The sequence below is a fragment of the Oncorhynchus masou genome, chromosome 2 (assembly GCF_036934945.1).
Source record: "Oncorhynchus masou masou isolate Uvic2021 chromosome 2, UVic_Omas_1.1, whole genome shotgun sequence".
Lineage (NCBI taxonomy): Eukaryota > Metazoa > Chordata > Actinopteri > Salmoniformes > Salmonidae > Oncorhynchus > Oncorhynchus masou.
Genome location: NC_088213.1, coordinates 25,853,002 through 25,997,180, shown reverse-complemented (window position 1 = coordinate 25,997,180; position 144,179 = coordinate 25,853,002). Strand labels below are relative to the sequence as shown.

At 44.0% G+C, this 144,179-nt stretch overlaps 6 protein-coding genes across 10 annotated transcripts in view; 4 read left to right on the top strand and 2 right to left on the bottom strand.

Annotated features, from left to right (window-relative positions):
• The window catches only part of LOC135557556 (growth arrest-specific protein 1-like), a 3,080-nt gene extending 2,042 nt beyond the window's left edge, over positions 1-1,038 (top strand). Inside the window, exon 1 of the mRNA XM_064990942.1 lies at positions 1-1,038. This exon is cut by the window's left edge and continues 2,042 nt beyond it. The gene's annotated coding sequence lies outside the window, so the exon portion shown is untranslated.
• A 3,835-nt stretch (positions 1,039-4,873) lies between these two features.
• LOC135557549 (serine/threonine-protein kinase ULK3-like) lies at positions 4,874-15,476 on the bottom strand. 2 transcript variants are annotated; one of them, XM_064990918.1, is made up of 17 exons: positions 15,249-15,476; positions 14,890-15,031; positions 14,558-14,698; positions 14,247-14,367; positions 13,836-13,931; positions 13,347-13,490; positions 13,043-13,125; positions 12,497-12,652; positions 12,308-12,413; positions 12,074-12,114; positions 11,814-11,916; positions 11,510-11,574; positions 11,217-11,295; positions 10,151-10,191; positions 7,309-7,356; positions 7,112-7,175; positions 4,874-6,121 (listed from the first exon to the last, which is right to left on the bottom strand). In XM_064990918.1, exons 2-17 carry the CDS (start codon positions 14,986-14,988, stop codon positions 6,105-6,107), a joined length of 1,404 nt encoding a protein of 467 aa, XP_064846990.1. In that variant the 5' UTR covers positions 14,989-15,031; positions 15,249-15,476; the 3' UTR covers positions 4,874-6,104. The 2 variants fall into 2 exon arrangements, with proteins under 2 accessions (XP_064846990.1, XP_064846999.1); XM_064990927.1 differs by lacking the exon at positions 13,836-13,931.
• A 330-nt stretch (positions 15,477-15,806) lies between these two features.
• On the top strand, positions 15,807-28,195 carry LOC135557547 (threonine--tRNA ligase 1, cytoplasmic-like). The gene is made up of 19 exons (XM_064990902.1): positions 15,807-16,157; positions 16,512-16,598; positions 16,777-16,964; positions 17,214-17,337; positions 17,426-17,550; positions 17,695-17,812; positions 17,981-18,045; positions 20,513-20,591; positions 20,687-20,833; positions 21,814-21,912; positions 22,129-22,295; positions 22,923-23,085; positions 23,288-23,425; positions 23,561-23,638; positions 23,858-23,958; positions 24,310-24,414; positions 24,593-24,665; positions 27,078-27,192; positions 27,435-28,195. The coding sequence occupies exons 1-19, from the start codon at positions 15,843-15,845 to the stop codon at positions 27,581-27,583; spliced, it is 2,436 nt and encodes an 811-aa protein (XP_064846974.1). The 5' UTR covers positions 15,807-15,842; the 3' UTR covers positions 27,584-28,195.
• Positions 28,196-28,370: 175 nt separating this feature from the next.
• On the top strand, positions 28,371-33,968 carry tm2d3 (TM2 domain containing 3). Of its 2 annotated transcripts, none has more exons than XM_064990879.1 (6): positions 28,371-28,512; positions 28,833-28,928; positions 29,058-29,218; positions 29,361-29,535; positions 31,119-31,194; positions 32,406-33,968. In XM_064990879.1, the coding sequence occupies exons 1-6, from the start codon at positions 28,407-28,409 to the stop codon at positions 32,569-32,571; spliced, it is 780 nt and encodes a 259-aa protein (XP_064846951.1). In that variant the 5' UTR covers positions 28,371-28,406; the 3' UTR covers positions 32,572-33,968. The 2 variants fall into 2 exon arrangements, with proteins under 2 accessions (XP_064846951.1, XP_064846960.1); XM_064990888.1 differs by having other exon boundaries at positions 28,394-28,512; positions 28,816-28,928.
• Positions 33,969-37,025: 3,057 nt separating this feature from the next.
• Positions 37,026-42,690, bottom strand: LOC135557532 (la-related protein 6-like). Its single transcript, XM_064990865.1, has 3 exons — positions 41,953-42,690; positions 39,865-40,063; positions 37,026-39,235 (listed from the first exon to the last, which is right to left on the bottom strand). The coding sequence occupies exons 1-3, from the start codon at positions 42,681-42,683 to the stop codon at positions 38,120-38,122; spliced, it is 2,046 nt and encodes a 681-aa protein (XP_064846937.1). The 5' UTR covers positions 42,684-42,690; the 3' UTR covers positions 37,026-38,119.
• A 17,551-nt stretch (positions 42,691-60,241) lies between these two features.
• LOC135557521 (leucine-rich repeat-containing protein 49-like) lies at positions 60,242-123,123 on the top strand. Of its 3 annotated transcripts, none has more exons than XM_064990833.1 (19): positions 60,242-60,409; positions 60,930-61,005; positions 61,168-61,296; positions 61,480-61,588; positions 62,345-62,542; positions 63,687-63,753; positions 70,697-70,840; positions 88,658-88,719; positions 96,151-96,298; positions 97,824-97,907; positions 104,254-104,331; positions 104,536-104,717; positions 104,834-104,929; positions 111,570-111,804; positions 112,006-112,191; positions 112,369-112,478; positions 121,096-121,258; positions 121,706-122,496; positions 122,572-123,123. In XM_064990833.1, the coding sequence occupies exons 1-18, from the start codon at positions 60,344-60,346 to the stop codon at positions 121,925-121,927; spliced, it is 2,355 nt and encodes a 784-aa protein (XP_064846905.1). In that variant the 5' UTR covers positions 60,242-60,343; the 3' UTR covers positions 121,928-122,496; positions 122,572-123,123. The 3 variants fall into 3 exon arrangements, with proteins under 3 accessions (XP_064846905.1, XP_064846925.1, XP_064846916.1); XM_064990853.1 differs by having other exon boundaries at positions 61,066-61,296; XM_064990844.1 differs by having other exon boundaries at positions 60,242-60,762.
• The last annotated feature ends 21,056 nt before the right edge of the window (positions 123,124-144,179 follow it).

Below are 144,179 nucleotides of genomic sequence, written 5' to 3'. Positions count from 1 at the left end.
CAATGGTCCTTGGAGTGTGGCTTTATTAAGACTTAAGATAAACATTGGACCAGTCCAGTTTCTGTTTGCTTTCCTCTCTATTTTAGGGGCCTCTGCATTGTTGCAGCCATCACACTTCAAATATTTGTAGGGAACTGCCAGTGAACAGACAAGGGTTTGGAATCAAGTAGGCCCAGTTAAATTAACTGAAGTGCCTCTCCAGAAGCCCCCTACCCCCCATGACACATCCCCCACTCTTGATAGTTTTATTTAAAATGTCCCCCCACTCTCCCCCTTTAGGGACCCCCTTCCTTTATTGAAAGCAAGAAGTCATCCTTCTCCTTATAGACTGGCCTCTACAAGATGAATGTGGGCTTATGATAGACTTATATGGACAAAAGAAGAGGCACTAGTGTTTTTTCTCAGAAAAAAATAAGAAATACCAGTTTATTACTATGAACAGCAGTACATAAGCTACTTGTTAATAGGCCTAGTTTAATTTATTATTCATTTCATATAAAGTGTAATGGGTTCCTTTCCAGGACAGAAACATGCTTGACAGTTAGCCAAGATATTTAGCAAGAAGGGAAAAAGCTAAGAAGTTATTCTATTATTTTTTAATGAAGCTAATCCTTCCCGTGTCTTGTCATTACCTTTACAAGATGTCACTTGAAGTTTTTCTAAACTAATCTTTGTTTTTGTCATGATCGTCAATGTCATTTATTTTTTATTTCACCTTGTTGGGTAGATGCTGGTCCATAGGGAAATGTAACTGTCATGTTGATGTTAAATTATATGTATATATAAAATAAGGAATCTATCTTTTACATTTATATGTCATATATTAATGCTGTAAATTAGTGTCCAATTTGTCCATTGTGACTTTGCAGTCAATACACCACATCATGAATAATATGGCAGTAGTTTACATGTACAAAAACAATGTTTTTTGAAACAATTCTGCAGGTAGATTTGTCATCTCAACCAGTGTGGAAAGAAATAATGGATACTTGTTATATATGGAAAATAATTTATGTAATAAAATGATTAAGGGTGAGTCAAAAAGTCCAACTGTTTATTTGACATCCTGTATGTTATTCAAAAGTAGGAATGTTTCCCAACCCCCAACTAAATAAAACATCACACCAAAACTATCAGACCTAAAGTATAGGCAAATGTAACTGCTGGAACTAGAGAAGAAGACTGGAATGTTCAATAAGGGAAAAATGTCATTTTGGATCAGGCTCCAAAGTCACGTGTCGCCTGAAAATGTGCCATTGCCAAGCAAAGCTAAAGGACCAGCAGACATTGAATCGGTTTGAATATCTGCTGCGTTGATCTTTGAAATGATATACTTTCATTTCTGGTAGTCCTGGCAATGGCAACTTTGACATGAAAAGACAAAACAGGACCTCTCACTACTGTCTTCTCATATCATCCATCTTCTCTGGAATTTGTAAAAACATTTTAGAGACACGTATTTAGAACAGGGTGATTTCATCTAATTGAATGCCTCCGGTGGCTTCTGAAAAGTAACTGTGTGACTGCTGTGTACCCCTCTTAATACCAGCATTGTGTAATACTTTAGGGATCAGGCCCAGTGTAACTGAAACCCAAGCAGGAATGTTAAGTGTCTGGCTGCACAATACATCTTATTTGGAAGAGAAGGCCAGGACTCTGTGCTCGTTGAGACATTTCAGCTTTAAGTTACTGCTTCCTTTCACACGGTCTAGGAAACTACCAGGTAAATTGTACCTAATTACTTGTGTGTAAATGGCACTTTCTGCGTCAGTGTTGAAAGGTCAGTCACGACTCTTGAGAATGCAGGATTGTGCATTTGGTCGTTTTGCCTTACAGTGCTTCTCAGTTCTCTTGGTCTTCAATGACCTTTTCAGAGAAATAACTATGGAAATATAGCACATTAATGAATGTATCTTTTTTATAACACAGTGAGAATGCAATGGGTGTTTCTGTGTCTACTAATCTCCTAAATCCTGCTAATAATATTTTAGGTAGGTTAGTAGGTAAATATAAATCTTTGGCACAAATAGCTCATAGTAATAATTATTTATTTACAGGTCCTTAACAAACTGTATGGAAGTGTTATGTAATCTAAGTTTGAACGAGTCAAGATGTGGAATTTCAAGTCATGACAGGAAATCTGTGTTCAATTCATAGTTCCTTTGACAATAGACTGACCAAGTCGTCCTCTTCCCATCTTCACCTAAATCAAATTTGATTGGTCACATGCACAGAATACAGCGTGTAGACTTCACAGCGAAATGCTTACTTACGAGCAAGTATTTTGTCTAGTAAATAATGTAATTCTCAACAGACTTTAGATTGTTAAAAAGTGCATTTAGAAGCGGAAGGGAGGGAAAGGGATTCTGTATAGTTGAGGTAAGACCCTCCTAACTTGGCTCAGCCAATCTGTCTAACCATCGCCATGCATCTCAAAGTTGTCCAACTCTAACTCACCCTCACCCTCCTTCAAATCCCCCACTCAGCTTCTGGGAACAAAATCAAAACAAACAGAAGCAGGGGAGCCTTGGGGTGAGTGGGGGACGGCAGAGGGAGGATTTACAGAGGCTGCAGTGTGCTGGAGCCCATTTTCTAAATTATCTTTATTCAACGTTTCTCTGAAACAAACCCCTGCCTGCCCCCAGGTCTAGGAGAGGGGGTGACACAGGGATTTAGGGGAGAGTTTTGTCTCTCATCTGTACAATGTTCTATTCATGATAGCAGTCTACCCACAGTGAATGGTTGATGTGTGTGTGTGTTTGGGGGTTGGGAAGTTGAGGGGTCTTTAGTTCCATACGGATTAACCCCCCCCCCCCTTTTAACTTTAGCTGATGTCAATACAGCTCCACCGTCGTCCCATTAGGAGTACCAACAGAGGCTGATAGAGACCCAGGAGAGGGGGAAAGGGTACAAGTGCTCATGATGGAGCTGAACTGAAATGGAGGCCAATTAAACCCACAATGCCACAGGGCTGTGGTTGGTTGGAAAGGGGGTCAGAGGGGTAAAAGGCATTAGTGGTTGACTATTCAACATTTTGGCATTCTCTTATAGAGTATACCTCCATCTCTACTGGTGCTCCTGCCAGTCCTCTACACGCCCAGCTACTCTGGACTACATTAGGGCTTCCTCGCCTTACGTTATGGAAATGGGCCTGCTGTGTCCTCAGGAGAGGGAACCAAATGGTGACTACATGGCCACGAGACAGCAGTGGGCCTCCAACAGGCAGTGACAGACTCACCAAGACATCCATGAAACCTTAGACTCAGACCACAATGTTATTTGACCAAGTTTTACATTTCAACCCGAACTACAAGTACAGTGCCTTCGGAAAAAAGTATTCAGACCACGTTACTTTTTCCACATTTTGTTACGTTACAGCCTTATTCTAAAATGGATTAAATTGTCAATCTACACACAATATCTCATATTGACAAAGCTATTTTATTTTATTTTAATAGTTGGTAATTTATTAAAAATAGAAAACGGAAATATCACATTTACATAAGTTTTAAGATAATTTATTCAGTACTTTGTTGATGCACTTACGGCAGTGATTACAGCCTTGAGTCTTGGGTTTGACGCTACAAGCTTGGCACATCTGTGTTTGGGGAGTTTCTCCCATTGTTTTCTGCAGATCCTCTCAAGCTCTGTCAGGTTGTATGGGGAGTGTTGCTGCACAGCTATTTTCAGGTCTCTCCAGAAATATTCGATCAGGTTCAAGTCCGGGCTCTGGCTGGACCACACAAGGACATTCAGAGACTTGTCCCGAAGCCACTCCTTGCTTGTTTTGGCTGTGTACTTCGAGACATTGTCCTGTTGGAAGGAACCTTCACCCTAGTCTGAGGTCCTAAGCGCTCATTCTGGAGCAGGTTTTCATCAAGGATCTCTCTGTACTTTGCTCTGTTCATATTTGTTTCGATCCTGACTAGACTCCTAGTCGCTGCCTCTGAAAAACATCCCCACAGCACGATGCTGCCACCACCATGCTTCACTGTAGGAATGGTTACAGGTTTCCTCCAGACGTGACACTTGGCATTCAGGCCAAAGAGTTCAATCTTGGTTTAATCAGACCAGAGAATCTTGTTTCTCATTGTCTGAGAGTCTTTAGGTGCCTTTTGACAAACTCCAAGCGGGCAGTCTTTTACTGAGGAGTGGCTTCCATCTGGCTACTCTACCATTCAGGCCTGATTGGTGGAGTGCTGCAGAGATGGTTGTCCTTCTGAAAGGTTCTCCCATCTCTACAGAGGAACTCTAGAGCTCTGTCAGAGTGACCATCAGGTTCTTGGTCACCTCCCTGACCAAGGCCCTTCTCCTCAGATTGCTCAGTTTGGCAGGGCAGCTTGCTCTAGGAAGGAGTCTTGGTGGTTCGAAACTTCTTCCAATTCAGAATGGAGGCCACTGTGTTCTTGGGGATCATCAAAGCTGCAGATTGTTTTTGGTACCCTTCCCCAGATCTGTACCTTGACACAATCTTGTCTCAGAGCTCTATGAACTCCTTCGACCTCATAGCTTGGATTTTGCTCTGACATGCGCTGTCAACTGTGGGACCTTATATAGACAGGTGTGTGCGCCTTTCCAAATAATGTCCAATCAATTGAATTTACCACAGGGTGACTCCAATCAAGTTGTAGAAACATCTCAAGGATGATCAATGGAAACAGGATGCACCTGAGCTCAATTGAGTCTCATAGCAAAGGGTCTGAATACTTATGTAAATAAGCTATGTCTTTTTTTTGTGTGTCCAAAATGTCTAAAAACCTGTTTTCACTGTCATTATGGGGTATTGTGTGTAGATTGCTGAGGATTTTTATTTAATCCATTTTAGAATAAGGCTGTAACGTAACAAAATGTGGAAAAAATCAAGGGGTCTGAATACTTTCCAAAGGCACTTTAATTTATGAATACAGGCCATAACAACACATTACATACCAATTTTATTTCAATTGAATCAGCCTTTTACGGTAATAAATAATTTATAAAATCATACCCATACAAAATGTTTCAACAAAATCAATACACAATTGTCAGTTCTCAATTCGACAGACATTTCCTGATTAAACAGCAGATCGCCTCCTATGGTACAGTATATTCACAAATACTGAAAGTTCCCTTGAAAGTAGATTCATGCACACAACCTGGCTCACTGAAATCAAACAGAAAGGAAAAGACCCACAACAACAGTAACTGTTAACCTGTCACCAAATGTCCTTGGCAGGCTACTAAAGCAGGCTGAGTTGTGAAGCACGCCTTGACTTCACAGTTGCTACTGTATGCCTTCATCCTGACCGGTGCCAACCCAAAAGTAAATGAAAGTCTACAGAGTAAATAAGGCTGCAGCCGCACCTCTCCAGTTTTCCTCTCATAGTGGTAGAGGCTGCTCCATCAGCAGAGAGAGCGTGGTGAGACTGTGGTCAGGCCACAGAAAATGGATTTAGTTTGTTTTGTGTGTGTGTGTGTGTGTGTGTGCGCACGCGCGTGTGTGTGTGTGTGTGTATGTGGGGCGACAGACGCCAGAAGAGCTTTCCCAAATATGAATGATACATTTCGAAAACTCCCATCAGTTACAGACTACAAACTTGCTATGCTGGGTAGCCATTCTGAGTTCAGGTCACCATCTATTGTGCAACTACAAGCATTTGAGACTCATTATTACTCTTATTCATCCTGCAACATAACACAACAACATGATACAGTACTAGTTTATCATGACAGTACAGTATTAGCATACAAGCTGTCCAGCCTTTCCATATGAATGGTTAGGCAGGAGGGCTTTAAGGCTGAGCAGTGACTGGAGACTCTGACAGTCTTCTGTGTTGTGTTGGTGAGGGGATGCAAGGCTGACAAGCTGCTAGTTGAAGTCCAGGCAGAGTAATAACAGAGTAGATTGTCTCTGACGCCATTGCCTCCATTTCCAGGCTTTCTCATGTTTGTTGGGAAACAACAGCCGTGCGATGATTGAGACTTACGAGTAGGGTGACGCGAGACTACTGAGGCCATGGCCACAGAGACCTGAGGGATTCCTTAGCCTGACCCGTAGAGGTGCAGGGGTCTGGGCCTCCGCAGGCACGATGGACCCTCTCTCTGGTTCCTACTGCCAGGCTGGCTCACTGCACACAGCATGCTGAGGAGGGCGAGCATCGACAGACAGATGTGTTAGAGACGGCATTATCATCATATAGACATGGCTTACCTCAGTACTGATCTGTGAGTAGATTTCTGTTGAGTAATTAAGATTTTGAATGTATTCAATACACATGGCAATAAAAAGGTATAATGGCTTTATTACTGTCCTGTATTATGGGACAAGCTCAGAGACTGAGGCTGTGTACCAAATGGCACCCTACATAGCTCACTACTTTTGACCGGGCTGAACTATGTATGGAATAGGGTGGCATTTAAGATACAGTTGAGAGCATTAGGCCTAGACTTTACTGCTTTGTTTGTAGTTAGCGTAGTAGTAGTTTAAGGTCACCAGCCACAGTCTTGGGCTTTGCTGTGAGTGTGGCCACCGGTGTGTTAAAATAACAGCAACGTAACAAGCCATGTTTATGAAACCTGAATCTGTTCCAAATTCATTGAACCCCCTTTGCACATAATTCCTCTGGAATTTCTAACTCGAAACAGGATATTGTCTGGCTCTACTATATATCAACTAACTCCCTCCCTCGCAGCTAGTGTGTGTGTTGTCCATGTGTGTGCGTTGTGCATTTGTGTGTGTTATGCATGTGTGTGTGTAGTGACTGGGGGGAGTTCTTCTTCTTGGTTCGATCCAAGTCTCGCTTTCACAAGGTGGGTTTTATAAGAGGTCAGAGAGCAGAGCAGCCCAGCGCTATGCAAGACTGAGCTGAAATCAAAGATCCAGACGCTCCCATGGGGAGGCCAGCATGGTAAGAGAGCGGCTTGTGTTTAACTAGTGGAAAAACCTCCACTGAAGGGAAATTTCATTACAGGTGGCCATTTTTCACTTAACCCCTGGTATATCCCACTGACCAGTCTACATAGCTGCAAGCCCCTCTGCTGGGACGTTCTGTGACGCACACCCCTACACCAGCACGTACACAATATCTAAGGGGAAATGTGAATACTATGCTACCCTCACAGGGATACTCACAACTTCTCACAGATTCTGATAGAGGCTCTCTGTCCATTGACACATCTTTTTGGGTCTCCAGCATCTGAAAGACACACAAAAGATGATACGACTCAAAATCATGGACCAAAATGTTTGCTTGGGATTAAACACACTGAGATACAAATACAAACCTACAGGGTTTATATCTACTAAAGTCAAGTCATCGCCATTCCTACCTTGATCTGTTCTTTGAGGTATTCAGCTCTGGTCATTAGGCTCTTGATCTGCAAAGTGAGAGGTGGTGTTAAGCATGTAATCCATCTACAGTCATCCACATTCTCCTATCTATAACGTCTGGTGATGATGAGGGTAGACCAAGGTGGATGGCCTCCTATAATGACCCTTTAAAAGACAGACCTGTTGTGGTAGAGTAATCATCCTGACCGAGACAGAGGCGGCTGCATCCACCCAGACTCCCAACATTTTATATCATATTAACCTCAGCACCAAGGCTGTAATACTATCAAATCACACCCAAAGTAAGATTACAGCTGTAAAATAACATTTATTAACCTTCCAACTATTTCAAGGCTGGTGTTCTTACAGTTGAAGTCAGAAGTTTAAATGTATTTGGCTAATCTGTATGTAAACTCAGTTTTTCACAATTCCTGACATTCAATCCTAGTAAATATTCCCTGTCTTAGGTCAGTTAGGATCACCACTTTATTTTAAGAATGTGAAATGTCAGAATAATAGCAGATAGAATGATTTATTTGAGCTTTTATTTATTTCATCAAGTTTACATTGCCTTTAAATTGTTTAACTTGGATCAAACGTTTCGGGTAGCCTTCCACAAGCTTCCCACAATAAGTTGGGTGAATTTTGGCCTATTCCTCACGACAGAGCTGGTGGAACTGAGTCAGGTTTGTAGGCCTCCTTGCTCGCACACACTTTCAGTTCTGCCCACAAATTTTCTATAGGATTGAGGTCAGGGCTTTGTGATGGCCACTCCAACACCTTGACTTTGTGGTCCTTACGCCATTTTTCCACAACTTTGGAAGTATGCTTGGGGGTCACTGTCCATTTGGAAGACCCATTTGCGACCAAGTTTTAACTTCCTGACTGATGTCTTGAGATGTTGCTTCAATATATCAACATAATTTTCCTTCCTCATGATGCCATCTATTTTGTGAAGTGCACCAGTCCCTCCTGCAGCAAAGCACCCCCACAACGTGTTTTTCGGCTTGCAAGCATCCCCCTTTCTCCTCCAAACATGACGATGGTCATTATGGCGATACAGTTCTATTTTTTTCCCATCAGCCCAGAGGACATTTTCCCAAAAAGTACAATCTTTGTCCCCATGTGCAGTTGCAAACCATAGTCTGGCTTTTTTAATGGCGGTTTTGGAGCAATGGCTTCTTCCTTGCTGAGCGGCCTTTCAGGTTATGTCAGTATAGGACTCGTTTTAATGTGGATATAGATACTTTTGTACCTGTTTCCTCCAGCATCTTCACAAGGTCCTTTGCTGTTGTTCTGGGATTGATTTGCACTTTTCGCACCAAAGTACGTTCATCTCTAGGAGACAGAACGCGTCTCCTTCCTGAGCGGTATGACGGCTGCATGGTGTTTATACTGGCGTACTATTGCTTGTACAGATGAACGTGGTACCTTCAGGCATTTGGAAATTGCTCCCAAGGATGAACCTGACTTGTGGAGGTCTACAATTGATTTTCCCATGATGTCAAGCAAAGAGGCACTGAGTTTGAAGGTAGGCCTTGAAATACATCCACGGGTACACCTCCAATTGACTCAAATGATGTCAATTAGCCTATCAGAATCTTCTAAAGCCATTACATAATTTTCTGGAATTTTCCAAGCTGTTTAAAGGCACAGTCAACTTAATGTATGTAAACTTCTGACCCACTGGAATTGTGATACAGTGAATTATAAGTGAAATAATCTGTCTGTAAACAATTGTTGGCGTCATGCACAAAGTAGATGTCCTAACTGACTTGCCAAAACTATAGTTTTTTAACAAGAAAGTTTGTGGAGTGGTTGAAAAACGAGTTTTAATGACTCCAACCTAAGTGTATGTAAACTTCCGACTTCAACTGTATATGATAAGCCCAGGCATTTTGAAATGGGAATTACAGCCCTGAGTTAAGAAAGGCTGAACTGTGCTCAAGAGATGAACCAACACACATGGAGACCATTCCTAGCTGCAGTCGGGGCTCTTTGTGTTCTCACACACATGCTTTCGATCTGCAGTCCTCCCCAGCATTCGATTATTACAGCTGCATCTGAATTTACTTAAGCCAAGCGCCCATAAAACTTCAAATAGGGAGGTCTATGAGCCCAGCTTTAAATCTCACTCCCTCTGGGGTTTCTTGTTGAAGCATTGTTGTGTGTTGTTGACCTGGTTGCTTGCAAAACAAATGCTCAAAACATGAAAGAATAACTTTCCTTCACCACTGAATATTAATACAGTCAAACTAACTGAAGTAACTGTTGTAAGAGTATACCTCTCCAAATAAATGTCAAGGGAAAGGCTTGGCTATTTCACCTGACCATTGCTCCTGCAGTGGATACCATTATAGTGTCATATGACTGATATATATGTACACCAAACTGCAGTGTCACTGATCTATTACGTTCGTAGCTTTTGTTCAGAGAAACATTCACGTGACTACCAGAGAATGCTCCTGGGTGTTGTGTCGCATATATAGCTATGCTTGTTTGGTCTCAGAGACCTGTGTGTGTGTATGTCTTCAGGTGCTCTGTGCTGTTACGGCGAGCACTGAACCAGGTGCCTCGTCACCCCCTCACCTCACATTCATCCAACCTCACCCCCAGTAACTATCCTCTCATCCACCTCACCTCCAGTAACTCACCTCACATTCTCACCTAAACCCTCTCATCCACCTCACCTCCAGTAACTCACCTAAACCCTCTCATCCACCTCACCTCCAGTAACTCACCTCACATTCTCAACCAAACCCTCTCATCCACCTCACCTCCAGTAACTCACCTCACATTCTCACCCAAACCCTCTCATCCACCTCACCCCCAGTAACTCACCTCACCATGGAGCAGCTCTCTCCGGTGCCCCTGGGCTTCAGCTGGATGACAGACATAGAGGTGGAGGAGAGGGAGAAAGAGAAGGAAGGAGGGAGGGTGGGTGGAGGGAATAGAAAGAGATGGATCACTGCTATCCCAATCACCATGTTTGCACAAGAGTGGGTAATTTACAGAGCCAGTTTGGTTGTGATAGTCCACTGAGGCTCAGGGGGAACCCTTGAAACTGAAGCAGCCTTTCTTCAATTAGCCTGCCTGAGGAGGAGGGGACCAATTCTCCAGCAGCAAGGCATTCTGGGAAGGGAACGTAATCAACCATAGGCTATAGTGACACAAAAGGGACAATGTTTTCTCCTCCCACAATCCCCTTGGTCTCACAGACGTGCCACGGTCCCGATCCCCCTGATCCATCAGGAGATGATTTAATGACTCAAGCCGTTTCTTCTCTATTAAGACAGACAATAGTTTTTATTTGTTTCCAGTGTGTAATAACATTGAGAAATGAACTGTTGGGCTCTCAATGGAAACCAGATGGCAGCGAGCGGCTCTATACCACACACAGGGCGCTGGCACCAGGTCTCATCCAAAGCTCAAAGCTACATCTGGCTCCAGCATCATCCCCATCCCGCCTGCCTGCCTCGCCTCCCTCCACCATTAGAACCATCTCCCAGATGAGGTTATGTAGAGTCAGGGCTAATAGAGACCAGCCTAGAGGACCCTAGTCCACATACAAACACTGAGCCAGAGCGCCGAGGAGAGGAGACCATTATGGGCCACCACTACCACCGTCTCTCTTTAATAACAATAACAGCCAGCCAAAGCTGAGGGCTGGAGACACAGCAGGCACTCAGGGCAGGCTCTGCTGCGGTCTCTGATGTAATACCCTCTTAATTCTGGAGATTGAATTACTATGTTACTCCCAGACTCCCTGCAGGTTTGTAAAATCACACCTGTGTTTATTAGAGTCCATGCAGCAGACACTGTATGTGGCATAGATGACTGACTCATTGTTTTCCACATCTAAAGGACTAATATAGTCTATGTGGGATTTTCAGTAAGCTGACCTTACCTGCCAGGGCTAGCAGTAGTTCTCCCAGACTCTGCTGGTACAGAGCCAGTGTATCATGGTCCTCTATCCCATTCTTCTCCTGGAATGGAATACAAGTGTGTTATGAAAAGGGAAGACGTCTGATCCCATAGCTACAGCCTTCACTATAGCAGCAGCCTTCAATCCATCCTGCTGTAGACAGCATCTACAAGCCACTACCACCCTCCCAGCTCTCTCACTCCTCTCTGGTAGACTCCCCAGAACTCCATCATCATGCCCTGCCCTGCTCATGGTACCCAGTCCCCTCATCTTACCATGGCGATGGCTGTAGATGCCAGCTCCAGAGCAGCCAGCATCCGTGGTTGGTCTCGGGACATCTCTGAGAGGGGGACAGACAGAGAGTAAGGGTTGGACCGGAGGCCTTCTCAGAACATCTTCTCTAGGTACTTCAATACCCAGTTACACTTGATAATGTGCTCCTTCTGGGTCTTATGAATGTGTTATCAAGTCCTTATGAAGGTTCCCTTCAAATAAAGTAGGGTTTAAATTAGGTCCTCTATATAAGGGTCATGAAATATGGTATTCATGATGTACAACGGGTAAAGTTAGCTGTATTACCTCTCAGGATGTCTCTGGTGGACCTGAACTGCTCAAAGCAGAGGCTGTTGTCTGCAGACACCAGAGCTTTCAGCTCCTCTGCCCTGGACACGTACTGACGAACCTGCAGTAGGGGTTTATATTGCTGTCATTCACTTCATTCTATGATGTCATCCGTAGCATGTGTTTTTCATCCATGCCATATGTTACTCAAATAATTTCAGTCCAGCCTTTGGGGTATGAAAATACAATAGACCAAATATACTTTGTGTACTCTGTACCTTTTGTCTAAGGGCATCTTTACGCAGTCTGTCTGTCTCATCTGGAAAGGGGAGAGAAGATAAATTTCTTAGACAGTTACCAATAGTGTTCTGATTATGTCATCCCCAGTTCTGTGAGCTTGTATCACTTTTCAGTTGATGTTGGACTGTGGTACGGAATTAGACATTATATAGATGAGAGACCTGAGAGAAGTTGTGATTGTGGCAGGTAGGGGCAGTGCATGTTGCTCTTACAGTGAATGGCGGGGACAAAGTGCTCCAGTGCGCTGCAGTACAGAGACAGAGCAGCTGATCTATCCCCCTCCTGGTCCTTCTGAACAGCTTTCAGGACCAGATCCGTCTGCAAAAGAAGACAGACAGCGAGTCACACCAACACTCCTAACTCTCTCTCACACACCTGCATGCACCCGCACACACACACACCGCTTTCCCCAGGCTCTCTGCATTGGGCATGTGCTCGAGGTCCACCCAGGGGTGGGAGAAGAACTGAGTGAAGGTGAGGCGGGTGTCAGGGTCCCTGTCCAGCAGCCGCAGCAGTAAGTCCCTGCAGTTCCTGGACACTCTGGCCCCTGCAGGCAGCTGGGACACACAACACAACCAGAGGACCACAATGATTTTATAAGAAGTTGCAAAACATATATTGTGTTATATTGATGATTTTAAATGCAGCGTATCCACTTGTGGCTGGAGTTATATATTTTTTAAATTGTCTAATAAATGATTTCTATCTTCCAACTAATTACACTCTGTCCTGACCACTGGATTGAGGAGGAGACTGTAGAACCCACTCTGGCACAGGAGTGTCCCTTCCAACAAGAAAGCACTGTGAGAAAAGGTTTATTGAGCAAGTGTGCCACCCTGCGGTGGCAAATATACTCACAGGGGAAATAATGATTCTTCTAACAGCAGTCACAGAATGAACAATCATTGCTACCACACATTTCTTTAGATAGATGTAACAGAGCTTACCTCGATGGGCTTGTCACTGCGGATCTTCTCCTCCAGTTCAGCATAGGATCTGGAGGCAAATGGTGCACGGCCAAATAGTGTCTCTACATACAGAAGTAAGAACAACAAATAAATGATAAGAATAGGTGAGAAGGCAATATAAACTTAAACCATCTTTGGCATTCAAAGCAGTAACGTTGAAGTTTGATGTCACTGAAATGTCTGGTTTGTGCTTAAGAGAGCATAGGGTGTTCTTGAGGGGATAGTGTTCTAATTAATTGCATGGAGAGAGGAGATAGTTATCCATATAAATCTGTGCTCTTACCATACAGGATGACTCCCACAGACCAGAGGTCGACCCTGGAGTCATACTGCCTCCGACACACCATCTCAGGGGCCATGTAGAGAGGAGAGCCCCTCAGAGCACTCTGCTCATCCCACGGAGACATGTAACTCGCAAAGCCAAAATCTGACAACAGCATAGGGCAAAAATGTTTTAATGCTCAGTGCCCTAGACTAGCCTCAGTCAAGACTGTGATACACCTGGTAATACTTGTAGCAGCATTACAAAATCCTCTAATGCATGATTCAGTGGTGCAACTGTTGCATTCCATCATTTTAAATGTCACAATTGAAAAGTACAGAGACGGTGCCACCAATAACCTCTGGCATATTGGCACTGCTATGATTTCGCAACTATGATTCATATCACAGTTCCATGGTGATGAAATGCAAGAGATTAATAAAGATAGAAATGTGACCATAAGGAATACTGTATGTAAGTGTGATTGTGGCACTTGGCAGTGTGCTGTACCTGCTAGTTTAAGGACAGAACCACTGAGCAGAATGTTCTGGGGTTTCAGGTCCAGATGGGAGATGTTATGATTATGGAGAAACTGAAGAGCGCAGGCTGTTTTCAGACATGTAGCAAGAAAAGAGAGAGTAAGAGAGAGAGAGAGTGCCTTATTGCTGTTGGTCCCACCATTTTTTGTTATATGTATACTTTGACAATGTAAGTCATTTAACTTGCCAAGTCAATAAAGTCTTCTGAATTGAATTGATTTCAGTGGGGGAGAGAGAAAGAGAGAGAAATAGTGGGAGAGAGAGAGAGAGAAAGAGAGAGAGAGTGGGAGAGAGAGAGAGAACTGCTCAACATCATTAAATAGTGCTCTAAAGAATGTAGGTTACTTATACCCAACGCACCACTGACTCTGGTGTGACTCACCTATCTGCTGCAGGAAGAGCCGAGCCACCCTCTCAGGTAGCAAGCGCCTACTGTGGATGAAACGGGACAGGTCCCCACCAGAACACCACTCCAGGATCAGATAGATGTTTTCACTGTCCCACTGACCAATGGCAGAGAACACGGTTAGACTCAATTCACTCAGACAAGGATATGAAATGTAGCCTGCTGAGTCCCAGATCAGTTTGTGCTGTCTTGTCTGACAAGCAATGTGGGAGTCAGGTTAGCCTGTATGAAATGTACTTATATGAGTGGGGATGGGCTGATTATTAAATATTAAACTGATTGTAAACCTGGAAGTCCTTCAGCTGAACAATGTGAGGGTGGCGAACAGTTTTCAGGATCTCTATCTCAGTCAGCAGGTTCTCCATAGACACCTTGTTCAGAGTCTTCTTCCCAACCACCTTCACTGCTACCACCTCCCGGTTGTCCCCCTGCACACACAGATCCAGTAGACTGAACAATGCTCTAGTCTGGGACATGACATCAGTTTGGAAGCCAGGCTACAGGGCCAGTCTCAAAACTCTTAATTTCTATTAAGGAAGTTGCTACTATTTACTTGTATTGTTTATGCAAGTAGTTGTGCTTATAGGCTAGCTAACTCGGTCGACAACGAATGGCGTACCTTTCTGTAAGCTTTGTAAACTGTCGCATAGGTGCCACTGCCCAGCCTCTCAGTGAGAATGAAATCAGCCAGTTTCGGTGGGGCGAAGCTCGAAGCCATGATGATGATGTTCACAGTTACATCAAAGTTGCTGCAAAGTGCACTGGAACATATATAGAGGAAGTTAGTCTTTCATTCAAATATACCTACAAAATAAATGCTTAACGTTACATCTGACCAGACTGAAGTGAAACAGACACGACAACAATAATGGCTGTTGCAGCTAGGTGCTAGCTTGTACAGTACTACATAGCAATTATTTTGAACTCAGCCCATCTTCTATACTTCTCAGAAATTTGTATATTTAGACAAATATTTACCGTCATTCATAAATACTGCCGAATTTGCAGAATGATTCTTCTTCTTCAAAGTTGTATTGACAGACTACACCTATTGGTGTACAGGGTATTGACACCAAAAATATTTAAATTTCGGGAAAGAGGGCGACATAAAACAAAAATGTAACAACCATCCCACTCCTTCAGTTACATTCAAATCACATCCATACACAGACTCCGGTGCCTGTGAGTTGCAGAGTGCTAGCTCGCTCCACTGTGAACGTGCTGTCGTCGTCAGCTGATCAAAACACGCCGATGCTCCAAACCATGGCACGTTGTTCGACTGCCCTCTACCGGTTTGATATTTAATACTCGGCCTTATCTGTAAAGGCAGTCCAGAGAAGACAATCTCACATTTATTGAAATAGTAATCAGTAATTGCTACAGTAAAACTCTTACTGTGTATGTGGCTTTTACAATAGCAGCATCAAGCCGACATTAACTGACTGTTCTAAATGTGAAAGGTACAACACAAAAGTAAAGCTCAAGAGGGCGCTATGACTCCATTCCCATTCACTGTTGATGACAGGAAGACCCTATTCCCAGTTGCTGATGAAATAGAATAGTAATTTAAAGATGGCGGAGTGCATGGCAGCACGTTTGACCGCGCAAGAGGAGCAGATAGAGCTCCTCACTCGGGAATTTAGCCTCCTACGAGACGGGTTAAATGGTGGTCCAGAGGTCGCCAGCATTCTCGCCAGTTCTCTGGAGTTGGAGAGTTTACGGAGCGAGAACGAGAAGCTCAAATTTCGTCTCGTGCACCTCCGCCGGGGTCTCCAGGAAGAGCTCGCCCTGGAGGGGCAGGGCAAGAGGGGCACAAACAAAAGACTGGAGAAGAAGACGGGGAAAGAACAACAACAGCCAAAGAACCGCAATTATGATAATAATAAGGTAGCGAGCTAACCACCTTAGTGCATGTAAATTGTGTGGCTGTTGTATGTGGCCTGTAGCTTCCATGGCCACAGTCATAATTATGCCTAAACCCCGCCCATGTATACAATATATCTTGACATTTGATTTTAAACCTAACCACGTTGCCAACCTTTTGCCTAACCCACCCCTGCCCCTGGTCTCGAAATTGGTTGACAGCTCTGTGTAGTCCCCTGAACATGCTTATGGAATATCATATGGATATAAGACAACAGATACGTATTGTGGTTTACACTAAGTGTAATGTCAATGACAATATTTGCATGTTTTTTGCTCTCCAATAAACCAAACTTTTGATTTTGCTCCTCTGTGCAGGCAGCAACTCATGAGACCAAACCTGTTGTTGATAAGAACAACAAGGAGAAGCCAGAGAAGGCACAGGGAGGGTGCAGTGGCAGAGAGGTACTGATTAGGAACATTACCTCCCCAAAGGTTCAATATCCTTTACATCTATTCTAGAAGTCCCATGCATTCAATCAAGAGTTCCTTCAAAGTTGTGCAATATCCTTACCAATACCCAAATAATTCCCCCCAGCTTCTTTCCCTAAGTTCTTATAAATCACCATGTTACTCTTTCCAGCTGAAACCGTGGCCTGGCTACATCTCGGACCGCATGCGGCTGTATGAGGAACTGAAAAGGGAGAGTGATGCCCTGCTGGCCAGGCGAGCAGCAGACAGCCAGCCCATCACTGTGGAGCTGCCAGATGGACGCAGGGTGGAGGGTCAGGCCTGGGTCACTACCCCCTACCAGCTGGCCTGTGGCATCAGGTGAGGGATCTGGAGCTTATCTTGGACCATGATATCCCTGTCCCATATCTTTTTTTGTGCTGTGCAGTCAACTCATATGGCCATTGTCATGGCAAAAACGTCCGTAGAAGTTGGCAGCATAAACAATTCTGGGACAAGGAGGATCATGATGTTACTTGGAGACATCAGTTGCACCCTTCTGTCTTTGCCATTGTTTGTAGCAACACATGAGATCTATGTGGTGATGGTGGTATATCGTATTTCTCCCAGTCAGGGCCTGGCTGACAATGCAGTGATTTCCCAGGTGAACGGGGACCTGTGGGACCTGGATAGACCTCTGGAGAAGAGCTGCTCACTGGAGATCCTGCGCTTTGACAATGACAATGCCCAGGCTGTGAGCATAATGTGCCCTCTGGGCTACCATACTCTCTATAGTCTTTGTTCTTGGAGGTAGTAACAGATGTTTCCGCTCCTTGTTTCAGGTGTACTGGCATTCCAGTGCTCACATCCTTGGTGAGGCCATGGAGCGTTTCTATGGAGGCTGTCTGTGTTATGGGCCACCCATTGAGAATGGCTTCTACTATGACATGTTCCTCGAAGGACCCCAGTAAGCATCTATCGTTGTTAAGAAAAAACAGGCTTACTTTATAAAGTAATGAGCAGAAATGATACAGAGCTGGTGTAGTGAGTAGCCTATGACAGGAGTGTTGTTACTGAGGGTTCTGTTTGACCTGTGTCCTGTCCTGGCCAGGGGTGTGTCGAGTACAGAGTTTGAGTATCTGGAGGCGCTGTGCAAGTCTGTGGTGAAGGAGAAACAGCCCTTCGAGAGGCTGGAGGTCAGCAAGGAGACCCTACTGAAGATGTTCAAGGTGAGATGAGGACCTCTGCACTACATTGGCATCTCTCCACCCTCTGGTGAAAGATTGTAGCTCGATTATATAATGTGTTATAGAGGTTTCCTTTTCATTGGGGTTGTGAGTAGATCGGCAGAAATTGGTATTTATTTTTTTCCTATCGGTTTGCGTCCATATTTTCAGTACAACAAATTCAAGTGTCGCATTCTGAATGAGAAAGTCACCACACCCACTACAACAGTCTACAGGTAAGCAGCTCTTGATGTTTAGTTGTAAATCACTGAATATTATTTGGTGTACAGAAACTATTCAGAAGACTGGTTTAACATGTTGGTGAAGAACAAAAATAGGACTGCACTCCGGTAAATTAACTTAAATTGACATTTTTATTGCTGCACAAACGTTTCGGGTATGAGCCCTTCAGCGTGCAAGGCAATAGCAATCAATGTCACACCAAGAAGACTACACAGGTGGGCATAATTATAAATTCAGCCAGTATTGGCCCAATCAAGAGATCCCAGCAGAGGGAGCTGTGGGGGAAACATGACCATCAAATAGAGATCTATAGACATGCAATACCAATACATGATGTCATTACCTAAATTTTTAGCATATTTATAACCTACTACAAAAAAAACAAAAAGACCATTCCTCATTAAAGGTCTGCTGGGATAAGAGTGGCCAAGCTGTCTATCCAATATGTCTCTCATTGGAGATGTAATTTATTTCTATCTCTTATCCTATGTGGTGCTTTCACCAATTCAATGCCCATATAAAGTAAGGCACTTAAGTTCATGATTATTGCTGTTGAAATTTCTGGCAACAGGTAATTATTTTTCCATCATGGTTTCAAATGGAGCTCTTATGCTCACATATCATTGTCTTAAGTTCCTGTTTGGTCTTACCCACAACATTAAAGTCACAGGAACACACTTAAGTAGATATACAACATATTTTGTGTTACATGATATTCTACCTCAAACCTTTATCCTCCCACTCAAATGGGGATGGATAAGAGAGTTCCCTCTGATCATGGCATAACAGTGGACAGTTGTGACAAGGAAACTGCCATCAGGAATGGTAGAGATGAAATGCAATGCTTTTTAATTAGGCAAATCTGACTGTACTAAACAATCCTGTAAATTTGAGTGTCTCTTATAGCCAAACCTTGGGAGGGATTCAAACTAGAGGTCGACCGATTAATCGGAATGGCCGATTTCAAGTTTTCATAACAATCGGAAATCGGTATTTTTGGGCACAGATTTGCCAATTTAAAATTATTATTTAAAAAAAATATCTTTTACTTAACTAGGCAAGGCAGTTAAGAACACATTCTTATTTTCAATGGTAACCCACCGTTTCTTAGGCTAACTGCCTTGTTCAGGGGCAGAACGACAGATTTTCACCTTGTCAGCTCGGTGGATCCAATCTTGCAATAGTTAACAGTTAACGAGTCCAACGCAATAACGACCTGCCTCTCTCGTTGCACTCCACAAGGAGACTGCCTGGTACGCAAATGCAGTAAACCAAGGTAAGTTGCTAGCTAGCATTAAACTTATCTTATAAAAAAAAAAAATCAATCATAATCACTAGTTAACTACACATGGTTGATGATATTATCTAGCGTGTCCTGCGTTACATATAAGTATCTGACTGAGCGGTGGAAGGCAGAAGCAGGCGCGTAAACATTCATTCAAACAGCACTTTCGTGCGTTTTGCCAGCAGCTCTTCGTTGTGCGTCAAGCATTGCGCTGTTTATGACTTCAAGCTTATCAACTCCCGAGATGTGGCTGGTGTAACGGAAGTGAAATGGCTAGCTAGTTAGCACGCACTAACTAGAGGGACGGAAGCTATACTGTTACACTGGCAATACTAAAGTGCCTGTAAGAACATCCAATAGTAAAAGGTTAATGAAATACAAATAGTATAGAGGGAAATAGTCCTATAATTCCTATAATAACTACAACCTAAAACTTCTTACCTGGGAATATTGAAGACTCATGTTAAAAGGAACCACCAGCTTTCATATGTTCTCATGTTCTGAGCAAGGAACTGAAACGTTAGCCTTCTTACATAGCACATATTGCACTTTTACTTTCTTCTCCAACACTTTGTTTTTGCATTATTTAAACCAAATTGAACATGTTTCATTATTTATTTGAGGCTAAATTAAATTTATTGATGTATTATATTAAGTGTTCATTCAGTATTGTTGAAATTGTCATTATTACAAATAAAATAAAAAATTGTCCAATTAATCGGTATCAGCTTTTTTGGTCCTCCAATAATCGGTATCAGCGTTGAAAAAAATCATAATCGGTCGACCTCTAATTCAAGCGGCTTTACCAAAGGTAGGGTCGCTGCGTAATATGTGCAAATGTCTATTAACCACTTCCTTGATCGACTTTGAAATGGGACTGAAGGTCAACACAAAATTTAAGAGGGAGGAGAGGGATTCCTTTGATGTGGTTGCAATAATGCATTCCATTCAGTTTGTCTTACTTAACAGAATTGTCCAATAATTCTTCTTCATAGCCTCTTGTTTTGAATCCTTCACATAAATCTTTGTAATGTACATCAAATTCTAAATCGGTCACAAATGTGCCTAATGCGAGGGATTTGTCTATAATATATTATGGTAAACTATTTTTTTGAATGAATTTGAAGACCCTCACTGGTCCATGCCCTGCTAAAATTAGTTTTCTACTGTTTTAGATGTGGGCCTCTGATTGACCTGTGTCGTGGGCCCCATGTAAGACACACAGGAAAGATTAAAGCCTTGAAGATCTACAAGGTTTGTGATGCACACACAGACTACAATATCCAATCACTTCTTAAGGTGAAAAACAGTGTCATATTATCTCCACTCCATTCCTGTAATATCGACAGAACTCTTCTACGTACTGGGAGGGCCGTTCAGACATGGAGACCCTTCAGCGTATCTACGGCATCTCCTTCCCAGACTCCAAGATGCTGAAAGAGTGGGAACGCTTTCAGGAGGAGGCTAGGAACAGAGACCATCGGAAGATTGGAAAGGTTAGTCCTCACTGTGGGGGGGGGGATCACTTTGGGGGTTGACTGAGGAAGACAACAAGTTGGTTTAGGTGTTTTGGTTTTCTGAACACAGCCATTGAAATAGACCCTCAATTAATATAATGATATAATATGTTCATATATACTGAACAAAAATAGTAGCCAGTATACACCTCCAAATTTTCAGAATGAATCTAAGAAAACTAAAGAAATCTGTTATTAATTTTGATGTTTTTGCAGAGGAGATCTTAGTTGCGCAATTTTACATCTAACTAAGATGTTTTGGTGCAGTGTTTCTCAATGAAAAAATGTACATAAAAACGAGTCATCTCTAGTTGAATGACAACAGACTTTATTGAAGAATCCCTAAAGTTGACCACTCATGGACGAAGGGGCGTATACTTTGGCTTTCGAAGTTCGGCTGCCCCCGAAAAAAATGTTGTGTGCCTGAACAGCCGAAAAAACCCTTACCGAACTCCAAAACTAACACAAACATAATATCTGAGTGGACGCTTTAAGCTCTGTGTGCTTACTGTTGTTGCTTGGTTGTTCCTGTGGGGGGTGCTGTGTGTCTAACTGCATGATGTATCAGTGAGCCATACTATGTGAGCTCCAGCTGGTCCTCAGGCAGACTGGATCTATCCTCCCTGCGGGAGACACAGATGGCAGCAGCCCCACAGCCCGGCCATAACTGATTACAACAGTTATTAAACCATGGACTCATTGCTGCTTTTATTTTAATTGTTGTTATCCAGGGGGACAAAGTCTAAAGTCAATTTGAAACATGTTACTCCTATGATGGTGTGATCCTTTTCATTTAGATGTTGAAGGTTTAGAAGTAGAGGGCATGTCTGTGGGTGTCGTTCATGCACAGATTTGCTGTCATTTGATTTAACATGTTCCCAACAGAGAGGAGGAGCTGCCTCACTATCTGTCAATCTGTGAAGTCTTTAAGCTTACACTATGTCTCTACTGTACAACAGGAACAGGAACTGTTTTTTTTCCATGACCTGAGCCCTGGCAGCTGCTTCTTCCTCCCGCGTGGAGCCTACCTGTACAACACACTCACTGACTTCATCAGGGTAAGACGAGACCAACCAGCCTCAAACACCTACACCTGGTCACAGCCAAAAAGCAGAGAAGCAATCTGCCCATCTTCTGCCAAGATACAACAATACCCACCTGTAGAGTTCCTAATTACAGCATGTTCATGGACTACTTTGATGCGTTGTAACTGAAAGAATGCTGAAGTTAAGTACCACTCAGTCTTGCTGTGATCTGGTGAATGTACTTTGCAGGAGGAATACTGTAGAAGAGGTTTCCAGGAGGTGGCCTCTCCTAACATCTATAACAGTAAGCTGTGGGAGACTTCAGGCCACTGGCAGCACTACAGCGACAACATGTTCTCCTTCCCAGTGGAGCAAGACATCTTTGCACTGAAGCCCATGAACTGTCCTGGACACTGGTAGGTACATTTGTTGGCTATTGGGACAATTTCCCGGACATGTGTCAAGCCTGGCCCTGGACAAAAAAATCAACTCCGTGTCCTTGTGGTTAGTGTCCTCCCTGAGATTGGAAGGTTCAGTTTAATCCCCAGCCAAGTTATAACAAAAACTGTAAAAATGGGACCCAATGTGTCTGCTTGGAACTCAGCATTAGGAGATACATTGGGGGTAAGGCCCCACCATAGACTAGCGTTGTCTCCATTGCGTGTACTTCTACATCAAGCTGCCTCAATATCGCAATATCTATCAGGGAAATATCCATGGCTATAATAGCTACAAACCTTTAGTTGCTTCTCCTGTTTCTGCAGGAGAAATCAATGTAAGGCTACTTGATTACTTACTAGACTAAAAACCATGCTCAATGGAGAATATCAACTGAAATGACTTTACTCCAAGACTAGGCTTAACCTTTGTCTGGGAAAGGTGTTATGTTATTGGTTAATATGAAGGTATGATGGTTTATAAGGAAGGGACTATCAAAGCATTTATGTAACCTTCTCCCATTGCTTCAACTGCATATCTTCTCATCCATCACCCTCTTTTTCCATCCACCTTCTCCTGGATCCTCCCATCCTCTTCTTTCTCAGTCTGATGTTCAGCCACAGACCTCGGTCATGGAGGGAGCTGCCTCTGAGACTGGCTGATTTCGGAGTGCTCCATAGGAACGAGCTATCAGGGACACTGACCGGCCTTACGAGGGTGCGCCGCTTCCAACAGGATGACGCTCACATCTTCTGCACCATGGAACAGGTAGGTGACCAGACTAGCTATTGAAGAGGAACATCTTATTAAAGTTACTTCGTACCAGGGTTGGGGTCAATTTCAAATCGGGAAGTAAATGGACATCTCTGTTCCAATTTTCATAATATTTTCTTGAAATGGAATCCCTGCTGGGTACTTAACCTCCTTGCCATTCAGATGACCCTCTGTATTCCCTTTCTCTCTCCTGCAGATTGAGTCTGAGATGAAGGGCTGTCTGGACTTCCTCCGCTGTGTCTATGACGTCTTTGGCTTCTCTTTCCAGCTGCACCTTTCAACCCGTCCAGAGAAGTACCTAGGAGATATCACTGTCTGGAACCAGGCTGAGAAGGTACAATTAAACATGCGTGTCCATAAAATATTCCTAAAATGTTGCATAAGGAAACACAATTTTAAAGAATGACTTGCACGAAATGGCCCAGGATATATTTGAATTGTATGTTAAATGATTCCCTCTGTTTGAAAGCAACTGGAGAACAGCCTGAATGAGTTTGGGGAACCATGGAAACTAAACCCCGGAGATGGTGCTTTCTATGGGCCCAAGGTTTGTATTACAACACCTGATATTTCCTTGCTATACATTTTCTTCACCCCTGCAATTAAATAAGGTCTAGAATTCTCAGGAAATCAATGTAATTAAAGTTTTGTAGCTATTATCGCCATGGATATTTCCCTGATAGATATTGCATTCCCCCTTCAATGAAATAAGGTCTAAAACTCTCAGGAAGGAAAATCATGTAATACTTTTGTTGTGCCATTTCAGATTGACATTAAGATCAAAGATGCTATTGGCCGGTATCATCAATGTGCAACCATTCAGCTGGACTTCCAGCTTCCCATCCGCTTTAACCTGACCTTTGTGGGGTGAGTGAGTCACCTAATCAAACTAGTCATGACACAATGCTGAGTCTGTATCCTGTTATAGGAAGCAAGTTTAGTCATTAATCCCTCCAATACGAGTTCTTACCTGAATACTTTGTACTAGACAGTTGATTTAAAAGTCCTTTAAAGTTGGATTTTTAATTAGGTAGAGAACATTATGAAGCTGTAAACAACTGTATAAATTATATTCAAAAAGATGTTTGACCAGTAAGACATCTCGATGAGACTCACTTCTACAAATAAGGTTGAATAAATAATAGTTAAATACGTAGTTATAATTGAGCATGAAGTGGTGCTGTGACTGATATTGATGTTGAATCCTGTGACATGCAGAAAGGACGGGGATGACAAAGCGAGACCGGTCATCATCCACCGGGCCATTCTGGGCTCTGTGGAGAGGATGATAGCCATCCTCACTGAGAACTACGCTGGGAAATGGTGAGTAGCAAAGAGGACCAATGAATTTGTTTAGTGTTACATAAGATGCAATCATAGACTGGAAAATAAGTCATATATATATATATATGATGATTTTCTGCTCTTAAATGTCTTCATTGTGTGTATATATAGTGTTTTGATTTGCTACTTATCCAGCCATATTGTGTTTCTTCTCCAGGCCCCTCTGGCTGTCCCCACGTCAGGTGATGTTTGTACCTGTCAACCCTACCTGTGAAGAATATGCCAAGAGGGTAATCCGAGCCTTCTATTTCTCAAACTTGTCTTCCTTTCATATTTCTACAGTTTATGATCAGGGCCGGATTAAGAAATCATAGGCCCTCCCCCTTCCCGGCACACCATTTTCTGTAAACAAATCAAGATGCAAATTCAATGCGTTGTAAATTTAGTGTTGAAGAAAAAGCCTCTTTATAATAAAGTCATAACGTTTGTCATGTGGCATAGACTACAGTTGAGCAGAGGCATTTTTAGGATTTCCACACAGTGACAGCATTATTTTAATCAGGATCTGAAAAAAATCTGCCTTTTACATGACAGAAGACAACTGAATCTTTTTTAATACCACACAAATGACCAAAATGAGTGGCTACTCTGACAAAACTGAGATCATGCTGGTCTTGAATTCAAACAAAAACCCAGGCCAATGAAGCGACACACAGATTGTATAATATTAGGAGTAAATAAATAAAGTAGGCTTCTAAATAACATGTCCAGTGACTCAACTAATGAAGATTAAACTATAAGCCACTCACGGTGATTGGCTATTGCCATGACGAGCACATCGGCTATCTCAAGATGAGCTACTTTGAAAAACAGTGCTGCTGTTCGCAAACAATTAGGAGTTGAGAATAATTTATTTGTTTTGGTTCTACAGATTAGTCTTCTCTTTTCAGCAGTAGGCAAACTGTATGTTTTTCCAGCAATTGTATTTTGAAATCTGCAAAAGGCAAACCGACAGCTGCAACCAACCATAAAAATATAATCCATAGATGGCAGTTCCCATTAGTCAGAACTGACATCCATTGCTAGTGTACCCATGAGTTTAACAGTCAAATTGCCAGGGTAAGAGGTTAAAAACCCCTTCTATGGATTATATGTCAATGGCCACAATGCAAAAAGCTGTATATTTGGTGCGCATGCTGTCCAAACGGCAGCCTTCCTGACTGTAGGCATACCGGTAAATATCAAAATAAAGGAAACACTTCAGTAAACAAGAGATTCATAGTATATGATATGGTTTGGGGTGCAGTTTCTTTTTCATGGTTTATGTCCACTTGTAAAATCTATGCCAAGGCGCATTGAAGCTGTTCTGGCAGCTTATGGTGGCGCAACACACTTAAGACACTTTATTTTGGTGTTTTCTTTATTTTGGCAGATACCTGTATGTGCATGTGATAAAAATGTATCCTGTTATTGTTTTACACTATTGATCCTCTATGGCTAAATTATGCTCAGTGGTGTATTTTAAAACATTGAGAGTAGCTCCTGTGGTTGGATAAAGTATAATTTAAAGAAAAAAATCGGGGCGTGGACCAGTCAGTATTTTTATTTTTTTTACTTTTATTTTACTCGGCAGGTCAGTTAAGAACAAATTCTTATTTTCAATGACGGCCTAGGAACAGTGGGTTAACTGCCTGTTCAGGGGCAGACCGACAGATTTTGTACCTTGTCATCTCTGGGATTTGAACTTTCAACCTTTCGGTTACTAGTCCAATGCTCTAACCACTAGGCTACCCTGCCGCCCCGGTATGACCACCATTTGCCTCATCCAGTGCGACATCTCCTTTGTATAGAGTTAATCAGGCAGTCGATTGTGGCCTGTGGAATGTTGTCCCAGTCCTCTTCAATGGCTGTGCGAAGTTGCTGGATATTGGCCGGAACTGGAACACTGTCGTACACGTAGATCCAGAGCATCTCAAACATGCTCAGTGGGTAACTATGCAGGCCATGGAAGGCCTTTTGTCCCCAGCACAAGGTGGACCTGTGTAATGCTCATGCTGTTTAATCAGATTCTGTCAGGTGGATCAATTATCTTGGCAAAGGATAAATACTAACAGGGACGTACAGAATTTGAGAAACTTTTTGTGCGTATGGAAAATGTCTTGATCTTTTGTTTCAGCTCGTGAACATGGGACCAACACTTTATATGTTGCGTTTTTATATTTTTCTTCAGTGTAATATTATTATTTTTACAGGCTTGGGCCCAGCCCTGACTCACACAATTGACCAGTCACATTTATTTATGCAGTTACCCAATAAAGGCAGGGGCCTCTTACCTCATTTCCTTCCCCATCTGATGATTGGCAGAGCGGCAGCAGCAGGCTGTCAACACTTATTGAGAGCGGGCTGATGAGTCCTATTGTGGTTTGTGGTTGTAGTGAATATATTTTTTAAATGATGCATGTATAATATACTCAGTATATTCTTTGTTTTTTGTTTAAAAAAAAATATTTGCCTCTTGGACCCCCCATGGATCTGGGCCCAGGGGCTTCAGCCCCGGGAAGCACCTGAATTAAGCTGGCCCTGTTCATGATGCTGCACATTCATCATTGTCTATCATTATATGAACCTGCATGTCTGTTGCCAGTTCCATTTTATCAGTTCATCTTCGTTATTTTTTACTGAGTGGTAATTCTGTCCTTCAGATGTGTAAACAGTTTGTGGAGGCTGGATTCATGGCAGATGCTGATCTCGACTCCAGTTGCCTCTTAAACAAGAAGATCCGCAATGCCCAGTTAGCCCAGTACAACTTCATCCTGGGTAAGAAGGATTACGATGGTAGATTTTTTTTTAGCCATTCATATATTCATGACTTTTGCCATCACAATGTTTGCTAGTAAATCCCCTCAAATATTTTCAGATTTCTTTCAGCTGCCAAAAACATGATTGTATTCATCACTACTGAAATGTTGTTGAAAATGCGAATGTGTTAGGGCAGCTGTGTGTGTTGTGATTTGGCAGTGTGGGGACTATGAGCTTCTTTGTGCTTTGTGTCTTGGCAGTGGTCGGTGAGAAAGAGAAGCTGACTAACAGTGTGAACGTACGTACGAGGGACAACAAGGTTCATGGAGAGCTGTCTGTCTCTGAGGTGCTGGCTCGCCTGACCCTGTTGAAAGAGTCACGCTGCCGGAATGCTGAGGAGGAGTTCTGAGGAGAGATAATTTTCTTTCACAAAAGAATAACAAAATAGACATTTTATGTGAATGCAATAGGTCTGTGTTAGAAGTATGAACATGGAAAGGGGTAGATTAAATGTATTGATATGTTTGAAAATATTATATATTTTCTACTCACTCGACAGACCCTTTCTGTATTGTGGGTAGTTTATGTATGTTTCTTTGATTGTCTAATCAATTTGAAAGAATAGTGCAGGATGTGAGAAACAATATCGGGGATCATGTATTTGGTACAGTAGTGCAGGGTTTCCTAAATGTGATTTTTTTTTGCCATAGCACCACACAGCTGATTCAAATAAATTGGTTATTTGAATCAGCTGTGGCAAAAACCAAAACGTGCACCCATAGGGGGGCCCCAGCACCGAGTTTGGGAAACCCTGCAATAGTGTATGAAAGACCATGCAATAATATTTTTTTTAACACTAATCTGAAGGATAGAATGTGGATGAAAGAAGATGTCATGAGAATATTATTTATTGGGTTGTTGAAAGAAGGTTTCAATGTAAGCCAAATAACACTTTTGGGAAATATTACATAAAATCATGAAGTAGCTCTGGGTTGTACCTTGGAATAAAATATTGCCTCAACGTTTTGCGTATCCTTCATTATCTTATTATTCATTGTAGATGAAAGTAATTATCATTATTCTTCATCTGACAAAAAAAACCCACATTTGACCCTGTTGAGGTCTCTGCTCTTGAATAATCTTGATGTCAAGAAATAAATGAATGCGTCCCCTTTAAATTGCCCACATTTGTGGGTGGGTCATTGGTATTGAAGTTGATTTACGTTAGCACAATGGCTACAGTCAGTCAGATTTGGCCATTTGAGAGAAGACGCTGCCTAAAAGCCCATGGAATCATAATATTGTTATTTTTGGATCCATGTTTGCAATGTGTAAATGGTAAGGCTATGTATATCCCAGGGCTAGGCTTCATCTGGGATTATTATTTTTTCGATGCTAGTTAGCTAGCAAAGTGGTTAGCTGGCGTAAGGCATTACATTAGCTAGCTAATAAGAACGTATGGCTAACATCCACACAATGGTAGACCGCAGGTCTATACAGACGCCTGACAGACAATTTACTGATCCTACTGTAATTTATCTGGCAAGCTAGCTAACGTACAATTGCTCCAGCAAGCTGTGTTTATTACCTTGTTAGCTATAACTGCTAGCTACATGATGCACCCTCCCCCTTATATGCCAGCCCCCTCTGTCTTCCAGGGTACCTGAGCTCCCCACACGTGGGCCAGGAGCCCCCTTACAGCCGAGATGCTCAGCCAGTCATCAACAGCCCGGTGGTTCCTGCTCCATCATCTGGTAAAATCTCCTCCCCGGCCTCGATCCATGGGATGTTTTTATCGTGTTGACACTGACAGCGCCTCTTTGGTATGCTGTTACTGAATGAAGTCCATGGGACAACCTATAATCTTGTGAATTATTTTGCAGCATCTCCAACTGATTCAGACAGCTATGCTTCCAAATGCCCCAGTGGGGGTCAATGCAACAGACTGCCTGCTGACTGCATCAACTGCAGCTATCACCACAACTGTAGCTATGGCAAACCAGCGTCTTTCTCTTGCAAGGCCAAGAGAGGAGTCCACTGCACAGTGAGTTCATTTCGCCAGTTGGACACAGATTGTTCTTGACAAAGAACAAGGAGCTCCATTTACAAAGAAAGTATGTAACTGTAGCACTTTGTCATTGTGCTGTTGATGCTTCAGTATGCTGTTTATTTTTCTCTGCTTGCAGGTGGAGTCGGGGAAGCAGCAGACCAACTTCTCCCTGTCCATCACGTGCCAGTTCTGCTGGCAGCTGGACCTGTCTCAGTACAGGTGCTCCAACTCAACCAGCTGTATGACCGTTGCCTGCCCTCGCAAACGCTACAACGCCACCTGCCAAGTACTGGACCACGTACACTGCTTAGGTATACACTGACTGTACAGTGTGTCTGGTTCATTATTATTCAGATACATACACACCCCTCCATATGTATTTGGACAGTGATAAAAAAAAAAAAAAAGCTCTATACTCCAGCATTTTGGATTTGAGATCAAGTGTTTCATGAGGCAACAGTCCAGTGTGTCACCTGTTATTTGAGGGTATTTTCATACGTATGTTTTACCATTTATAAATGAAAGCACATTATGTATGTAGTCCCACCCATGTGAAGTCATAAGTATTTTGAGAAAAATTAAGTATTTGATCCCATATACTTTGCATGCAATGACTACATCAAGCTTGTGACTCTACAAACCCCTTGGATACATTTATAGTTTATTTTGGTAGTGTTCTGGGTTATATTTTGTCGAAAAGTAACAATGGTGAACGATCATTTTCTATCATAATCCTGATAATGCCATAAGAAAAATCATGAATGAATCATGAATAATGAGTGAGATGCCATTCAGAGACAACAAAATGTGCTAACCTTTACCAATAACAGGGGAGAATAGTATTTTTCTGGGGGTATGCTCTTTGTGTCTCTAACCTTCTCACTCATCATTATTAATGATTGAGTCAAGATTATCTATAATCATGTTAGCATCCACATGAATGTAGAAGTGTTCAGAAACGTCTTCTATTCTTACATTAAAAGTGACTCCAAAATGGCACAAGACATTATTCACCATTCAGTTCCTGTTGGGCAAAACAAACGGCAAATGCATCCAACAAGGATGTAGTCACAAGCTTGATGTAGTTTTGGCGTGCAGGGAATATGGAGCCAAATTCTAAACTTTTGACTACACTATGAGTTCATTTGTCAAAAATCCCTTGACTTCTTCAAATGTGGGGACTAGTTACAGGAAGCGCTTTAAGACCAATACGTATGAAAATACCCTCAAATAAAACATTCTATCTAAAATGCGCTAAATGCTTCACTGTCCAAATGTGTATGGAGGGGAGTGTATACTGTCCAAATGTGTATGGAGGGGAGTGTATACTGTCCAAATGTGTATGGAGGGGAGTGTATATTGTCCAAATGTGTATGGAGGGGAGTGTATACTGTCCAAATGTGTATGGAGGGGAGTGTATACTGTCCAAATGTGTATGGAGGGGAGTGTATACTGTCCAAATGTGTATGGAGGGGAGTGTATACTGTCCAAATGTGTATGGAGGGGAGTGTATACTGTCCAAATGTGTATGGAGGGGAGTGTATACTGTCCAAATGTGTATGGAGGGGAGTGTATACTGTCCAAATGTGTATGGAGGGGAGTGTATACTGTCCAAATGTGTATGGAGGGGAGTGTATACTGTCCAAATGTGTATGGAGGGGAGTGTATACTGTCCAAATGTGTATGGAGGGGAGTGTATACTGTCCAAATGTGTATGGAGGGGAGTGTATATTGTCCAAATGTGTATGGAGGGGAGTGTATACTGTCCAAATGTGTATGGAGGGGAGTGTATACTGTCCAAATGTGTATGGAGGGGAGTGTATACTGTCCAAATGTGTATGGAGGGGAGTGTATACTGTGCAGTGCATTCATTAAAACTGTCTTTTGTTCTCAGGTAAAAGAGTATTTCACAAACGTTTGTACTGCAACTGGACAGGTGGGTACAAGTGGTCGACAGCACTGGCACTCAGGTAAGACTCCTGCACAAGCACACTGTTAAGGGCAGGCTGAAACAACAAAAAAAACGAATTATCTGGTTGAAAACGGCCTGTGTGGCATCAATATTAGTCAGAAGCATTTATTTTGGTGCCAAAACTGACTACAAAGTGTAAATAGGACAACATTTTAAGTCAGTATTTTACAAAACTGAGATTTACGGAATCGAGAACAACAGCGTTTTCCTTGGGTTGGGTTTAGATTTCAATTCTGCCCACACAGGACCGCTGTCTGGCATGGCTTGCAGTACTCAAATCATCCAGAGTATAGGTGCACGTGTGCTGCAGTGCACGCTACCCAATCGTAGCAGCAGAATCAACCTACAGCCCTGCCCATTTCTTTACAGTCAGCAGAACTACCAATAATTTAGTGTTGTGTTGAAAGAACAAGGCTTGTTCATTATAAACCGATGTTTATACGTTTGTGAACTAATGTTAGCATCACAAACACAACTGCCATCAAAGATACTCTAGAAAGGAGGAAATGCATAATGCACTGAGCTTGGAATTCTTGACCAATCACGTTATTGTTGTAATGCTGTGTTACGCTGTTAAGCCGTTCGTCACGCAATCCTTTGTTGAAAGTATAGTGGCTGTTTGGGATATTTTAGCTACGGTGACTATATTGGGACAAACAACAATAGCGGCCAGGGTACAATATAGCTAACATAACACACCCACGTTGAACCACACCCCCAAGACACATTTTTTTATAATGAGTAGCAGAGAAACCCAGGGGAGATCGGTGAGTTCAGCCCCCCTTTAAGACCACCCCACCTGTGTTATAGATTTCTAATAGTTTCTTTGGGTTTCTTATACTTTGAATCTTTTATAAAACATCTTCATCCTTGAAAAATATTCATGAATATCGTCTCATTTGTAAAGTAAATGAGTGACTTGGTAGCACAACAGTCACTCACCTCTTAAGGACAAAAAAAGCAGTGATGATGGTTAAAAACAGCGAGTGTCCGTCCTACCGCCTCTGACAACAGAACATCAGCTGTCATTTTCTTTTAATTTCCAGACGATTGTACACATTGACTTGCCACCCTTTGTCAACACCAAGCAGGCTTACAGCCGACATTCAATATGGTGCGCCTTCCCGCTTAGATGTCTTTGTCTTCTATGCTCTTCACTGTTAGAATCACCAGTAGAATCCCTGTTGTTATTGTTGTTTCTATCTGCAGCATTACACTAGGTGGATTTGGGGCTGACCGGTTCTATCTAGGCCAGTGGAGAGAGGGTCTGGGCAAGCTGTTCAGCTTCGGTGGCCTGGGCATCTGGACCCTGATTGATGTGCTGCTGATTGGAGCGGGCTATGTGGGGCCAGCCGATGGCTCCCTCTACATCTGAGACCTGTGATTGATGCCCACTCCACAGGCATGATGGTTGTAGGGTTGATACCCTCTCCATTTCAGTTTAGACTGTCTGACTGTAAAGATCCACTCCATGGAGATGCCATCCCATTATCACACCATCTGCTTGCCCAAACTCCCACTGCCTGCAAAGACTGACTTCTTGTCCCATCTGCCACCAGTGCAGCTTCACGGTCAGCCTTGTCAGGTCCGCCTCTAGATCATCAAGCCCAAGCATCCTTCACTGATATACTGTAATACAAGCTGCACTGAGCATCGTTTTGGAGTTATTTGATTAATGGTGGTTAGAGTTGGTCAGGCTGATATGGACTGACTGGAGAATGGAAGATAGGCACAGTTGAGCAGTACTTACTCACTGCATGGTCATGCATAGGAGACCATTAACCATGGCTATTGAACACAAAATTGAGTTATTATTATAATACCGATAACAGAAACAAAAGGTGCTTGGAAGAAAAGCAAAGTTTTTCTTCCCTGCAGTTTTTGTAAAAGCATGTGGCAACTGCTCAGTGTGATGGACGGTTATGTGCATCGGTGGATAGCAGATCAACCTTTGTGTTCTCTCTGCAAACCAACTAGAAAAAAATACTTGAACGGTTATTTTCTTTGGAGTGTAACATTGCAACATGAATGTCAGATTGCTTGGATGGAAATGTGATTGAGATATAGATTTGGGGAAATGACATGGTGGTTATTATGGCTGGGGCTTATATTGTGTATTTATATTTATTGCATTGTGGATGTGCACTACAGGAGGCTGTTGAGGGGAGGACGGCTCATAGTAATGACTGGAACGGGGTGAATGGAATGGCATTAAACACATGGAAACTACGTGTTTGATGTATTTGATACTATTTTGCCCCACACATTACCATGAGGCCATCCTCCCCAATTAAGGCGCCACCAACCTTCTGTGATGTGCATGTCAGATTTCAGCATTACATGGCATTGCACTACAGCTCTGCATGCCCAAAACACACAATCTGTTCTCGTAAAGCTGTGCAGGCTTCAACTAGGTCACAAACTGGTTCAGAATGGTTTTAGTACTAGTTTTCAAAGAACACTTTTTGTTCTTCATGTAGCTTTCATTATATTATTGTTCATCGCTCAATCGCCCAGCCCAAATGGTTACGATATGTAGCCTCCCATATCCAGAGCTTGAGTATGTGTGCTGCACAAACTGGTAACCTATACTTCTGGTGAAAATGTGGTCATGTTCTGGATTTTAAAAAAACAATTGGAACACTGTAATGACAAAGATGTTTAAGAAAATTGTAAATATTAAACTCGTGAAATGTTATTGAGCTTTGTGTCTTATTGTGTTAGTATTGTCTAGTATTATAAGCATACTTGAATAAACAAAATCATCTGGTCTGTAATTTCCATGATGATTGACTTTCACCACTGTGCTTTTTTCACACAGTAAAATGCCCTGCCTCATTGTAATGATACTGTGGCACATCTTTGATACAGAAAGAGAAGCTCACTCCCGTAATTCAACATCTCACTGACTAATGGTTATGTGAATACATACACCATATTACATACAATACCTTTTGCATTGGTCCTAGCATGTGTTAGCGCTTCTCATTGGCTGTTCTGCAGTAATTGTCTGTATACGCTCCACACTCCCACATCCTCACTCCCACATCACTTACTGTTATGTACCACCAGAATATGTGTTTGGCCCATTAATGTTTGAGCCGAATCGACTGACCGCCACCTCTACATTTTGGCTGGCAAGGCTAACCAGTTAGAATAATAAATGCCAGTCATCCTCAGTGTGCCACAAATCTCACTGAGCATGAACACAACCTGTAAGAAATAGTTTCTTATTGGGTTATGTATTGTTAACCAAACACTTGTTCTCTGTTGAGGCTGACGTTTATCTCAACGAGTAGCATCTCAAAATACTACGGAAATAGAACCACCATATCACCTAGTAATTTCTGATAAAAACATAATGTCCAATCGATGATAAGAATCATGGATGCTATACTAGACAATCAGTGCTGAACAGAACAGGGTGATTCTTTAATTAAATAAAAGTATTACTGGGTTAAATGACATTTATGGAAACATATTGTGAATATCATTACTCCTATGAGTACATGTGAGTTCTATTAAGTAATAGGACAGTCATTTGCATGTTCAAATCCATTGAGAGTTAACAATGCTAGATGAATCAGAACACAACTTGCATTGTAGTGAAATCCCCTATGATTAGTTTAGAATTGCTAATTGTGAGTGATGAAGACAAAAGATTGTTCATTCATTCCTGTCTTATGCAATAAACAATTAGTTTGGCATCATTTCACTGGATCTCCCAGTAACAGCAGTAGGCTACTGGTTCCTAGGATGTTATACAGCATACTGAACAAAAATATAAACGCAACATGTAAAGTGTTGGTCCCATGTTTCATGAGCTGAAATAAAAGTTCCCAGAAATGTTCCATAGGCACAAAAAGCTTATTTCGCTCAAATTTTGTGCACATCCTTGTTAGTGAGAATTTCTTCTTTGCTAAGATAATTAATCCACCTGACAGGTGTGGCATATCAAGAATCTCCTTAAACAGTATGATCATTACACGGTGTGCCTTGTGCTGGGGACAAAAGGCCACTCTAAAATGTGAAGTTTTGTCACACAGCACAATGCCACAGATGTCTCAACTTTTGAAGGAGTGTGCAATTGACATGCTCACTACAGGAATGTCCACGAGAGCTGTTGCCAGATAATTGAATGTTCATTTCTCTATCATAAGCCGTCTCCAATGTCATTTTATAGAATTTGGAAGTACGTCCAATAGGCCTCAACCGCAGACCACATGTATAGCGTTGTGTGGACCAGCGGTTTACTGATGTCAACGTTGTGAACAGAGTGCCTCATGGTGGTGGAGTTATGGAATGGCCAGACAACACAATTGCATTTTACCAATGACAATTTGAATGCACAGAGATCCTATAAAGAGATACTGAGGCCCATTGTCGTACCATTCATCTGCCGCCATCAACTCATGTTTCAGCATAATGCACCTCCCCATGTCGCAAGGGTCTGTAGGTTTTAGGTTTTATTTATTCGCACCAAAGAAAAGCGAAAGACACAACAGTACCGATAAAAAAAATGGTAAAAATGGTGTGCAGGTGCAGTATATAAGTTCAAAAAAGTTTAAAAGTTTGTTTAATCAGTTAAGTCAAGTATATGAATTATAATTGTACCTAATATACTCATTAACCAAGAAAAAATGTGATGTCAGTTAGGCTACATAGAGGTATTATTTGGTAGTTTGGTTCATCAGGCTGACCAGATGAGGTTTTGGCAATGTGAAGAAAAGAATTTGAGTATGGTACCTCTGTATATGATAGAGAATTAACTATGTGAGGTGTGGCAGTGGGGAGGGTGAAGGTTATTGCAGTGTCGTTATATAGACAAAGATGGATTTCAGAATGAACCTAGATGAATCCATTAAAGGGTTTAGGTAAACTGTCTGGGAGGTACACAATTCCTGGAAGCTGAAAATGTCCCAATTCTTCCATGGCATGAATACTGAGACACGTCACCCATTGAGCATGTTTGGGATACTCTGGATTGACGTGTACGACAGCGTTTTCAAATTCCCGCCAATATACAGCAATTTCGCACAGCCATTGAAGAGGATTGGGACAATATTCCACAGGCCATAATCAACAGCCTGATCAACTGTATGTGAAAGAGAGGAGTCTCGCTGCATGAAGAAAATGGTGGTCCCACCAGATACTGACTGGTTTTCTGATGCACGCCCCTAATTTAAAATGTCAAGTTCTGTGACCAACAGATGCATATCTGTATTCCCAATCACGTGAAATCCATACATTAGGGCCTAATGAATGCATTTCAATTGACTGAGTCTTATATGAACTGTAACTGTTAAATCTTTCTCTAGTTCTGACTTCCAATAGTCATACAGTAATAAGTTGATACAGGTAGTATCTGAACCCTGATGAAGCTGGATCACATCTGATTTCATAGCATCTCAGCGAGATACTGGATTTGCTTCAGACCTTTATGGGTTGCTAAGGAACATTTGAAAGCAATACCAATTAGATCCAGCTATGTAACAGACCTGAAAAATAGCCTGTGTTATAAAATCTGACTGCAATCTGTAAATTACCCAATTTTGCAGAAAACGCTGGTATTGACACCAACATCCAAGCTTTCTTCCAGCTCATGCACTTCTCATCTGTGCAGTCAATCCCATGTGAGAATGGTGGATCATTGTGGAATGTAGCCAATAAGCCACTTTTGTCAGTCTTTTGCATGTGATGGGTATTCATTTAAATCTTACACAATCGTGTAAGCTAATAAACACTTGACCTTGCGTTAGGAAGGGGCATCAATCCAATTCGGCCTGTGTCCCGAATCGAAAGGAAATTAAAATGTTGCCACAAGCCAAATGCAATTTTAGTGATTTATTTTGTACAATAAAGAAAATGCACTGCACATTACCCCAGCTCAGATGTCAAGGCAAGCGTTCAAGAGCATCTGCATTTTGCACACTCAAACCTGAACATTGCATCCCTCATATACCCCACTACCAGCATACTACACGCTGATTAACCCAACGTAGCAGGCATAAAATCAATGCCTGAAACCAGATCCCCTACATACTGGGTCTTGACAAGAAAAAAAATTAAGTGTCAGGGGAGTTTCTCTTCTACACTGTTCAACCAATCCAGTACATGTGAAGGAGTTAAGATGGAGTGGCATCTTGTTAACATCAAAAAGCAGAAGTCGTGTCACAGGCTCTTCCCATTTCCCCTGGAAACCAGAACATCCAGTTGTTGGGGACTCGGCAGAGGCTATACACTGATAGAAACAGATTCCAGCCAAGGAAGGGCTCCCCCCCATCCAGTATTTTTCATTTTTGCAGAGCTAGGAGTGGAAGCAAGTTAGGCATCCAGGAAACATAATTCAATTAAAAAGGGGAAAATAAAAAAGTAGTCCATGTGAACTGTTCAACCTTCTGGCAGGGAAAGTATGGCCACAGTTTAAGGAGCAAGTAACATTGATACTCACAATAGACAAATATAGCAAAAGGCATATGGCGATATCCACACCATGTGCCCATAACACTGTTCACACCATCCATACAAAATGTCATGAGATTTTACACACAAACTTTAAGACTGAGGACACTGGAAACTTCCCAATAAAAGAAAAGTAAAATAGGATTACCGGAGTACATCTCCGCCCACCCCATGCACAACTCCTCAGATGGCAATGGAGGTGTCAAATACAGTACTCAACTTCGAATTCCATAAACTCAAAATATATCTTAAATATTTCATAAATTAGGCATCACCATGTTTTTAAACAAAATTGTATAAAAGTATAACAAAGACTGACAAAACTCCAAACTATAACAGAACAAATCTACGCTCATTCAAATGTGGGGCGGGGGGTGAAGAATGTCAATGTAGTGGCCAAAGGACTGGGTCAAATCTCGCTGTACTTCTTTAGAACTGGGGGCATAGGGGGGGTCTGAGTGTCAGGTTTGGGTAGAAGCAGTCTTCTCTCCCATCTCAGCAACACCAATGGACACACCACAGTGAAAACCACGTGTTCCATCAGGCCCACGAGGTAGACGCATTACACCTGGCGGAAGCCCGTCTGCGCCCTGGATCTTTCGACCCAGCATGGGGCTCCCTACTGGGCTGCTCTCCTGGGAGGCCACCTGCCTGCGCCTCTGGACCCAGGGGCTACCGGACGGCGTCAGGCTGCTGTCTGAGGAGTAGTCCGCCCAACGTCGCCCAGCCTCAGGGCTCAGTCTGCCCTCACTGGCCAAAGGAGACTTATGGGAGTGGGGAGACTTACGTTGGGAGCATGGGCTGGCCCGGGGGCTCGACCAGGGGCTTGTGCGTGGGGACACAGCTGGGCTCAGGTGATTGTTCTGGAAGGCGGCACCCCCTCCAGTGGGACTTAGCTTATTGACAGAGCAAGATTTGCGGGCCAGTCTGGGGGAGGTGGGGTTGCTCTCAGTATCTGAGGAGCTACAGGCAGAGTCGTCGAGATACTGAAGCTCCCGTACCCGACTGTTGAGTGAGTGGCTCTTCCTCATTCCTCCTCCCTCGTCGCACTGACGCTGATCTTTGGGGACCTTCTTCTTGGGAGGCTTGGTGCCGATCAGGACCACCTTTAACCCCAGAGACCCTGTCCCCTCATCGCTGACCACAGCCTCGTTGGCTTTGACTGCAGCCTCCACCTCCTCATACTCCACGATGGCACACTCCTCAGTGCCCAGCTGTGTGTAGCGGCCACTCAGCTTCTTCAGGTCGGCTGGCAGGTCCTTGCCAGGCTTCAGCACCCTCACAGAGGCTATGGCTCCATATGTTCCAAACGCTTTCAGCAGCAGCTTCATTAGTTGTTCCTGTTGGGTAGCGCCGCCCTCACGCCCATCGCCATCCACACCCTCAATCGCAACGCCCAGCTCTGGCCAGCTCTGCAGCTTGCTGAGTAGCAGCATACGGCTTGGCAGAGACTCACTGGAAAAAACGGGCACTGTTGATCTGCGACGCACTTTGCGCCCCTCATCGTTTAGCTCAAGTATTGTCGAGTGGCGCAGAGCATATGCAGTTGTTCGCCAGTCTCGTGTCAAGTGCTTCACCTGGGAAGAAAATAACTTTGTTAGAGATGATCGGAAGCAAAAGTCAGTACTTTTACAGGCAGCATCCTGTATGATAGAACTTCCTTGGTTTTATCATATATCCTGAAAACTAAAAAGCCTTTGTTCTGATAGCAGTATGATAACATAAGCAGCCACAGATCTAGAATGAGATTCTATTTATATGTAATCAACAGCTATCAAAAGGCAAATCAAGTTACTGGCTACTACAGAAGTGTTTAACAGTTCCTAAAATAAAATGTTTAAAAATGTAAATACAGCAACAGTGCCATTATTGTTAGCTCATCTTAGAAACTAAATAAACATTTACAGTATTCATGCAGCTGTGAACATTAGAAATTAAACCAGTAGAGGAGAAAAACAGATCTTATTCTTAGAAGTGTAAACTGAAAAAGTAAACAGCTAAAATCAATGAGTATGTTTGAGCCTCATTCACACCAGATGGTCACGCCTCCAACCCATGTGAGAAAGCACTTCCTAGCCCCAATGGCTTGCCATATTGACACTAGGAACAGCTGTTGCATTCAGTTATACGAGGCCCCAGGATATTCAATTGATATTCCAATTTCAAAATCAAGAAACCAAACTGTCAGCAGGAGAGCAAACATTACCTTCTTGAAAGAGGTAAGCAGTTTGACACTGACGAAGCCCAGCTTGTTGCGTCGGACGTGTTTGAGCAGGAAGGCATCGTGCTCCAGGTTCTCATCCGACAGGTAGTACTCGATCTGGGCCACCAGCTTCTGGGTCAGCTCTGGGTCTGGGGGCTGCCAGCTCTCCTCCTCCAGCTCCCCACCGCTCGTGCCAGCGCCACTGAGAAAGAAAACGGTTAACATGCCAGTTCACAAAGACAAGGCAGGAGCTTAACCGATTTGGCAGGAGAACTGATCAAAACAGCCTCAGTCATTACCCATAGAAACATCCTTAAAAGCACTGCCATCTTGACTCTTTCCTCATTTCATTTTCAGATTCTTCCTGTGACAGTAGTGACAGGCTGCCTAACCACGGTGTGACCGTCACACTGCTCTCTGCCAGAACCGCAACACCACAGGGTGTCCCACCAACATGAACAGAAATCATTAAGACTGCCATCTGAAGAGTGCAGAGTCACTGATCTCCACACTACATGCCTCCCCCACAGGGACAGGCTATTTACCATATCAGCCAGACTTTAAAATCAAACAATGCAGTCATTTACTGCCTACAACACCAATTCAAAGGTTTAATCAAAGCTCTATTGACAGAGGGCTTTAAAATTTGCACAGGTATGCCAAGCTGGCATCTCCGGCTGTGATAAGAGTGAAGGTCTGAATGACACTACTGTGTGGATGAGTCATCCTCTTCACACAGCGTTCCCATCCCACAGGCTAGGTAAGCCACTGGTCGAACAGCCCAGACAGAACAGACAACGTAATGATCACAGCATCCAACCCACTGTTTTAAAGACAGGGGAAGCCCTGCGCAACACCTCCCCCGCACACAATACCACTGTAAAGGGACCAATTATCGTAGACAGAGTTATCCTCTGCGATTCTCCCCTGCCACAATAAACTGGTCAATAGTATCAACGAGTAGTTCACTGGTTACAAAAGTATCACGTGAAAACTAATGTTCCATGCCCCCAAACAAGTGCAACATTGTTGCAAGTGAGGAACACCGCAAGATTGACTGATGTTTTGGCTGACCTGGCTAAGAATATTTATTCATTTCAGATTACCTAAATTAAACATACCAACCACGTAGCCTATACATTAGCACTGGGTCACAGGAATTTACATGGGCAAAAATAGCCAGCCTGGTCTCAGACTAGACGTCACATAGTAAATGTAAATCCGAACACGCAATTTAGTAGAATAGGTTTCGTTTGGTTAAGACAGAAGGCTAGTTAAGGCAAAAACCGAAAGTATGGTGGTTAGTCTGCAAATCTCTAGCAATCCAAAGGTTGTGTGTTAGAATTTAATCACAGATTACTACTTTCATGATAGCTAACCCTTCCCCTTTAACCCAGTGCTTCCCAACACCAGTCTTCGAGTACCCCCAACAGTATGCATTTGCATTGTAGCCCCAGGACAAGCAGACCTGATTCTACTTGTCATTAATCAGGCCCTCAGAGGCTACAACAGAAATGTGTGCTGGGGGGGAGGGAAGGGGAGGGGGGTACTAGAGAACTGGAGTTGGAAACCACTGCTTTACCCACCTAGTTAACATTAACCACAACAAAACAGAAAAATAAATGTGGAATTTTAAACATGTCACATTTTGCAAATTCGTAATATTGTAAGAACTATAATTCCCAACATGTCATACAAAATGGATGATGACATCCACAAATGAATACATACCATACGAAACGTCACACTAATAGGGGTGTCCAGGATTTACATTTACAATGTTACGTCTATCCCCGAGTCCAGGTTGAAATAGCAGGTGATGACGCAGGGGAATTAGAGCAATGAGTGTAAAGGTGCCATCCAAATCGGCCTCTCATTTACGTCAATGGGATTACAATGCCCGTCTACAGGTGGTTAGAAGCTGTCTGGCAATTACCATAGCCCTTCACTGTGGAATTGAAATTCACACTAAAATAGCACAACAAAATAAAGTATTGCAGTATTTTAGCCTACGGGGTTAATTGCAATAACAACCAGAACGTTAAAAATGAGTATATAGTCAGACATGCCATTAGAAGACCAAGCATTTACCTGGATTTATCATGTCTTCCAAATTCGTCTTCACTACAGCTGCCTCCGAGAAAATCGAGATTGTTTGAGGACACCTCCTCCTCTGGTTCCTCGTCGTCTGCCGCCTGAATAGCCACTGTTATCGTCACTTGAGTCCCCATCTCTTGCAAGCGTTGATCCACAATTATCACCTCGTCGATTTCCCGTCCCGCTGACGAACCTGATACAGATTCGATATGTTTCCGAAACTCCATGGTGGCACTCGTCATTTTACCCGAAATAAATGCGTTTTCTCCCGGTTTGTTCACTTTCTCCTCGGCTACACCAGTGGTAGTGCTTTCCTGAATGCCTTTATTCATTGTACTACAACAATTGAAGTCTGCAGAACACGGGGTGCATGCACCTCGACGCCTTTGACACCCACACCGGTGGATGGTCAAGGAAGTCCCGAAGATGCGCTCCACAGCTGGCCAGAGCCCCCAAATTCTACCCCACGGAGAACCCTGGGGTGGCGTGGAGTTAGCAGCTAGCGAGACGCAGCTAGGAGCTGGGGAGACCGAGGGGATAGAGCCGTCTTGTGTTGCTACTTCCTGATATGTAAGAAGCGATCTGCTTTTGAAACGAGCTCTGGGATTGGGCCATGTCATCTTTCCGCACTCATCCCCAATCCACCAACAAAACCCAAGATGAAGCCAAGAGGGAGGGAGGAGAAAATGGAGACAACGGATAAATGCGTTTACCAATGCTTGCATTTTTGTGTATTTTACCTTTTGTCACTATTTCTAGTTAAGAAATGGCTGCTATTTCACACGTGTCCTAAATAGGGGGAAGTAGAAGTGTAAATTACACGTGCTGTTCTGCAATTGGGGAAATTGCAATGCACCAATCATGAAGGCTGACTCATTTCTCTGAACCTGCAAATTGGATAATAGGCTTTCAGCGTTAGAGCGCAGGGGTTGTTGAGGGATTTGCTGTGGGGAAGGACACAAATAATTGACACCAGTGTATACAGTGTCATGAGGCATTAGTGCCAGCAGTGGCTTTTACTATGAGATGATGTGTAGGCCTATAAAAAAGTAGCCCTTTGCAACAAAATAATTAACACAGATTTGAAGATGTCAGGATTTGGCATTGGTAATGCTAATGATCCAATTCTGGTCTGTTATCTCCAAGCCTACACCCCATTGGCCCAAACCTTTAGTGCGCTTGTGAGACTCGCTGACTGTTTTTAATTGTAGGTGTGTATCATATCCTACATGGACTCTTAAACCATCACCCACACCACAACTGCTACACCATTGCTAATACTGTTGCCAAGCCTGAGATTACTTGTTGTTTTTTCCACCCTGTTGGCAAGAGTTGTACAGCTGGTGGACTGACTCATACTCTGAAGCACATGTCCTGCTGCAGCAGCCACAGTGGCAGTGTCATACCTCCCAGTGCCACAAGCCAGGAGCAGACATCAATCAGATAATGGCCCTGCAGGAAGATGTTCCAACCAACCCTTCAACAGCTTATCTGTCAGGTGTCTGCAGCAGGAAACAACCCCAATAGAGACATGGGTTGCACCCCAAATGGCACCATATTTCCTTTAAAGTGCACTATAATTGACCAGGGCCCATAGGGAATAGGCTGCTATTTGGGACACCTTTGTCAGGAGTAAGCTGATTTGCTGTAAACTGAGCTGATTTTAAATGAGCTGAGTTAAAATGAGCACCCCTCTCTTGATCAGAGAGCTGGTATTTCCTTTTTGTTCAGACTGAATGCAATTGTGACTACTATTTGCCTGCACTTAACATTCAACAACAAGGGTGTACTTTTGTAATCCTTCTCGCTACTACAAATATCTTACATATGTTGATTTATTTTAAATGTACACATGTTTTTGTCTGTATGATTTTGTCCATTCTGGACATCTGGATAGAGAAAGCTTTACAAGGTATAATTTACCATCTACACTGTAGTTATATCTGATATGTGTTTTTCCTGTGTCCCAGTTGTGAATAATCTGAAAGGAAGTATATAAATCAGTAATCATGAGATTCTTAGGAACATTGTGAAACGTTTTGCTTTTTGAACTTGTGAATGTGATGCAATCTTTCACAAAATCATCTGACACATGATTGGGCAATCCTGCCTTGAATGAAAAACATTTGGAGTAAAGTTGAAGGAAAATATGCATGCATGTCTTTGCAAATATACATGCCCTGATGATAATAGAGAATCCTTTGTGAGTCTGTCCAAGGTGTCAGAAGGTGTGTGTTTCTCATCCATGCAGACATGTACGTAAGCTATTACTGTATGTGGAACAAACTGACACTGTGGGTCCAGACTCCAGCATCTTTCTTTGACAGAAAATCTCTATTGTTCGCAGTCTGTAAATGCCCTGTGCTGTAACCTACAGTATATAACTCACTACTGATATTGAAGGGTTTGCTTAATGCTATAGTCAACCAAAAATACAATGTTTCTTTCTTTTGTCTTATTAAGGATTCTGTTTCTCCCTAAAGGATTCTAGATCTTATGTTTTTCGATTTACAGATGAGTGCAGCATTTTACTTCTGCTCCACATCACTCCCTCATTCTGAGTCAGACAAGATATTTATAGACCGCTGTACCCCAGAGAGCTCTGACTGGCCAAGTCCCCATGCATAATACATAACGACAGACAATTTACATTGATCCCTGTGTCTTAGTGATATGTTTTTTATTGGCAATTGTGAGATATATATCACATTCATATAATCCACTTTATAATGCCCTTATAAAATGGCTGCAGAAGTGGTTGATTGCAGAACCATAATTATGAGCTTTGATGTGGGACAATTATCTCTGAAGTATGCTGACCATTATTTTTTGTGTATGTGGTAAATAAATTATTACAAAAGGGACATTGTGTCACAACAGAAGTAGCTAGGTCAATTGTGGAAGAACTGTCATTTATATAGAGCATTCCATTATCTGCTTGTCACATAAGATTACAACATCATCTCCCACAATTGCATCAGTTTTATGAATAGATGATCCTTGTGATGAGCATGTGTGTGGGATGTCTCTTTGATGAGTCTGAGTGAGAGTCCTTTCCTAGCACTTATATTTTCCAGCTGAGACAGTATAACCAAAGCTTTATAACAATGAGAGGGTCACCGGTGGAGAGTGTTTTTCTTTAAAAAAGTGTTTATGAATGCATCAATAATGATATAAGAGGACATGGCTCTGAAATCTACCGAGGTAAAGACTGTTTCAGGTTGGATATTCGCCTGAGGTTTTCCTTACCTCCACCAACAGCAGTTAGGGACCGTCAACATAGTGATAAATCACATTTTTCAAAATTCAATAGCTCTTTAACCATTACTCCTAACACTTTTAAAACTGGTTGTAGCTAACCCGTGGCATAGATGCACATTGCACACCCTTTAGTTTGTCCATTTTTTCTCACATGGTTTTACATGAATTTTTCAAAATGTAGAGTTTCAATAGCTCCTTGGTCATGTGACCTAGTGACTTCAAACAAGGTTCAGAATGTCCACTCAGTGGGCCTACACATTGCACACCCTTTAGTTTGTCCATTTTCATCTCACGTGGTTTTACATGAATTTTTCAACATTTAGAATTTCAATAGCTCCTTGGTCATGTGACCTAATGTCCGCTGACTACCCTTCTATAATTGCACACTCTTGTTTGTGTACTGTAAAATCACTCAGCGTAACGTACATTTTTCATAGTTTCACATTTGCAATAGCTCCTTGTTCATGTCAATTACACACCTAAGAAGCATACAGTGGATATACACCCATATTGCATAACCTCTAGTCATGTATCTTCTATATTGTTGTACATTATTAGGTTGACAATTAGGGAGTTCAGTCCAGTGTTGTGTTTACCCATTTCTTTAATATTTATCTACAATAATTGGTAGTTCTGAGTACTTATTCCCCCTGATTTTTATTTATCCACAGTATTTAACAGTGGTACACAATAGGAGAGAGACAGATAATATCTCCTTTCGTCGTTAATATTAACCATAAAGGAAAAGGGCAAAGTACGAGAGTCATGTTATTAATTGTCCAAAGCAGGGATGGAGAGTGAGCTGGTGAGGTAGGCTGGTCAATACATATACTGAACAGGGATGGAGAATGAGCTAGTGAGGTAGGCTGGTCAATACATATACTGAACAGGGATGGAGAATGAGCTAGTGAGGTAGGCTGGTCAATACATATACTGAACAGGGATGGAGAATGAGCTGGTGAGGTAGGCTGGTCAATACATATACTGAACAGGGATGGAGAATGAGCTGGTGAGGTAGGCTGGTCAATACATATACTGAACAGGGATGGAGAATGAGCTAGTGAGGTAGGCTGGTCAATACATATACTGAACAGGGATGGAGAATGAGCTTGTGAGGTAGGCTGGTCAATACATATACTGAACAGGGATGGAGAATGAGCTAGTGAGGTAGGCTGGTCAATACATATACTGAACAGGGATGGAGAGTGAGCTAGTGAGGTAGGCTGGTCAATACATATACTGAACAGGGATGGAGAATGAGCTAGTGAGGTAGGCTGGTCAATACATATACTGAACAGGGATGGAGAGTGAGCTAGTGAGGTAGGCTGGTCAATACATATACTGAACAGGGATGGAGAATGAGCTAGTGAGGTAGGCTGGTCAATACATATACTGAACAGGGATGGAGAGTGAGCTAGTGAGGTAGGCTGCAGTGGGTTTGCTAGTCAATACATAAACTGAACATGTAATCACAGTATTGTTGGCCAGTAAATCAATGAATACAAATATAATATTGACAAATTAAACAAATTGTAGACCTTTAATCTTTTCCAACATGCCAACAGACACTTAACTTCAATTAAGTATGACACATTTCACCGTGTTAACTTTCTCTTTATCCCTGGTTGATGTACATGTCAGAGCCTCTTCAGTGTGGATAGGATATAGCATACATTTTCAACAACAAAGACTGCACTTCCAGTTTGTGTTCTTCACTCTGTTGAACTCTTTTGTCTTCATTCCTAGTTACAGCACATGGAACCTCAGTTGGCATGCAGAACATTCAATCAAAACAAAACCGAGTGTAACACGTTATAAATCATATCAAATATCAATGCAGTATGACAAATGAGCCATCCATTGTGTTATATTATAAATGATCTTACATGCCGTCACTGTTGTCAGAAGATTATAAACATGTTAAATAAAGTTACTAACACAGTCTGTCTTTGGGCCACATCCAGGTTCTTTATCAGTGTCACACATGAAGCAGTGGGTTTGTTGAACTGTGAAATCAGAGGCATGAACTGAACATATGGCTGTCCCACACAACTACACAAAAATAAAGAATTTACATTTACTTTGAATTAAATGTCATTACCAGACATGTTTAGTATATCCTCAGCCAGTTCTTTTCTCAGTTGCTCCATGTGTTTTTGAAGGTTCCATATCAATTTGGGAGGGGATGTTGGGGAAGTTCTGTGCAACTTCCTTAGCCATCTACACCAAAAAAATAAAATAAGAGTTTTTTTACCTAATTGTCACATAACAGCTAACCATTCATTATTGAAAATATAAATATCAAACCTGCTTTACAAAGACCCCACAGCTGAAGGTGTCCTGCTGCATGGTGGGAGTTATTTCCCCTCCTTTACACTTTATGACCACCCAGTCCTCTTTTCCATGGCAGGATCTTCTCATTTTGAAGTATTCTCTTTTTTAATGTAAAAATAATAGAATTATGATTAGTTATAGGCAAATGAATACACAAGCCAAATTTGTATGCTGTTTTCCTTATCACTATAATCTAGTAGTAATTTATTAGTAATTATTAGTAATTTATTATTATTATGTAATTTCCTTTATGCCCCATCCTACACACAGCCTAAATTATAGGCACTGAACCATTTACAGGACAATAAAAGTAGCATATAGGATCCAACCCTATCACAGAGTGAATAAATGTACAGTCGTGGCCAAACATTTTGAGAATGACACAAATATTAATTTTCACAAAGTCTGCTGCCTCAGTTTGTATGATGGCATTTTGCATATACTCCAGAATGTTATGAACAGTGATCAAATGAATTGCAATTAATTGCAAAGTCCCTCTTTGCCATGCAAATGAACTGAATCCCCAAAAAACATTTCAACTGCATTTCAGCCCTGCCACAAAAGGACCAGCTGACATCATGTCTGTGATTCTCTCGTTAACACAGGTGTGAGTGTTGATGAGGACATGGCTGGAGATCACTCTGTCATGCTGATTGAGTTCGAATAACAGACTGGAAGCTTCAAAAGGAGGGTGGTGCTTGGAATCATTGTTCTTCCTCTGTCAATCATGGTTACCTGCAAGGAAACACGTGCCATCATCATTGCTTTGCACAAAAAGGGATTCACAGGCAAGGATATTGCTGCCAGTAAGATTGCACCTAAATCAACCATTTATCAGATCATCAAGAACTTCAAGGAGAGTGGTTCAATTGTTGTGAAGAAGACTTCAGGGCACCCAAGAAAGTCCAGCAGCGCCAGGACTGTCTCCTAAAGTTGATTTAGCTGCAGGATCGGGGCATCACCAGTACAGAGCTTGCTCGGGAATGGCAGCAGGCAGGTGTGAGTGCACCTGCACACACAGTGAGGCAAAAACTTTTGGAGGATGGCCTGGTGTCAAGAAGGGCAGCATAGAAGCCACTTCTCTCCAGGAAAAACATTATGCAATAGGTCATGAAGATAAACTCTGAAGATAAATGGGGGGCAATTAATTCACGTATGGTGTCCAGGGTGCAGCTGGGGGCTGAGGGGAGTCTGTAACAAGCGGCAACAATGAGAGACTTATTTCTGGAAAGGTGGATTTTTAAAAGTAGAAGCTCAAACTGTTTGGGCACAGACCTGGATAGCATGACAGAACTCTGCAGGCTGTCTCTGCAGTAGATTGGGCACATACCTGGATAGCATGACAGAACTCTGCAGGCTGTCTCTGCAGTAGATTGCAACTCCACCCTCTTTGGCAGTTCTGTCTTGGCGGAAAATGTATACACATACATAAATGCATTTTTCAGCTATGATTTTACCACTCAGAATCCAGAATGGATATGACAATGGTGCCAGCACAGGATGTAATACACCCTTACGACAATCTACTTTTTGTTCTTCTTGACTTGTTATCTGGTAAACTGCTACTTTGTGTCAAGAAAAGAGCCCCAATTAGGGGTGAGTGTACTCCAGTAAAAAAGGTCTGGTTTAGATTAAAAACTATTGCCCTGTGTCCCCGTTCATAGGGGCATGAGAGACTAGACAGTGGTACAATTGAGTTGGCACTTTATTGGCCCAAACACCCATAGACCCACAAGGTCAGTAATTAGTAATACTTTTTTTTTTGCATTGATGAATTTTGTCTTCTAACTGTCCAAGAATAAGATCCAAAGTGTTAGGAAATATTTGTTCCCATAAATACAAAGGAGGATGTCTCTCCTCATACCTCTGGCACTTTAGTCAGACTGCCAGACTGTGCACCACAGAGCCAATCAGCAGAGAATACATACAGGTCAAAGGTGCAAATTGAAGTCTGTGCCTTTTGGATTACTCTCTCTTTACAGAGAACCCCTGTGGTTCAAGTCTGCTCTGCATATGTCTGAAAGTGACAGAGCCAGCAGCCAAGAGAGTTTTTCACAGTATGGAATAAAAAAGTATTACACTTATGAATGTATGTAAAATGCTAATACAGTGCCTTGCGAAAGTATTCGGCCCCCTTGAACTTTGCGACCTTTTGCCACATTTCAGGCCTCAAACATAAATATATAAAACTGTATTTTTTTGTGAAGAATCAACAACAAGTGGGACACAATCATGAAGTTGAACAACATTTATTGGATATTTCAAAAATGTTTAACAAATCAAAAACTGAAAAATTGGGCGTGCAAAATTATTCAGCCCCTTTACTTTCAGTGCAGCAAACTCTCTCCAGAAGTTCAGTGAGGATCTCTGAATGATCCAATGTTGACCTAAATGACTAATGATGATAAATACAATCCACCTGTGTGTAATCAAGTCTCCGTATAAATGCACCTGCACTGTGATAGTCTCAGAGGTCCGTTAAAAGTGCAGAGAGCATCATGAAGAACAAGGAACACACCAGGCAGGTCCGAGATACTGTTGTGAAGAAGTTTAAAGCCGCATTTGGATACAAAAAGATTTCCCAAGCTTTAAACATCCCAAGGAGCACTGTGCAAGCGATAATATTGAAATGGAAGGAGTATCAGACCACTGCAAATCTACCAAGACCTGGCCGTCCCTCTAAACGTTCAGCTCATACATGGAGAAGACTGATCAGAGATGCAGCCAAGAGGCCCATGATCACTCTGGATGAACTGCAGAGATCTACAGCTGAGGTGGGAGACTCTGACCATAGGACAACAATCAGTCGTATATTGCACAAATCTGGCCTTTATGGAAGAGTGGCAAGAAGAAAGACATTTCTTAAAGACATCCATAAAAAGTGTTGTTTAAAGTTTGCCACAAGCCACCTGGGAGACACACCAAACATGTGGAAGAAGGTGCCTGGTCAGATGAAACCAAAATTGAACTTTTTGGCAACAATGCAAAACGTTATGTTTGGTGTAAAAGCAACACAGTTCATCACCCTGACCACACCATCCCCACTGTCAAACATGGTGGTGGCAGCATAATGGTTTGGGCCTGCTTTTCTTCAGCAGGGACAGGGAAGATGGTTAACATTGATGGGAAGATGGATGGAGCCAAATACAGGACCATTCTGGAAGAAAACCTGATGGAGTCTGCAAAAGACCTGAGACTGGGACGGAGATTTGTCTTCCAACAAGACAATGATCCAAAACATAAAGCAAAATCTACAATGGAATGGTTCAAAAATAAACATATCCAGGTGTTAGAATGGCCAAGTCAAAGTCCAGACCTGAATCCAATCGAGAATCTGTGGAAAGAACTGAAAACTGCTATTCACAAATGCTCTCCATCCAACCTCACTGAGCTCAAGCTGTTTTGCAAGGAGGAATGGGAAGAAATGTCAGTCTCTCGATGTGCAAAACTGATAGAGACATACTCCAAGCGACTTACAGCTGTAATCGCAGCAAAAGGTGGCGCTACAAAGTATTAACTTAAGGGGGCTGAATAATTTTGCACGCCCAATTTTTCAGTTTTTGATTTGTTAAAAAAGTTTGAAATATCCAATAAATGTCGTTCCACTTCATGATTATGTCCCACTTGTTGTTGATTCTTCACAAAAAAATACAATTTTCTATCTTTATGTTTGAAGCCTGAAATGTGGCAAAAGGTCGCAAAGTTCAAGGGGGCCGAATACTTTCGCAAGGCACTGTATGTATTAGATCCAGTACAATGGAATAACTAAGACCTGAATTTGAATGCAGCGTGTTCTGATTCCTCCTTCTCTTTCTGTTCAGCAGGGTCAACCAAAAACACTTGGCCTGATGGTTCATGCAGATACTGGGAAAGCAATGTAGAAATGTATTGATCCCTTAAATGATTTTACTATTAAATGACCCATATTACAACCCTCATACCTCTTCACAAAAATGTACCTAAATCAATTTTGGAAAAAGGATTTTACTCACAAAAGATGTAGGAATTTATTTTCCCAGTTAGAAACAGTAGGCCATGCATCAAATAACTATTTTCATCAGAAAAACGCAATATTGCATTTTGTAAGTTGTCTGCAGGTGGCTTGCTGTGAATGCACTCAAATATCAAGTTATTATCAGGTTATGTAAACTGCATTCTAATACTCAACGTAGAAGGATTTGTCTTAATGTACAGTATATGAAAGTGATGCTATAAAAAGGAATCTTTCACGTTTTCACTGACAAATCACTGCCTATTACTGTGATTAAAAAGAGCATATAAAACATAGTTTTTCATGAGGCCTACCTGTGCACCTTCCTTCAAGCACCTCTGTATGAACACCTCTCTTGTCCTTGATCCATTCCACATACAGCCATTTGCGGATCTTTTCAGTGTCCATGGGAAAGATAGTTATTGCGAGGATGGAACATTTGTTGACTTAAAGTTTTTCAAAAACACCCATGTAAAATGAAGGCCTGCAAAGCTTACAGGTTTAAGTCTAATAGCATGAGATGAAAGTACAAACATCATAGTGTGCAATATGTAGACCTACTGAGTGGACATTCTGAACCTTGTTTGAAATCACCAGGTCACATGACCAAGGAGCTATTAAACTTTACATTTGGAAAAATTTATGTAAAATCTTGTAAGATTAAAATGGACAAACTAAAGGGTGTGCAATATAGCTGGGTAGTCAGTGGACATTCTGAACCTTGTTTGAAGTAAGTGTGTCACATGACCAAGGAGCTATTGAAATTTGAATGTAAAAAAGGTTTGTACTTTGTTCACGCTCTATCTAATTCAACTAGGAATACAAGAGCTGCTCACATTTCTACATGTTTATTAGCTTTGGAAAGCAAATTAGTATCTAAATCATGAAAATAAGACCTGTGCAATGTTGTGTGCAATTCTTCCAACATCATGACACTTATTTGGAGTCTGTGGTTCAAGTGGTTTGAAAGCGAGAATATCAGTCGAATATCGAACTTGAAACTGTTTTACCTCGGTCTGAAATCTGTTTTTGGATTACTTCCTTACTTGTATCGCTCATGCAAATGAATAATGGAGGCTGTTAGGTGCGTGATAGTCTAACCTTGCCTGAAACCGGAGACCTATGGTTTAGCTCAGCAGGCTAACACATTCTTGTCAAATTGGTGGCGTGACCCAGATTTTTTAATTTTAATTTTATAAACAACAAATCAATACATAAAGCACACAAGGGAACACAAACATACATAGATAACAAACAATGGACAATCGGGCTAGGGGGTACAATATCACATTACAATTACACAAGGACCTTAAGGGACATACATATACTTACAATTCTAACAGCTTTTTTATTAGTAGCGCATTTAACCGTCTTAAAATACAGTTCAATTTATTTTTGTAGGGTACGAAAATGTGATTTTCTGTTTGTAAATTTACATTTGTGTCTATGAAATTTGGCCAAAAGAATAATGAAATTAATTACATAAAAATGTTTCAGCTTATTTCTATTGTATGTAAAGAATCCAAACAGTACATCTCTCCACAATAGTGTAAAATCTTCATAAATGTGCTCAATTATAAACTTACTGATGTCTTGCCACAGTTTTCTTACATGCATACAATGCCAAAAAATATGCAACACTGTTTCTGGGTGGTCATTACAAAAGGAGCAATTTGAGTTGATGTTTTCCTTAAACTTCTTCATATAGTGGTTGGCAGGATAATATTTATGAATAATTTTAAAGGAAACTTACTTAAATGTATTAACAAGTAGGTATGTGTGTGGCAACATCCAAACTTTTTTCCAAGAGATATTATCAATAAATCCATTCCAGTAAGGCATGACATAAGGTATAGATACAACATCCTGCTGAAACAAGGTTCGTATCACTCTGTTGTTGAATGGACCAAAAGAGAAACAAATCTTTCCTACTGATGAGTCAACGGGGTCAATAGAAGGTATGCTCTGAGGGTCAGGTCTTGACACGTTCCTGAATAACATAGCAACACCTGGGGGAATAGCATCTAAAACAATTGCAAAATCTTTAGGTGTTACAGGGACCTTGTAAAGTGATAAGAATTCTTTATAACTGAGTAAAAGACCCTCTGCATTTACCAGTTGGCTCACCAATAGGATATTATTTCGGAACCAATATTCTAAAAACAAAGAAGTATTTTTAAACAATATATCCCGATTATTCCATATATAATATCTGTGTGGAGAAAAATTATGTTTATAAATTAAGAACCATGACAAGAAAACCTGCCGATGAAAAGCAGAAAGTTTCACTGGAACTTTGTCAATATTATAATTGCAAAACAACATGAAGTTAAGGCCACCAAAAGTAGAGAAGACATGATGAGGAATAAAATTCCAGATAGAAGTGGGTCTTCTTAGGAATTGTTTTATCCAATTGATCTTAAACGTATTATTTAAAGAAATAAAGTCCAGAAAATTCAGTCCACCAAGTGTTCATTACGACAGTTTTCCTAATGTAATGGGTACAGTTTCTCCAAAGAAAGTTGAAAAGCATCTGGTCTATGTCCTTGCTTATTTTACTGTCAAGATATAAAGATAGAGCACCATATGTTAGTCTAGAGATACCTTCAGCCTGGGTTATTAGGACTCTTCCTTTTAAAGATAAGTCCCTCTGTAGCCATTGATTTAGCTTCTTCTGGAGTTTTTTAATAAGAGGGTTAAAATTTAGTAAGCCTCTAGACTTCTGATCCTTTGTAATGGTTATGCCTAAATATGTAAGTTCTTCTTTTACTGGAATACCATAATATGAAGGTGTCACACAATCATTGACAGCTATGAGTTCACATTTATTAATATTAAGATATAGACCAGAAACTTTGGAAAAGGATTGTATCACATTGATCGATATGGGAATTTGGTTAGCGCCTTTCAGAATAAGTGTAGTGTCATCAGCCAGCTGGCTTATAATAATTTATTTACCAGCTATGGAAATACCTTGTACAGGACTATTATTTAAAGAATTTGCAAGAAGTTGGGTGATTAATAAAAACAGGTACGGAGAGATAGGACAACCTTGCCTAATTCCTCTCTTTAACTCAAATCTAGGTGAGGTGCCATATTTCAATTTGATAGAGCTGTTACCATTTGCATAGAGTCTTAATAGCCTTACAGAAAAAATCCACAAAGCCAAGTCTCTCAAGGGAGTGGAAGATAAACTGATGCTCTACTGTGTCAAATGCTTTATAAAAATCTAAAAATAATATGAAGCTATTCTCAGTTATTAGGTTTGAGTAGTCAAGTATGTCTAATCCATCAACACCTGGTGATTTATTGTTCTTTAGATGTTTGATAGACTCTATAATCTCTTCAACTTTGATGGGTTCATCACACTGTTTAGATTATATATCACTGATAGAGTGAACATTATTCTGTGAGTTAAAAAACATATCTGTGGATTCCTGACAGTGCGTAGAGCTATACAGTTTTCTTTAAAAATTGCTACAGTATTTAGCGAATAATTTTTGGTCATCTGTAATAACACCATCATTGTTTAACTTATGGATAGTGTTATTTTTAGAGTGAAATTTCTCAAGTCTAAAGAAATAGGATGAATTCTGTTCTCCCTCCTCAATCCATTTTTTCCTAGATCTAATAAAGGCTCCTTCTGATTTTAATTTATATATATTATCCAATTTATTTTGTAACTGAATTAGTTCCATCTTCTCCTCCCCCGAGAGGTCAGCTGGGGACCTCTGAGAAAGGGAAGTTAACTTAATGATCACCTTTTCCTTCTCAGCTCTTCTGGTCTTAGCAAGATTACTACCATATTTTCTAAGGTATTTGGACATCTCACATTTAAAGAGCTCCCAGTTCTTGCAATAAGATTTTTCTTCACAAGCCCTTTCCCAAAAGTGTGAGAGCAGATCTTTAACCTCAAATGTAACTATATCATTATTTACTAATGAGCTTCCAGTAGGATTCTCTACCAAGGTTAGGATCAGGGGTAAATATTTTCATATCAATGTAAATAGCCCTATGGTCTGTGAGGGGAGTAGTACAAATATTTGTAGTAACACACTCACTATCAATACATTTGGATATAAGCCAAAAATCTATTCTGGATTGTCTGGAACCTGTTTTGTTACTCCAAGTGAATGATCTGTCGGCCAGAAACCTCTCTCTCCATATATCAGTAAGATCAAACTTTTCCATAAAAAGTATTAAACCCAAATTCTGATTGGTTGGTTTACCTGGGGACCATCTATCAGATGAATTATCTATAGTAATGTTAAAGTCCCCTCCTATCAATAATAACGAATTGGTAAATTTAGATAGCCAATGAAGTATATGTTTCTCTATAGATTCAAGCAACTCATCCTTCTCATGTTTGGTATTGTACCCGTAGAGTGTCACGTTCTGACCATCGTTCGTGTGTGTTTTCCTTGTTTTAGTGTTGGTCAGGACGTGACCTGGGTGGACATTCTATGTTGTGTGTCTGGTTTGTCCATTTCTATGTTAGGCCTGATATGGTTCTCAATCAGAGGCAGGTGTTAGTCATTGTCTCTGATTGGGAACCATATTTAGGTAGCCTGGGTTTCACTGTGTGTTTGTGGGTGATTGTTCCTGTCTCTGTGTTTTGCACCAGATAGGGCTGTTTTTTGGTTTTCCACGTTTGTTGTTTGTAGTGTTCATGTTTATCTGTTTTAATTAAACATGAATCAATATAACCATGCCGCGTTTTGGTCCTCCTCTACTTCACCACAGGAAAACCCTTACATAGAGGTTTACAGTAATGAGTGTAATGTCATTGTAACTGATCACAAGACAAATAAAGTGACCCACCAACCAAGGACCAAGCGACGTGGTAAACGGAGGCAGCAGGAGAAGCGACAGGTGCAGCAGGAGCAACAGCAGCAGCAGAAGCAGCAGCAGGAGAAGCAGCAGCAGCAGGAGCAACAGCAGCAGCAGTGGGAGAGGCTGCACTATTTGGAGGAATGAACTTGGGAGGAGATCCTTGACGGGAAAGGACCCTGGGCAGAGCCAGGGGAATATTGCCGCCCCAAAGCCGAGCTGGAGGCAGCGAAAGCAGAGGCGGCATTATGAGGAGCTAGCACGGCAGAGCGGCTGGAATCCCGAGAGGTACCCCCAAAAATTTATTGGGGGGGGGCACAGGGAGAGTGTGGCAGAGGCAGGAGCCAGACCTGAGCCAACTCCCCCTGTTAACCGTAAGGAGCCATGGATGTATTCGGAGTTATCGGCAAAGCTGAGGGCTGAGTCTGAGAGGGTCGAGGAGTTATTGGACAGAATGGAAGAGAGTGAACGGATGGGAGATGAGGAGACACTCGAGGAGGTGTTAATAGAATTGCGGGAGTGTGAAGAGAGAGAGAGGAGTTGCTTTTGCGTAGTATGCAAGGCATTCGCCTTCAGGTGTGTGTCCCCAGCCCGGTACCACCAGTGCTGGCACCCCGCACCAGGCTGTCTCTCCGTTCCATCAACACAGGTGCTCCCGCCTGTCCGGCGCTACCAGAGTTTCCGCTCCTCAGTCCAGAGGCGCCAGAGCTTCTCTGTTCAGCGCCGCCTGAGCTACCCGTCTGCCCAGCGCCGCCTGAGCTACCCGTCTGCCCAGCGCCGCCAGCTCCGCCAGTCTGCCCAGTGCCACCAGTCTGCCCAGCGCCGCCAGTCTGCCCAGCGCCGTCAGTGCCGCCAGTCTGCCCAGCGCCGCCAGTCTGCCCAGCGCCGCCAGTCTGCCCAGCGCCGTCAGTGCCGCCAGTATGCCCAGCGCTGCTAGTCTGCATGGAGCAGCCAGAGCCGCCAGTCAGCATGGAGCAGCCAGAGCCGCCAGTCAGCATGGAGCAGCCAGAGCCGCCAGTCAGCATGAAGCTGCCAGGATCCGCCAGTCAGCCCGACTCTTCCAGATCTGCCAGACTCTTCCAGATCTGCCAGACTCTTCCAGATCTGCCAGTCAGCCAGACTCTTCCAGATCTGCCAGTCAGCCAGGAACTGCCAGTCAGCCAGGATCTGCCAGTCAGCCAGGATCTGCCAGTCAGCCAGGATCCGCCAGTCAGCCAGGATCTGCCAGAACTGCCAGTCAGCCAGGATCCGCCATTCAGCCAGGATCCACCAGAACTACCATTCAGCCAGGATCCGCCAGGATCTGCCAGTCTGCAAGGATCTTCCAGATCCGCCAGTCAGCCAGGATCCGCCAGTCAGCCAGGATCCGCCATTCAGCCAGGATCCGCCATTCAGCCAGGATCTGCCAGAACTGCCAGTCAGCCAGGATCCGCCAGTCAGCCAGGATCTTCCAGATCCGCCAGTCAGCCAGGATCCGCCAGTCAGCCAGGATCTTCCAGATCCGCCAGTCAGCCAGGATCCGCCAGTCAACCAGGATCCGCCAGAACCACCAGCCAGCCAGAATCTGCTCGATTCATCGACCTGAGCTTCTTCTCTGTCCTGAGCTTCTTCTCTGTCCTGAGCTTCTTCTCTGTCCTGAGCTTCTTCTCTGTCCCGAGCTGCCCCTCTGTCCCGAGCTGCCCCTCTGTCCCGAGCTGCCCCTCTGTCCCGAGCTGCCCCTCTGTCCCGAGCTGCCCCTCTGTCCCGAGCTGCCCCTCTGTCCCGTGTTATTTAGTAGGGTTGCCGTGGCTAGGAGGTCACAGAAGTGGACAAGGTGGGGGAGGACTATGGTGAAGTGGGGGCCACGTCCAGCACCAGAGCCGCCACCGCGGACAGATGCCCACCCAGACCCTCCCCTATAGGTTTAGGTTGTGCGTTCGGAGTCCGCACCTTGAGGGGGGGTACTGTCACGTTCTGACCATCGTTCGTGTGTGTTTTCCTTGTTTTAGTGTTGGTCAGGACGTGAGCTGGGTGGGCATTCTATGTTGTGTGTCTGGTTTGTCCATTTCTATGTTAGGCCTGATATGGTTCTCAATCAGAGGCAGGTGTTAGTCATTGTCTCTGATTGGGAACCATATTTAGGTAGCCTGGGTTTCACTGTGTGTTTGTGGGTGATTGTTCCTGTCTCTGTGTTTTGCACTAGATAGGGCTGTGTTTGGTTTTCCACGTTTGTTGTTTTGTAGTGTTCATGTTTATCTGTTTTAATTAAACATGAATCAATATAACCACGCCGCGTTTTGGTCCTCCTCTACTTCACCACAGGAAAACCCTTACATAGAGGTTTACAGTAATGAGTGTAATGTCATTGTAACTGATCACAAGACAAATAAAGTGACCAAAGGGGTCACATTCCGAGTGTAGAATATTACCACCGAAGGTATTTTTCATTGTAGTGACACCAACCGAGCGTTCAGATCCATGGGAAAGCCAAATGTCGTTTCCCCACTGTGACCTCCAGAAGTTGGCATCAGCTGAAATTGAGTGAGACCCTTGAAAAAAGCAAAAATCTGTTTGAAATTGTTTAGCAAATAAAAATAAGGCCTTGCGCTTCACATTGTTTCGTAACCTCCTAGCATTAAGAGAAACTATAGACAAATACAAAACAACAAAGATTATATAAAAGTATAAACTGTAGTAGGATGAGACAAAGACGTAGGAGCAGTGAACGTAAACGATAAGGAACCGAGATCTGCACCATTTAAGTCAATTTAAAGTCAAAATAGCTTATTCCATAACCTTTGAGCTAGACGTTATCTGGCTTAACCAAGGGTTCTTGTAGTAAGAGAGACTAAAAACCCTCTTTAGTGTAATCAGGAACTATTCTGAGAAATAAAATAAAAAATAATAATTTAAATAAAAGGGTACCTACTATTTAAGTGCATATGAAAACTGATCCTAAAATAATTTAATAAAACATGTTTTACATATAAACGTTCTGTCACATTCTGACATTAGTTATTTTGTTATGTCTTTGTTTTAGTATGGTCAGGGCGTGAGTTGGCTGGGTTGTCTATGTTCCTTTTTCTATGTGGTGTTTTTGTGTTTGGCCTGGTATGGTTCTCAATCAGAGGAAGGTGTCCTTAGTTGTCTCTGATTGAGAATCATACTTAGGTAGACCTTTCCCCACATGTGTGGTGTGGGTGATTGTTTCCTGTGTCTGTACCATACGGGACTGTTTCGATATTCGTTTGTTCATGCACGTTATTTTGTAGTGTTCAGTTTTATATATTAAAATGGACACTTACCACGCTGCACATTGGTCCTCCGATCCTTCCTACTACGACAATCGTTACACGTTCCTACGACCTTTTTTTGTAAATAAGTATTAATAACTAAATAGAACAATAACTGTGTAAAGTCAGAGCAGACTTGTATACCCTTTAAAACAGTATTTTAGTTACTGTGACCCAGATTTGGTCAGTGATTCCTATAAACTGGGGTCATTGCGGAAAAGGTGATAACCTTGCCTGAGACTTGATAACAGGTAGCGTTAACCTAAGACCTAGGCTTTATCTCCGGGGATAACAGTATAGTGGAATGCAGAGTAGAAGACATCTAAAAAGTCGATTAGGCAGAAGTTGGATTTTCAGTACTAACCAAATGAACAATAATGATCTATTCCATTCTATTCTATTTCATTTCATATTATACCGGTTATTCTACAAGAGGAATCTTTAATTTCTAGGGTTGCTGGCGGAATGAGTTATATTGAGACAGGATGTGGCGTAACCAAGTGGTGTCGTTTCCATAGAAACGATGGCCGTTGCCAGGGAAGTGAGTGCAGTGTCTGTGTCATGATGAGCCATTTTTACATTGTAGCATCAGCACAATACATTTTAAAAGATTAAACATTGACGTTAAACAACCAACAAAACTGTTTAGTTAGCCACATTATAGCAACTGGCTAGCAACGTGGTAACACTCGCAAAAATGCGGCCACAAAGACAACAGACCAACAACAATACAGCCATTATAGGAAGGTGTCTTTCTCCCACGGTAAGAACGACGTGTCCACAATACATAATCTTTACTTCCTCTCTGTTTTTACTAGGCAAGAGTTAGCAAGCAAGCTAGCTTATCCAGAAAACTAATGCAGCTCTGTAACAGTCACATAAATGAGCAAGATTGCTATCTATCTAGCTAACGTTACAGGGGCTGGGTTGCATGTTGTTGCTCCACAAATGAATGAATATTATCAAGTGGTCTTGGCTTTGTTGTTGTCACCCTATTGTTACAATTGCCAGTCTTAAGTTGCCTCATCCTTATCTGTCATTCCCCACAGGTCAACAGCTATAAAACTGCACTTTACAGCAGTGAACTCTCAAATTGAGAGAAATGTTCAGAGACCAGTGAGTTTGCGTTTGTAGGGAGATGTATTTATATTCATGTCCCCATTCCCCAAATTATATTTTTAATGAGACAATGCATGAACATGGAAAGCATGACATTGTGTCTTGAGTGCCCTTTAATTATCAAAGTAATATATTGCTAATTCATTAAATGTTTTATTTGACAGCTGGACGCCCGATGGTCTAAAGACTTTACAAACGGGATAAACATGGACACCATGAAAATGAATCCACCAAGACAAGGTGACTAAGTTACAAGACACTGTGACCTGTCTCTGTCTTACCATTTACTTTTCTCTCCAGACAGCAGGCCTAATGCACACAGTGGCCGTGGTAGGCCCTGTTCCCCTGTGCCAGCATTTGTCAGTGAGTTTATGGGCCCTGAGCATCCCCTCCTACCCCCAGCTGCTGCTCTACCCAGTGGGCTGACTGGGGACCCGGGGCCACAGCCACACAGAGTGAAGCCTAGGAGAGCAACCCACAGTGCAGGGGCCATCTACTCCCACAGTACCTCACCCCTCACCCTGCCAACTGGTGAGTGGCCACTCTCATGATCCTCCCCCTCTCTTCAGCAGTGCCAACCCCCCTGCTTTTTTTCATGGATCAAAGGCAGTCTAATGGAACATTCTGCTCTGTGCTCAAGTTAAACATTTCTGGACATGTAAATCCTGATTATTATGAAAAATGCTTTTCTGAACAAATGTGTCTTTGTAACAGGACCAGGTGATGCCATTACATTGAGAGAGAATTCTCCCTCTGGTTTTCCAATTGCCTTTCGTTCCTGTGATGATTGTGCTTTGAGTCCAGAGCGAATAGATTTGGACAGGTAGGCTAAAACACTCATGGCTTTGTTTGTTCAGTGGTCTATGTTGAGTTTCTCAGTACACTGTCATGCAATAGAATGCTACATTTTCAATTGCTTGGATTAACCAGTAGAGTGCAGCAAAGTCCCTCATAAAGATTATCCTGCCCTCTGACAAGTGCATGTCAACATTGCAGGCATAAAATAAACACCTGAAACTAGATCCTCTACATCATGGTCTTGATGAGAATAAGAAAAACTGTCGGGGGGGAAGTTCTCTTCTGCACTATTCAAGCAATCCAGTAAATTTGGAGGAGGAGTTAAGATGGAGTGTGGCTGGGCACGTTCAGCAGGATTGAACGTTTTAGAACATTCAGATAGAAATAGGCTATGTAGATCAAACTTGCATCTCTGATATGTAGAATAAGGAATCACATCAGCTCTATTCACGGTATTTCTATCTGCAACGTTCGAGAACGTTTGGCAGCTGAACAAGTCCTGTCACAGGCTCTCTTTCCAATTCCCCTGAAAACCGGATCATCCGTTTGTTGGGAACTCGGCAGAGACTAGTCAACAATAAACCATATCCATAGCCTCATCCACTTAGAATAATGAGATCTCCTGAACCCTGCGTGCCAGTGTTGGCAGACAGTGTGGTATCAAGTCGCATGTACCTTCTTTACTGTGAGCCCTCTCTCCTCTGCATCATAACAAGATAATACATGGTCATCCTCTCACAGAGTGGTATTGTTGACAATGCTTTTGTGTTTTGAGTGTCAGGCGTTGTCTGGAGGAGGGTCCCCTGCTGGAGGGTAGGCTGCGGCTGCTTAACTTTCAGCACAACCTCATCATGCACATCCACAATCTGTCTCATCTGCGGTACCTGGCCTTCCTAGACCTGAATGACAACCACATCTCCCAGATTTCTGGCATCTCAGCCCTGGCCTCTCTCAGAGTGCTTATGCTGGGCAAGAACAGGTTTGTGTTACGTCTCTCCAGCATACAAACAGAACAATAGGATAGGAGCTCCCACTCATTTCAGTGCTTTTACAGTGCATGGTTTGAAGGACAGATGAGAACTTTTTTTAAATTACTTTTACCCCTTTTCCTCCCCAAATTCGTGATATCCAATTGGTATTTACAGTCTTGTCCCATTGCTGCAATTCCCATACGGACTCGGGAAAGGCGAAGGTCGAGAGCCATGCGTCCTCCGAAACACAACCCAACCAAGCCGCATTGCTTTTTGACACAATGCCTGCTTAACCCGGAAGCCAGCCACATCAATGTGTCGGAGGAAACACCTTACACCTGGCGACCGTGTCAGTGTGCATGCGCCCGGCCCACCACAGGAATCGCTAGAGTGAGGTGGGACAAGGACATCCCTGCCAGCCAAACCCTCCCTAACCCGGACATTGATGGGCCAATTGTGCGCCGCCCCATGGGTCTCCCAGTCGTGGCCGGCTCAGATGAAAAACATTTATAAAGGTGTTACCGTAGGGATATGAACATCCTGCTTTTTGGATTAAGTGATACTGTATGACCGCCACAGCACAGCTAACCTATATATCAACCTCCATTGAAAAGTACTTTCCTGTAGGTGCCCAATTTCAGTACAAAACCCTACTACTGCTCTCTTTGAATCTTACATCTAATATCACCTTACTTTAAAACTAAAGGTCAGGAGGGAGGAAGATCATGGTAAATGCCACCGGGATCCCATCGCTGAGGTCTGGTTTTGTTCCAGAATCTGTAAAACCTGACATTTTGTCTTTTTAGAACCCACTTTCAGAACAGTCCGCGGTACCTTTCAAGCAAAGCATACCACAGATTTAGGTTTCTGATAGAATTTCCAGGGGACTGTAACCTAACTTCCCTAAGTTACGGTTTGGTCTGTATAGACAATTCTGGACGACAGGACAGTGGAAAACAGTCAACTTCCCATCAGTAGAAAATAAATTCCTACCGCTCTTTGACAATCCCATTTCCTGTGCCTGGTAACCATTCAGTTAGCAGATGGGATACCAGCTCTTTGTCATAGTAACGTTGTGTTATAGGAGAGCTATCTTGTATGGAATACCAGAGACGATGATGTTAATATTATTGTCTGTTTAATGTTTTGCAGAATCCAGAGGATATGCAGTCTGGATAACCTGACTAAACTAGATATTCTGGACTTGCATGGCAATCAGGTACCATGTTTCATATCTTAGAAAATTATAACTTCACTTACATTCCTTTTTGTTCTCTAAATATACACCCACATGCATTTATTGTCTGTAATGTTGTTTGCAATACTGTGACCATTGGGGGACTGTGATATCTAGCTGTGAGGTTTAGCAAGAGCAGAGAGGCACTACCACCTCCCCCATACTGCCTGTTGGTTACTACGTCACTGACTCTGGGCCCCTACAGTTAAGCTCAAGCAGGCTTGGCTGCAGGAAAGCAAACACATTAGTTCCTGTTGTGAGGCTTTTGAGTACATTCTATATTCAGTTGTGTGAAGGCAGTGAGCTATATTTGTACTTTTAGTTGAAACTCAGTGCTCTCTCAGCCATTGTTACTTGAGTACTTTACCAAATTAAAACATATTTAGGAGCTTACTCCCACACATCCCAGTCTTGCTCTGGGTTACCTTACAGTTCTTCTTCAATTACTGTAATTTCTCTAACAGGCAAGGCTATTTCTGTTCCTTTTACAATGAAGGAAAACCTGATAAAGCTGTTCTACAACTCATGAATGGTAAGTTGAGCGAAGGCCGATTTGATGAGCTTTTCTCCTTAGATAGGCCTACAGTATGATCTGGCTGCTGTCACAACGTATTAAAAGCCTGTGAAGAGAGGGGATCACAGTAATGCTGGTGTCAAATCAGGATTTTGCCAGCACCTGTAAAAAGAGGATAGGATTGAAAAGTAATCTGTCCGCAGTGCTGGTTGTTTGAAAGGTGCTGCCAGTATATCGCCCACATTGCTCCAGTGAAAGTCAACCCAAAGTCCCTGTGAGACTCCTCTCTCTGACTCCGGCTGCTCTTTATCATGTGTCTCATACTCTCATTCCCAATTAAAAATGGGTTTTTGTTAATCTACCCAGCAGCCGTCGTTTTCCAGTGACTTCTGACCATGAAACTTACTGTGTCTTCTTCTTTCCCTTACCACATTTGTACTTCCCAAAGCACAGTAGTGTTTAAGTCACCTATGTATGACCACAAATAAGGGATAATTTCTGCCCTTATTACAAATGACCCCTGCCTGGCCTCTCGTTTTACCCAGAAAGGAGATGTGCTCTGGGGATAGGAAGTTGTCGTATTTCCAGTTTGTTGGAAATGTTCAAGAGGAATATCCTCTTTGGGAAGGAAGGACATTCAAGCCCATTGACCAGGTCCTGGAGTTAGAGGATGACATCGTATTGTTAAATAACCTGTCCTTCCATTGGTTGAGGAATGCATTGTGCTCACAATATGATCCTCTGTATCTAGTTGACACTAGCGATAACGGCTGCTATTCAATGAGGACAAGGCTACAACATTTTTTTATCCCTTGAGAGTTTTTGAATGGCACTACATTTATTGTATCAGGAGTGCAAGGAGTACCAGTATATGATGTCTACAATGAATTACATTAGAAATTCAAAATCATTAATCAAACAGACAATATTTAACTTGATTATGAAACTATTTGAAACTTACAATGCACTTTGCCATTTTTATTTTAAGACATATAAAGGACAGATGTGACCCTTCCTCCTCTGTAAAATGAGCGCGGAACCACTGTAACATATTTTGGATGCGTGATCCACCCTAACAGAAAGCAGTTCTACAGTTATCTGTAACACAACCCAGTTAAATATTTTCAGATGAGATGATCCAATCTGCCCTGACGAGAGATGTCAAATTACTGTTCAGTGAAAGATACATCCAGTGTGGAGTGGACCCTTTTAGCTATGCAGAGGATGATGTCCCAGCCAGGGCTGAGATGAGTTTAGCCATGTGCTGACTTGTGTTAAAGTGGACTTGAGACAGAGAGAATGCTTTTCATTGGAGCCATGGTGGAACTGTGAATCAAAGAGAACACCACTGGGTAGCCTCAGTTGGAGTGGAACATTACCTCACTCTGTTGTAATTGTCAGCAGTCATAACAAAAGTTGTTTCAATCTGAACATCTCTTGCCGTTCTCTCTGGTCTCTGTCCAATAACAACAGTATTATGAGAGGCATTTGGGGGACTTAATACACCTGGGCCTATTGTCAGAACTCCATAACTGAGATACCACCTCGACTATTCACTACTGGCAGCTGGACAACATACTGTACAAATAGACAGCTATAATAAAATGTATTTATAATCAATCTTGTATTTATAAATCCCTTCTTACATAAGCTGATGTCACAAAGTGCTGTACAGAAACCCAGCCTAAAACCCCAAACAGCAAGCAATGCAGGTGTAGAAGCACAGTGGCTAGGAAAAACTCCCTAGAAAGGCCGAAACCTAGAGAGGAACCAGGCTATGAGGGGTGGCCAGTCCTCTTCTGGCTGTTCCTTCCAAATAATATAAAACATGGAAAATTAACAAATGTACAGAAAGATCAGTGCAAAGGCCAAATTACAGAGGAAGAACTTTTTGAGACTATTAAATCCTTTCAGTCTGGAAAAACCCCAGGGCTTGATGGCATACTGGTAGAGATATATCATGTATTTTTTGATATACTAAAAGCTCCATTGTTAGACTGTTTTAACTACTCCTGTAGAAATGGTAGTCTATCAGGTACTCAGCAGGAAGGTCTGATTTCTCTATTATTAAAACAAGACCCAGATGGCAATTTTAAAGATCCAGTCTATTTAAAAAAAACTGGAGGCCCCTTACACTTCAATGTTGTGATCCAAAAATACTAGCAAAATGCATAGCACTCAGAATTAAATGGGTTTTACCAGGTATTGTTCATCCTGATCAGACAGGTTTTTTACATGGACGACACATTGGAGATAATATACGACAACTAATACAAGTAATAAAATATAATGAAACATATAAGAAGCCAGGAATGGTATTTATAGCGCATTTTGAAAAGGCATTTGATAAAGTACGACTGGATTTTATTTATAAAAATCAATTTCGGTAATTCTCTTATAAAATGGGTAAAAATAATGTATAGCAACGCCAGGTGTAAAATAGCAAATAACGGCTACTTCTCAGAGAGTTTTGAATTGTCAAGAGGAGTTAAACAAGGGTGTTCGCTGTCACCATATCTATTCGTTATGGCCATCGAAATGCTAGCTATTAAAATCAGATCCAAAAACAACATTAGAGGATTAGAAATCCAAGGCTTAAAAACATGTCCATGTGTGCCGATGACTCAAGTTTTATATTAAGTCCGCAAGCTAGATCCCTGCAATGTCTCATTGAAGATCTAGATAACGTTTGTGTACTCTCTGGACTAAAACCTAATTATGATTAGTGTACAATATTACGTATTGGTTCTTTAAAAAATACAACTTTTACATTACCCTGCAGTTTACCTATAAAATGGGCTGATGGTGAAGTAGACATACTCGGTATTCATATCACAACAGCTATAAATAAGCTCTCCACAACTAATTTCAATAGAAAACCTGTAAAAATAGACAAGATCCTGCAACCATCGGCATGAAAATACCTGTCTATTTATGGAAAAAATGCATTGATTAACTCCTTAGTCATATCTCAGTTTACTCACGTACTTATGGCGCTGCCTACTCCTGATGATTAGTTTTTCAAATCATATGAGCAAACAATATTTTGCTTTATCTGGGAGGCTAAACCAGACAAAATAAAATGTGCCTATCTATATAATGAATATGAATTGGGTGGGTTGAGATGATTAAATATAAAAACACTAAACCTCTCTCTAAAAGCTTCACTAATTCAAAAGTTTTATTTGAACCCTAAATGGTTCTCAAGTAGATTACTAAGAAAAGCTCATCCATTGTTTAAAAATGGGCTTTTTGCCTTTGTGCAGATTGTCATGTCTCATTTTCGATTAATTGAAATTATACTTTTTTCAAAGTATCTCTCCTTTTCAATCAAGCATTGCAGATCTGGCTACAATTTTAATTTAATCCCCCTGAAAAGACATGACAAACATTACAACAAATATTATGGCTTACTCTAATGTGCTGGTTGATAAAATACCTGTATTTATGGGAAAGATGTTTGAAAAGGGTATTTTGTTCTTAAATGATATTGTAAATTGGAATGGTAGAGTTATGTCCTTCACAGAGTTATCAGAATTGTACGGAAAGGTCTGCTCAATCCAAGAGTACAACCAATTGATTACAGCATTGCCCCAAATTGGAGGAGGCGGGTGGCAGCAGGAGGAGGTAGGGAACTTGTTTGTCTGCCTAATATAAAGGATCAAAACTAGTGAAGGAATAAAAATAGCATAAATAGGAAAGTATACCAGTTTCATTTGAGGACCAGGATGTTGACAACTGTGCCAAACAGATTGCAAAATAGTTGGGAAGAGATTTTTGACGTACTGATTCCATGGTATGAGTTGATATATAAAACAATGCAAGATTCTAGACTTCGTGCTTTTCAGCTAAAATGATTATATTGAATTCTTGCCACCAACAAAATGTTGAATATTTGGGGCATAAAATCATCGAAGCTCTGCAGATTTTGTTGTGAGGATACAGAATCAATAGACCATTTATTTAGGTATTGCTCTCAGGTAGCCTGTTTCTGGTCTCAGGTTCAGGAATTGCTGAAAATGCATAGCATTGATCTAAAATGGACCCTAGAAATAGTACTAATAGTACTAATAGTTAGGAGATCTGGAGAGACCGGGTCAGTCAATTACTAATATACTAATACTCTTAGTAAATGTATGTATCTTCAACTCGCAGGCTGTGGATTCTATTTGATTAGATAGATTGAAATTGTATGTTAAACATCACAGCATAGTTGAAAGATATGTGTTGCTTAGAAACCCGAAGTGGGTGGCCAGCAGAGATAGATGGGATGGGCTGAGGGAAGCTGAGGGTTGGAATGTGGAATTGGAGACAACTGGGAGTGGAGTTGCTGTGTGAGAGATAGAATGATGGTCAAAGATAAAAGTTAAGTGGCAGTGTTTTTACAACTAATGCCAGTTTGCCTGAGGCTGATGCCGTGCAGGTGTTTGTACACATGCATATACACACACTCTCATTCAAATAAACACATAGAACACACGCATACATGTAATAGTGCCAGACATGCACACAAACATACAGTTGGCATTGCTGTTATGATTTTAGTTGTCCTTGATGTCCTTTGTTTTAAATCCTTCTTTTTTTGCATTGATTTTCTCTTTAGTTCATTCTCTTGGTTGTTGGTTCATTGGGGGGTTCTTGGGGGTGGGGATTGGAATTCATTTTATTTTTTATTTTTCTTCCTGGGGGGGACTGTGGGAGGGGTCTCGAATGGTTGAGGGACAGCTATTGGGGATCTTGGAGGGGTCGGATTCACATTTTTTGGCCTGGTGGTAGATTGGTCAACATGCCCTTGAGCAGGGCATTGACCCTGGATGCTTCTGTGTGTCGCTCTGAATGGGAATCTGTTAGATGACTGGTATGATGTAGTTGTTGAGGGGCTTCACTGCAAGTATATTGTATATTTCGAATATTCAATAAATAAAATGTTTACATTTTGTTTTTAAATGGAGCACTATAGGAGAAAGCCCTGCCTCCAGCTGTTTGCTTAGAAATTCTAGGGACAGTAAGGAGGCCTGCGTCTTGTGACTGTAGCGTATGTGTAGGTATGTACGGCAGGACCAAATCGGAAAGATAGTTAGGAGCAAACCCATGTAATGGTTTGTTGGTTAGCAGTAAAACCTTGAAATCAGCCCTAGTGACAAAAGCATGGATGAATTCTTCTGCATCATTTTTGGATAGAACGTTTAAGATTTTTACGTAGATGGAAAAACATAGCATAGCACTGTTACACTGGCCTTAGTGCTTTCACAGCCGAAGCACTCTGTCTGGTCAAGCTATGAATGAGGAGAGTCAGAGAGAAGAGTGTGCCTCAAGATCACTCATGAAAGGGCTTTAGATGTGGAGAGCAGGCTGTCACCCCCCTCCCTCCCCTAAATGGAAGGGAAAAGTAGAGGCCCTTTTAGCCAGAGCTCTATACAGCTTCTGTCCTTTAAATGATGTTCACTGTTCATTTAAAGATTCTGCCCTAAGCTAACAACCATATTCAGTCTGTCTTGATTCATGTCTATTTGCATCAAGCTCACTGCAGGAGCCTTTCAACCTTTGACCCCGGAGTAACATGCAGTGTATCATCATCAAGGGAAAGGGAACCCCCACAACCGGCCCCTTAGTAGTAGTTAGTTCTGGCTTGTATCCCAAATGGCATCCTATTCCCTATGTAGTGCACTACTTTTGACAAGTGCCATATGAGCCCTTGTCAAAGGTAGTGCATTGCATAGGGAATAGGGTGCCATTTGGGAAGCATCCCTGACCTCTTCCTAAAATGGAGAGGACACAGGTCTGAGTGGCACACACCTCACAGCCCCACACTCAGACCCGACAGACAGGCAGGGAATCCCCTGGGCCCTGAAGTAGTTTGTTTCATTTTGACAAGAGGCCCTACAGTTCCCCCTCAACCAGAATGAGGCCAGGGCCACATTTCACTACTACTGACCCTTTTGGATTTTGGATGCTTTTTGGACTCATGGTTCAAAGAGAATACCAACTTTGTTTTCCCAAGTTGAGGGTTGAATTGGATGGTAACGTTGTATGTTAAAAATTCAAAGATCTCCAACTCATTTGAAGGTATAATTTATTTTGGGCTGTTTTTAGCAGAGAATATGGAATGGCCTTAGGCTAGTAAATCAGGGTACACAGGTGTCTGCTCTACTCCGCTGTACTCAAGTTTTATTTTGCACAACAAACAGAACTGGCGTGTCTCATCATTTGATTTAGACAACACAGAGCATATTCTCAACACTGAAAATCACCCTTATGGCCCCTATCACCTCCCCAATATATTTACAACAGCACAGCCTCAAGACAAGCCCCTGAAGGTGTGAGTATAGTCTTTCATTCATCATGACTTAAGAGAATATTTCACCAGTTTATCACAGTGATGTTTCTGTCTGTGTTTCCCTGTGCCTTCAGATCTCCCAGATAGGGAACCTCTCCCACCTGTCTGAGCTGCGCTTGTTGAACTTGGCAGGGAACTGCATCTCCAGGGTGGACAACCTACAGGGCCTGGACTCACTGACTGAGATCAACCTGAGACGCAACTGCATCTCCACTGTGGTGAGGGAGAGGAGAGGAGTTGATTTTTTTTTTTATAAGGATCCCCATTAGCCGAGGCCAATGGTGACAGCTAGTCTTACTTGGAAAAATAAATTACAGACAAAATACTTTACAATTTACACTACTGTTCAAAAGTTTGGGGTCAATTAGAAATGTCCTTGTTTTCCATGAAAGCATGCATGAAATGAGTTGCAAAATTAATAGGAAATATAGTCAAGACATTGACATGGTTATAAATAATGATTTTTAACTGAAATAATAATTGTGTCCTTCAAACTTTGCTTTCGTCAAAGAATCCTCCATTTGCAGCAATTACAGCCTTGCAGACATTTGGCATTCTAGTTATCAATTTGTTGAGGTAATCTGAAGAGATTTCACCCCATGCTTGCGTGTACTATTTAATGAAGCTGCCAGTTAAGGACTTGTGAGGCATCTGTTTCTCAAACTAGACACACTAAACTACTTGTCCTCTTGCTCAGTTGTGCACCGGGGCCTCCCACTCTCCTTTCTATTCTGGTTAGCGCCAGTTTGCGCTGTTCTGTGAAGGGAGTAGTACACAGCGTTGTACGAGATCTTCAGTTTCTTTGCAGATTCTCGCATGGAATAGCCTTCATTTCTCAGAACAAGACTAACGAGTTTCAGAAGAAAGTGCTTTGTTTCTGGCAATTTTGAGCCTGTAATCGGTCACACAAATGTTGATGCTCCAGTAGTCTAAGCTAGTCTAAAGAAGGACAGTTTTATTGCTTCTTTAACCAGGACAACAGTTTTCAGCTGTACTAACATAATTGCAAAAGGGTTTTCTAATGATCAATTAGCCTTTTAAAATTCTAAACTTGAATTAGCTAACACAACTTGCCATTGGAACTGTTACGACTTCCGCCGAAGTCGGTTCCTCTCCTTGTTCAGGCGGCGTTTGGCGGTCGACGTCACCGGTCTTCTAGCCATCGCCGATCCACCTTTCATTTTCCATTTGTTTTGTCTTGTTTTCCCGCATACTTGGTTTACATTCCCTCATTACTTGACGTGCATATAACCCTCTGTTGCCCCCATGTCTGTGTGTGGAATTGTTTCTTGTAAAGTGTATGTGCACTTCAGACTGGTTTGCTACGGGATATTTCAACCCGTATTCTATGTTCTGAGTGCAGTTTGTTTTGCTCATTAAACTGCTCCGGTTGTTACCCAGTTCTGCTCTCCTGCGCCTGACTACCCTGCAGCCAGTTACGCACCTCTTACAGAATTCCACACCCAAATATGGAGTCAGCAGGAGCAGATGCCCCTGGTATAGGGGTCGAGGAGCGCGTCCGGGGAACGCGGCAATGCTCCACCGTCTCGGCGCCGCCATGGACCGCGTCGTCCAAACCATGGACGGCTGGGAGAGAAAGGGAGTTCCTCCACCCCACCAGCACAACCGGGGTCTCCACTACTCGCCCCCCCCCCCCTGCACTCGGTCCCAGTGGGATTCGTCTCACCCTTCCCCGGGAGTACGATGGGACAGCTGCACTATAACTGGGACGGCTGCTGGATCTATACCTGGCAACCGTCCACCCGGCTCCTTCGGGCCGTGAGAGCCATGAGAGGGTGTCCGCCCTCGTCTCGTGCCTCTCGGGGAAAGCCCTGGAGTGGGCCAACGCCGTGTGGGGAGGAGATGCGGCGCTGGATCATTTAGAGGATTTCACCCGCCGCTTCCGGGCAGTCTTCATTCAGTCTTCGGTGATCGTCTCTTCCATCTGAGGCAGGGGACGAGGAGCGCTCAGGAGTTCGCGATGGACTTTCGGACCCTGGCTGCTGGCGCGGGATGGAACGACAGGGCCCTGTTCGACCACTATTGCTGCAGTTTTCACGAGGACGTCCGTCGGGAGTTGGCCTGCAGGGACACCCCCCTCACCTTAGACCAGCTGGTGGACCTGTCCATTCGGCTGAATAACTTGCTGGCTACCCGCGGACGTCCAGAGCAGGGTCTGTCGGTTCCATCCCCCAGCACCACCGCTCCAATGCCCATGGAGCTGGGAGGTGCTGCGCTCAGGGATACCGTAGGAGGTTCCGTCACGTGCACCATCTGTGGCCGCAGAGGTCACACTGCCGGTCGGTGCCGGGTTGGTTCCTCTGGGGGTCGAGGCATCAGGCAGGGCACTCTGGCGTCACCCCAGGTGAGCCGGCACCATTCTCACCCAGAGCCCTCTGTTGCACACCTGTTTTTGTATGCTACTTTTCCTGAGTTTTCCCCGCATTCCCAGCATAAGGCGCTCGTCGATTCAGGTGCGGCTTGGAATTTCATAGACAGATCATTTGCCCATAGTTTAGGGATCCCCATTGTTCCAGTGGCTATGCCCTTCCCAGTTCACGCCTTAGACAGTCGACCATTGGGGTCAGAGTTGATTAGGGAGGCCACCGCTCCCCTGGGCATGGTGACGCCAGGGGATCACAAGGAGAGAATCAGTCTCTTCCTCATTGACTCTCCTGTGTTTCCCGTGGTGCTAGGCCTACCCTGGTTAGCCTGTCATTACCCCCACTGTTTCATGGCAATGGAGGGCTCTCACGGGGTGGTCGCGAGAGTGCTCGGGGAGGTGTTTAGGGGTTTCCATTGGTGCTACTACGGTGGAAAGTCCAGACCAGGTCTCCACCATGCGAATTCCCCCCAAATATGCCGATATGGCTCTCGCCTTCTCCGAAAGGAGACTAAATTACCAATCCAACGTCGGGGGGATTGTGCGATAAATCTCCTGGTAGATGCCGCACTTCCTAGGAGTCACGTGTATCCCCTGTCACAGGCGGAGACTCCGGCTATGGAAACATTTGTCTCCAAATCCCTGCGTCAGGGGTACATTTGGTCCTCTACTTCACCCGCTTCCTTGAGTTTCTTTTTTGTGAAGAAGAAGGACGGGGGTCTGCGCCCATGTATTGACTATCGAGCTCTTAACCAGATCACTGTGAAGTATAGTTACCCGCTGCCTCTCATAGCTACAGCGATTGAGTCAATGCACGGGGCACGCTTCTTCACAAAACTAGATCTCAGGAGCGCTTACAACCTGGTGCGTATCCAGGAGGGAGACGAGTGGAAGACAGAGTTCAGTACCATTTCAGGGCATTATGAGTACCTCGTCATGCCATACGGGTTGATGAATGCTCCGTCAGTTTTCCAAGCCTTTGTGGACGAGATTTTCAGGGATCTGCACGGGCAGGCTGTAGTGGTGTATATCGATGACATTCTGATATACTCTGCTGCACACGCCGAGCATGTGTCCTTGGTGCGCAGGGTGCTTAGTCGACTGTTGGAGCATGACCTGTATGTCAAGGCTGAGAAATGCCTGTTCTTCCAGCAGTCCGTCTCCTTCCTAGGATACAGCATATCCACCTCAGGGGTGGAGATGGAGAGTGACCGCATTTCAGCGGTGCGCAATTGGCCGACTCCCACCATGGTAAGGGAGGTGCAGCGTTTTCTAGGGTTTGCCAATTACTACCGGAGGTTTATCCGGGGTTTTGGTCAGGTAGCGGCTCCCATTACCTCACTGCTAAAGGGGTCCGGTTCGGTTGCAGTGGTCGGCTGAGGCAGACAGGGCTTTTGTTCACCTAAGGGCCCTGTTTACCTCTGCTTCCGTGCTGGCCCATCCGGATCCCACTTTGGCGTTCGCAGTGGAGGTGGACGCATCCGAGGCTGGGATAGGAGCTGTGCTCTCTCAGCGCTCGGGTACGCCACCGACACTCCGCCCCTGTGCCTACTTCTCGAGGAAGCTCAGCCCGGCGGAGCGAAACTATGACGTGGGGGACTGGGGCTGTTGGCTGTTGTCAAGGCTTTGAATGCGTGAAGGCATTGGCTTGAGGGGACTAAACACCCTTTTCTCATCTGGACTGACCACATCTGGAGTACATCCGGGCAGCGAGGAGACTGAATCCTGTCCCGGCTGTATGACACAGAGGAGCGGCCCATGGATCCCACCCCCATACTCCTGGCCTCCTGCATGGTAGCGCCGGTAGTATGGGAGCTGAACGTGGACATTGAGCAGGCGTTACGTGCAGAGCCCGCTCCCCTCCAGTGTCCCGCTGGGCATCTGTACATTCCGTCTGCTGTCCGTGACTGGCTGATCTATTGGGCCCACACGTCAACCTCCTCTGGTCATCCAGGTATCGGTCGGACAGAGCGCTGTTGGAGTGGGAAGTACTGGTGGCCCACCTTGGCCAAGGACGTGAGGGTTTATGTTTCCTACTGCTCGGTGTGCGCCCAGTGTAAGGCTCCTAGGCACCTGCCCAGAGGTAAGTTTACAACCCTTACCCGTTCCACAACGGCCATGGTCTCACCTGTCGATAGATTTTTGTCACAGATCTCCCCCTCACAGGGTAACACCACAATCCTGGTCGTTGTGAACCGTTTCTCCAAGTCCTGCTGTCTCCTTCCTCTGCCCGGTCTCCCTATGGCCCTACAGACTGCGGAGGCCTTGTTCACTCACGTCTTCCGGCACTATGGGGTTCCTGAGGATATAGTGTCTGATCGAGGTCCCAAGTTCACGTCGAGGGTCTGGAGAGCGTTCATGGTGCGTCTGGGGGTCTCGATCAGCCTTACCTCAGTTTTTCACCCTGAGAGTAACGGGCAGGTGGATAGAGTTAACCAGGATGTGGGTAGGTTTCTGCGGTCTTATTGCCAGGACCGGACGGGGGAGTGGGCGGCATTCGTGCCCTGGGCAGAGATGGAGTATTAACCCCTCGTTCCATGTGTCTCTCCTCAGGCCGGTGGTGGCTGGTCCGCTCCAGGAGTCTGAGGTGCAGGAGGTTCCTCCTCCCCCTCGATCGAGGGGGCCCCGGCGTACGCCATTCACTCCATACTGGATTCGAGGCGGGGGCCTTCAGTACCTCGTGGAGTGGGAGGGGTACGGTCCGGAGGAGAGCTGCTGGGTTCCGGTGGAGGACGTGTTGGACCCTTCAATGCTGCGGGAGGTCCACCGTCTTCGCCCGGATCGCCCTGCACCTCGCCCTCCGGGTCGTCCCTGAGGCCAGTGTGTCAGCGCGCTGCTGGAGCCGCGTGTCAAGGGGGGGGTACTGTCACGTCCTCCGCCGAAGTCGATTCCTCGGCGAACGGTGTTCGGCGGTTGACGTCACCGGTCTTCTAGCCATCGCCTATCCACCTTTCATTTTCCATTTGTTTTGTCTTGTTTTCCCGCACACCTGGTTTACATTCCCTCATTACTTGACATGCATATAACCCTCTGTTCCCCCCTATGTCTGTGTGTGGAATTGTTTGTTGTAAAGTATATGTGCACTTCAGACTGGTTTGCTACGGCTTATTTCAACCCGTATTTTGTTGTTCTGAGTGCAGTTTGTTTTGCTCATTAAACTGCTCCGGTTGTTACCCAGTTCTGCTCTCCTGCGCCTGACTACCCTGCAGCCAGTTACGCACCTCTTACAGGAACACAGGAGTGATGGTTGCTGATAATGGGCCTCTGTACGCCTATATAGATATTCCATTAAAAATCAGCCATTTCCAGCTACAATAGTCATTTACAACATTAACCATGTCTGCACTGTATTTCTGATCAATTGAATGTTATTTTAATGGACAAAAATGTGCTTTTCTTTCAAAAACAAGTACCTTTCTAAGTGACTCAACTTTTGAACGGTAGTGTACATATATTTAAAAACATCATTAACGTGTGTGTGTGTGTGTGTGTGTACATCTATCAGTTACACATACATGTCAGTATATACACACAACATAGCATACATACTGAGAGCTGCTGGGTTTTGAGATCTGAGGGGCCACAGGCTGGGGTTGGTGGAGGGACTGCAGGCATGACATACTGAGGGGGCTACTGACTGGCTGATGGTAGAGCAGAGCCCTGGCTGTTCTGAACTGAAGCAGCTGGATCGTGTCTAATCCTTTGGGCTCACACTAATGCACTGTGCAGATGTAACGGCTCAGGCCTATAGTGATTCAGATCTGTGCTAAGATCGCAAACAGCTTGGCCCTTCTATCATCACAGTAATGGTTGAAGATGGTTCTCCCCACTCTGCAATATACTGTGCAAGAAAAGTATGCTGCTGTGTTGCTAATGCTGCCAATTATAACAGATGCACACATCCAACTGTAGTGGTTTGATATATACACACTCATTGGCATACAGCTGATGGCTTAAGCTAGTCCTCAAGGTGTTGCCAGTGTCTGCCCCCCTACCTACTCACGCATTGAGATGTGTAGACAGATTATAATTTTCTTCTTAGATGATAATGTTAGCTGCAGATTATTTTTTCATCTTGTTATCATCCTCCGCTGCTGGCACAAGCCTTTGCATGTTTTCCTTATTTTGATGTTTGTCTTGGTATCACATTTAGAAGAATTTCTGTTTCATGTCTCACCAAGAAAAAACACAAAGTGAAGTAGCATACTTTTCTTCCTGTCATTCATTTACTGTGGTTACCAAGGGGAAATAGCTAGCTCATTAACACCTCCTCATGCTGACTCCAGTGGAAATTAAATAGGATATTTTTGAAACAGAAGTTCCCTCCCCCTAAGTTTCTATAGTATAGTATTTCTGATCAACAGAGGAGCACAAACAGGCCTAAACAGGACCTTCATTTGTATACAAGTCTGACATCTCCAAACCCTTCCCTCACTTGGTATGTTGGAAAATTCAACAAGCTCTCAGTCTCACGTCAGAATTAGACGTTCATTCATGTTTCTCAAACATCAAATTTCAAAGTGTTTAAGGTTAAGGTTTGGCATTAACTCTGAATTTTAAGGTTAGGGTTACGTTTAGGCATTAACTCTGAAATCTTATTGTTATGCATTAACTGTGAATGGTTAAGGCAGTGGCTCCCAAACTGTGAGGCACGGCCCCCGAGCACGGGGATCAAAAATATACATATGCACTACAGGTCCAACGTTTTAGAACACCTACTCATTAAAGAATTTTTATTTATTTTTACTATTTTCTACATTGTAGAATAATAGTGAAGACATCAAAACTAGGAAATAACAGATATGGAATTATGTAGGGGTGGGGGGGGGGCTGTTCCCCAATACTGGAGGGGGCCCCGAGTGAATTTTTGGGGGGATTAAGGTTTATATCATTGGATTTAAACATTCAACCTACTTTTGTACCTGAGGCAGATGTTTACTCCCATCTCCCATCCCTGTCCACAACGCCTTAGCAAAACCGAAAACCTTCTTGAAGGTAACAGCGCTCATGGTTGCCTCTAGTGGCCAGTTTCTATGTCATCTCCCGACATCATCAGACATGGTTGGAAGTCTAATCCTGACTTGTATCACGTGACCAGGCTGGAAAAATTGTTTAAAAAAACAGAAATGTCACATCTTATCAACTACAGCTTCTGTTTACTCACTTAGAAGTTTTGCTGAAATTACTTTTAATAATCGGATATGTTTTATTGGCCTCACTGGAAAGAATTCTACCCTCCAGCATTTTTCTCAAGGCTCTTTCATTATCCGGATTGCAGGCGCAAACTAAACACAGATACTTTCAGGTGTCTTAAAAGGTTTTCCTTTTCATTCTAGAGAGGAATAGAGTGGATATTTGGAAAGAACTTGAAGGGAAAGACAAATACGTTGACCTACACTTAAACATTGGGCTCAGTTACATGGAAGGCCAGTATTTTAGACATTCTGTATGTATAACCCTTTGGGTACTGTGCTACATAGAGTACATGTCTGAAAGGGTTGTTTACCCTAGAAAACCATCCTAAATGACACCTAAAATGCAACAGTTTGGAGATGATGGTAACAGAGTAAGATGAATGGTTGAGATACTGTTCTGTATGGTTTTAGTCTGTATATTATATGCACTCTCTAAAAGACAAGTAACTTAAGCAACCTCAGCCATTGAATGACCAGGTCACCAGTAGCACTTACTAAGGATCTCTCTCTCTCTCACACACACACACACACACGTTTGTTGGCGCTTCTCTTTGTAGTGTTGTTGCGTGCAGCAGAGACAGAGGTTATGAGAGGCTGTTGGCACAGTAATGGTTTTAGGGGAGCTCCTCAGTGTGTGAGAAAATCTAACACATGTCAGCTGTCAGCATAGCTTGGGTGGAGCTGAGCTGTAGAGGTGAAGCCCAGGACACGCAGGAGAGACGGACACCAGGTTCAGACACACCTCCTCGTCTCTGGTCCCCTGCTGTTAGAAGATGAGATAGGCAGTGGTGGACAGACAGTGGGCTTTTTTTATGCACCACATCAGCCCAGTGATGACATCACTCTGTCTGAGACTGTGTCTCAATATAGACTCAGCCACGGTCGGAGCTGGAAGTGCTGTTGCACTGACGGAGAAGCAGAGGTGAATATTCATTCTGGGAAGCAGGTGTATGTGTGGTAGACTATGTGCTCATACTGTGGTATGAATTGCATTTTCAGCATGCAGAAATATATGTTATAAGGATTCATTGCAGCGTTCTCCTCAAAGCCTACTATGTGACACTGTGAGTGGGAGCGCACAGTCATCTAATGTCTTTATTTCAGGAGCAGAGCGTTCCTGTCACTATGGGGATGCAGCAGCAGACAGTACTGTTAATGTGTGTTCTCAAGTAGCAGTAGAGAAATGTTCCTATAAAAGCAGTGTTGCAAATAGCAGAGATTACAGCCTCCCTCGCACATGTCTCTCTCATAATTTATGCAGTGAATGATATTACAGCACCCCTGCGGAGGCAGCATCCCTGTAATACTGTAAGTGTTAGAGACAGTAAGCTATAAAAACAAAGAGAGTCACACACACCATATGTATAAACTCCTAGTCATTTATTGTGTAAAACACCAACGTTTCGGCGTCACTGTGCCTTCTTCAGGGTAATGTCATGAATGCTTGAACCAGGTTATGTAGACAAATAGTGCAATTAGTGAAACAAATGACAATAGTGAGGGGTGTCATAATTATTAGGTTGATTATAAGGAATTGAGTGAAACTGCTAAAAGACAATAGTTTACAGCATATTGAATATATTAGGGTATTGTTAGCATTATCATCAACATATATTATTGTTTAATTGAATTTCACATATATATTTAATTGTTTCCAATTTCATAAAATGTTTTTACATGTAATCTTTTGGGTCAACCAAAATGCAGAATAAGCATAATCAACAGGGAGAACATATTGGGTGTACTCTGATAAACTCTGACAGCACATTAAAAGTCTTGTGTAATGTGAATACACTCCTCTTCTCCTTAGTTGTTTATACAGTAATTGTGTTAGAGCAGCCCACCATTAAAGTCCCCCTAACTAAGTCACTGAGTGGTGTGGTGGGTTGACCGTACTGTATGCATACTGTAGCCTTCTTTTGTTTATGCCTAAAGTAGGCTATGGCTTTATTTTGTAACCCATTGCACACTGCCACTGACATGCACATACAGTGCATTCAGAAAGTATTCAGACCCATTGACTTTTTCCCTCATTTGTTACGTTACAGGGATTAAATAAATATAAATCCTCATAATTTGTAGACAGTACTGTTAATGTGTGTTCTCAAGTAGCAGTAGAGAAATGTTCCTATAAAAGCAGTGTTGCAAATGGCATAGATTACAGCCTCCTCGCACCTCGCACCTGTCTCTGCAGCCGTCTTCATCGACCTGGCTAAGGCTGTCAATCACCGTATTCTTACCGGCAGACTCAACAGCCTTGGTTTCTCAAATGATTGCCTCGCCTGGTTCACCAACTACATCTCAGACAGAGTTCAGTGTGTCAAATCGGAGGGCCTGTTGTCCGGACATCTGGCAGTCTCTATAGGGGTGCCACAGGGTTCAATTCTCAGGCTGACTCTTTTCTCTGTATATATCAATGATGTCGCTCTTGCTGCGGGTGATTCTTTAATCCACCTCTACGCAGACGACACCATTCTGTATACATCTGGTCCTTCTTTAGACACTATGTTAACAAACCTCCAAACGAGCTTCAATGCCATACAACACTCCTGTGGCCTCCAACTGCTCTCAAACGCTAGTAAAACTAAATGCATGATCTTCAACCGATTGCTGCCCGCACCCTCCTGCCCTCCTAGCATCACTACTCTGGACGGTTCTGACTTAGAGTATGTGGACAACTATAAATACCTAGGTGTTTGGCTAGACTGTAAACTCTCATTCCAGACTCTAATTAAGCATCTCCAATCCAAAATTAAATCTAGAATCAGCTTCCTATTTCCTTCACTCATGCTGCCAAACATACCCTCGTAAAACTGACTACCCTGCTTTTCATTGACTTCGGCGATGTCATTTACAAAATAGCCTCCAACACTCTACTCAGCAAATTGGATGCAGTCTATCACAGGGCCATCCGTTTTGTCACCAAAGCCCCATATACTACCCACCATTGCGATCTGTATGCTCTCGTTGGCTGGTCCTCGCTCCATATTCGTCGCCAAACCCACTGGCTCCAGGTCATCTATAAGTTTTTGCTAGGTAAAGCTCTGCCTTGTCTCAGCTCACTGGTCACCATAGCAACACCCGTAGCACGCGCTCCAGCAGGTATATTTCACTGGTCATCCCCAAAGCCAACACCTCTTTGGCCGCCTTCCCTTCCAGTTCTCTGCTGCCAATGACTGGAACGAATTGCAAAAATCACTGAAGTTGGAGACTTATATCTCCCTCACTAACTTCAAGCATCAGCTGTCAGAGCAGCTTACCGATCGCTGCAGCTGTACACAGCCAACCTGTAAATAGCCCATCCAACCAACTACCTACCTCATCCCCTTATTGAAAAAAATCTATTTCTGCTCTTAGTATTCTACTTGCACATCCTCATCTGCACATCTATCACTCCAGTGTTAATTGCTAAATTGTAATTACTTTGCCACTATGGCCTCTTTATTGCCTTACCTCCTTACTTCATTTGCACACACTGTATACAGACTTTCTATTGTGTTATTGACTGTATGTTTGTTTATCCCATGTGTAACTCTGTGTTGCTGTTTTTGTCACACTGCTTTGCTTTATCTTGGCCAGGTCACAGTTGTAAATGAGAACTTGTTCTCAACTGGCCTACCTGGTTAAATAAAGGTTAAATAAAATAAATAAATACCAAATAATTCCACACGCAATACCCCATAATGACAATGCCAAAACAGGTTTTTAGAAATGTTTGCAAATTTAGTAAAAATAAAAACAGAAATAGCTTATTTACATAAGTATTCAGACCCTTTGCTATGAGACTCAATTCAGCTCAGGTGCATCCTGTTTCCATTGATCATCCTTGAGATGTTTCTACAACTTGATTGGAGTCCACCTGTGGTAAATTCAATTGATTGGACATGATTTGGAAAGGCTCACACCTGTCTATATAAGGTCCCACAGTTGACAGTGCATGTCAGAGCAAAAACCAAGCCACGAGGTCGAGGGAAATGTCCGTAGAGCTCTGAGAAAACATTTTGTCGAGGCACAGATCTGGGGAAGGGTAACAAAAGATGTCTGCAGCATTGAAGGTCCCCAAGAACACAGTGGCCTCCATCATTCTTTTTTTTGTTTACCTTTATTTAACTAGGCAAGTCAGTTAAGAACAAATTCTTATTTTCAATGACGTCCTAGGAACAGTGGGTTAACTGCCTGTTTAGGGGCAGAACGACAGATTTGTACCTTGTCGGCTCAGGGATTGGAACTTGCAACCTTCAGGTTACGAGTCCAACACTAACCACTAGCCTACCCTGCCGCCCCAAATGGAAGAAGTTTGGAACCACCAAGACTTCCTAGAGCTGGCCGCCCGGCCAAACTGAACAATCGGGGGAGAAGGACTTTGGTCAAGGAGGTGACCAAGAACCAGATGGTAACTCTGACAGAGCTCCAGAGTTCCTCTGTGGAGATGCGAGAACCTTCCAGAAGGACAACCATCTCTGCAGCACTCCACCAATCAGGCATTTATGGAATAGTGACCAGATGGAAGCCACTCAGTAAAAGGCACATGACAGCTCTCTTGGAGTTTGCCAAAAGGCACCTAAAGGACTCAGACCATGAGAAACAAGATTGAACTCTTTGGCCTGAATGCCAAGCGTCACATATGCAAGAAACCTGGCACCATCCCTACGGTGAAGCATGTGGCAGGGACTGGGAGACTAGTCAGGATCGAGGGAAAGATGAACGGAGCAAAGTACAGAGAGACCCAAGACAACGCAGGCCCAGCCGGAGCCCAGACTTAAACCTGATCGAACATCTCTGAAAATAGATGTGCAGCGACGCTCCTCATCCAACCTGACAGAGCTTGAGGGGATCTGCAGAGAAGAATGAGAGAAACTCCCCAAATACAGGTGTGCCAAGCTTGTAGTGTTATACCCCAAAATACTTGAGGTTTTAATCGCTGCCAAAGGTGATTCAACAAGGTACTGAGTAAAGGGTCTGAATACTTATGTAAATGTGATGTTTAAAATTTTTAATACATTTGCAAAATTGTCTAAAAGACAGTTTTTGCTTTGTCATTATGGGTTATTGTGTGTAGATTGATGAGGGGAAAATAACACTAATACATTTTAGAATAAAGCTGTAACATAACAAAATGTGGAAAAAGTCAGCACCGTAGCTGAGCAGGATGGTGCAGCAACAGGCCATAAGGGGGACTAGGAGAGTTTTGTTATATTCTGTGCCTGGCCCTGTTTAGTTTGTTTTATCCTCATTAGCTGCAGCTTTAGAAGCCTTCTCCTGCATTTGCCATTAATCTTTTTCCAAGGGAAACATGCATTTTGATAATGATTGAGTGTTAGAGCCCAGGGGGTATGAACATAACGTAAACAAAAGGAATATGAGTATCAGACTTTTGAATTATATTAATGTTTAAATCAATCGGACCCCATGCGCAAGCTTTGCCCTTCATGTGATAGCAGAGTGGAATGAGAGATTAAGGCATGTTGATGTCTGTCCTTTATTATTTTGACGTTAATGTTTCCCTTGGATGTTAACGCAGTGTCTATCTCATGGGCTTCTAATGTACTTTACTATCTGGGTCATATGCTTACAGCATGAGCTATTCACAAGTAATATTGATCTATGAGAACTCAGCTGCCTTAACATACTGGACAAATTATTTAGACTAATTCAGTACTGTATATTATTTACAGTGTATAATACATTTTGTAATGAATCCATATATTTTATTGGTGTGGTCAGTACTAGTTTTGTCTGGTTATTGCACCAGGCACACATTTGAATCTAACATGCACTATTAATGTTATTTTTTCTAGGCTGTGCCCTTGGATTTGGTCCAGTGTTCTGGTTGCAGGCAGCTAGCCTGACAGTTAGCTGTTGGGCTGCTACTAGTGATGGTGAAGGAAATCATTGTGTTATGGGATTTCAATACTGATGTCTGCAAAAGGATAGACCAACCCACAATGTATTTATGCACTTCTGTAGATCACTTGCTCTGACCCAAATGATAAGATCCCACCAGGGTATGTGAAACAGTGCAAAGTACGATTGACTTAAATATTAGTGTCTGATAAGTTCTAAATATTGCAGAGTGGAGTAATATCTATGGAATCAGTGAATTGTATTACATTTTGCACAAGTACGATTTTTAAAAAGATATATTTAAGTGTCACAGCTGTTAGAATCAGAGGACTCAAAAAATACTGTGTTGAACTGTTTAGGGAGCAAGTGGGTAAAATTGACTGGTCACCTGTGCTCGATAGTGTAGGGGTAGACAGTGCCTGGGAAGCCTTTAAATGTAGATTCCTTGATGTGGTGAATGTGATGGCTCCCATTAGACATCTCAGAGTAAAGCAGAGAATAAGGCCTTTAAGAAATGTAAGAACTCTCAAGAGCAACCTGATTTTGTCCTATATAAACACCACAGAAATGAAGCACAGAGCAGGATGGATGAAGCTAAGAGGGGTTACTTTGCTGATTAAAATCATTGAGAACAAGTAACCCTAAAAATCTTTGGAAATCATTTAAGGAATTAGGCTGTAGTACTACTAAAAGCAAGCTAAACAGTATTGGACTGAACATCAGGGGGGAGATGGTATATGCAGAGGTTGCCAATTAATTTGTCACGCTGGTGTAAAGGATTTGGAGACAGGCGCAGGAATACATCATTCGGTTTTTTAATACACCCAAAAGAAACATGTATACAAAACACTGGGATGTACCCAAACAAAAGAGCGAGGGTAAAGCTCATTGAACGACACGAGACCGGTAATACACAATGCACAAAACACCAAGCACAGGCTAAGACAACGCATAGGTACTCACACAACCAACAGATATAGGAACAATAATCGACAGCCCAATGGGGAAACAAAGGGCACATTTATACAAACACAATCAGTGAGGAATTGGAACCAGGTGTGCGTAATGACACAGTTCAGTACAGCCTAGAAGGCCATTGACGTCGACCTCCGGAACTGGTGAACAGAATGAGCAGCAGTACCGGGGGGGATCCGTGACATAATTCAACTCTTTTTTTTTTACTTCTGTTGCCAGCAAGCTAGTTAGCAAGCTGCCCACCTGTTTGAATGGAAACGACCAAGTCAAGAACTATTATACCGAGTTAGAGGTTCAGCCAAACTCTTTTCTTATTTTGCAAATGTAGCAACATACAAAATCTTTCGCAGGGACATGAAACAAGCTAAAGTTATACCTCTTTATAAGAAGGGGATAAAGTCTGACCCTGAGAATTATAGGCCCGTATCTATCCTTAGTATAACACTAAATATCCTGGAGAGAGTTGTACTGTACATGAGCAAATTTATGAATATGTCAAGAAACAGTCTAATGTATGATTTTCAGTCGGGTTTTATAAGAACATACTCCACTGATTCATGTCTACTTTACTTGACTGACTTCATCAGGAAAGAGATTGATGAGGGAAATCTGTGTGGAATGGTACTGCTGGACCTACAGAAGGCCTTTGATACAGTTAACCACTGTCTCCTAATCTCCAAACTGGAGGCCTATTTGTCAAGTAGGGAGAAGGTAGTAGAGGTTAATGGTTTGCTGTCTCAGGCAAAACGAATGAGTTGTGGTGTTCCGCAGGGGAGCGTGCTTGGGCTCTACTGTTTTTACTGTATATAAACGATATGAAAGATGCTTGTTCTTGCCGTCTTTTCCTTTATGCGAATGACTCTACACCTCTGTTGTCTCACAAAAGTAAAACAATGTTGGAGAGCATACTTAGCACAGCGCTTACTAGCATTAGCAAATAGCTTGGAGATAATAAGCTATCTCTGCACTTAGGTAAAACAGAGGCAATTATTTTGGGGTCCCGACCGAAATTGTGTAGGTCCTCTGAAATCAGAGTGGAGTTAGGGGGTAAGGTCCTGACTACTAAAACCTATGTTAGCTACCTGGGATGGAAGCTTGGGAGGTGTGAACATGGCCACTAAAGTGCTAGGGAAGGTTAATGCCAAGACTAAGTTTTTGGCTAGAATGTCTAAGCTGCTTGATAAGGACTCCATGAGAGTGCTAGACACTGCCCTCATTCAAAGCAGTTTTGACTATGCGAGTACTTCCTAGTTTGGGGGCTTATCTAAGCTTATGAAGGGGAAGCTCCAGATAGCCCACAATACGCTGATCAGGGTAGTATTGACTGTGAGTCCACATATTCACATAGGCAGGAGCTTCAGGAACTCAACTGTCTGCCTGTTGATGCTAAGGTGTCCCAGATTAGACTGGTTTTGGTTTACAGGAGTATTTATGGTTCTGCACCCAGATATCTAAATGATTACTTTTCCCATGTTAGGGATGCACACTATCACAGCACCAGATCAGGTGTTGCTGATATGTGCTTATACAGGTTCAGGAGTAATGCTGGGAAAGGTACTGTCTTGTATACTGGAGCCTGAGAGTGGACTGAGTTGTCTCTGCCCATAAAACACGGTCCTCTCTGGGCAACTCTGAAAAATAAAGTAAAAAACTGTTTGATGTCTTCTGTGCCCAGTTACGTTGTAACTGCAATGATGAGATGGATGTTATTCTTCTTTGTTTTTATGTTTTATTATCTTGCTGTCATACTTTGTTCAACCGTGTTCGATCTTTCCTAGCCATCTTGTTTCAAGAGGACCACAATGAAAATAAGTCCCAGACTTTATTGTGTGTTATCCTCCATGATTTTACTCATGTGCATATGTGGGTTTTTCAAGTTTTGTGTGTACTTGTTTTTTAAATGGTCGAATTAATAAACTAACTAAATGACCAAGCCCCACAGATCTGATTCATGTAACAGAGAGTATGGATATGGCTTTAGAGGTCAGCATGGCCATTACACAATGTTGTGCTCTAGTCCAGTGGCTGACCAGTTGGCCCTCGGCATAGTGAGAGCTGTAGTAGACGACCAGGTGTAGTAGACTGATCAGAGGGAATCCACCATAACTTTCACCCACGCAGATGAAAGGAGTGCCTCCATTAGACTAATCTGGCAGGTGGGCATTTGGGTTGTTAGAATGGGGGGGATGGGGGTGTGCGTGCAAGTGAGCGTGTGTGGATGAGTATTGTGGTAGTGTAGTGGGAGTTTATGTGGATGAGTATTGTGGTAGTGTAGTGTGAGTTTATGTGGATGAGTATTGTAGTAGTGTAGAGGGAGTTTATGTGGATGAGTATTGTGGTAGTGTAGAGGGAGTTTATGTGGATGTGTATTGTGGTAGTGTAGAGGGAGTTTATGTGGATGAGTATTGTGGTAGTGTAGAGGGAGTTTATGTGGATGAGTATTGTGGTAGTGTAGAGGGAGTTTATGTGGATGAGTATTGTGGTAGTGTAGAGGGAGTTTATGTGGATGAGTGTTGTGGTAGTGTAGAGGGAGTTTATGTGGATGAGTATTGTGGTAGTGTAGAGGGAGTTTATGTGGATGAGTATTGTGGTAGTGTAGAGGGAGTTTATGTGGATGAGTATTGTGGTAGTGTAGAGGGAGTTTATGTGGATGAGTATTGTGGTAGTGTAGAGGGAGTTTATGTGGATGAGTATTGTGGTAGTGTAGAGGGAGTTTATGTGGATGGCAGCTAGGTTAAGGTCTTGTTGTCTGAGGAATGGCAGAGATACAGGCATTGCTGGTGGAGGCTGTACAGTAGCTGTATGTGAGGTATTGTGTGTCTGCAGTATGGGCTGACAGCGCTTTAAGTCCCTCCTGGCAGTGTCCACATACATGCACACACACACGCATCCCAGCGCAGATCATTCATCCTCAGAGACACACTACAGCAGTGCAGGAGAAGGCTTCGAAAGTTGCAGCTAATGAGGTTGCCCTGCCCTACTGCGAGGCTGAATACGTCATCCCCACTGCCATCCCCCTGTCCTACCCTCTGTAGCTGGCTGTGACATTGCCTGTGTGTCCTCATCAGCCAGCCTGCTGGTCCTCCTCACATCCTCCCATCCTCCCCCAGACTCCCTCCTCCATTGATCCTGAAACAGCCTGATGGTGAAATAGATTCCATGACAACAGCACCACTGGAGACTTTAATCTATTCCTGTTGAATTCATAATTTGCCCATATCGCTGTCGCCTTCCCTTTGTTCTTCTGCTGCTGCTGGGCTGTGTCTCTGTGCGTCTATGTGTGTTTCTGTGTGTCAGTAGCCCCCTCTTTCTCTCTCTCTCTTCTATAAGCAGAGTGAGTGAGCGAGTTCCTGCAGCAGGGGATCACTGCATTAGCGCACTCTCCTGTTCTCTCCCCCCTTCTCCTTGCTCTCCCCCTCCCCACCCTGTGCAGCCGCGGCAGTGTGCCTGCGCGCGCAGGGCGGATGGGGCTGTATGCCGGAGCTGGGAGCTGCAAGGTGACTGAGGGAATGGAGAGGGATGGGAAGATCTGAGCCACGCTGTGACTGTGCAGTGCCCCACCGCTACCACAACGCAAGCCCCTCTAGAGCACCCTCTCCTCTCTTCATCCCCCTCTTTCTCTCCCTCTCTTTGTCTAGACAGAGGTAGACCAGCTGCCCTGCCTCCAGCGCCTCTTTCTCAGCTGCAACAGCATCACCAGGTAAGATGTGCTGCTACTGCTGCTACTGCTTAACCCCCTCCTCTCCACAGAGCACAGTGCTGGCAGGTTCCCCTCCCAGGCAGCTCCCTATAGCTCAGGGCTGGGCCTGGCCTCTGCTGCAGAGGAGGACCCATACTGCCTCTCTCTCTCTCTCTGAGCACACACTGAATGACTGCTGAGGTGGGCAGTCTCTCCCTTCCCCAGTGGCTAATAACCTACTGTACTGCTGGGGAGGGCAGTCTCTCCCTACCCCAGTGACTAACAAACTACTATACTGCTGGGTTGCTAAGAGATGGTGTGTCGGCATGTCTCATGAATGGAAAGTCTGTTTTGTTACTGTAGAGAGAGTTTACAAACCCCTGTTATTTTTTCCTTGTGTGGTTTGTGGCTCTGCCTTTTACCTCCCTTAGCCTTATATAAATAGTGGAGTTGTCATTGAGTTCAGTCAGGAGGACAGGGGATGAATGCTGAAGTAGCACTGTCTCTGCCTGTGAAAACGGTCTTGTGAAGTCCTGATTTAATAAGACAGTGTTGCCAGTCCAGAGGGCCACAGTTGACTCCTGATGTGATTCATATCTCATAGCAGCTCTTGCTAGCCCACTCTGTTTTAGGCAGGAAATAAATAATTTAAAGCCTGCCTTGCCCAAACATAAAGCTTATATAAATCAATAATGATGGCAAAATACAACATCGAATCTGGCTTGTATTTGATCCTCTGTCAGAGCCTTTAGATTTAAATCGTCAGAGAAATGTAGGCTACTATGCACAGTGAAGTCCTGGTGGATAACACGTGCCTTTATTTGACGTCTGCATAGCTGTAGCCGAGGGAGAAGCCATCCCAGGCTCAGCAAAGCCTTTGGTTGAAGCGATCATTATCACAATTAGGCCAATCAGAAGTTCTCTGTGCAAACAGTGCCGAGAACACTATTTATATTCACATGGTGAACCAACTGTACTGTTTACATTACATTTCCATATTTGTCATTGAGCAGACATTCTTATTCAGAGTGATTTACAGGAGCAATTAGGATTAGGTGTCTTGCTCAAAGGGACAGCGACCGATTATTTTCACCTAGTCAGCTCAGGGATTTGAACCAGCGACCATTCGTTCAGTGGCCCAACGCTCCTAACCGCTAGGTCACCTGCCACCCTAGTTAGCTTGGCTACCTACCACCCTGTTTAGCCTAGTTATTCTCTTCCCATCTAAAACTCTGTTCACCCAGCCCCAGGCCATGTCTGTCACTTTCAATGCCCTCTTCCACTGCCAGCCCCAGGCCCAATTAGCACGTTTCCATGTTTTATTTTTGTTGAGTTCTGGGCCCTGGGTATTCAAAAAGGGTCTTAGGGTAGGAAAGCTAATATTGGATTCATTTTGCCATTATAAGATTATATGGACTAGGGGGACCTGATCCTAGATCAGCATTCCTAATCTGAGACACTTTGTGAATACGGGCCCTGTTCCCTGGTGGTATTGTCGACCTATGGATTATAAGGTTAATTCAACAAAAATAGAGGTTGGGGGAGCTTTTCTAAGTGAATTACTCATCATATTAACATATAGTTGCATCAGTGCCTGGTATGGCAACAGCTCGGTATCCGACCGTAAGGCTTACAGCCCACCTCATGATGCCATCTATTTTGTGAAGTGCACCAGTCCCTCCTGCAGCAACACACCCTCACAACATGATGCCGCCACGCCCGTGCTTCACGGTTGGGATGGTGTTCTTCAGCTTGCAAGACTCCCCCTTTTTCCTTCAAGCATAACTATGGTCATTATGGCCAAACAGTTCTATTTTTGTTTCATCAGACCAGAGGACATTTCTCCAAAAAGTACGATCTTTTTCCCCATGTGCAGTTGCAAACCGTAGTCTGGCTTTTTTATGGTGGTTTTGGAGCAATGGCTTCTTCCTTGCTGAGTGGACGTCGATCTAGGACTTATTTTATTGTGGATATAGATACTTTTGTGCCTGTTTCCTCCAGCATCTTCACAAGGTCCTTTGCTGTTGTTCTGGGATTGATTTGCCCTTTTCGCACCAAAGTACGTTCATCTCTAGGAGACAGAACGCGTCTCCTTCCTGAGTGGTATGACGGCTGCGTGGTCCCATGGTGTTTATACTTGCGTACTATTGTTTGTGCAGATGTACTTGGTACCTTCAGGCATTTGGAAATTGCTCCCAAGGATGAAACAGACTTGTGGAGGTCTACCATTTTTTTCTGAGGTCTTGGCTGATTTATTTTTATTTCCCATGATGTCAAGCAAAGAGGCACTGAGTTTGAAGGTAGGCCTTGAAATACATCCACATGTACACCTCCAATTGACTCAAATTATGTCAATTAGCCTATCAGAAGCTTCTAAAGCATGACATAATTTTCTGGAATTGTCCGAGCTGTTTAAAGGCACAGTCAACTTTAAACTTCTGACCCACTGGAATTGTGATACAGTGAATTATAAGTGAAATACTCTTTCTGGAAACAATTTTTGGAAAAAATGACTTGTGTCATGCACAAAGTAGATGTCCTAAACGACATGCCAAAACTATAGTTTGTTAAAAAGAAATTTGTGGAGTGCTTGAAAAATGAGCTTTAGTGACTCCAACCTAAATGTATGTAAACATCCGACTTCAACTGTATATAACCTACTGTTCAAAAGTTTGGGGTCACTTAGAAATGTCCTTGTTTTTGAAATAGAAGCACATTTTTGGTCCATTAAAATAACATCAAATTGATCAGAAATACAGTGCAGACATTGTTAATGTTGTAAACGACTATTGTAGTTGGAAACGGTCTGATTTCTTATGGAATATCTACATAGGCGTACAGAGGCCCATTATCAGCAATCATCACTCCTGTGTTCCAATGGCACGTTATGTTAGCTAATCCAAGTTTATAATTTTAAAAGGCTAATTGATCATTAGAAAACCCTTTTGCAATTATTTTAGCACAGCTAAAAATTGCTGTGCTAATTAATGAAGCAATAAAACTGGCCTTTAGACTAGTTGCGTATCTGGTGCATCAGCATTTGTGGGTTCGATTACAGGCTCAAAATCGCCAGAAACAAAGAACTTTCTTCTGAAACTCGTCAGTCTATTATTGTTCTAAGAAATGAAGGCTATTCCATGCGAGAAATTGCCAAGAAACTGAAGATCTCGTACAGCACGGTGTACTACTCCCTTCACAATTATAGCGCAAACTGTCTCTAACCAGAATAGAAATAGGAGTGGGAGGCCCCAGTGCACAACTGAGCAAGAGTACAAATACATTAGATGGTCTAGTTTGAGAAACAGAAACAGACGCCTCAAAGTCCTGGCAGCTTCATTAAATAGTACCCGCAAAACACCAGTCTCAACGTCAACAGTGAAGAGTCACTCCGGGATTCTGGCCTTTTAGGCAGAGTTCGTCTGTGTTCTTTTGCCCATCTTAATCTTTTATTTTTCTTGGCCAGTCTGAGATATGGCTTATTCTTTGCATCTCTGCCTAGAAAAGCCAGCATCCCGGAGTTACCTCTTCACTGTTGACGTTGCGGGTACTATTTAATGAAGCTGCCTGTTGAGGACTTGTGAGGCATCTGTTTCTCAAACTAGACACTCTAATGTACTTGTCCTCTTGCTCAGTTGTGCACCAGGGTTAACTAACACAACGTGCCGTTGGAACACAGGAGTGATGGTCGCTGATAATGGGCCTCTGTACGCCTATGTAGATATTCCATAAAAAAATCTGCCGTTTCCAGCAAAAATTGTAATTTACAACATTAACAATGTCTACACTATTTCTGATCAATTTCATGTTTTTTTAATGGACAAAAAAATGTGCTTTTCTTTCAAAAACAAGGACATTTCTTAGTGACCGCAAACCTTTGAACGGTAGTGTATATACATTTTTTTATTTAACCTTTATTTAATTAGGCAAGTCAGTTAAGAACAAATTATTATTTATAATGACGGCCTTCACCCGATAAACCCGGACGATGCTGGGCCAATTGTGCGCCGCCCTATGGGACTCCCAATCATGGCCGGTTGTGATCCAGCCTGAATTCGAACCAGGGTGTCTGTAGTGACGCCTCAAGCACTGAGATGTAGTGCCTTAGACCGCTGTGCCACTCGGGAACCCAAAAAATATACTAGGCGGTGTCAGAGGAACGCCTAAAAAATGGTCAAAGACTCCAGTCACCCAAGTCATAGACTGTTCTTTCTGCTACCACACAGCAAAAGGTACTGGAGTGCCAAGTCTAGGTCCAAAAGGCCCCTTAACAGCTTCTACCCCCAAGCCACAAGACTGCTGAACAATTAATTAAATGGCCACCCGGACTATTTTCTTGACACACCCCCTTTGTTTTTACACTGCTGCTACTCGCTGTTTATTATCAATGCATAGTCACTTTACCCCTACGTACACGTACAAATTAACTTGACTAACATGTGCCCCTTCACATTGACTCAGTACTGGTACCCTGTGTATAGGGTACTTAAAAATTACTCTCTCCAGAAATAAGTCTCTCACTGTTGCCGCCTGCTACCGACCTCCCTCAGCTCCCAGCTGTGCCCTGGACACCATTTGTGAATTGATCGCCCCCCATCTAGCTTCAGAGTTTGTTCTGTTAGTTGACCTAAACTGGGATATGCTTAACACCCCGGCAGTCCTACAATCTAAGCTAGATGCCATCAATCTCACACAAATCATCAAGGAACCCACCAGATACAACCCTAAATATCTAAACAAGGGCACCCTCATAGACGTCATCCTGACCAACTGGCCCTCCAAATACACCAGGTTATTCTTTAAAAGTAACTTCCTCACCATTTTAGATAAGCATGCTCCGTTCAAAAAATGCAGAACTAAAAACAGATATAGCCCTTGGTTCACCCCAGACCTGACTGCCCTCGACCAGCACAAAAACATCCTGTGGCGGACTGCAATAGCATCGAATAGTCCCCGTGATATGCAACTGTTCAGGGAAGTCAGGAACCAATACACTCAGTCAGTCAGGAAAGCTAAGGCCAGTTTCTTCAGGCAGAAATTTGCATCCTGTAGCTCCAACTCCAAAAGGTTCTGGGACACTGTGAAGTCCATGGAGAACAAGAGCACCTCCTCCCAGCTGCACTGAGGCTAGGTAACACGGTCACCACGATAAATCCATGATTATCGAAAACTTCAACAAGCATTTCTCAACGGCTGGCCATGCCTTCCGCCTGGCTACTCCAACCTCGGCCAACAGATCCGCCCCGCCGCAGCTACTCGCCCAAGCCTCTCCAGGTTCTCCTTTACCCAAATCCAGATAGCAGATGTTCTGAAAGAGCTGCAAAACCTGGACCCGTACAAATCAGCTGGGCTTGACAATCTGGACCCTCTATTTCTGAAATTATCCGCCGCCATTGTCGCAACCCCTATTACCAGCCTGTTCAACCTCTCTTTCATATCGTCTGAGATCCCAAAGGATTGGAAAGCTGCCGCAGTCATCCCCCTCTTCAAAGGGGGAGACACCCTGGACCCAAACTTTTACAGACCTATATCCATCCTGCCCTGCGTATCTAAGGTCTTCGAAAGCCAAGTCAACAAACAGGTCACTGACCATCTCGAATCACACCGTACCTTCTCCGCTGTGCAATCGGGTTTCCGAGCCGGTCACGGGTGCACCTCAGCCACGCTCAAGGTACTAAACGATATCATAACGGCCATCGATAAAAGACAGTACTGTGCAGCCGTCTTCATCGACCTTGCAAAGGCTTTTGACTCTGTCAATCACCATATTCTTATCGGCAGACTCAGTAGCCTTGGTTTCTCTGATGACTGCCTTGCCTGGTTCACCAACTACTTTGCAGACAGAGTGCAGTGTGTCAAATCGGAGGGCATGCTGTCCGGTCCTCTGGCAGTCTCTATGGGGGTGCCACAGGGTTCAATTCCCGGGCCGACTCTTTTCTCTGTATATATCAATGATGTTGCTCTTGCTGCAGGCGATTCCCTGATCCACCGCAGATGACACCATTCTATATACTTCCGGCCCGTCCTTGGACACTGTGCTATCTCACCTCCAAACAAGCTTCAATGCCATACAACACTCCTTCCGTGGCCTCCAACTGCTAGTAAAACCAAATGTATGCTTTTCAACCGTTCGCTGCCTGCACCTGCACGCCTGACTAGTATCACCACCCTGGATGGTTCCGTCCTTGAATATGTGGACATCTATAAGTACCTAGGTGTCTGGCTTGACTGTAAACTCTCCTTCCAGACTCATATCAAACATCTCCAATCGAAAACCAAATCCAGAATCGGCTTTCTATTCCGCAACAAAGCCTCCTTCACTCATGCCGCCAAACTTACCCTAGTAAAACTGACTATCCTACCGATCCTCGACTTCGGCGACGTCATCTACAAAATAGCTTCCAACACTCTACTCAGCAAACTGGATGCAGTTTATCACAGTGCCATCCGTTTTGTCACTAAAGCACCTTATACCACCCACCACTGCGACTTGTACGCTCTAGTCGGCTGGCCCTCGCTCCATATTCGTCGCCAGACCCACTGGTTCCAGGTCATCTACAAGTCCATGCTAGGTAAAGCTCCGCCTTATCCTAGTTCACTGGTCACGATGGCAACACCCACCAGTAGCACGCGCTCCAGCAGGTGTATCTCACTGATCATCCCTAAAGCCAACACCTCATTTGGCTGCCTTTCGTTCCAGTTTTCTGCTGCCTGTGACTGGAACGAATTGCAGAAATCGCTGAAGTTGGAGACTTTTATCTCCCTCACCAACTTCAAACATCTGCTATCTGAGCAGCTAACCGATCGCTGCAGCTGTACATAGTCTTATCGGTAAATAGCCCACCCAATTATACCTACCTCATCTCCATACTGTTTTTATTTATTTATTTACTTTTCTGCTCTTTTGCACATCAATATCTCTACCTGTACATGACCATCTGATCATTTATCACTCCAGTGTTAATCTGCAAATTGTAATTATTTGCCTACCTCCTCATGCCTTTTGCACACAATGTATATAGACCTTTTTTTTCTACTGTGTTATTGACTTGTTTATTGTTTACTCAATGTGTAACTCTGTGTTGTCTGTTCACACTGCTATGCTTTATCTTGGCCAGGTCGCAGTTGCAAATGAGAACTTGTTCTCAACTAGCCTACCTGGTTAAATAAAGGTGAAATAAAAAAAATAAAATAAAAAATATATAGCCTCATTGTTGTTATTTTATTGTTACTTTAAAAAATGTTTACTTTAGTTTATTTAGTAAATACTTTCTTAACTCTATTTTCTTAAAACTGCATTGTTTGTTAAGTGCTTGTAAGTAAGCATTTTACGGTAAAGTCTACACCTGTTGTATTCAGCGCATGTGACAAATAAAATTTGATTTGATATTGTATTTATCCCATTGATAGTTGTTAATGACCTTTGTGGTGTGTGTTTGCTCTCTCTGTGTGTAGTTTTGATGAGCTAGCCTGCCTGGGAGAGTCGTGCTCCCTTTCTGAGCTGACCCTGGATGGGAACCCAGTAGCCCTGGAGACATGGTACAAACAGGCCGTCCTGCGCTGTGTGCTTCAACTCAGACAGCTGGACATGAAACGTGTCACGGTAAGACATACGCTCGGTGCAACACTTTACAGAATCCTTGAAACTACCACATGCTTGATATCCATAGGGATAAAAGCTGAATTGCCCGTCAAACATGATGTCATTGTATTCACACTACATACGAGGCACTTGAGTTCAGAGGTTCATGCACTTGAAAGCTGTTAAGCAGGCAGGCAACACGCAGGTCTGAGCTTGTAGGCTACATGAACCCTAGGGTACCACACACACACCTTACCCTTAGAATATGGAGGTAATGGCCTGCAGCCAATAGTATGGGCAAGTCCTCCTGAGATCAGAATCTGATTTGCACAACTTTCCACAGATGAGCACTCGCTCTATGCGACTGGTAGTAACATAGTTTGAGATATAACATACTTGCTGTCAGTGCCAAGGCAGGCAGATATAATGTATGGGTTAAATAAGGGTTAAAGCTGGCTGCAGATGTGGAGGAGCTGAACTCCTCTTGCTTTGAGACAGAAAATAATCAATAGATGCCAGGAAACTGTTACCTTTGCTCCTTATGGGATATCTGTGTCAACACAACAGACTGGGTTTGTTCAGGGGGAAATGAACAGTGTTAATGACAAATATTCAGCGCTATTTCACCTAATAATCTAGTCTACTTATTAGTGGGAAAGAATGACAATGCATTATTGATACTATTACACATAGCCTAGTTGTGACAGCACTTAAGGTCCTCTGCTCAAACTGATTTGAGCCCTTATTGCATGGAACTTCCATCTCATATTGCTCAAATAAATAGCAAACCTGGTTTTAAAAAAAACAGATAAAGCAACACCTCTCCACTATTTGACCTAGATATTTCGTGTGTATTCATTGATATGTAGGCTACGTGTGCCTTTACATTTTTTTAATGTAGTTCTGTCCTGAAGCTGTTCTTGTCTATTGATGTTCTGTATTATGTCATTCTGTATTATGTTTCATGTTTTGTGTGGATCCCAGGAAGAGTAGCTGCTGCTTTTGCAACAGCTCATGTGGATTCTAATAAAATACAAAAATACAACATTTCACATACTGATTTAACTTTTTTGTTACAAAGTATTTTTGATAAAATGCCTTCCCTTATAGAAAAAAACATTATGCAAAGGGTATGAAAGATAGCACTTTGATTCTGGAGCCATGGCAGCATTTTCAGTGAACCATATCAAGGAATCCTTTCTCAGCCGAATCGTCACAGAGTAGCCAGCGCTAAACATCCCCTAGAGCTCAGCTGGCAGTCTCATATTGTCTCTGCTGGTGCATTGCATGCTGGGAGCTCTGCCTGGCATACCCAAACAGCTGGGCTCAGTTCAGATGAGGCTGCAGCTGAATATTAGAGAGACAGATAATCCTGTGATGCAGCAGGAGATGTTGTCTCTCCAACTGGTCCTTCCTGCAGAGGGAAAACCTGCAGCCAACATATCAGACATTATTCTGACTGTGCCTCCGTCTCATGTTGAATAATTCAGACTCGTCCATGAATGGAGCGACACCCTGATTGTGTTATTGACCCTCTTTTCTGCAGGAGGAGGAGAGACGTATGGCCTGCGTCACAGCCCGGAAGGAGGATGAGAAGAAGAGGGAGAGTCACAAGCAGGCCATGCACAAGGTACCTGACTTACCTTATGTTGACTCTGTACATATTTGTGTTTAACATACTGCACTATACTGTTACTATCGCAGATATCTCGCCATGTTGACTAGACTATGTTATTCTGTTCTGACATATATACAACTGGTGATAGCTGGCTGATTGTCACATAAGAGGATAACGATAAAGTGGAATTCAAATAATGTCACAGGTCATTGATACGTACTGAGCAGACTAGCTGGTGAGAGTTTAAGTCATTAACCAAATATTTATAATATTTTGTGGCATTTAACGTGTTATATAAGCTTTTCTGCCGGATGCATGTCAACAACATAATTAAGCCATACAGATTTCATTTGTGGAAAGTGCTTATTTGGACAATAACCAAACTCCTTGGCCCTCAATGCTTTTTTTAAAAACGTTTTTACCTCCAAAACATTTCCTGTTTATTCACATGAATAGCCAAAACTAGTCACAATATGAACATGCTTATCATCTGCTAGCCATTAGGGTTTATTATGAGTACAATAGGATGTTAGGTGTGCTTTTGTTTAAACACATTGCACATGTAACATACACTGCATAACCCCTTGTAGACATTGGATGAGGATGACTAATGTTGTGGGAGTTACACTATAAGTGCATTATTTAAGGAGAGTGCAAGAGGGCCGTTTTTGATGTTGAACAATGTATTAAATAATTTATATCAACTTGTATGATATGCTGTCATATGTCTGTAAGCAATTTCTGTTGATGCTGAGGTATCGGTAAGCAGTTATCTCAGATGATACCTAAAGCGCTCTGAGGGCTGCTCCTCAATGGCCACTAATTCGTAACTACTTGAAATGCACTGTGGTGTTCGCTTGTCATGTAAAGAGGAGTCATCTGCTTTGCATTAACCGCCCAACCATGAGTTGATCAATGGGAGCATTATAGTAGGGAGATGAAGGCTCAACCCACTATACCCCAGTAACCCCTGCATTTATGTAGCTTGGCGTGGTGTCTTCTGTTTAGAAAAAAGTTATTTTTCCAAGGGGGCTCAAATAACAGTGACTGTAGCTACAAGTTTTTCAATCCACTTCAATAGTCATTTGTCTTTTTCCTCCATTATCTTTTCCATAAGTGCTCCTCACAATAACTGTTCTAACTACAGGGTTCCTAAGTGCTCAGTTCCTTTTGAAGAATATCAGATCCCACCAACCTTTGTTTGAGACTGGTTATGATTTCAGTTCAAATGACCAAAACATGCTTGTTCAATCATTGTCTATCTGTACTGTACCTCTATGTGTTAGAGAATGCATACTGTACTGTATCTATACTGAACAAAAATATATACGCAACGTGCAACAATTTCTACAATTTTACTGAGTTACAGTTCATATAAGGAAATCAGTCAATTGAAATAAATTCATTAGACTCTAATCTATGGATTTCACCTGACTGGGCATAGGCCCACCCACAGGGGAGCCAGTCCCAGCCAATCAGAATGAGTTTTTCCCTTAATAATAATGACTTTATTACAGACAGAAATACTAATCAGTTTCATAATCTGTCCGGCCGGCTGGTCTCAGCCGAATGTGGAGGTCTTGGGCTGGTGTGGTTACACGTGGTCTGCAGTTTTGAGGCCGGTTGGACATAATGCCACATTTTCTAAAATCATGTTGGAGACAGCTTATGGTAGAGAAATGAACATTTAATTATCTGGCAACAGCTCTGGTGGACATTCCTGCAGTCAGCATGTCAATTGCATGTTCCCTCAAAACTGTGGTATTGTGTTGTGTGACAAAACTGTACATTTTACAGTGACCTTTTATTGTCCGCTAGCATAAGGTGCACCTGTGTAATGATCATGTTGTTGTAATGCCCGGGGTGTAGTGGAGGAAGAAGTCAGACGCAGGAAACAGAGAGTTCAGAGTAGCGCTTCTTCTTTATTCACCACACAGGTGAAAACGACGGCACTCAAACAAATGCCCCAGAACACAGGGGAACTAAACAGTCCTGAATAACACACGTACACGAACAACCGTGACTTACAGGCGTGTATACGAGTACACATAAAACAATCCCGGCACACCCAGCAGGCGGGCCGGCTGGATAATAAAGCCCAACTAATTAACCTAACTAAACACAGGTGTAAGTAATGAACAGACAAGGAGGGGGAGAAAAAGATCAGTGGCAGCTAGTAGGCCGGTGATGATGACCGCAGAGCGCCACCCGAACAGGAAGGGGAGCCACCTTCGGTAGCAGTCATGACAGTAACCCCCCCCCCGACGCGCGGCTCCCGCAGTGCGCCGACTCAGGCCTCGAGGGCGACCCGGAGGGCGAGTTGCAGGGCGATCCGGATGGAGGCGATGGAAATCACTCAACATTGACGGATCCAAAATGTCCCCCACCGGTACCCAGCACCTCTCCTCCGGACCGTACACCTCCCAGTCCACGAGGTACTGCAGGCCCCTCACCCGGCGTCTCGAGTCCAGAATGGCCCGTATCGTGTACGCCGGGGACCCCTCGATGTCCAGAGGGGAGGAGGGACCTCCGGCACCTCACCGTCCTGCAGGGGACCAGCTACCACCGGCCTGAGGAGAGACACATGAAACGAGGGGTTAATACGATAATAGGAAGGGAGTTGTAATTGATAACACACCTCGTTTATTCTCCTCAGGACTTTGAAGGGCCCTACACACTGCGGCCCCAGTTTCCGGCAGGGCAAGCGGAGGGGTAGGTTTCGGGTCGAGAGCCAGACCCTGTCCTCCGGTACAAATACGGGGGCCTCACTGCGGTGGTGGTCAGCATTCCTCTTCTGCCGTCCACTAGCTTGTTTGAGGGATTCCTGGACGACCCTCCAGGTCTCCTTGGAGCACTGCACCCACTCCTCCACAGCAGGAGCCTCGGTCTGACTCGGATTCCAAGGTGCCAGGACTGGCTGGTAGCCCAACACACACTGGAACGGAGAAGTGACGGAGTGGGTTTTGGGCCAATTCCGCCCATGGGACGTACCTAGACCACTCGCTGGGCCGGTTCTGGCAATACGACCGCAGAAACCTACCCACCTCCTGGTTCACTCTCTCCACCTGCCCATTACTCTCGGGGCGATAACCGGAGGTCAGGCTGACCGGGATTCCAAACGCTCCATGAACGCCCTCCATACCCGGGATGTGAACTGGGGAACCCGATCAGAGACGATGTCCTCCTGCACCCCGTAGTGCCGGAAGACGTGGGTGAATAACACCTCTGCAGTCTGTATGGTTGTAGGAAGACCGGGCAACGGGAGGAGACGGCAGGACTTAGAGAACCGATCCACAATCACCAAAACCATTGTGTTCCCCTGAGACGGGGGGAGATCGGTCAGAAAATCAACTGATAGGTGAGACCATGGCCGTTGTGGAACGGGGAGGGGTTGTAAATTCCCTCTAGGAAGGTGCCTAGGAGCCTTACTCTGGGCGCACACCGAACAGGAAGAGACATAAACCCTAACCAAGGTGGGCCACCAATACTTCTCCCGGAGGCCCCGCACTGTCCTCGCCACCCCAGGGTGACCCGAGGAGGGTAGGGTGTGAGCCCACCGAATCAGTTGGTCCCGAACACCAAGCGGCACGTACTTACGCCCAGCCGGACACTGAGGAGGCGCAGGCTCCGCCCGTAAATGCCCGCTCGATGTCTGAGTCCACCTCCCATACCACTGGTGCCATCAGTCTCGAGGCGGAAAGGATGGGAGTAGGCTCGGTAGACCGATCCTCCGCATCATAAAGGCGGGACAGTGCGTCAGCCTTTACGTTCTGGGAGCCTGGTCTATACGACAGAGTGAACCGGAATCGGGTGAAGAACATGGCCCACCTTGCCTGACGTGGATTCAGTCTCCTAGCTGCCTGAATATACTCCAGATTCTGGTGGTCGGTCCAGATGAGAAAGGGGTGCTTAGCCCCCTCAAGCCAGTGTCTCCACACCCTCAGGGCCTAGACCACCGCTAACAACTCCCGGTCCCCCACATCATAGTTAAGCTTCGCCGGACTGAGCTTCCTCGAAAAGGAAGGGCAGGGGCAGAGTTTTGGTGGCGTACCCGAGCGCTGTGATAGCACAGCACCCACCCCAGCCTCGGACGCGTCCACCTCTACTATGAATGCTAGAGAAGGGTCCAGGTGCGCCAACATGGGTGCATCCGTGAACAGTGCCTTCAACCTATTGAAGGCGAATCGATAATGAAGAGACTTATACGCTCCCTATGATTCCCCTGTGTCACCATGTCCAGTGGAACCGTGGCCTTCCGGACCAACCCTGACCCTAATGGCCGGCTATCAAGGGAGTGCACAGGGAAGGGAGAATCTATCGGCACGAGTGGAACACCCAGCTTGATGGCGAGTCCGCGATCCATAAAGTTCCCAGCTGGACCTGAATCGACTAGCGCCTTATGCTGGGAAGAGGGGAAAAAATCAAGGAAAGAAATAAAGACAAACAAGTGACCAACAGGGGGTTCTGGGTGAGTTTGTTCCTGACTCAACTGGGGTGACCGAAAAGCGTTCCGCCTGCCATCACAACTCCCAGACGGACGACTCCCAGACGGGCCACCCCCAGCACCGATCGGCCGTGTGTCCTCTCCGACCACAGCTGGTGCAGGGGGAGCCTCCTCCTCCGGTACCCCTCGGCATGGCCCCTCCCAACTCCATAGGAATGGGAGCGGGGGCTCTGGTTGGTGGAACGCACAGGACCCTCTCTGAACGCCCGCGGGCAGCCAGCAGATTGTCCAGCCGGATAGACATATCAATAAGTTAATCTAGGGAGAGAGCGGTGTCCCGACACGCTAGCTCCCTGCGTCCTCCCAGAGACTACATCGGTAGTGGTCTATAAGGGCCCTGTCGTTCCACCCAGGCCCAGCGGCCAAGGCCCGGAACTCCAAGGCGTAATCCAGGGCGCTCCTCTTCTCCTGCCTAAGGTGGAACTGTCGCCCTCCCGCCGCTCAAACCCCTGACACCCCGCCGCCGCTCCATCTTAATCCCTTGGGAGCGCAAGACGGAGAGCGCTGGAGCCGGGGGATGGGGAGAGAGGAGAAGGGGAATCCTGGGCTGGGGAAACCGAAGGTGGAGAGAGGAGACCACTCCTCTCCCATCGGTCCATTCTCCGATGGATGACGGTGGTGTGGTGGGGGACACGATCCTCCATCGATGGGAGGGGGTTGGCAGCTGCTCCTGCTGACTCCATTCAATCGGTGTGGGATTCTGTAATGCCCGGGGTGTAGTGGAGGAAGAAGTCAGAAGCAGGAAACAGAGAGTTCAGAGTAGCGCTTCTTCTTTATTCACCACACAGGTGAAAACGACACCACTCAAACAAATGCCCCAAAACACAGAGGAACTAAACAGTCCCGAATAACACACGTACACGAACAACCGTGACTTACAGGCGTGTACACGAGTACACATAAAACAATCCCGCACACCCAGCAGGCGGGCCGGCTGGATAATAAAGCCCAACTAATTAACCTAACTAAACACAGGTGTAACTAATAAACAGACAAGGAGGGGGAGAAAAAGATCAGTGGCACCCGAACAGGAAGGGGAGCCACCTTCGGCAGGAGTCGTGACAGTTGTTGTTTAATCAGCTTCTTGATATGCCACACCTGTCATGTGGATGGATTATCTAGTAAAGGAGAAATGCTCAGAAACAGGGTAATGGAACATTTCTGGGATCTTTTATTTCAGATCATGAAACACTTCACATGTTGCGTTTATATTTTTGTACATTATATACTGTATATTGATGTGTGTGTTCCTGCCTTCCTGCTGCATTGACTGATCCATACTGAGAGATCAGCAAGAGGTCTAGAGGAAGTTTAATTGCCTGTGTGTAATCCAAGCCAACTAATTGAGCTAGTTGAGGAAATAATGATAAATGGAATGCTCCGTGAGGGTTCATGTAGTCTCAGAATGATCCACTATCAATCCTGTTTGCCAGCCGTCCTCTGTGTGTGGGAGTGGAGCATTCCATTCCATACCTGTGCGTATCAAAACTGAACTGAATAAAGGCAACAACAAAAAAATGAAATCTAAGAGAAAGCGAGAGAGAGAGCTGCATTCTTCCTTGTTGCAGGGTGGGGGTGGCACAGAAGTACTGCTGCTGCCTCTGCTACAGTCAACACAGATTCTGCTGCTGCAGTAATGCTGAGACAGTTATTGAGAGATATGGGGCATATACAGTACAGCACACACAAATTGTACCTTGTTATTACAGACAGAGCCTTTGTAACTGAGACTAGGTATTGGTAAGATAGGCATGTTTGTAAGTAATGTAAGCTAAGTGACAGTCTATCAGTTAGAATAACATTTGAAGTTTTATTTTTTGAAGATAAACAGTACATGTGTATTTGTGTTCATAGAGTCCTGCACATGTTGCGCCTCAGCAGTTCTACACTCAACTTGGACTCAAGTCTCAGGACTCCTCAGTGACAAGCAAGGTAGGTGGAATGTCTTTGTCTGTAGCAGGAGAGAGATCTCAGTTTCATAATATCATCCTGTCCTCTGTGTGCCCTGCTGAGGACCAATGCCAACTGAACCCTGCTCTGTTCCTTGTGTGTGCGCACATGTTTGTGCATGCATGCATGTGTGTGTGCGTGTGATCGTGCGTGTGCCTGTCTGCATGTGTTTATGTGTATGTGCAGGAGAAGCGGCGTCTGGCCATCCGTAATGCAGCACAGCATTGGGAGGGGGTCAGGGCCTGCCTGGAGCTGGGCCTGCCTCAGAACGGAGCCAAGGAGGAAGTCAGCCCTGAAGCAAGCCCTGCCCACAGTCCCGCCCAGACCAATGGCCTTGCACTGGAACCTTCTCCGGATGAGCAGCTCAGGTAACGTTAGGGGGGAGGGGCCGTGCATAGGGGTGGCACTTTGGGCTCTGGAAGACAGTAGTTATAGTTGCAGAACTGTTATAGAGGTATACATAATATGTTTTCTGTTCTGCCAGACGGGTGAGTCCAGTGTCGGCTCTGGACAGGCCAACAGGGGGCAGTGAGACCCGGATACGCTCCACCAGTCGCCCCAACAGTCCTCGAGACCCCAAGTTAGTACTACACCATACCCAGGAATACATACACATCACAGGAGATTGGTGGCAACTTAATTGGGGAGGACGGGCTTGTGGTAATGGCGTGAGTGGCATAGGTGGAATGGTATCGAATACATCAATCACATGGTTTCCATGTGTTTGATGCCATTCCATTTGCTGCGTTCCAGCCATTATTATGAGCCGTCCTCCCCTCAGCAGCCTCCACTGATACGCGTACTCACAGGAGATAGGATATTGGAATGTAAACATTCTTCCAATGCAATAAAACATGGTTCCGTTATAATTGTTCACACATTATAATTATTTCAAGTTTAGCCAATAAAACTGTATGGTTGGAGCACATTTGAGGATTTTGTTTCATTCACCTTAACTGGGGAGGACGGTTCATTGTAATGGCTGGAACGAAATTAATGGAATAATATCAAACACATGGTTTCTATATGTTTTAATACCTTTCCATTCCAGCCATTATTATGAGCCGTCCTCCCTTCACCAGCCTCCTGTTGACTGTCTACACTATACACTAGCATACAATACAAAAGGATATCCCTCATCTATAATGGTTCCTTCCATAGAGACATCGTTCCCTCTGCTTTACACACTCAACATTTCACCCTCTAACACTTGTTAGTCGTTACACTGATGATTTTCCCAAAACTGCACAGGGCCCCATTACTTAGTTAGCTAACTTTATTGTGAGGTTTAGAGGGTGAGACCTTGTTCTCCATATGGCCATTCCCCCAGCCTGGCCTGACCAGGCTTAGCCCCCGTGCTGCAGGCCCTAACTCCTCCTGGAGGGACTGTATACCAGGCCTGTGAGTTATAAGGGGTCAGGCTGAGATGGACGCTGTGGCAGTGTCAACCACTATTATTACATGTTGCTTTCTTCCTCCAGGATATTAAAATGTCCCGGAAGCGCAATCCTTCATGGCCCTAATTCACTTATAGCAGTTTGTGTCGCGAAAGGGGCCAAGGCTCGGGCTCAAGTGATTCACCATACGGTGTGATGTGGTATGCTTATCTGTAACGTTAACCGTTATTTATTGTTGTGCGCAATTGTCCAATAGGATAAAAGAGAATAACCATTTTATGATGTTTTACATCTATAACCTCGTACTGTCCTTTGACTAAGTGCAGTTTGTCAGCTCTCTGTCTGTTTCATGTAGTTGATGTATGTTTGTGATGCTTGGTATTCACTCCTTTGGGTGTCTTACAGTAAATATGCCCATGGGGATATTCCTATTCCTGAAAGTATAAAAGAGGAGATGATAGATGGACTGAGCAGTGATTTATAGATGTGATGTTCTACAGGTATGACCCTCTGTCATCCCATGGTAAGAATGATTTGCTTTATCTCCGAATTGATAGTCTGTCCTGGTCCGGTATATTCCTCCTTAATCCTCAAAAGACAGACAAGGTTCTTCATTCCCACAAGCTGGGCAGAGCTGGGCCTGTCTCTCTCGGTACTCCACATCTGGTTCTGCTCTGGGACCGGGGAGGGGGGCAGGGGGAGCAGGGGGGCCCCCTGGTGTGGAGGTTTTTTCCTCTCTGAGAGATGGAGGGCCTGGAGGCTGCCCTCTGCTTTGTCCCCACATTGCTTCTGAGAAAGAATAACCGCTGGCGTCCGCATGATTAGACCCATTAGCTCTGGATATGCTATTTGGTGTTCCCTGGGTGTGACCGGCAATGTTCACATTCATCACAGAAAAATCAGCGTGTGACAGTTCACACGTTACTGCTGCTGCCATATGAAGACACATGGATCATCGTCTTTGTTTGAGCATGTGAGAGAGGGCCAGCTAAAGTCCTGCTGAATAATTAACAACCACATAAAGATAAATAGATGTGATGCAGGTTAGTTGAATCGTTTGATTTTACTTCCCTTGAGAAACTAGCTTAAAGGAATGTGCCCAGTGAAAGTCATGCACCTCATAACTTCAGAACACTTGTCACTGCAAAATGGTGATGTTTGGCACACACAGAGGCATGAACCTAGGCTAACCTTGTGCAATTATACCTAGTTGGCTAGAATTGGTGTATTAATGCTGTAAGTGTTTATCAGTATAGTCAATGGCCTTTTCAAGCTCCCCTTTCCACACCAAGCTGGAGTGGTAAATGATATGGGTTGACTGAAATGGGCCCCTGCCCCTCAGCAGGTAAAAGGAAACATATGTTGTCATCTCTGTTTGGCATTAGCAGCCCAACCTGAGCTGGAGAAGAATTAAGACAGGAGCAAATGTTGACAGTGCGTTTAGAATGGAGGAAGGAGGGAACCCCTTTTAGTGTGTTTAGATGAGAGATGGAGTAGGAGAATGGTTGTCTCTGTGAGTGCTTAGCAAATTTTGTGTGTGTGTGAATGTCTGTTCGTGAGTGTGTGTGTTAGCGTGTGTGCGTGCAGAAACAAGTTTGTATGTGTGTGTGTGTGTGTGTGTGTGTACGCACGGGTGTGCCCGTCCGACTGCTGGATAGTAGCCTCTGTTTTATATTCCTTTGTGAGCAGACTGGAGGAACATTTATTTGTTCACGGTTCCCTTGAGATATGACAGGAGGGAAGAGTTATTACCCAGAAATCCAATATTGGGGCTGGCCAGAGAGTTAGAGAGGAGACATCAGTGCCCACATGCTATGTATATATTCATTAATACAGCGGCACGCTGGGTCTCCAAGCAGGTGGAGGGGCAAGCACATCAATCTTCAAGTTCTACTTATGATGGGAGAAGGGAGTCTGGGAATGAGCGAGAGAATCTGATGTCACCACCACTCAGAAACACTTCAATAAACCTACATCAATCTACATCATGCCGAAGATATACAGAAATAGCCTAGTTCCAGATCTTACTCTACATCATGCCAGAAGAGACATACAGAAATAGCCTAGTTCCAGATCTTACTCTACATCATGCCAGGAGAGACATACAGAAATAGCCTAGTTCCAGATCTTACTCTACATCATGCCAGAAGAGACATACAGAAATAGCCTAGTTCCAGATCTTACTCTACATCATGCCAGGAGAGACATACAGAAATAGCCTAGTTCCAGATCTTACTCTACATCATGCCAGGAGAGACATACAGAAATAGCCTAGTTCCAGATCTTACTCCACATCATGCCAGGAGAGACATACAGAAATAGCCTGGTTTCAGATCTTACTCTACATCATGCCAGGAGAGACATACAGAAATAGCCTAGTTCCAGATCTTACTCTACATCATGCCAGGAGAGACATACAGAAATAGCCTAGTTCCAGATCTTACTCTACATCATGCCAGGAGAGACATACAGAAATAGCCTGGTTCCAGATCTTACTCTATATCATGCCAGGAGAGACATACAGAAATAGCCTAGTTCCAGATCTTACTCTACATCATGCTAGGAGAGACATACAGAAATAGCCTGGTTCCAGATCTTACTCTATATCATGCCAGGAGAGACATACAGAAATAGCCTAGTTCCAGATCTTACTCTACATCATTACATTTACATTTAAATAGCCTTATCCAGAGCGTTACAGATCTTTGACATCCAGCATCATGCTAGGAGAGATATACAGAAATAGCCTAGTTCCAGATCTTACTCTACATCATGCCAGGAGAGACATACAGAAATAGCCTGGTTCCAGATCTTACTCTATATCATGCCAGGAGAGACATACAGAAATAGCCTAGTTCCAGATCTTACTCTACATCATGCTAGGAGAGACATACAGAAATAGCCTAGTTCCAGATCTCACTCTACATCATGCCAGGAGAGACATACAGAAATAGCCTGGTTCCAGATCTGTGTCAGCTCTAGCCAACTCCTCTGACTATCATTTTCATGCTTTATTGCAGACTCTGTACAAATCTGCTACCATGCTAATAGAGAAATTGCTTGAACAATTACATTTTTCTTTCAGTTTAGAACATTTTGAAAGGTTCTTCTCACATCATGACAAGCTAAATAACCATGTTCCTTATGTGGTGCTATCATACACATGTAGGCTCATGACAGACATCGTTTTGAAGCTCCTGCTGGATTGGGTCCAGATAATTGAGCTGCTGAACACATCAGGAAATGTTTTCCACAGTTAGACTTTCCTCAGTTTGATCATCTTTGTGTCTCCTCTTCCTCTAAGTGTTTCAGGAGGGGATTTGGAGGCACCTGGCTGTCTATCAAGAGTGATTACCAGGAACAATACATGACACAGTGCAGAGTGGGCTGATGGCATGCTTCCAGACTTCCCCAGAAAGGGATGAAAAGTTACCATCACTCTTCTTTACTCTATCTACTTATTACCCAGAGTCTCCTTTCTCTCGCTCTCTCTCTCTCTCTGTCTGTCTTTCTTTCTTTCTCTCTCGTCTCTGTCTCTCTCTCTATCTCACTATCCCTCTCTGTCTGTTGCTGTCTGTCTGTCCAACTGCTTTTGATTTAGTACCTTTGGCAAAGCCACCTCTGAGAGGTGTGGCGTGTCCTGAAGATTAGCACCGTCTTTCACTTGTCTTGTCTATCGCTGGCCCAGACTTCCGCTCTGCTCCGTGGGGCCTGGGTCTCCCAGTGTGTGTGTGTGCATGAGGAGACCTCCAGCTAGTAGCTCCCTGGACAAGATGCTTTCCTCCGTGTGGCCAGTAGTACCCCCTTGCTCTTACATCACCAGTCATCACCCCTCACGTTCCTCGCCTGCCCCTCGGTGTCAGACGCTTCCTTGAAACGCGACACTGTTTGATTAAGATTGGGTTTTACACCCACCGCATGGTGGGTCGTCTTAGATTAGCAACACGGCCTGCTAGCAACACGGCCTGCTAGCAACACGGCCTGCTAGAAAAATTGTTCTCCATGATTGAGTCAGACGCTAGTCTGTCAGTCACTGCTGGATTCTTGGAATCGGCTCGTACTGAATGTTAGGATTATCTGAAGGTTGTGTCTATTAGCTAATGTAATTCCTGGGTTGTTTTGTTAAGGTTGGGTTTTCTCCCAGGTTATTAAAACTCTGAGGGGAAATGGAGTATTACAGCAAGTGTTAATGACTGAACTCTGAGGCAGCCATGGGCAGTTTACTGACTCTCATTCACTCACACACACACACGCACACTTGCATGCATACACAAGCATCACACACACGCACACTTGCATGCATACACAAGCATACACACACACACACACACACACACACACACACACACACACACACACACACACACACACACACACACACACACACACACACACACACACACACACACACACACACACACACACACACAGGTGGTCCTATAGAGACACAGTAGTCATGGTGGCCAATACATGGCTTAACACTGTAGCTATGTGACCTTTAACCCTGGTGTCCTGAATCTCTCTGGCTCACATTCACCTGTTTTTCTCCTAGGGCTGGAGTCAACTCTAGACCTGTAACCCTGCAGCTTGTTAACAAACTGCTCTCTTGTGTCCCTCTGCAGCCACAGCCTTGATAGTGGTCTTTAGAATGTCCTGTCATGGTTATTACATGATAATCACAAGTCAATCAACATTTTAATCTCCTCTGTTCCAATACACCTTAATTTGTACCAGAATCTTCCCTGTTTCCCACTTCAGCACTCTCTTTCTGGGTCAGCACACCTGTCTGACCATCTTTGTATCATCTCTTCTTCCTGTTCTTGCTCACAGTACAAAGCCTCACTTACAGGTTCTCAGACCACTCTCCTTGATTCCTCTCTGTTCTTTGTCTCTGCTTACCTGGACAGCATCTTGCCAGGTCTTAGATGCACTAAAAGGTGCAGCAGACAGAGATATGAGAGGAGGGTAGGAGTCGGTCCTCAGTCCTCTAGAGGGAGAGAAGTGACCTCCAGGGGATCAGGTTTGGTGTGTGACAACAACGATGGCTTTTTAAAGAAGCCTTGTTTCACTCCCCTGACTCTGTAACAATCAGCCCAACAAGACTTGGCCAATAGGATTACAGCTCCAATAGTGTCAGGATTAGTCCTCCCTTGTGTTTTCTTTTCCCATGATCAGCGGTGTTACATTCTAAAGGGTGTGAAATATGAATAGACTGATTAGGTTGTTGGTGGGTGAACTTTAATGGCTGGTGTGGACTGCTGGTCCGTGGAGCTATATGATCCTCTGGTATGCAGCAGGTCCCCTGAGTGTCAGCAGACTGGGAGGCAGGGAGAGAAGGCAGAGAGACCCAGGGCAGCTAGTGAGGCTCCAACAGGGACAGAGAGATCATGTCTCCCTGAGACTCATCCTGATTCTCTACTCTCACGACTCCTTATCAGGGAAGGGCACTTCAACTGTTGTCACAGAGAATGGAGAGCAATTAGTCAGCATTGAAGACAAATGTTACATTCACTTAACTCTGATAACCCCTCTCACTGATGTTTCTCTCCCCTCCACTGATTGGCCCACTTCTTCAGACACATGTAAACTCAGATATCTTTTTCTAAATGATAGTCCAGAGGATCCTGGAAACTTGTGTCTGTGCCAGGTGGGTAGAGAGTTGGCCAGGTGGGTATTACTTAATGTACCTAGGGAGCCACCATCATGTTTCAAATTACCGGGGGGGGGGGGGGGGCTGGTGGGGACTGGGTACCCTCCTTAACAAATCAGGTGCCCGTCCTCACAGGTGTGTGTGCTGACTGTCTGTTTCTCTGTGTGCTCCAGGCTCCTTGAGGCAGGGGGTGCCAGCCTGCAGAGCCTCTCCCTGTCAGACAGCCACCTGGCAGAGCTGGATGGGGAAACCCTGCGCCTGTTCGGCCTCGGGGCCCTGGAGGCCCTGGAGAGAGGCTGGGGGGTCCAGACTGCAGGGGCCGTCACTGTCATAGCCTTCCGCTACATCCACTTTGATGCGATCGTGCCAACACTGCCACGCATAAGGGTCAAGTTCCCCAACCTATCTGTGAGAACACATTTACTACAAATTACATACTGTTCAATAAAGAGTCTTCTCATTGGCTACTATGATAGGAGTCATATTCTCACCATGGTAACACATGGTCTCTGTTGGAGTTCTAAACTGAGGGTTCTCATTAGCCAATATGATACTCATATGGCCACTCATTGACTGGTTTCCTGACTTATTATGGTATCCTCCATACAGCACCTGATTTTCCTGGAGACCAACGTCAGCCGTCTTCCCCAGCTGGCTGCTCTGGCCCAGGTGAGACGTCTGGACCAGCTGACCATCCACCCAGAGGGGAACCCTGTAGTCAGCCTTTCCCTGTGGAGATCCTTCCTCATCTACCGCCTGCACCACTTCAACCTGCACAAGATCAACAACCTGGAGGTCAGGTCCACCTACACACTCAGAAAAAATCTAACATGTTTTGTCTTTCAGCGTCTTTGTGCTATAATGTTCTGAACAACGTGTTAGCTGATGCCCTTTTTATTTCCCCTTGTGTGTGTGTGTGCGCATGTGTGTGTATGTCTGTGTATTTATATTGGGTGTGTGTGTGTGCATCAGGTGACCATGAATGACGTGATCTCTGCAGAGCGTCTGTTTGGGACGCTGGGTCATATCGCTGCCACCGAGACACCACGCTGCCGCCTGCTAGTACTACTGGAGGAGTCCAGGTGAGCTCCCTACCCACAGTACATGGTAACTGGCACTGACTGACACACACAGGCCGTGTCTGAATTTTATATATATATATATATAAAAAATTCACCTTTATTTAACCAGGTAGGCCAGTTGAGAACAAGTTCTCATTTACAACTGTGACCTGGCCAAGATAAAGCAAAGCAGTGAGATGCAAACAACAACACAGAGTTACACATAGACAAACGTACAGTCAATAACACAATAGAAAATAAAAATAGAAAAATCTATGTACAGTGTGTGCAAATATAGAAGAATAGGGAGCTAGGCAATATATAGGCCATAGAGGCTAAATAAGGACAATTTAGCATTAATACTGGAGTGATAGATGTGCAGATGATGATGTGCAAGTAGAGATACTGGGTTGCAAAAGGGTAAGTAATAATATGGGGATGTGGTAGTTCGGGTGTGCTATTTACAGATTGGCTATCTACAGGTACAGTGATTGGTAAGCTGCTCTGACAGCTGATGCTTAATTTAGATCGGGAGATATAAGACTCCAGCTTCAGAGATTTTTCCAATTTGTTCCAGTCATTGGCAGCAGAGTACTGGAAGGAAAGGCGGCTAAAGGAAGTGTTGGCTTTGGGAATGACAAGTGCAATATACCTGCTGGAGCGCATGCTACGGGTGGGTGTTGCTATGGTGACCAGTGAGCTGAGATAAGGCGGGGCTTTACCTAGCAAAGACTTATAGATGACCTGGAGCCAGTGGGTTTGTCGACGGATATGTAGTGAGGGCCAGCCAACGAGATCATACAGGTCGCAATGGTGGGTAGTATATGGGGCTTTGATGACTAAACAGCCCTGTGATAGACTACATCCAGTTTGCTGAGTAGAGTGTTAGGGGCTATTTTGTAAATGACATCGCCGAAGTCAAGGATCGGTAGGATAGTCAGTTTTACGAAGGTATGTTTGGCAGCATGAGTGAAGGAGGCTTTGTTGCGAAATAGGAAGCTGATTCTAGATTTAATTTTCGATTGCAGATGCTTAATGAGAGTTTACAGTCTAACCAGACACCTAGGTATTTGTAGATGTCAGAACCGTCCAGTGTAGTGATGCTAGTCGGGTGGGAGGGTGCGGGCAGCAATCGGTTGAAAATCATGCACTTAGTTTTACTTGCATTTAAAAGCAGTTGGAGGCCACAGAAGGAGTGTTGTATGGTGTTGAAGCTCGTTTGGAGGTTTGTTAACACAGTGTCCAAAGAAGGGCCAGATGTATACAGAATGGTGTCGTCAGAGGTGGATCAGAGAATCACCTGCAGCAAGAGCGACATCATTGATATATACAGAGAAAAGAATCAGCCCGAGAATTGAGCCCTGTGGCACACCCATAGAGACTGCCAGATGTCCGGACAACAGGCCCTCCGATTTGACACACTGAGCTCTATTTGAGAAGTAGTTGGTGAACCAGGCGAGGCAGTCATTTGAGAAGCCACGGCTATTGAGTCTGCTGATAAGAATGTGGTGATTGACAGAGTCGAAAGCCTTGGCCAGGTAGATGAAGACGGCTGCACAGTACTGTCTTTTATCGATGGCGGTTATGATATTGTTTAGGACCTTGAGCGTGGCTAAGGTGCACCCTTGACCAGCTCGGAAACCAGATTGCATAGTGGAGAAGGTACTGTGGGATTCTAAATGGTCGGTGGTCTGTTTATTAACTTGGCTTTCGAAGATTTTGGAAAGGCGGGGCAGGATGGGTCTATAACAGTTTGGGTCTAGAGTGTCTCCCCCTCTGACTAGGGGGATGACCGTGGCAGCTTTCTAATCTTTGGGGATCACAGACGATACAAAAGAGAGATTGAATAGGCTAGTAATAAGGGTTGCAACAATTTCAGTGGATAATTTTAGAAAGAGAGGGTCCAGATTGTCTAGCCCAGCTGATTTGTAGGGATCCAGATTTTGCAGCTCTTTCAGAACATCAGCTGTCTGGACTTGGGTGAAGGAGAAGCGGGGGGGGGGGGGGGGGGTGGTTGTGCAAGTTGCTGCAGGGGTTGCTGAGATTTTGGCCGGAATACCCATACTTGCATCCTAAATAGTAGGCTGTTAGAGTATGCAAAAAATAAAATGTATGCGTCATTTTGAAAATCGAGTATACTTTAAATGCCCGGATGCCATGCTCTTTTCAGCTTTAACAACAGCTAATCAATTAGATATGGGGAAATGCTACCGAAATCAATGAATAACGGGAAACAACGCAATCATCATGTCACGGTCTCAGTATGCGAAAATAGAGTATGTGAATTTCCAAAAATCGATTAAATGCCATGATGTTATACTCCTTTTGGTTCTTCATCTAGTAGAATTAGATTAACACTTTTCCATAATGCATTGGAAGAGGTGGGCTGGGAGTGATAGGCCCTAGTTCTCTTCAAGTAGCCATACAACAAGACTAGGCTACTTAATTGGGAAGATGTCGAATAGCGAAGCTTCTGCAGTGTTGTTCAAATGTAAGCTAAGTCATTTTTCTTCTCCTTAAAATTAGTATTGCATCGTAGGATACATCTTTGAAAACAGAAGTAGTTTTTATTTTATATTTTTTTTAAGTGGCTTTCTGTTTTTTCATTGAAAAGTGTTTATTGTTCTCTTGGCCTACGTCAGAGCTTTTAAACTAAATACTAAACCATCTTTTGATTTGTTAATGTGTCGGCACCGTGGACTCAGGATGTGGCTGCGGTATTGATGTCATATTAGTCAGGCCTTTTGATTAAACACTTGAATTGTTTTAGTTTTGTAGGCGTGGCTACCTATTTAATTATTTCATTTATGGATCGTTCCCAATGATAAGTGCGTTAGTTTATTATGCTGCTGTCCAACGGTTCTGAATTGGCGACGCACCCGACAGTTTTCTGTGCAATAGTCTTTTGATTTGAACATTTGAAAAGTTTCTGTGTGTGTACTAAGCTATTTAATTTAACTTATATATGTTACAGCACTTTAGTTTCACTAATAAATATGTTGAAATTTAACCAAATGATCTGTTTCTGTCTTCTTTATAAATAGGATAGATGGGCTATAAGGACTACAGTATAGGTCCAATTTGATAGTCTGCCTGTAACCAGCCTGAGTAGGCCTATAACTCCATTCATATTCTACAGTACATGCTAAATAGTATCCAACGATGAGTACATAGTATGCAGTTTAAGTATGTAGTATGTAAGTATGATAATTTGGACATGGCCACAGTCTGGTACCTGGTACACCTGGTACCTGGCACTGACTAACACACAACGCTCACTCAGGTTATCAAACAAAAACATTAGCTACACTTTAATTACGTGTGTTCACTATACCCTGTACCCACTGTACTGTGTGGGTGTGTGCTTGTGTGTGTGTCTGTGTGTACGTACAGTGCCTTGCGAAAGTATTCGGCTCCCTTGAACTTTGCGACCTTTTGCCACATTTCAGGCTTCAAACATAAATATATAAAACTATATTTTTTTGTGAAGAATCAACAACAAGTGGGACACAATCATGAAGTGGAACGACATTTATTGGATATTTCAAACTTTTTTAACAAATCAAAAACTGAAAAATTGGGCATGAAAAATTATTCAGCCCCTTTACTTTCAGTGCAGCAAACTCTCTCCAGAAGTTCAGTGAGGATCTCTGAATGATCCAATGTTGACCTAAATGACTAATGATGATAAATACAATCCACCTGTGTGTAATCAAGTCTCCGTATAAATGCACCTGCAATGTGATAGTCTCAGAGGTCCGTTAAAAGCGCAGAGAGCATCATGAAGAACAAGGAACACACCAGGCAGGTCCGAGATACTGTTGTGAAGAAGTTTAAAGCCGGATTTGGATACAAAAAGATTTCCCAAGCTTTAAACATCCCAAGGAGCACTGTGCAAGCGATAATATTGAAATGGAAGGAGTATCAGACCACTGCAAATCTACCAAGACCTGGCCGTCCCTCTAAACTTTCAGCTCATACAAGGAGAAGACTGATCAGAGATGCAGCCAAGAGGCCCATGATCACTCTGGATGAACTGCAGAGATCTACAGCTGAGGTGGGAGACTCTGTCCATAGGACAACAATCAGTCGTATATTGCACAAATCTGGCCTTTATGGAAGAGTGGCAAGAAGAAAGCCATTTCTTAAAGATATCCATAAAAAGTGTTGTTTAAAGTTTGCCACAAGCCACCTGGGAGACACACCAAACATGTGGAAGAAGGTGCTCTGGTCAGATGAAACCTAAATTGAACTTTTTGGCAACAATGCAAAACGTTATGTTTGGTGTAAAAGCAACACAGCTCATCACCCTGACCACACCATCCCCACTGTCAAACATGGTGGTGGCAGCATCATGGTGTGTGCCTGCTTTTCTTCAGCAGGGACAGGGAAGATGGTTAAAATTGATGGGAAGCTGGATGGAGCCAAATACTGGACCATTCTGGAAGAAAACCTGATGGAGTCTGCAAAAGACCTGAGACTGGGACGGAGATTTGTCTTCCAACAAGACAATGATCCAAAACATAAAGCAAAATCTACAATGGAATGGTTAAAAAATAAACATATCCAGGTGTTAGAATGGCCAAGTCAAAGTCCAGACCTGAATCCAATCGAGAATCTGTGGAAAGAACTGAAAACTGCTGTTCACAAATGCTCTCCATCCAACCTCACTGAGCTCAAGCTGTTTTGCAAGGAGGAATGGGAAAAAAATTCAGTCTCTCGATGTGCAAAACTGAGGGAGACATACCCCAAGCGACTTACAGCTGTAATCGCAGCAAAAGGTGGCGCTACAAAGTATTAACTTAAGGGGGCTGAATAATTTTGCACGCCCAATTTTTCAGTTTTTGATTTGTTAAAAAAGTTTGAAATATCCAATAAATGTTGGTCCACTTCATGATTGTGTCCCACTTGTTGTTTAATCTTCACAAAAAAAAACACAGTTACAGTTTTATATCTTTATGTTTGAAGCCTGAAATGTGTCAAAAGGTCGCAAAGTTCAAGGGGGCCGAATACTTTCGCAAGGCACTGTATGTTAATGAGTCTGTGTGTGAAGGATAGACAAAGCCTGACATCAAGAAGCCATAGGGAGTTGGTTGGAAGCAGGGTCCCAGTGGTCGGGTGGGTACCTGGCATCTTCCTCACGTTCCCATTCCTCTCCCCAGCCAACAGCTCTTCAACTATATCACTTGGTCACTGAAACACAGCCAAGCAAAGCAAAACATGCCATTGAACTGAAGGGGTCACGCCTCCTCAGCCCTGCTGTAGTGGCATCTCTCTCAGTGCCCCGAGCAGAGCCCTGTCTGTCAGGAGAATACTATTAAAAGTTAATTGGCAAACAAAAGGCCAACTGCCGTTCTGCTGGCTTCCAGTTCCTCTTTAATAACTCACACTCACTGTCGCCCGAAATAGAAAACACAATAATATATGCCGTTTAGCCAACACTTTAATCCAAAACAATTTACAATCATACGTGCATACATTTTTACATATGGGTGTACCCAAGAATGAAACCCACGACTTAGGTGTTACAAGCACCATGCTCTACCAAGTGAGCTACAAAGGACCACGCTCTACCAATAGCCGGGAGCTGATCATTATTTTCAGATCAACAGTGAAATGGTATTCGCTGTGACCTGCTGACATTGTGTGATACTGCATAGATTTGTCAAATAAATATTTTATATGTATAGGATGTTTGATAACATGAACTTTGACCTTTTCAAAAATACTTGTTGAAATGAACTTGATCTTATAAAGAGAGTTTTTATAGACTGGTTCAGGGCAGATGAAGAAACAATTGATGTGATGGCCACTCCATGGAGATCAAATATGTAGCCTAAGGTTATTCATATCATAAATCTCCCTACTTCCCTGTTGGCTTGAATTAATTCCACTCTATGAATCACAATACACTTGGTACACTGCAAAATATGTTCTGAGAAGTTCAATGAGTGCCAGAGCATTTTGTGTGTAATATGTATCTGACTAATATATTAGTCTTTGAATGTGTATTTATGTATGCATGTGTGTGTGCCGCAGGTATGTGTAATGTACTGTAAATGTACTGTATATCTCTGTCTGTGTGAGGCCTTGAGATGACAGGCCAGGGCTTGTCTGTCCCTAGCAGCTGCCGTTTTTTATCGTTCACTGTGAGAAATGGACGAGCATGGCAGTTAGTTCACTTCCCTAATCTGTCCATTCAGGTTCACTCTGTACGATTACCCACAACACCCATGGGCCTTCTAGAGCAGAGCATGGAAGAAATGTATGAGTATCATACAATACATTACCTTGAGCTGCCTTATGGAATTCATCCTTTTTCCCCCAACTGAGCCCACTGACCTACTCTGCAACAGCCCTAACCTTTTAAGTCCAGTAATATGTCTGTATTTGATTAAGGTTTAACCTTCCATATAAAATAATGTCTAAACTTTCCCCTCTCAGCCTCTGCACAGTGCACAGTGCTCTCACACTACTTCCTGTAGTTTGGTCCTTCCAGTGTATTCCTGTAATAATTAAGATGGGAGTTCACTACAGTCATCAGTGAATGGTTTCAGATCCAGTACAGACATGTATAACCCTGAGATATGCATTATACAGTCATATTTAGGTTTGGACAATCCATGAGGGAACACATATGGTCATGGGTAGGGCAGATATTGCTGTGAAGGTAGCCAGAGCAAAGGCTATGATGGCTATAATGCTTTTGGTGTATTGCGGTTGAGGACCAAGTCATAATCAAAAGTCATTGAACATGGGTGAAGGCCAAAAGGCCTGAAGATAGGCAATTATTTGGGGAGGACAGCTTGTCCTGTTGTATGAACCATGATGTGACAGTTTTAACATTCATGTCTGTGATACAATACTAATGACTGGAGGCCAGAAAGGAGTCCTGAACCCAATGTAGGAGTGGTTCATCCTTCTTCTCAGTGATTTAAGTTGATGGTGTGGGCTGTTATACTGGGGTGTTTGCATTCAACCTCCACTCTACTGTACAGTATCATTATACAGTAGAGTACATGCTCAGCTATTCTGAATGGGGGCTGTTTGATAGATACACACCACTCAGTTGATCCTCTGCCCACCTATACATACAGTGCTCAGGCTCTCTGTCTCCGACACAAGCACTCACACTTATCCCAGTAGGTATTTTAGCCTGCAGCCTCCGTCTCAATGACTATTCCAGAGTTCTGGCACCAGCGTTTGGAACATGTTGGTGCAGTGCTGAATTTCATGAGATGAATAATGATGGACAGGGACGTTTGATGTAGCTAACATCCTTTATTAATGTTCTCATCCTGGTTACATCTGTACCAATCCTGCTGCTGAAAACTATACGACTGACAAAGAACTGATTTTAAAATGTATGTAGAAGTACTTTATCATTCCCAATTCATTGTTCGTAAAGTAATTGTTTGGCTTGGCTTCCATGGAATTCATGTCGGCACGACTGTAATAGTATCTGATACCAGTCTTGACAGATGTGTTAATGCGGAGCACTGAGTGAATGTCATTACTATTTGTCGAAACATGTATTGTGATACTTTGTTATTCCCTTCTTTGACGATGGCACTGCCCCTGGCAGTGGATGCCCCTATTGGATGCCCTGATGCCCCAGACATGTCTAACTCACCAGTCCCCTTTGCATAGCCGCTGGAAGTAGGGGTGCTGCAGCACCCCCTGAAAAATCATATAAAATAAAAAAAAACATTAATTAAGAAAAAACATATTATTTGAACAAACATTTTTTTCACAAAAGTAGTGCACTGGGCCTTTGCTGTATTTGCGGACCAATATAGACATCTGTAGCGTGGGCAAAACCATTTTGTCAGCATTTCCGCTTTGGCAAATAAGGTAGTTGTATAATTAAGAACAGTACTTTGCAGGATTCAATATTTGGAATTGCAAGACTTGTTGCCCTTTCCCTTTCTCTGTGATTGTCATTCTAATAGAATCCAGAATGAACAAACACTGTCCTCAACATTTACATCAAATGGTGAAAGGTTATGGGTAAGGACACAAAACATCCACATCAAATTAAAGATTTTGTACATTACTGTATAGTACATAGGCTGGTCATCTAGGTTTGTACCTGTAGACCTTCCATCACCATGAAGAAGAACAATGCACAATACAGTAATTGAGTACATTGACACATCAAGTGGTTTGTGATGATATGATGTGATGATGTGGCTAGGTTGGTATCGCATGGTGCTTTCAATGCTAGGATTGTGGGTTTGATTCCCATGGGACTAGTATGAAAAAATATGTACATGTATATATTTGCAAAGTATTTCAAGAAACTGGAAAACATATATCAACCATGTATTTTTATATTCCACAAGCATTTTCAGATTAACTGTTTTGTACAGATAATCATCAGACTCAAGTTACAAATGCTGGTAAACACTCAAATACATTTAGGGTAAAAAATGTCACAAAAGGAGTGTGCTGGGCCTTTGCTAGTCTTGTATTAGCGGACTGATATGGACGTAAAAGACAACACAGCACCCCCACCCCCAAAACTACTTCTGCCTTGTCTCAATCTCTCTCTCTTTCTCTCTCTCTTGCTCTCTCTCTCCCTCTCCCCTCCTCTCTCTCTTTCGCTCCCTCCTTCCCTGCCTCTCTATCTCTCTAGGAAGCGTCAGCTGCAGTTTCTGTTGGAGGGGCGTGGGCGCCGCGCAGGCTTGAGCCCAGAGGAGCTGCGTGACAACGGCAAGCTGCTGGGAGAGGGCCTGAGCAGAGCCCTGTTCAACTACCCCAGTAGAGACTGCTGCAGTGTGGGAGCGGAGAGCCCAGAGGTCAGCACTCTCAGACTATCAGTCTGTCTGTAGCCTGGTCCCAGTGGTGATGACTTCAGTAGCAGAGTGGAAGCAGCCAGTCTAGCCTGGTGGTCCCAGATCTCTTCCATCACAAAGAGATCTGGGACCAGGATAGACTGGCTGCGCTCACTCTGCTACTGTAGACATCACCACTACCTGTCACTGTATACCTGATGCTTCATACTGTAGCAGCTTTATTGAGGGCATGTTTCATACATTTACAGCTGTGATCCTCAATCCTGCTCCTTGAGCCATGAAACACCTGATTTAGCCAATAAAAGTATTGAAGACAGTGGCTCTCCTGGAGAAGGATTGAGGATCACTGATTTACAATGTAACATGATTACTATCCAATAGGATGATCAATGGAGACTTCCTCTCATCAGTGTCAAAGCTAACAGTCCTCTGTTCCCTGGATCTCCTCAGGAGGGTGCTATGGAGTCGTCATCGGAGCGCCGCGCTGTGATGGAACAATATATACAGGCTCAGGTCCAGAGGGCATCTGACACCAACCTGAAGGGGGAGTCCCTCCACAAACTGTGGCCCTCCATGTTCATGGAGATGGTGAGAGACTATGTGTTGGAGATGAGGGACCAACCAACCTTCCGTCAGGCCTGCCTCAACAGGCTCTCCACACAGGGAAAGTGAGAGGGTGAGGGGTATAGACCTGGTAAAACTCCATAAGACCCACAGTACAGCAAACCGGACACATACTGGAAACAGGTACAGCATACTGGACACATACTAGAAACAGGTACAGCATACTGGACACATACTAGAAACAGCTACATCATACTGGACACATACTAGAAACAGGTACAGCATACTGGACACATACTAGAAACAGTTACAGCATACTGGAAACAGCTACAGCATACTGGACACATACTAGAAACAGTTACAGCATACTGGAAACAGCTACAGCATACTGGACACATACTAGAAACAGGTACAGCATACTGGACACATACTAGAAACAGGTACAGCATACTGGACACATACTAGAAACAGTTACAGCATACTGGAAACAGGTACAGCATACTGGACACATACTAGAAACAGGTACAGCATACTGGACACATACTAGAAACAGGTACAGCATACTGGACACATACTAGAAACAGGTACAGCATACTGGACACATACTAGAAACAGGTACAGCATACTGGACACATACTAGAAACAGGTACAGCATACTGGACACATACTAGAAACAGGTACAGCATAGCATACTAGAAACAGGACAGCATACTAGAAACAGGTACAGCATACTGGACACATACTAGAAACAGGTACAGCATACTGGACACATACTAGAAACAGGTACAGCATACTGGACACACTGGAAACAGGTACAGCATAATGGTAACAGGTACAGCATAATGGAAGATGGATGTGGATTTTTCTTTTAAAGGCAACTTTGGGGGGGGGGTTCACACCAGCTGGGCCTCATAAGCTTGAATGCACATTATCATGGAAAAGACAATATTGATGTTTGTTCTTCTATACTCTGTTCTTCCTATTCAACTTGATTCCAGGATGCACGGAGCTATAGAGCTATAAACTTGAGTCATTGTGAGCATGCATTGTCATCCCTAAAGAGGAACATGCTTTGCACTTTAAAGCCTTCATAAAGATCCTGTTCTGGAGCCTTCATCTCCAGCTGAAGATTACAATGAGTGTGTCTCATTGAGCCTAGAATGATTGTGTCATGATAATCCTCTTCTTAATGTTACTCTCTCTCTCTGCCTGGCGTGATGACAAGGGCACAAAATACACATTTTCTTTTCGGACCACTCATTTTCTGTATTGTATTTAGAAATAAAATATTCCCTAACACTTAACTGTTCCATGTTTATTGCTCCTGTAGTGTCTCTGTTGATCAAGAAACCATGCTGCGGGAAATGTATTCTCCATCCATCAATCATCAAATTACTCAGAGCTAATATTTTGACTGAATCAGACAGACAATTTTGCACAAAAACATATAATCAAAAGTTGTTTTTTTGTTTTGTTATATTTATCTCTTTTGAGCATTAAACCCTAAGTATGTTATACTATATTATACCATCTCTGGCTCCTCTGATCTCTGACTATTAACTGAATTGTTTTGAAGAACAGCACTATATCCAGCCACCTCCTAATACATTAGACAGCCGTGTGCTAATGCTGTTCCACAGTACCTCAGTGTCCCTCCCTGTGCATGCTCTACCCTGCACTGGGACATCCAGGGGCAATGGAGAGGATCCTCTCTCTCCTGTTGAACTCAGAAAGGAATGTTCTTGCAGGCTTCGATAGTGCAGACTGGTTTACTACCAGCTGTTCCTGGTCCCCTCACTCACTACAACTACTCTGTAGGGAGTCTGGGGTCTCCACGCTGCCTGTGCTGTCAATGGTTTACAGTGAAGGCTTTCCAAAGTCAACTCCAGACACCTGTGGCACTACACAGGATTGGTGAAAAGGGAAACTGGAGCTTTGCCGGAGTGGGAGAGTTCAGAATTGAAGCTATCAGAAATGGTTTTCTGAATTGAATGTTCGATGTGCAACTGAATAAACAGAAGCATCTTGGGGAGAGGCAACTGTGGTTCAAGTGTAAGTACTACTTCTCTCTAACAGTGTATTGTCCTACTGCTCTCAGACAGTGTATTGTCCTACTGCTCTCAGACAGTGTACTGTTCTACTGCTCTCAGACAGTGTAATGTCCTACTGCTCTCAGACAGTGTAATATCCTACTGCTCTCAGACAGTGTAATGTCCTACTGCTCTCAGACAGTGTAATGTCCTACTGCTCTCAGACAGTGTAATGTCCTACTGCTCTCAGACAGTGTAATGTCCTACTGCTCTCAGACAGTGTAATATCCTACTGCTCTCAGACAGTGTAATATCCTACTGCTCTCAGACAGTGTAATATTCCTACTGCTCTCAGACAGTGTAATGTCCTACTGCTCTCAGACAGTGTAATATCCTACTGCTCTCAGACAGTGTAATGTCCTACTGCTCTCAGACAGTGTAATGTCCTACTGCTCTCAGACAGTGTAATGTCCTACTGCTCTCAGACAGTGAAATGTCCTACTGCTCTCAGACAGTGAAATATCCTACTGCTCTCAGACAGTGTAATATCCTACTGCTCTCAGACAGTGTAATATCCTACTGCTCTCAGACAGTGAAATGTCCTACTGCTCTCAGACAGTGAAATGTCCTACTGCTCTCAGACAGTGTAATGTCCTACTGCTCTCAGACAGAGTAATGGTTTTATGTGCATTATAGTCCAACATTGTTCTGCAAAAATAAGACAATTTCTCATGCACATTTAGGGGAAAACGATATCATACACTACCGTTCAAAAGTTTGGTGTTTTGCGGGTACTATTTAATGAACCTGCCAGTTGAGGACTTGTGAGGTGTCTGTCTCTCAAACTAGACACTCTAATGTACTTGTCCTCTTGCTCAGTTGTGCACCGGTGCCCTCAATCCTCTTTATATTCTGGTTAGGGACAGTTTGCGCTGTCCTGTGAAGGGAGTAGAACACAGTGTTGTACGAGATCTTCAGTTTCTTGGAAATTCCTGCACCCTCTGTAGTGCCTTGCGGCCGAAGGCCATGCAGTTGCCATACCAGGCAGAAATACAACCAGTCAGGATGCTCTCGATGGTGCAGCTGTAGAACCTTTTGAGGATCTGAGGACCCATGTCAAATCTTTTCAGTCTCCTGAGGGGGAATAGGTTTTGTCTTGCCCTCTTCACGACTGTCTTGGTGTGCTTGGACCATGTTAGTTTGTTGATGATGTGGACGCCAAGGAACTTGAAGCTCTCAACTGCTCCACTACAGCTCTGTCACTGAGAATGGGGGCGTGCTCGGCCCTCCTTTTCCTGTAGTCCACAATCACGTTGAGGGAGAGGTTGTTGTCCTTGCACCACATGGTCAGGTCTCTGAGGATCAGCACGGCGGATTTGTTGTTACCTACCCTTACCACCTGGGGGACGGCCCGTCAGGAAGTCCAGGATCCAGTTGCAGAGGGAGGTGTTTAGTCTCAGGGTCCTTAGCTTAGTGATGAGCTTTGAGGGCACTATGGTGTTAAACACTGAGCTGTAGTCAGTGAATAGAATTCTCACATAGGTGTTCCTTTTGTCCAGGTGTGTAAGGGATGTGTGGAGGGCAATAGAGATTGCATCATCTGTGGATCTGTTGGGGCGATATGCAAATTGGAATGGGTCTAGGGTTTCTGGGATAATGGTGTTGATGTGAGCCATCACCAGCCTTTCAAAATCAAATCAAATGTATTTATATAGCCCTTCGTACATCAGCTGACATCTCGAAGTGCTGTACAGAAACCCAGTCTAAAACCCCAAACAGCAAGCAATGCAGGTGTAGAAGCACATTGGCTAGGAAAAACTCCCTAGAAAGGCCACAACCTAGGAAGAAACCTAGAGAGGAACCAGGCTATGAGGTGTGGCCAGTCCTCTTCTGGCTGTGCCGGGTGGAGATTATAACAGAACATGGCCAAGATGTTCAAATGTTCATAAATGACCAGCATGGTCAAATAATAATAATCACAGGCAGAACAGTTGCAACTGGAGCAGCAGCACGGCCAGGTAGACTGGGGACAGCAAGGAGTCATCATGCCAGGTAGTCCTGAGGCATGGTCCTAGGGCTCAGGTCCTCCGAGAGAGAGAAAGAGAGATTTAGAGAGAGCATACTTCAATTCACACAGGACACCGGATAAGACAGGAGAAGTACTCCAGATATAACAAACTGACCCTAGCCCCCCGACATATAAACTACTGCAGCATAAATACTGGAGGCTGAAACAGGAGGGGTCAGGAGACACTGGCCCCATCCGATGATACCCCCGGACAGGGTCAAACAGGAAGGATATAACCCCACCCACTTTACCAAAGCACAGCCCCACACCACTAGAGGGATATCTTCAACCACCAACTTACCATCCTGAGACAAGGCCGAGTATAGCCCACAAAGATCTCCCCCACGGCACAACCCAAGGGGGTGGAGCGCCAACCCAGACAGGAAGATCACATCAGTGACTCAACCCACTCAAGTGACGCACCCCTCCTAGGGACGGCATGAAAGAGCACCAGTAAGCCAGTGACTCAGCCCCTATAATAGGGTTTGAGGCAGAGAATTCCAGTGGAAAGAGGGGAACTGGCCAGGCAGAGACAGCAAGGGCGGTTTGCTGCTCCAGAGCCGTTCCGTTCACCTTCACACTCCTGGGCCAGACTACACTCAATCATATGACCCACTGAAGAGATGAGTCTTCAGTAAAGACTTAAAGGTTGAGACTGAGTTTGCGTCTCTCACATGGGTAGGCAGACCATTCCATAAAAATGGAGCTCTGTTTTCTTAGAAATTCTAGGGACAATTAGGAGGCCTGCGTCTTGTGACCGTAGCGTACGTGTAGGTATGTACGGCAGGACCAAATCAGAGAGATAGGTAGGAGTAAGCCCATGTAATGCTTTGTAGGTTAGCAGTAAAACCTTGAAATCAGCCCTTGCCTTGACAGGAAGCCAGTGTCGGGAGGCTAGCATTGGAGTAATATGATCAAATTTTTTGGTTCTAGTCAGGATTCTAGCAGCCGTATTTAGCACTAACTGACATTTATTTAGTGCTTTATCCTGGTAGCCGGAAAGTAGAGCATTGCAGTAGTCTAACCTAGAAGTAACAAAAGCATGGATGACATTTTCTGCATCATTGTTTTACAGAAAAGCACTTCATGGCTACAGACGTGAGAGATACTGGTCGGTAGTCATTTATACAGGTTACCTTAGTGTTCTTGGGCACAGGGACTATGGTGGTCTGCTTGACACATGTTGGTATTACAGACTCAGACAGTTGAAAATGTCAGTCAAGACACTTGCCAGTTGGTCAGCGCATGCTGGGAGTACACGTCCTGGTAATCTGTCTGCCCTGCGGCCTTGTGAATATTGACCTGTTTAAAGGTCTTATTCGCATTGGCTGCGGAGAACAGCTGATGCTCTCATGCATGTTTCAGTGTTACTTGCCTCGAAGCGAGCATAGAAGTAATTTAGCTTGTCTGGTAGGCTTGTGTCACTGGGCAGCTCTCGGCTGTGCTTCCCTTTGTAGTCTGTAATAGTTTGCAAGCTTTGCCACATCCGACGAGCGTCGGAGCCGGTGTAGTACGATTCAATCTTAGTCCTGTATTGACGCTTTGCCTGATTGATGATTTATTGGAGGGCATAAGGGGATTTCTTGTAAGCTTCCGGGTTAGAGTCCTGCTCCTTGAAAGCGGCAGCTCTACCCTTTAACTCAGTGAGGATGTTGCCTGTAATCCAGGGCTTCTGGTTGGGGTATGTACGTACGTCACTGTGGAGACGAGATCATCGATGCACTTATTTATATCCTGCAGGAATCATTCCTTCATGACAGTGTCCTGTTGGGGAATAGAGGCTGTTACAATCTTTGAAATACAATTATTTTAATAACTAGAGCTGTCAGACACCATCTAGTCTTCTCTCATTAGTGTTTTTCTGACACTTTACAACATTGACCTGTGGAATGAGTGCCAATATCTGCCTCACTTAGAGCAAACTTAGATTTTTAAATGATGATAGCTAGAAAACATCCGTGCTGTTTCTTTTGTTGACAGTTAACAGTGCATTCATTTCTTCATAATACTTCATGTGATTTGGAGTGATAATGACAGTAATCAAAATACAAGTTTTTACACATTTCAGGAAGTTTTACTTTGACACATCATGCAACTACATTGTATTGAAACAGATGTCAGTTTATAGAGACGAAACTGAGTCATATTCACACAACCAGATTTTAGGGAGAACCTCAGAGAACCTGATGACAAGTGACAGCACACTGTGCTTGGTGGGGAGGTACAGTAGATAAGAGGAGAGGGAGAGTAATAAGTCATCCTTTGTTGGAAAGCAAATGAGAACTGCTGGCATGGCAGCACTTCCCAAACCCATGGCTCTGAGGGGTCAACTCAACATCAACTCCAACATGCCGGACATTTACATACCACTCTGTGAGTAATAGCCAGCCTAATTGGTCTATACTCTTTATTTAGAAGCTTATTTTTACACTGACTGAAAGATGTGGTACTGGAATTCATCATTGGAAAACGTCCTTCTGATATCTGTTGGACTGGTGCATGAGAACCAACAATCCTTGATGTGAGCAAAACAAGGTCATAAAAGGGAACTTCTGCAGACTCCGTTCTTGAGAACATTTTTGAGAGATGCTGGTATCAAATCAAACCATATGTAGAGCTTCCTTCCAAAGCAATGTATTCCCAGCTGAATTTTCCCCCACACTCTTATATCATGCCCAGCCTAAGGTTCCTCCTTCGACACTGTAATGGAGGCAGGCCAAGGAGAGCTCTGCTGTTGACAAGCAAAACACAGCCAGGGTGTTTGTAGTCTCAAAGAGCTGCATAGGATCCGTCATATTAATTAATACTGTATATTGCCATGTAGGTGTTGCTGTCAATGAGGAATCTTCACCTTAATTCACCCAAATCCTTTCATACGAGCAAAGGAAAAAGCCCTCAGGTAAGAGAGAAAAATGTTTTAGTGAATAAATATTGGACTCCTCGAGAATGATTGTCACATGCATATAGAACCCAGGTTGTTTGTGGGAATCTAGACTGCATAAGCCCACTGAGCATGAGCTCTGACTGATATGATGAGTCTCAAGGTCTTAGGCAAGGTTACTCTTCATGCATAATTCGTGAACTTATTCAGACATTAGGGAAATGTTTTAACAGAATGCATTATGGTGGCATGCACAACCAATGAAAGTGACATTCATACAGTGTGTGGGTTGTTATCAAAACAACAGACTATCATGACAGACGATGAACTTTTTATTCATTAAATGTATCCTCAAATCAGAGTGTATTACCTGTCTCCACTGTAATAGCTTGTTTATAAGCCTAGATACTACTCCATATAGAGTATGTGACGACAGAAACTGGCAGTAACTTTGTGTTGTATTATTTACCTGTCATGCAGGATGTATTTCACAGGATTAAATATTGGTTATACTGTAAACAAACCAGCTCTGTTGGCTCTGATAGTAGCCTCTGCTATCAGTTCACTCATGTATATCAAAATATGTATCTGTACTGTGGTGTACAGGTATCATACAGCAAATAGAGACATTTGATACCAGTTAAGATAGCAATGTGTTTGTGTATGGGTGAATGGACCAGAAGTATCCCATAGAAAACTGTTTTACTTCTCAAGCAAAGGACGGATTGAGAGTCTGAGGTGCTGCTGATGAGGAGTTAGCTTTTAAGTGTGTTCTATTGTTTCTGCTCGTAAAGCCATCCCACTGAGACACCACCTCCTCATAATGTATTATCTGGACACATGGATTCCTCTTAGTTCCACTTCATAGGACAGAGTATTACTTTAAGTGTGTTCTATTGTTTCTGCTCGTAAAGCCATCCCACTGAGACACCACCTCCTCATAATGTATTATCTGGACACATGGATTCCTCTTAGTTCCACTTCATAGGACAGAGTATTACTTTAAGTGTGTTCTATTGTTTCTGCTTTAAGTGTGTTCTATTGTTTCGTAAAGCCATCCCACTGAGACACCACCTCCTCATAATGTATTATCTGGACACATGGATTCCTCTTAGTTCCACTTCATAGGACAGAGTATTACCTTTCCCTGGTCCTGGAATGAGCTTAGCACATTGTTTATTGTTAGTTACAGTGCTGACTGTGCTGTACGTCTGATAGCAGGGGGTTCACATTTTTGTCGATGACAGGGTAGAACAGCTCTCCTTTCGAAAGTGTTTCCTTGTATAGTTTGAATGGGTCAACCGGAACAGTAGTTCATTAAGTTGCTATAATTGGGTGCGGTCACCCGTGACCATGGTTTGGAAACATAGAGTTTAAAGGCAAATTCACAGCCAGCATCAACATGGTCCCACCATTGAATAAATCCATTATGATAGCCGACACCTTTGGACACAAAGGCCATGATGAGACACATATATAACACAGTATATACAGTGGGGCAAAAAAGTATTTAGTCAGCCACCAATTGTGCAAGTTCTCCCACTTAAAAAGATGAGAGGCGCGTGTAATATTCATCATAGGTACACTTCAACTATGACAGACAAAATGAGGGAAAAAATCCAGAGAGCTGGGACCAAAGTAACAAAGCCTACCATCAGTAACACACTACGCCGTCAGGGACTCAAATCCTGCAGTGCCAGACATGTCCCCCTGCTTAAGCCAGTACATGTCCAGGCCCGTCTGAAGTTTGCTAGAGAGCATTTGGATGATCCAGAAGAAGATTGGGAGAATGTCATATGGTCAGATGAAACCAAAATAGAACCTTTTGTTAAAAACTCAACTCGTCATGTTTGGAGGACAAAGAATGCTGAGTTACATCCAAAGAACACCATACCTACTGTGAAGCATGGGGGTGGAAACATCATGCTTTGGTGCTGTTTTTCTGCAAAGGGACCAGGACGACTGATCCGTGTAAAGGATAGAATGAATGGGGCCACGTATCGTGAGATTTTGAGTGAAAACCTCCTTCCAAAACCTCCTTCCATCAGCAAGAGCATTGAAGATAAAAAGTGGCTGGGTCTTTCAGCATGACAATGATCCCAAACACACCGCCCGGGCAACAAAGCATTTCAAGGTCCTGGAGTGGCCTAGCCAGTCTCCAGATCTCAACCCCATAGAATTTTTTGGAGGGAGTTGAAAGTCCGTGTTGCCCAGCAACAGCCCCAAAACATCACTGCTCTAGAGGAGATCTGCATGGAGGAATGGGCCAAAATACCAGCAACAGTGTGTGAAAATTTTGTGAAGACTTACAGAAAACGTTTGACCTCTGTCATTGCCAACAAAGGGTATATAACAAAGTATTGAGATAAACTTTTGTTATTGACCAAATACTTATTTTCCACCATAATTTGCAAATAAATTCATTAAAATCCTACAATGTGATCTTCTGGATTTTTTTTCTTCTCATTTTGTCTGTGTACCAATGATGAAAATTACAGGCTTCTCTCATCTTTATAAGTGGGAGAACTTGCACAATTGGTGGCAGACTAAATACTTTTTTGCCCCACTCTATATTATACAAGGAAAGCCAGTAAGAAGACGATGGAGCTTAGGATGTACGCTCAACCAAGAACGACCTTAATTCATCCACTCAAATTAGGCAACTCTGTAAGCCAAGGAGAACAAGGCCATGGACAGTATGGTTTATTTACTTGATAGAGCAAGAAACAGGCCATTTTACATAGTGAGACTTTCAGTACACACACACACACACACACACACACACACACACACACACACACACACACACACACACACACACACACACACACACACACACACACACACACACACACACACACACACACACACACACACACACAACTCCCACATGGAGCCCCCCAAGTAGAATCCAATGGTCTTAGTTAGGATCAAGCTACAGTGGCATGCGAAAGTGTTCATCCCCCATGGCATTTTTCCAATTTTGTTGCATTTCTCCAATTTGATTTACACAACATGCCTACCACTGAAGATGCAAAATATTTTTTATTGCGAAACAAACAAGAAGTAAGACAAAAAAAAGAATATTTGAACGTGCATAACAATTCACCCCCCCAATTACAGCTGCAAGTATCTTGGGGTATGTGTCTATAAGTTTGGCACATCTAGCCACTGGGAGTTTTGCCCATTCCTCAAGGCAAAACTTCTCCAGCTCCTTTAAATTGGATGGGTTCTGCTGGTGTACAGCAATCTTTAAGTCATACCACAGATTATCAATTGGATTGAGGTCTGTGCTTTGAATAGGCCATTCCAAGACATTTAAATGTTTCCACTTAAACCACTCGAGTGTTGCTTTAGCAGTATGCTTAGGGTCATTGTCCTGCTGGAAGGTGAACCTCCGTCCCAGTCTCAAATCTCTGGAAGACTGAAACAGGTTTTCCTCAAGAATTTCCCTGTATTTAGCGCCATCCATAATTTTTTCAATTCTGACCAGTTTCCCAGTTCCAGCCGATGGAAAAACATCCCCACAGCATGATGCTGTCATCAGCATGCTTCACTGTGGGGATGGTGTTCTAGGAGTGATGAGAGGTGTTGAGTTTGAGCCAGACATAGCGTTTTCCTTGATGGTCAAAAAGCTACATTTTAGTCTCATCTGACCAGAGTACATTCTTCCATATGTTTAGGGAGTCTCTCACATGCGTTTTGGCAAACACCAAACGTTTTTGCTTATTGTCCGCTAGCGGAACCCCTCGACAACATTCCGCTAAAAAGGCAGCGAGCAAAATTCAAAAATATTTTTTAGAAATATGTAACTTTCACACATTAACCTCTTGAAACTCCCCATCCCGGATCCGGGATTGTGACTAAGCCTCAGGCTCATTAGCATAACGCAACGTTAACGATTTCTGAAAATCGCAAATAAAATTAAAATAATGCGTTTGCTCTCAAGCTTAGCCTTTTCTTAACAACACTGTCATCTCAGATTTTCAAAATATGCTTTTGAACCATAGAAATTGACTAATTTGTGTAAGAGTATGCAAAGCTAGCATAGCATTTTGTGTAGCATGTAGCACGCAACATTTTCACAAAAGCCAGATAACCAAATAAATAAAATCATTTACCTTTGAAGAGCTTCTGATGTTTTCAATGAGGAGACTCCCAGCCACATACCAAATGCGCAGTGTTTCCTGAAAGCGTCTGTGTGTAGGAGAAATCGTTCCGTTTTCTACATTGCGCCTGGCTGAACCGAAAATGCAGTCACCTACAACGTGAAACTTTTTCCGGATTAACTACATAATATTGAAACATGGCAAACGTTGTTTGGAATCAATCCTCAAGGTGTTTTTTCACATATCTCTTCATTGACATGCAGTTCTTGGAAGCTTGCTTCTCTGTCTGTGTCCCATGGAAAAATACTGGCAGGTGACTTTGCGCACCAATTTCGGCGCAGGACACCGGGCGGACACGTGGTAAATGTGGTCTCTTATGGTCAATCTTCCAACGATCTGCCTACAAATACGTCACAATGCTGCAGACACCTTGGGGAAACGACAGAAAGGGCAGACTCATTCCTCTTGCGTTCACAGCCATATAAGGAGATCATGAAAGACAGAGCCTCAAAAATCCTTGTCATTTCCTGGATGCCAAGTCATCTTGGTTTTGCCTGAAGCTCACGTTAAAGGGCACGCACAGAGAAGATATTTGTATTTCTGGACACGTCAGAGTGTTTTTCGAACAGTAGCAATTATATGCATAGTCGAGCATCTTTTTGTGACAAAATATCTTGTTTAAAACGGGAACACCATAAGTGTAAGAGGTTAACAAGTCCAATACAGCAAATGAAAGATAAACATCTTGTTAATCTACCCATCGTTTCCGATTTCAAAAATGCTTTACAGCTAAAGCACAACATGTGATTATGTTAGATCACCGCCAAGTCAAAAAACACACAGCCATTTTTCCAGCCAAAGATAGGAGTCACAAAAAGCAGAAGTATAAATCAAATTAGTCACTAATCTTTGATGATCTTCACCAGATGACACTCATAGTACATCATGTTGCTCAATAAATGTATATTTTGTTTGATAATGTGCATATTTATATCAGAAAATCTCAGTTTACATTGGCGCCTTACGTGCAGTAATGTTTTGATTCCAAAATATCCGGTGATTTTGCAGAAATACTCATAATTAACATTGATAAAAGATACTAGTGTTATTCACAGAATTAAAGATAGACTTCTCCTTAATGCAACCGCTGTGTCAGATTTAAAAAAAAACTATGGAAAAAGCATAATCTGAGAACGGCACTCAGAGCCCAAAACAGCCAGAGGAATATCCGCCATTTTGGAATCAACAAAGTTAGAAACAACACCATAAATATTCACTTACCTTTGATGATCTTCATCAGAAGGCACTCCCATGAATCACAGTTTGACAATAAATGACTGATTTGTTCCATAAAGTTCCATCATTTATGTCCAATTAGCCACTTGTTGTTAGCGTGTTCAGACCAGTAATCCATCTTCATGAGGCGCAGGCACTTCATCCAGACAAAAACTTGAAATGTTCCATTACAGTCCTTTAGAAACATGTCAAACAATGTATGGAATCAATCGTTAGGATGTTTTTAACATAAAACATCAATAATGTTCCAACCGGAGAATTCCTTTGTCTTCAGAAAAAGCACTAGAACGCGAGGTAACTCTGTCAGGAGCGCGCGTCATGAGACCAAGGCTCTCTGCCAGACCACTGACTCAAAGAGGTCTCATGAGCCCCTCCTTTATAGTAGAATCCTCATTCAAGTTTCAAAAGACGGTTGACATCTAGTGGGAGCCCTAGGAAGTGCAACCTCATCCATATCTCAATGTGTATTTGGTAGGCCAAGCTTTGAAAAACTACAAATGTCCCACTTCCTGGTTGGATTTTTCTCAGGGTTTCGCCTGCCATATGAGTTCTGCATTACTCACAGACATCATTAAAACAGTTTTAGAAACTTCAGAGTGTTTCCCATCCAATACTAATAATAATATGCATATATTAGCATCTGGGACAGAGTAGGAGGCAGTTCACTCTGGGCACACTATTCATCCAAAAGTGAAAATGCCACCCCCTATCCCAAAAAGGTTATTAAGCAATGACTTTTTTCTGTCCGCTCTTACGTAAAGACCAGCTTTGTGGAGTATACGGCTTAAAGTGGTCCTGCGGACAGATACTCCAATCTCTGCTGTGGAGCTTTGCAACTCCTTCAGGGTTATCTTTAGTCTCTTTGTTGCCTCTCTGATTAATGCCCTCCTTGCCTGGTCCGTGAGTTATGGTGGGCGGCCCTCTCTTAGCAGGTTTGTTGTGGTTCTTCTTTTCATCTTCTCTCCATCTTTTAATAATGGATTTGATGGTGCTCTGTGGGATGTTCAAAGTTTCTGATATTTTTTTATAACCCAACCCTGATCTGTACTTCTCCACAACTTTGTCCCTGACCTGTTTGGAGAGCTCCTTGGTCTTCATGGTGCCGCTTGCTTGGGGGTGCCACTTGCTTAATGGTGTTGCAGACTCTGGGGCCTTTCATAACAGGTATATATATACTGAGATCATGTGACACTTAGAATGCACACAGGTGGACTTTATTTTTACTAATTATGTGACTTTGAAGGTAATTGGTTTCACCAGATCATATTTAGGGGCTTCGTAGCAAAGGGGGTGAATACATATGCATGCAACATCTTTCTGTTTTCTATATTTTTGAATTTTTTGAAACAAGTTATTTTTTCATTTCACTTCACCAATTTGGACTATGTTGTGTATGTCCATTACATGATATCCAAATAAAATTACATTTAGATTACAGGTTGTAATGTTACAAAATAGGAAAAATGCCAAGGGGGATGTCACGCCCTGACCGTAGATTGCGTTGTATGTTTCTAGTTTGGTCAGGGTGTGATGTGGGCGGGTATTCTATGTTGTAGGTCTAGGTTTTCTTTTTCTATGTGTTTGGCCTGGTATGGTTTTCAATCAGAGGCAGCTGTCTATCGTTGTCTCTGATTGAGAGCCATACTTAGGTAGCCTGTTTTCCCATTTTGAGTTGTGGGTGATTATTTTCCGTTCCAGTGTTTTCACCATATGGGACAGTTTCGGTTTTCATTTATTTCTCTTGTTCTTTTGTCATTCAGTGTTCAGTTGTTCTTCATTAAAATGGACACTGACCACGCTCCACCTTTGTCCTCTCCTTCTTCCACCAACGACAACCGTTACTGGGGATGAATACTTTTGCAAGGCACTGTATTATTACTCTGAATTTTTTAACATACTTTCCCTGGTCTTTTCACCCTGACCCTTTACATTGTATTTGATCTTTCAGCAAATGACTGAGTGGGACAGTGTAAAGGGTGCGTGCTGGTGGCAGGGAAGCCAGGCGCAGGAGAACAAACTCGGTATAAACGGATTAGTTTAATAAGTGCTCACAAACTCTGAAAACCAACATATACAAAAATAATGAAAGTGGGTACAAAACCCGTCGCACACCAGAATAATAATAGCACCAATACATACAACAAACAATCACCGACAAGGACGTGAGGGGAAACAGAGGGTTAAATACACAACATGTAATTGATGGGATTGGAACCAGGTGTGATGGAAGACAAGACAAAACCAATGGAAAATTAAAATGGATCAGTGATGGCTAGAAGGTCGGTGACTTCGACCGCCGAACACCGCCCGAACAAGGAGAGGGACCGACTTCGGCGGAAGTCATGACAGTACCACCCTCTGACGTCGACACCGATCCGGATTGAGATGGTGGAACTCATGCAGCATTGAAGGATCAAACACGTCCTCCACCGGAACCCAGCATCTCTCCTCTGGACCATACCCTCCCAGTCCACGAGGTACTGAAGGCCCCTCGCCCAACGTCTCGAATCCAGTATGGAACGAACGGAGTACACCGGGCTCCTCGATTTCCAGAGGGGTGGAGGAACCTCCCACACATCAGACTCCTGGAGTGGGCCAGCCACCATCGGCCTGAGGAGAGACACATGGAATGAGGGGTTAATGCGGTAATTGGGGGGAAGCTGTAATCTGTAACATACCTCGTTCACTCTCCTCAGGACTTTAAATGGCCCCACAAACCGCAGACCCAGCTTCCGACAGGGCAGGCGGAGGGGCAGGTTTCGGGTCGAGAGCCAGGTGCGAACACGGGGCCTCACTGCAGTGCCGGTCTGTGGCAACTTTCGGGCGGGGTCCCATGTTTTCTCCGCGCGCCAGACCAGTCGTTCACCGCAGGAGCCTCGGTCTGACTCTGATGCCAAGGAGCCAGAACCGGCTGATACCCCAATACACACTGGAAGGGAGAAAGGTTAGTGGAGGAGTGGAGGAGCGAGTTCTGGACCATCTCTGCCTAGGGCACGAACACTGCCCACTCCCCCGGGCCGGGCCTGGCAGTAAGACCTCAGAAACCTACCCACATCCTGGTTATCTCTCTCCACCTGCCCGTTACTCTCGGGGTGAAAACCTGAGGTAAGGCTGATCGAGACCCCCAGACGTTCCATGAACGCCCTCCAGACCCTCGACATGAACTGGGGACCCCGATCAGACACTATATCCTCAGGCACCCCGTAGTGTGTAAACAGAGCCTCCGCAGTCTGTAGGGCCGTAGGTAGACCGGGCAAAGGGAGGAGACAACAGGACTTGGAGGAAGATCAGTCAGGATAACCACCGACAGGTGCAACCACGGCCGTTGTGGAATGGGTAAGGGTTGTAAACTTACCTCTGCGCAGGTGTCTAGGAGCCTTGCACTGGGCACACACCGAACAGGAGGAAACATAAAGTGGGCCACCAGTACTTTCCACTAAGACAGCGCACCGTCCGACCAACACCAGGATGACCAGAGGAGGGTGACGTATGGGTCCAATAGATCAGCTGGTCGCGGACAGCAGACGGAACGTACAGATGCACAGCCGGACACTGAATGGGAGCGGGCTCTGTATGCAATGCCTGCTCAATGTCCAGCTCCCACACTACCGGTTCCACCAGGCAAGAGGCCGGGAGTATGGGAGTGGGATCCATGGGTCGCTCCTCTGTGTCATATATCCGGGACAGTGCATCTGCCTTCGTGTTCTGGGAACCTGGTCTGTAGGATAGGGTGAAAACAAAATGTGTAAAAAACATGGCCCACCTTGCCTGGCGAGGATTCAGCCTCCTCACCGCCCGGATGTTGTCCAGATTGCGGTGGTCAGTCCAGAAGAGAAAAGGGTGTTTAGCCCCCTCAATCCAATGTCTCCACGCCTTCAAAGCCTTGACGACAGCCAACAACACCCGGTCCCCCACGTCATAGTTTCGCTCCCCCGGGCTGAGCTTCTTCGAAAAGAAGGCACAGGGGCGGTTGCGTACCCGAGTGCTGAGAGAGCACGGCTCCTATCCCAGCCTTGGACACGTCCACCTCCACTATTAACGACAAAGAGGGATCTGGATGAGCCAGCACGGGAGCCGAGGTAAACAGAGCCCTCAGCTGACCAAAAGCCCTGTCCGCCTCAGCCGACCACTGCAAACGTACCGGTCCCCCCTTCAGCAGTGAGGTAATGGGAGCTGCTACCTGACCAAAGCCCTGGAGAAACCTCCGGTAGTAGTTGGAAAACCCTAGAAACCGCTGCACTTCCTTTACCGTGGTGGGAGTCGGCCAATTACGCATGGCTGAAATGCGGTAACTCTCCATCTCCACCCCTGACGTGGAAATGCGGTACCCTAGGAAGGAGACGGACTGTTGAAAAACAGAGATTTCTCAGGCTTGATGTACAGGTCATTCTCCAACAGTCGACCAAGCACCTGCGCACCAGGGACACAGAATACACCCTGCCCGTGCAGGTCCCGGAAAATCTCATCTACATAGGCCTGGAAGACTGATTGAGCATTCATCAACCCGTACGGCATGACGAGGTACTCATAGTGCCCTGAGATGGTACTAAATGCCGTCTTCCACTCGTCCCCCCTCTGTGATACGCACCAGGTTGTAAGCGCTCCTGAGATCCAATTTTGTGAAGAAGCGCGCCCGTGAATTGACTCTATCGCACTGGCTATGAGAGGCAGCGGATAGCTGTACCTCACAGTGATTTGGTTGATACCTCGATAGTGAATGAACGGGTGCAGACCTCCATCCTTCTTCTTCACAAAAAATAAACTCGAGGAGGCAGGTGAAGTGGAGGGCCGAATGTACCCCTGCTCCAGAGATTCGGAGACATATGTTTCCATAGCCCCCGTCTCCGGAAGAGAGGGGCTCCATGGAACTGCAGCGTCTACCAGGAGATCTATCGCACAATCGCCCCCATCGAGAGGTGGTTGTCACGCCCTGGCCTTAGTATTTTGTGTTTTCTTTATTATTTTGGTCAGGTCAGGGTGTGACATGGGTGAATTATGTGTTGGTTTTGTCTAGGGTTTTTTGTAGGTTATGGGATTGTGGTTAGTGGAGTTGTCTAGAAAAGTCTATGGTTGCCTGGAGTGGTTCTCAATCAGAGGCAGGTGTTTATCGTTGTCTCTGATTGGGAACCATATTTAGGCAGCCATATTCTTTGAGTGTTTCATGGGTGATTGTTCCTGTCTCCTGTGTCAGTGTTTGTACCACCTGGGACTGTTTCGGGTTTACACGTTTGTTGTTATTGTAGTTTATTCATGTATAGTTTTCTTATTAAAAACAAACATGCATTTCAACCACGCTGCATTTTGGTACTCCTCTCCTTCCCAGGAAGAACCGCGTAACAGAATCACCCACCACAACAGGACCAAGCGGCGTGGTGACAGGCAGCAGCAGCAGGAGCAGCAAAATCCAGATTTCTGGAAATGGGAGGAAATATTGGATGATAAAGGACCATGGGCACAGCCAGGAGAATATCGCCGCCCCAAAGAAGAGCTGGTGGTGGGGAAGGTGGAGAGGCGCTGGTATGAGGAGGCAGCACGGCGATGCGGATTGAAGCCCGAGAATCAGCCCCAAAAATTTATTGGGGAGGGGCACACAGGGAGTATGGCGAAGCCAGGTAGGAGACCTGCGCCAACTTCCTGTGCTTACCGGGAGGCTAGAGAGACCGGGCAGGCACCGTGTTATGCTGTGGAGCGCACGGTGTCTCCAGTGCGGGTGCATAGCCCGGTGCGGTACATACCAGCTCCCCGTATCGGCCGGGCTAGAGTGGGCATCGAGCCAAGTGTCATTAAGCCGGCTCTACGAATCTGGTCTCCAGTGCGTCTCCTTGGACCGGCTTACATGGCACCAGCCTTGCGCACGGTGTCCGCTGTTCGCCTGCATAGCCCAGTGCGGGCTATTCCACCTCGCCGCACTGGCAGGGCGACCGGGAGCATTCAACCAGGTAAGTTTGGGCAGGCTCGGTGCTCAAGAGCTCCAGTGCGCCTGCACGGTCCGGTCTATCCAGTACCACCTCCACGCACCAGCCCCCGGTGGCAGCTCCCAGCACCAGGGATACAGTGCGCTTCGCCTGTCCAGCGTGACCAGAGCCTTCCTCCTCTCCAGCACTGCCGGAGTCTCCCGCCTGTTCAGCGCTGCCAGAGTCTCCCGCCTGTTCAGCGCTGCCAGAGTCTCCCGCCTGTCCAGCGCTGCCAGAGCTGCCAGTCTGCAAGGAGCCACAAGAGCTGCCAGTCTGCAAGGAGCCGGCAGAGCTGCCAGTCTGCAAAGAGCCGCCAGAGCTGCCAGTCTGCAAGGAGCCACCAGAGCCGCCAGTCAGCATGGAGCACCCAGAGTCGCCAGTCAGCATGGAGCAGCCAGAGGCGCCAGTCAGCATGGAGCAGCCAGAGGCGCCAGTCAGCGTTGAGCAGCCAGAACCTCCAGTCAGCATGGAGCAGCCAGAGCCGCCAGTCAGCATGGAGCAACCAGAGCCGCCAGTCAGCATGGAGCAGCCAGAGCCGCCAGTAAGCCAGAATCCGCCAGATCCACCAGTCTGCTAGGATCCGCCAGTCTGCCAGGATCCGCCAGTCTGCCAGGATCCACCAGTCTGCCAGGATCCGCCAGAGCCGCCAGTCAGCCAGGATCTTCCAGATCCGCCATTCAGCCAGGATCCGCCATTCAGCCAGGATCTGTCATTCAGCCAGGATCCGCCAGTCAGCCAGGATCTGCCAGAGCCGCCAGTCAGCCAGGATCTGCCGGAGCCGCCAGTCAGCCAGGATCTGCCAGAACCACCAGTCAGCCAGGATCTGCCAGAGCCATCAACCTGCCTGAGCTTCCTCTCAGTCCTGAGCTTCCTCTCAGTCCCGAGCTTCCTCTCAGTCCCGAGCTACCCCTCAGTCCCGAGCTACCCCTCAGTCCCGAGCTATCCCTCAGTCCCGAGCTAACCCTCAGTCCCGAGCTACCTCAGTACCGAGCTGTCCCTCAGTCCGGAGCTGCCCCTCAGTCCAGTGGGGCCCTTTGTTAGGGTTACTAGGCCAAGGTCGGCGGCGAGGGTTGCCAATCTAAGGACGCGGAGAAAGCGGACTAAGACTGTGTTGGAGTGGGGTCCACGTCCCGCGCCAGAGCCATGGGCAGACGCACACCGGGACCCTCCCCTATGGGTTTAGGTGTGCGGCCAGGAGTCTGCACATTGGGGGGGGGGGGGGGGAGTACTGTCACGCCCTGGACTTAGTATTTTGTGTTTTCTTTATTATTTTGGTCAGGACAGGGTGTGACATGGGTGAATTACATGTTGGTTTTGTCTTGGGTTTTTTTGTAGGTCAATGGAATTGTGGTTAGTGGAGTTGTCTAGAAAAGTCTTTGGTTGCCTGGAGTGGTTCTCAATCAGAGGCAGGGGTTTATCGTTGTCTCTGATTGGGAACCATATTTAGGCAGCCATATTCTTTGAGTGTTTCGTGGGTGATTGTTCCTGTCTCCTGTGTCAGTGTTTGTTCCACACGGGACTGTTTCGGGTTTACATCTTGTTGTTTTTGTAGTTTATTCATGTATAGTTTTCTTATTAAAAACAAACATGAATTTCAACCACGCTGCATTTTGGTCCTCCTCTCCTTCCCAGGAAGAACTGCGAAACAGTGTTAATTGAGTCTCCTTCTTTTTGGAGAAGGCGAGAGCCAAATCGGCATATTCAGGGGGAATGCGCACGGTGGAGACCTGGTCTGGACTTTCCACCGTAGTAGCACCAACGGAAACCCCTAAACACCTACCTGAGCACTCTCGCGAACACCCCGTGAGAGCCCTCTGTGGCCAAGAAACAGTGGGGTTATGACAAGCTAACCAGGGTAGGCCCAGCACCACGGGAAATGCAGGAGAGTCAATTATGAAGAGACTAATTCTCTCCGTATTACCCCCTGAACACCGCCCGAACAAGGAGAGGGACCGACTATAAGTCGTGACAGACAGTTGGATAACTTTGACCTTTGTGTTGGCTTAAAGGGTGACAAGTTATTATCCTGTGTACCAATTAATTGATTGCGGTTGTCAAGCCTATGGCACTTGCAGTAATGACAGTGATAGCCCTTACCTCGTCTGGTCTCTACACTCTGGGCTCTGTAGTCATGAAGAATTGTCATAGTCCATATTTCAGCAGTGAGAGGATGGTAGTGGCCATCCAGGAGAGAAAGACGCTCAGAGACTTATCAGAACTTATCTTATAGATGATTATGAAAGTCTGACAAACCTTAGGAACTAGGACAGATTTCTGAGCTAATAAAACATTTAGAAAAATATATACACTTTGTGTACGAAACATTAAGGACACCTGCTATTTCCATGACATAGAATGACCAGGTGAATCCAGGTGGTCACTTGTTAAATCCACTTTAATCAGTGTAGATAAAGGGGAGGAGACAGGTTAAAGAAGGATTTTTAAGCCTTGAGACAATTGAGACATGGGTTATGTATGTGTGCCATTCAGAAGGTGAATGGGCAAGACACAATATTTAAGTGCCTTTGAATGGGGTATGGTAGTAGGTGTCAGGCGCAATGTTTTGTGTCAAGAACTGCAATGCAGCTCGGTTTTTCATGCTCAACAGTTTCCCGTGTGTATCAAGAATGGTCCACCACCCAAAGAACATCCAGCCAACTTGACACTTCTGTGGGAAGCATTGGAGTCAACATGGGCCAGCATCCCTGTGGAAAGCCTTCAACACCTTGTAGAGTCCATGACCACACCATGCGGGGTGTTTTGTACACTCAGTTTATACAGTGGAGAGAGTAAGAGAGGCAGCAGGGGGCGCATGACTTTCATTCTTTCTCTGAGTAGAATTGTGTTTCAGGACGCCAGGGATACAGAGAGCGTGCGTGAGAGAGAGAGAGAGAGAGAGAGAGAGAGAGAGAGAGAGAGAGAGAGAGAGAGAGAGAGAGAGTGAAAATGAACGGAATAATGTCATGTTGACCAGTGACCAGCACGTTTACAGAACGTTTGGATATTTGGGGCGGTTTTAAAATGGATTAACTGATTCGGTTGTAGTAACTTTTTTTACACCTGGATTGAACTCTGTCGATAACTTGGATTATGAGGATAACTGGCGTCACAATTTACCATTGAGAAGCAGCAATACTGCACTGGAGAAAGCAACAAGGTATCAAACACAAACACAGTCATCCAAGGTAGGAACAGACCATTTACGTTTTATGAAAGTGTAATAATATAGGCCTAATAATAATCATAATAGCCTAGTCGTAATCATATAATACACAAGGAAACATTATAATGCAATTTATTAAATTATTGACATTTTAGTAATTTATCCATAATTATGCTTATAGTGTTTTTGTTTGTCGACTAATTTATTTCAAAGACAATTCAAATGGTAGCCTACATGCTATGTTTCCATTAAATCGCTAAGGATTTCATATTTTGAACGTGTAATTTAATGGCACGCTACTGCGCGCTCACACTTCAAATCCAAACCCCTCAGCCTGGACGAGAGCCTCCTGTCCCGTCCCTGTCGGGTTTGACAGAATGGCGATCTTTTTGCGCAGGGTGCAGCCAGCTTCCTGTTTGTTGATAACACAGATATATACATGCCTGCAATTGTGATGGTGTTTACCATAACTAAATCATATTTGTAATAGCCCAGCCTCATAATACGTTTTAAAGACGTTTGAAGTAATAGGCATAGCCTACATGTTTTTGGATAAATTAAATTCTAGGCTTTTGTGAAAATAAAGTAAATAGATATTGTGAATATTATTTATTTAATGACAATGGAACTTTCTAAACCTCACATGGAGTGGAATTGCACCAGTGTGAGACAAACAAAACAACTATGTTTAAGTTGGGATCTTTAAACCCCCATATTCATCATACCAAGTGTGGTTTATTTTGAGAGATACATCACAGATGGGTTTTTACTACAAGCACAGTGATAAACGTGTCCCTGCAGTCCAGCCATCTGAAAATGGAGTCCTGTTTCAGTGGGTGGCCCATCATTAGGACCAGGG

What these genes read in the sequence shown, in the direction of transcription:
- tm2d3 (XM_064990879.1), top strand. Translation starts at nt 28,407, where the DNA reads ATGGCTACAGTCAGTCAGATTTGGCCATTTGAGAGAAGACGCTGCCTA. An exon ending in ATGTTTGCAATGTGTAAATG is followed by an intron (nt 28,513 to 28,832) that starts GTAAGGCTATGT and finishes TCTGTCTTCCAG; the next exon opens with GGTACCTGAGCTCCCCACAC. An exon ending in AGAGAGGAGTCCACTGCACA is followed by an intron (nt 29,219 to 29,360) that starts GTGAGTTCATTT and finishes CTCTGCTTGCAG; the next exon opens with GTGGAGTCGGGGAAGCAGCA.
- LOC135557547 (XM_064990902.1), top strand. Translation starts at nt 15,843, where the DNA reads ATGGCGGAGTGCATGGCAGCACGTTTGACCGCGCAAGAGGAGCAGATA. An exon ending in CCCACTACAACAGTCTACAG is followed by an intron (nt 18,046 to 20,512) that starts GTAAGCAGCTCT and finishes CTACTGTTTTAG; the next exon opens with ATGTGGGCCTCTGATTGACC. An exon ending in TTTAACCTGACCTTTGTGGG is followed by an intron (nt 23,959 to 24,309) that starts GTGAGTGAGTCA and finishes TGTGACATGCAG; the next exon opens with AAAGGACGGGGATGACAAAG.
- LOC135557549 (XM_064990918.1), bottom strand. Translation starts at nt 14,988, where the DNA reads ATGGCTTCGAGCTTCGCCCCACCGAAACTGGCTGATTTCATTCTCACT. An exon ending in TTTACAAAGCTTACAGAAAG is followed by an intron (nt 14,699 to 14,889) that starts GTACGCCATTCG and finishes CTGTGTGTGCAG; the next exon opens with GGGGACAACCGGGAGGTGGT. An exon ending in CTTTGTCCCCGCCATTCACT is followed by an intron (nt 12,115 to 12,307) that starts GTAAGAGCAACA and finishes TCCCCTTTCCAG; the next exon opens with ATGAGACAGACAGACTGCGT.
- LOC135557532 (XM_064990865.1), bottom strand. Translation starts at nt 42,683, where the DNA reads ATGCAAGCATTGGTAAACGCATTTATCCGTTGTCTCCATTTTCTCCTC. An exon ending in GGAAGACATGATAAATCCAG is followed by an intron (nt 40,064 to 41,952) that starts GTAAATGCTTGG and finishes TTTCTTTCTCAG; the next exon opens with TGGCGCTGGCACGAGCGGTG. An exon ending in TGCTTACCTCTTTCAAGAAG is followed by an intron (nt 39,236 to 39,864) that starts GTAATGTTTGCT and finishes TTTTCTTCCCAG; the next exon opens with GTGAAGCACTTGACACGAGA.
- LOC135557521 (XM_064990853.1), top strand. Translation starts at nt 60,344, where the DNA reads ATGCGGCCACAAAGACAACAGACCAACAACAATACAGCCATTATAGGA. An exon ending in ACTCCTCAGTGACAAGCAAG is followed by an intron (nt 104,332 to 104,535) that starts GTAGGTGGAATG and finishes GTGTATGTGCAG; the next exon opens with GAGAAGCGGCGTCTGGCCAT. An exon ending in AACAGTCCTCGAGACCCCAA is followed by an intron (nt 104,930 to 111,569) that starts GTTAGTACTACA and finishes TGTGTGCTCCAG; the next exon opens with GCTCCTTGAGGCAGGGGGTG.